Below are 144,179 nucleotides of genomic sequence, written 5' to 3'. Positions count from 1 at the left end.
GGAACACAGTGTTGCTAGTGATAGTGGATTGGGTAAGCAAGTATGTGATCGTCAAGCCAATGCGCACAGCCGATTCGCAAAAGATGGTGGAGTTTCTAGAGGAAGAAGTATGTTTGAAGTTCTCACGTCCTCGGCATGGTCTTCAAATCTTGGCTAGCAAAGCACAAGATCGGCCACATGAAGACCGCCTACTATTCGCCACAAGCGAACAACGCCGAACGCGTAAATCGCGTCGTGGTTACTTGTATTCGGACGCTACTCGACGGCGATCATCGCGAATGGGATGACAAGTTGCCTGCTATCACAGCGGCGATCAACGCAGCGAAACACGAAGCAACGGGTTCCAACGGAAATGTTATATATCGCCCTTCTGTATATTTCTGTTTTTTTTTTCAGTAAAAACAACATTTTGTACCATTTCGATTATGCTACATATAGTACATTTCCAGGAGGTTCGATCTATGACATAATCTCGATTTGTTTACATTTGCGACTTCGGCCCTTATGAAACAACTATGTCGAGGTCTGCTGGAAAACTGTCACTCTAGTCCGTAATGGATGACCACATGTCTTTGACTGCTGGCAAAGTATCACGTTTGCTTTGATTGAGATTTTGGTGGCCCTACGTTGCTGTTCATATCAAGCTTACTTTGATGCTTTCAAATTAATTGGATATTGCCTTATCATAATTAACAACAAGTGCAATTTCACTGCCACACAGGAATGAAAAAAAGCTCATTTGTAGAGTCAAGTACACGGACAGATGAATCAACCCAAACTTTGAGTTCATTATACGCACTATTGAGAATACCGCAGAAAAAATCTACCCAAATTTGGGAAGTTTTCCCTTTCTTTCCCATGATTGCTATCAAAACTAGAGCAAGATGCAAACACCTCACCGAGGTTGCTCAGCCCAATAACCCAAATTTGAGTAAATTCAATATTCTCTATTTTGGGTTGATCAAGGTCCGCTTTGGATAAATTAAACTCAGCTTTGGGTAAATTGTTTACATGGGATTAAAGGCAAACTACCTAGTGCCAGAAAAGCCATTTTACTCAAATGTGGGTTATTGGCCCAAACTACGGTTTTGAGTGCAAACAACCCACTTTTGGGTAGTTTTGGTTTTCAGTGTACGAGACACCGAAGACAATCTTTCTGTTGAGGTCGAAATACGTATCTGTCAAGATACAATTAAGTGGTGGAATTAAATGGGATTGTACAAACTCGTCTTATAACAAGTGAAGACATTCCATTCCAGCCGTTTGGCTGAAATGTTTGTTTTGTAGAAGGGGCATTTTTGAGCCAAATAGCTCTTTCTGCCAAACGACCATTTATACAAAACGGCATTTTCTGCCAAAAGATCTGGTCGGTCAAATGACTTTTTTGTTCAAACGACCATTTCGTCCAAATGACATTTTGAGCCAAATAAACTGTTAAGGCAAGCAACTTCTTCGGTCAAATTACCAATTTGGGCGAATGAGCCTTTCGGCTGTTTGTCGCTTTCCGCCAAATGTTATTGTCCAAACCATTTTCGACCTAATACCGTTTCGGTCAAACGTTTAAATCAGCCTAATGATATTTGGATAGATGACCTTTGGCCTAACCCGTTATACTTGACATTCGGCCAAACGACAGGTAGAGCCATTTGGTTGACCGTCATTTGACCGAACAAACCCTTAGACCAAGACCCATCTGGTCGACAATTGTATTTAGCTGAAATGGACATACCCGAAAATGTTGTTCGGCCGACTGGTTGGTCGTTTGGTCAAAAAGTGGCCGTTTGTCGGCCAAATGAAAATGTTATTTGGCCAAACGGGTGGACATTTTTGACCATATTACCCGTTCAGTAATCAACATTTGGCCGTTGGCCAAATGATATTTTCGACTAAATGACCCTTTCTGTCAAACAACCATTTCGGCTGAACGGCATTTTCGACCTTATAACCTATTCGGCCAAACGACGTGTTAGAGAAAAGTGCTTTTTCGGCCAAATTACCAATTCGGCTGTATGTCGCTTTGGCCAAACTGTTTTCCGTTGTATAACCGTTTTGCCTAAACGTTCATTTCGGTCAAATACAATTCGGCCTGAAGATTTTTTTCAACTTAGCGTATTATTCGGCCAAATGGATTTCGTCTAATGATTTTCGGACAAATTACCCTTAAGCCCCAAACGCAATATAACGGAACGGCGACGGAAACGGCAAATTTGACAGAAAATATATGGGCTAACTGTCAAATTTTCCGTTTCCGTCGCCGTTCCGTTGTATTGCGTTTGGGGCTTTACTCTTTTTGCCTTTCTCGTACAACTAAGTTGTGCCGAAAGGCTATCATTTCACTCCAAATTCGAACTTTTGATAGAAGTCCCGGAGACCCATAGTGTTATATACCATTCGACTTAGCTCGATGAGCTGAACAAATGTCTGTCTGTCCGTGTGTGCGTGTGAGTGTGTGTATGTGTGTGTGTGTGTGTGTACAAAATGCCATAAAAAACATTAGCCAAATTTTCACATAGAAATTCTTAACCGATTTTCTTGCAACAAGTTGCATCCGACAGAGACTAAAACGCTGTTGATCACTATTTAATTTCATAATATTTGCGAATTGCAAAAAATAGATAATATTAAAATAGTGATGAGACATAATCACATAGAACAATAATGTGTTATGAAAAATGCCTTGCATCTATGAATATTTTTAATGTTTATCCATGGCTTGCTCCCATTACGAGTTTCATCGTACTATAAAAATGCTCGTGTTGCGCGCATTTAGGCGTAAGTATGCTCTTCGTTCAGTTTCATAGTACTATGAAATTGTCCGAAAGTCAAAATTCGAACATAGGAAATTCGAGAAACTTTTGGCAGCGCCATCTGTCGTCTACTAGTGTAAATTTTCTATCATAACATTAGACGGTGTAGCTGTTTTGCCTTTCTTGTACATCATCGAGGTGTAAGCGTAAAGGCTACATTTATTACCTTTTTGCGCGAGAAAGGCACCGTCACCGCTAGGTGGATTGTTCTGGGTTTTTGACGTAAACTACGTCTAAGGGGAAGACTCGGATACAGGGTGACAAATGAAAATTTCCAAATTCGAGACCGTCACGAAATCATGTAAGATTTTGAACTTTAATAGCGCCTTTATCTTCCGATGGATTTTGAGATTTATATATCAATCGATTCGGAAATTCTCTACCAATTTGTCAATTATATTGAAACTTCGGGTTATGAATGTTAAAATAGGGTATCGGATCATTTTGGCAGCAACCTCTTTTCTTGTTCGCAAGAGTCTCGTTTCGGCCGTCGCCGTTCAGTGCGGTTGGCTTTTGGATTCTCCTTTTGTGCGGTGTTTCGCACAAAAGTAGAACAATGGAGCGGACCAGCGACCGCGGTCGAAACAAATGTAACAAAATGCGTAATGTAGTGCATGGTGTATAAAAAGTGATCCAGGTAGGGGCATGTTTGTGCAGGCATGAGACGATCAATTATTGTTATCAATGCCAATGCCCTTGCTAGTAATGCAATCAATTTATATTAAAAAACGACTTTGGAAAATGCATTTTTTTGCAAACTGAAAACTAATAAGGCCGTTATGGAACGTACACACGGTCAAGCAGTTTGACCAACATTGACTCCACCTCTCGTTTGTTCCAACATCCATCAAGTTTTACCAACAGCGGCACGAACAATCAATATATTCGGCCAACAATATCACACACGAACGACCGGAGCGCTAACTTGAGCATCAACCGTCAAAAAATATATGGGGGTTTGTGCAACTTCACTACAAATGCTCAAACATGTTCGGCGAACCTTGACTCCACCCCCGACAACTCAAACCAAAATCAAACCGTTTTAATTTTTTCCAACCGAGCCGCCAACTGTCAAATGGTTGTTCGAACAACTTCACACACGTTCCAACAAAGCAGCAACCGAAGCGTTTTCTTGGGGGTGGAGTCAATGTTCGTCGAACTGCTTGACTGGTGTGTACGTAGCATTACACATATTTATTAAAAATTATGGTCTCCGCAAAGTCAAGGGGGGGAGGTAATCTTCTTCTTCTTCTTCTACTGAATCGAGCGGCATGAAAATTTGAATGCAGAGGTTTTTGGGGCCGGGGAAGGTTCTTAAGATGGTTAGAGACCCCTCTCCTCTTTGAAACCTGGCTCATATACAAATGAAACACCAATTTCATCATAACTCGAGATCAAGCAAATGGAAACAAATCTGGCGTGTGGAGGTTTTGGAAGAGAATACATGTTTCTGTGGTGGTTTGCAACGCCTCCTCCTTCTGGAAAGAGGGGGCTTCCATACAAATGAACCAAAAATTTCTGCATAACTCGAGAATTAGTCAGAGAATAAATCAATTTTAGGCGAAGCAAAGTTCGACGGGTCTGCTAGTAAAAAATAAATATTAAAATTAAAAAATTTTTTTTTTAAAAAGCTCCTCGGATTTGTTAAAGAATGTTTTGAAAGTTCTCAAAATTGACCGGAAATTTTTTTTGTTGCCCCTCAAGTTGTTATTTTTGAGCAAAATAACAATGTGGGTGAGACATATTTAAAAAAAATATTTATATCGGCCTAATAATATTTTATCCAATAAAATGCGTGCCTGAATCAAAAGGATTTAACTTTGATTCAGGAAGTGTGAATGTACTTAAGATATTTTTATAATACGTGGGTGCAATAATGCGGTACTTATTGTACACCACAAAAGCTTCGGAACGCATACGTTCTTGAAACAGGCTATATGAGATACAATAGAGCTATCACCTTCTTGCTCCCTGATTCAAAAGTCTTGCAATGATATTAATAAAATGTTTGCACGAATACTTTATCCATAATGACACTCAGTTGGTAGAATCATACTCAAATCTGAATCATCGAGGTTTCATGCACGAGCTAACTCGCCTGCGATTCTGTAGGGGAAGCATCGCGCTTGAGTTTCTCGGACAGAATCGCATCGCTTCGCTCACTCACCGAAAAATGATTTCGTTCTAAAAAGCGTCAAAACGCAATCTAGACGTATGTTTTGTTTATATATAATTATTAGCCATTGTTTTAGACAAAAAATAGTTAATTCAATGCATTCAACAATGAAGAACACGTAAATATCATGCAATGATGCAAATTGCGATTCAAATCATGAGCAAATATCTTAAGATACGCTACTTTTCTTCGAAACCAGTGACATAAGTAATCAAATGAATTTTCTAAAAATATTCATGCATGATGCACTACAATCCTCAATGAACAAAACTGCCTTATACGTAGTTTACGTTGGGCGGTTGTGTCTTGTACATAACACTTCTGATTTTTATAATTTTCCATTGAATTTCCGAAGAATTTCTTATGGTTTATCGTTCGTTGGAATTCAGTGCCTGGCACAAGATCGATCAAGATATCATAAACGCGGTGCTCGAACCGTTCTCTTTTATGTGTGAAAATCCTGACCACGTGACAATCAATGGTTCAGCAGAACCACAGTTGAGGGTAAACCTGTAAGAATTGAGTCCCTGAGGAAGGTCCCAAACGGACCGAAACGTTGGACAAGATTAAATAACAGTGTTTTGATTTTGTCAAGACTGAAAAGCCATCTCCGAAGAAATGAATAAAAGCATTGAAAATGTTTAAGGCCCATGAGAGAGTGAGTTATACACTTGTCAAACCTTGGTACTGAATTTACTTCACAATAGATGACATAAGAAGATCAATTTTATCAACTATTTCAGTACCAATGTTTAACTAAACTCTAAAAAGTATCAAGGATAACCTCTTTTTGACGCCTTGAATGTCGTAACAAATCACAAAACATCGAATAAAAAGTGCCAATTTCACCTTCATGCGCAATAATTATGACTCATAAATAAAAGGACAAAATGAAAATATCTTATTGTGCTCTATCGTCGACTCATTCTGTGGTTATTAATCCTATCCGCCCGAAGGCCATCAGTTCTGCTGGAAGCGAAATCTTTGCTGTGACAAAGCGCAGAACGCACGTGTGCCTGGCACAGAGGTGTGGCCACATATCCAAACGGATTCCAGTGTTTATTGATGCTTGATAGCATATAAAATGCGCACGGTCGGATTTTGAACCTTGGAACTGGAACGTAAACGATATTCACATGCTCGTCAGATCAAACTGCGTGATGTTTTACAGTATAGTAAGAAGTTTTACACTACCCTGAAGCGAATGGTTTGCTATACGCAAGAGCATTATAGAGGGGCAGATTTTATCACAGATCAACGTCTGAATTTTGATAAAAACATAAACTAGCGTTTAGTATTGCAATTATTGTCACATTCCTTCAAATGCGATGTAAGATGCCTAATACTTTTTTACGATTCTATTTTGTTAGCATCGCAGTTGATTGTTTCTTTTTGTAAAGCCTTTTTGGATTAATATACTTTTGAAAAAGTCAAATAATTAAATGTTTCTGATAAAGATTTAGGTCAGAATTCGACCTAAAATTTATTTGTTTGGTCTTCAAAAATTGCATAGCAACTCTCTTCCAAAACATATCAATTTGAACTCATGGCGTATAATCTGCTATCAAGCCAAGATGTTCGGCAATCGAGACCGCTGGCATGGAAGCGTTGCGAATAGTCAATTTTATCAACCGAGCGAGGGTGCGACCACTTGGTTCACTTTCAGCTCACCGCAGATTCATTCATAATTTTATGGCACTCGGTTCACAGTCCGTCGTACAGCAGCAATTCGAGATAAACAGTTGTGCCAATCTTAAAAGGGAAAGATATACGTTTTTTTTTCTCTTTGGACAACGACGGTGTTTACCTGCGGAGGCTGCTGATGATTGTGTTGACGAGCGTCAACGACGGTAACAGCCCTATATGCAAACAGTAGTAGAAGGGAGGCAAAAATGTGGTCCGGCCAGTTTTCGGTGGGTGCGTACTTTGATGCCTGCGGCGATATGTCCGTGGGCCCTCTTGGACACTTGGTCAACTGGCCGTGTCCAATGGGACAGCACCGAGAAGCGGTTACGTTATCTGAAGGTGCGCGAAAAATAAATAAAACAAAAAATCTCCTCAGTCGGTCAAAACATACCGACAATCGAGTCGGAATGATCACTCTCTCACGATCTGCACGGGTTTAGTTATGGGTCTGTGAAGGTTTTTTTCTGTTATGGAGCTGTTGCTGCCAAGCCCCAACACTGGAGATTAATGAGAGCTTTATTATATTAATGTCAACGAGTGACGTTTTTAGTTCTTTCGACTGGATGCAGTGCTTTAAAATCATTACCGCCAAGTGAGCCTACTTATTACGTGACCAGAGGAAAACGTCCATGAAGTCTTCAGAAAATATATGGTAATTGAAGCTCATAAGGGTTATCCAGAAATGCCTGGGGTTAAGGACTTTAACGTTATGAAAATAGATCTTGACTAATTTAATTCACATTTAGTATTTTTACTACACAGCATAAGTTACGGCAACTAAGTTACAGCAAACATGGGACAAATATGTGTACGACGGCAGTATAACTATAGCGCTTCACCTACGTAACTAGTAGATTTAAAATAACGAACTATTCAGCAAAGTTGTAGACAAACATCGTGCTAAAGGTCTACCATACAATGAATTAAACTACTGAAGTATGAGATACTATTAAATGATCGAACCAAAATAACTAAATGATCGAAACATTGATTTCCGGCATGGTAACGCTAACATCACTTAAAATAGGTCCTAAATTAATATCATCCTGCATAGCTTTTCAAAGCAGGCATTTACTATGTTTGATATCGTATTCCAGATTCCCTTTCATAGACATCTGTTTTAGTTGCGATCAGGATTAATATGTGCTTGTTCGGTGTAGCCTCTGATTACCGTAAGGGCAAGTTCCGAGAACATCCGCTATCGTATACTGTTTTGAGTATGGATACGTCAAACCTGCGTGTTATAACTATCGTGCCATAACCAGTTTAATCTGGTGGGCTTCCACCTTAGAGCTTCTGTTAGCACCTCTGAGATTGCTGAGATTGTATGTTGCTTCTAGTTCGATGTTTCGTAGTTGTTGTTCTTCCTCTTCCTCTAACAACGTTAAAAGAGCTTCACGGATTAAACGTTGCACATCTTCATGGTTCATCCTCATCAATTTTGCTTCTTTTAGTTGTTGCACTTTCAAGCGAAGCTTTTCCGTTCGTGTGGAGGACAAGGAAAAACGGGCTGGCATGAAACACAGATGAACTCTTTGGAACCTGACTTCCTCTTGCTTCCATTTTTTGGAGACGACGTTCAGTGCAAAGTAAAATCTTTGAAGATTGTAGGAATTTCAGAAACTCTTTCAGTCAAACTCGTTATTGTAGTTGGAGTTGCTTCAAAGCTATGTATCATAAAAAATAAGCATTAATAGCAATATAAACATTACGCCAAAAATAAAATCTAACATTTTGGTTCCTCCTTCCATACAGTCTATTTTAAACGGTGTCAGGCCATTAGGCCGAAGGCCGTTAGGCCGAACGGTCATTAGGCCGAATGGTCGTTAGCCCGAATTAGCAAAAAGAAGCAAAAAATGAAAAATGGGAAGTTCATTCTTCACCATACTTTCTTCGTCCTTCTTCCTTCTTCGTTTTTCCTTCTTCCTTCTTCCTTATTCCTTATTCCTTCTTCCTTCTTCCTTCTTCCTTCTTCCTTCTTCTTTCTTCTTTCTTCCTTTTTCCTTCTTCCTTCTTCCTTCTTCTTTCTTTTTTCTTTCTTCTTTCTTCCTTCTTCTTTCTTACTTCTTCCTTCTTTCTTCTTCCTACTTCCTTCTTCCTTCTTCCTTCTTCCTTCTTCCTTCTTCCTTCTTCCTTCTTCCTTCTTCTTTCCTTCTTCCTTCTTCCTTCTTCCTTCTTCCTTCTTCCTTCTTCCTTCTTCCTTCTTCCTTCTTCCTTCTTCCTTCTTCCTTCTTCCTTCTTCCTTCTTCCTTCTTCCTTCTTCCTTCTTCCTTCTTCCTTCTTCCTTCTTCCTTCTTCCTTCTTCCTTCTTCCTTCTTCCTTCTTCCTTCTTCCTTCTTCCTTCTTCCTTCTTCCTTCTTCCTTCTTCCTTCTTCCTTCTTCCTTCTTCCTTCTTCCTTCTTCCTTCTTCCTTCTTCCTTCTTCTTCTTCTTCTTCCTTCTTCTTTCTTCCTTCTTCCTTCTTCCTTCTTCCTTCTTCCTTTTTCCTTCTTCCTTCTTCCTTTTTCCTTCTTCCTTCTTTCTTTTTCCTTCTTCCTTCTTTCTTTTTCCTTCTTCCTTCTTCCTTCTTCTTTCTTCCTTATTCTTTCTTCCTTCTTTCTGCTTCCCTCTTCTTTCTACCTTCTTTCTTTTTCCTTCTTCTTTTTTCTTTCTTCCTTCTTTCTCCCGTACTCTTTCTTCCTTTTTTCTTCCTTCTTCCTTCTTCCTTCTTTCTCCCGCATTCTTCCTTTCTTCATCCTTCATCCTCCTTCTTTCTTCCTTCTTCCTCCTTCTTTTTTCCCTCTTCCTTTTCTACTTCCTTCTTCTTTCATCCTTCTTCTTTCTTCTTTTTTCCTTCTTCCATCTTCCTTCTTTCTTCTTATTTATTCCTTCTTTCTTCTTCCTGATTCCTTCTTCCTTCTTCTTCTTTTTTCCTTATTATTTCTTCCTTCTTTCTATATTCTTACTTTCTCTTTTTTCTTCCTCCTTCTTTCTTCCTTCTTCCTTCTTTCTTCTATAGTTCCTTCTTCCTTCTTCCTTTTTTCTTCTACCTTCTTTCTTTACCTTCTTCCTTTTTCTTTCTTCCTTCTTTCTTCTTTCCTATTCTTCTACCTAATTTCTCCTTCCTTCTTCTTTCTTCTTTCTTCCATTTTCTTCCTTCTTTCGACCGTTTTCCTTTATTCTTCTTCTTTCTTTCTTCTTCCATTTTCTTTCTTCCTTGTTCCTTCTTCTTTCTTCGTTTTTCCGTCTTTCTTCTCTCTTCTTACTTCTTTTTCCTTTTTCCTTTTTTCTTCCTCCGTTCTCCTTATTCCTCACTTCGCACTACTCACTTCCCACTCCCCAGTTCTCATTCGGCCTAATGGCCATTCAGCCTAATGGCCATTCGGCCTAATGACCATTCGGCCTGATGGCCTTCGGCCTAATGACCCAGCATCATTTTAAACTGCCTCAAGCGCTGAAAACTTTACTGCGACTTCGGGGTCGTACACATTAATGAGTGAAAGGATTCGGACACCGGATTAACCGGAAAAATACAATTTATTTTAGGAATAAACGCGAAACAGTTTTATTTGTCGAATTGATAAAAGTTGCTGACAGTTCGTTTGTTTGTATACACAATGAAGGTGTTTTAGGCAGAAGGCCCATACGTCACACTCTAATACTCCTCCTTTATTTATGCTCTCAGGCTGATCGCCGAACGCTGGAATGGTCCTGGCGTCAATCCCTTGGTGAGAATGTCTGCCTCCTGCTTCTCCGATGGAACGTACTTTAACACGATGCTTCCATTTTGCACCAAGTCTTTGACGAAGTTATGCTTAACATCGATATGATTCAGCTATCTCCGATCCATTGGTTTCTCCATAACTTTGATTGCAGATTGATTGTCTTCGAAGTATGGAACCGGTGCTTCAATCTGGAAGCCCAACTCCTTGAGAAGTCGTATGATCCATATCCCTTTGCAAGTCGCTTCACAAAGCGCCACCATCTCAGCCTCAGTGGATGACAGTTACACGATGCGCTGTTTTCTTGTCGCCCATGTTGTAGTGCAGCCGAATACCTTAAACAGGTTTCCCGAGACGAATCGCCGATCGACTACGTCATTCCCCCAAGCGGCGTCGCAAAATGTCACCAGCAAAGGTACATCGTCATCACCCTTGTTTTCCAGTCCTACATCCACCGTGCCCTTCACGTACCGAAGCAGACGTTTCAGATATGTCCAATGTTGTTCGGTGGGGCAGCCTTGGAACTGGCTGAAATAGTTGACCGCAGCTGTCAAGTCTGGACGGGCGATTCTCCATCGGGACGGAACTCGGTTTACAGTCGGACATGTTGAACCGAGCTAACAGGTCCAGCAGATATCTCTGTTGACTAATCCGCAGAACTCTCCCTTCGGTGTCCCTTTCGATTTTCATTCCGAGAAAGCTCGTTACCTCTCCGGAATCTGTCATTTCGAACTCCTTCGATAGTGATTTCTTCAAAGGATCAAGAACACCTTCCGTCCATCACCACGTACATATAGACACTGGTCAGCGTTCGTCCTCCGTCCAATCGGGTCTCTTCCTCAATTCGGTGACAGTGTCTGGCAAGTTTCCCACGTACTCTATGGCGCCGAGCGCGAAACCGGCGAACGTCATGTCGTAGTCTTTGTGCCACTCCGGTGGCCGACGGTTGCGACCAGATGACTCAGCCGTAGAAACTGACTCGATAACCTCGTCCTCACCGAAACTGTCAAAAACCTCGGAATCTGGATTGCTTTCTTCGTCATCCGAACGCTCCTGATCCGAAACGTGCTCATCGCTACCGCCACCAGGCAGTTCGGTCTCCTCATCAAAACGGTCGTTATCATCTTCAGTTTCGGTAATTGAATCCCTTCGAATTCGGGTTGTTGTCACCAACTTCACAGGCTCCTTCTCGGTATTACTTTCTTGGACGCTTTCGTCGATGACAACGTCGCGAACCACCACGATGCGCTGCTTGCGTGGATCCCATATACGATAGCCGTTGATACCATATCCGACGAACACGCCTTTACATGTCTTCCCGTCGAGTTTTCTTCGGTGCTCCTTCGGAATATGATAATGCGCTGACGAACCGAACACTCGAAGCTTTGAAACATCGGGCTTCCGTTTCTCCCACATCTCGAAAGGCGTCATCTTCTTACCAAGGGCAGTAGCAGGGCTCCTGTTTGTCAGAAACGCAGCGGTCTGTACCGCTTCTCCCCAGAACCATCGATCAACACCAGAGTCAAACAGCATTGAGCTAGCTTTCTCCTCCAGCGTTCGATTCATACGCTCCGCGACGCCGTTCTGTTCCGGCGTGTACGGAACTGTGTATTCCATCTTGATGCCTTTGCCCTTACAAAATGACCGCAGCTCCTTGCCCACATACTCTCCGCCGTTGTCGGTGCGAAGCCGAGAGATCTCGACGCCGAATTTCGCTCTCATTTCCGCTTCGTACTGCTTGAAGCATCCGGCTACTTCATCCTTTGATCGGAGCAGAAATACGACGGTGAATCGCGTCCAATCATCGACGAACGTTGCAAAATACTTTTCATCGTCCCAACCGGTTGGAGTCACCGGTTCGCAGACGTCGGAGTGCACGAGCTCCAGTACACGACTCGAACGCCGCTCTTCCCGCTGTGAGAAAGGGTTCCTAGTTGGCTTCGCTGCCATGCACGGCTCAGCCGTCGCCGCTGCAATCTTTCATACCTTTTACCATCCCACTCTTCAACAGGCTCGACAAGTTCCGCTCGCCGAGGTGGCCATATCGGCGGTGCCATAGTTCTGTGGCCTTGCAAATCTTCCCCGAAAAATTGATAGAATCGCACTCACCTTTTTGCGCGAAGAAGTTCAACACGTAGAGTTTGTCGTTCCGTTGACCAGTGGCCACAACCACCGAGTCTTGGAGAATCTCCACCTTGCCTCCTTCGAACACCACCTTCATTCCAGCTGATTCGATCTTGCTTATGGAGCACAGATTACATCGCGCCTCCGGAATGTAGACCACATCTGTCACCAACGACGTCATTATACCGATCACCGACACAACTGGAACATCGCCGGTGTATTTTGCCGTCGCTAAGGCAATATTCATGGGCTGCGTTAGTGGCTCCAACTTCGAGAGCAGCTTCCTGTCATTACAGATGTGCTCAGTAGCGCCCGAGTCAACAAACCAACGAATCTTGTTTTCACGGCACAACAACGCTTCGCCATCGATGAAGAACATCACACCTTTCTTTTTGCCTTCAGCAACGTGCACACTCGACTTACCTTTTTTTTATCGGGGCAGTCGGCCAAGTGTGTCCCTCTTTCTGGCAGACGAAACGTGTGAAGACTTCTTCTTTTGTTTATAGTGCTGTCCAATGAGCAGCTCGAAGTAGCTCGAAGTTGTTCCCGTCCTGCTCGTTCTTTTTAGTCAACAAATGGGCATGAGCAGGACAGGGAGAAGCTTCGAGCTACTTCGAGCTCTCATTGGACAGCACTTATGTTTGCGTCCGGCTGCTCCGGAAAAAGCCGCCAAATCTTTTCTCGCTTCTCGAATATCCACTGCTGCGCCCTTCCGTTTAATCTCCTCGTCGAGAAGCCGGCACTTTAGGAAGTCCATCGTTAGATATGCCCTCCTGCGCTTCTGTACATCCGTATCATCCGATCGAATTTGACGAAGTGCTCCTACAGCGGCCCGGAAGTGTATTTCAACTCATGCAGCTGGCGGTTCAGGTGCATTCGTTTCGCTACGCTCTTCCACTCGAAAATCTTCCCACATCTGCTTGGGTGTAGTTTTCCCTTGCAGCTGCTCGAGCTGATCGTCGTGGATCCGGGAAACGATAATCGACTTACAAAGTTTTTTTCTTCTTCTGTCGCTTCTCGAGGACTATTTTCTTCCGTTGCCGCACCTCCGCCGAGTCCGCAAGTCCGACATGCAATTCCGTCACATCCGCAATTTCGTTCTCGATGCATCCCAACAAGGCGTGCTCCTCCAACAGTGTCAGCATCCGAAATTTCCAAGCGGGGAAATTCGTCCCGTCGAACATCGCCACGCGGTGGCAGAGTTCCTTCTCATTGCCCATTCTTGAACGCCGAAAAACTTACAATCCGACCGATTCGCGACCAGGAAGCGTTCCTGGATCCATTACCTAATGGGTGAAAGGATTCGGACACCGGAATAACCGGAAAAATACAATTTATTGTAGGAATAAACGCGAAACAGTTTTATTTGTCGAATTGATAAAAGTTGCTGACAGTTCGTTTGTTTGTATACACACTGAAGGTGTTTTAGGCAGAAGGCCCATAAATAACACTCTAATACACATTACGTAAGCAATTTTCCTGGATTTTTCGACTCCCCTTCCCCCATGTAAGATTTTTCCTATACAAATGGCGCGTAAGAAACAACAGTTCCACCTTCCCCTCAAAAGTGCTTACGTAATATGTGTACGGCCCCTTCTCATGTACAAGGATCGATTTGAACAAAATAAAAATTGGCGAATTTTCTTCACTTCGTGCTCACCTCACTCTCGGAAACGTAGCAATAACGGACGACCTCGCAAACAAATGTTCACATTCGGCATACTCATTATCATTTCGATACAACAAACAGTCTTTTAGCTATTTATGCTTGACATGCATGTTTAGGGTTGAACCAATTTGTATATATTTTAAACCATCACCGCGGAATCTGTGTCAAAAGGTCGATAAAAAAGTCGAAGAACAAAAGTTCGAATGGTCGAAGATCAAAATGTCGAAAGGCCAAAAGATAGAAAAGACAAAAGGTCGAAGGACAAAAGGTCGAAATGACGAAAGGTCGAAAGGACAGAAGGTCGAAAGGACAAAAGGTCAAAAGGTCAAAGGAAAAGAAGGTAAAAAACTGACAGAAGGTTGAAGGAAAAAAAGGTTGGAAAAAATAAATGGGTCAAATGATCGAAAGATCGAAGAGAAAAAGATCGATAGAACCAATAATCGAATAGACAGGTTTCATTCTATTAATCATTGACTGTTCTTACGAGTTATGCCTTATTTATATTTTAAACAGACGCTATTCTTCAAAGTTAACTTAACCCTCTAATACAAAATTTTCTGTTTCGCTCAAAATCACTATTTCCCGAGCAGGAGCGTCGACCTTGATAACGGAAATCGGTATGAACTAGCCTTGTATATCAATACCAAACACATCATTATTCGTTTGGTATTGGAACACCTAAGCATGTTATGCCTAAAGTATTTTGCATAATAATTTTTGGTTATTAATTTTTGGTGTTTCACCTCTTATGCAAAGCAATGACTAAAAGAAGGAAAAGTTAAACAATAGAAATCAGATTAAACACAAATAAATATAAATGTGCGAAACTGGAAAGAAAAGCCTATTATTAAAAGAAGGAAAAAATCTACAATTTAATATTATTAGGTGAAACACAAGTAAACATAAATGTCCAAAAGAATGGTTGACTAATACTCGACGTTTTGCCTCACTTTTTATAATTTCGGCCTCTTATCCCATCTCACCTTTTGTCCTACGAGCATAAGTTCTATCTTTTGTTCTTTCGACGTTTCGTCCCTTAGACCTTCTGGCTCAGATTTTTTGTTTCAAACTTTTGTCCCTTCGACCTTTTGACCCTTCGACCTTTTTCCATTTCGACCTTTTGACCTTCGACCTTTTGTCCTTCGGCTTAGGTTTTTTTGTTCTGACCTTTTGTCCCTTCGACCTTTTGACCTTTCCACCTTTTGTCCTTTAGATCTTTTGACCTTCGATTTTTCGTTCTTCGACTTTTTGACCTTCGACCTTTGGTCATACAACCTCACCGTGTATTCATATTTTATTTAGTTTCTTCAATGGTTTGGATGAAACATGTATAAAAAGCATACGAATGTTGGTAACAAATTAACAAATCAATGTAAATATTAGTCTACATTTCAGTTTGGATTATTTTAAAAAGTTGTTTATAACAGGGATTTAAAATTAAAAGCGGTGAGTAATGATAAGAAATGAAAATGATTATTTTCGTAGATGACACGATTAATGTAAAAAACGATAAAAATGGATCAGGAAAGTACAACACTAGAGAACGTATTGAGCAAAAAACTTAATAATAATGTTTTTTAGCGCCTTTGTTAATTGACCTGACAGCGCGGATTTTTTTCAAAGCTTCTCCTTTTCGAAAGCTGACTAATAAATGATTGTGGTGACCCATTTTGATGGACCTGGGTAGCCACCGGAGGTCTTCCGGAAGATCCGGAACGTCCGGTAAAGTGATCAATTCATGAAACTTATCACAGACGTGTGCGGTTTTTACAACCCTTTATATTGTCGTACTCTAAATAACAAGAGATTGCTGTGCCCCATTTAAATGTACTTGCAGTGTTGGTGATTGCTGATAAAATCGGCAATCATCAAAATATTTTTTCAGTGTGTGAAACAGCTTCGCCCATCAATATATTCTTTCAAACAACATACGATGCCACTCAGTGAGTGACCCGAGTTTTGACGTTTGACTAACTACTTCATTCTACCTCAATCTGAATGAACAACATCTTACCCAATCACGGATTCACTCGAGCGCTGATTGAAGCCGTGCCTGAATGTAGCAGAGAAAGATCGCCTTCTGAAAATGTTCGCCGAATGAGAGCTCAGAGAGGTCATTTGAGAATCATCATTCATTATTTCTACACGGAAAGTGTTGGCAGAATTCCATTCTACTTCTTATTTCACGTTGATGATTCAAAAACAACAAGACCATCAGCTGTCAACACCCCATACAATTCAAAACAGTCCAGTGTCCTTTTGATTTGCAAGTAAGACAACGTTCATAAAATTAGATCATCATATTTTCTACCATTCTACCATGAATGTGATTTATGAACTTATTATATATAAAGCAAACGAGAGTTCGTTACATTCAAAAGATTTTTTTCAACAGAATGCTTAGATCTGGATGCACTGCGTGTGAATTTGTGCGAGTAACCTCATCGCTCAGCTGTCAAAATATTATTTCCATTTTAGTGCTTATGTTCAAAATACCCAGGTATGAAACTAATGAATGAAAACTAAAGATTCAATCAAAGATAGTGAAAAACAGGTTGGTCATTATTATACGCTTGCATTTTATAGTTGATTGATATTGACACATTTTATCATACTTGAACTTGATTTTAGCACTGAAATACACAATTGCGACAAAACGTTTGCATGGATTGCAATAATGGGGCCATCTTTTCCATGCTATGCTTTGCTGATCCGGAACAGAATGATAACCAGAGGCAACGAATCGAGTTAGTTTTACAGGGCCCCAAACAAACAGTGATCTTTAGTTTATTTTGTGTTTTTGTTACAGGCAAACATCGATTCCATACCAGCCTAACACGGACGGATGGGTACGATGGTGGCTCGGGCAGAAATTAAACATAGAAGATGGACAAACTCATACCATCTGGAGCTTCAATGAAAAAGGGACCAACAAATGCCATACACATCAAATTTGTTGCCATCGTTTTCGTTGCACTGTACTGCGTTCTCGAATGCACACGACGCTGGAAGTTGATAGACGTAAAACAACTGAATTTACGAGGATAATCTCTTCTGGACTGCAGGTGTGGTATTCGAGGAACGAGCGTCCAAATAGCCAGCGTTCACCTACATGAAGACTTTGTCATATGATGAGATTCGTTGGTGGTTGAGCCAAAACGTTCTTTCTGTAGGAGAAGTAGTTATTTAATCAGATAGCACAAACTAGGGCGAGAAAACTCTTTAAAATTACCAACGTAATGCATAAATCGTCATGGTACAAGTAAACACAACATCAATAATGAATAAAAAACTATTTCTTTTTAATCATTGACTCTCTCTACTGCAAAGTGGCAATGATATTGCTACGTTCAAAGAGGACAGCGAAGAACTTTGATAGTGTAGGTGGTAAAAAATGTAGATGCCTTAGTTGGTCGTGATTCAATTTCCACCTGAGAATTTCAACAATGTGTACGGCTCAGGCTTAAGTCTTTTCAAGATCATAAGCGACCGTTAGGGCTCATGCACAAATGACGTTGCTTTTTTGTGGTTTTCGACTCCCCCTACTCCATAGTAGAGCATTTTCCTATTCTTTATACATGGCCGATCACAAAATCTCAGACACTTCCTCCCCCTAAAATGCTACGTAATTTGTGCATGACGTAATTTAGCAAAGAGAAGTGATCTAGTGGGCCAATTTAACGCCTCGTGCTCTCATAGATGTCCTTCGGTTTTAGTCGGTGAAACATAAATTGGTTTGAAGGAGAGAGGCACGGTTCGGGGTGATTCACAAATTACGTCAAATCAAAATTTGCACATTTAAAACGGTTTTTCCCTCTTTGTCACCTTTTTGTAAGAACCGCCTGAAAGTTTTGTTTGCGTCATCGTATTTCGTGAATCCATCACTCCTTAAAACTTTAACGTTATTTGTGCATGACCCTAGTGTGCATGCGGGATAAAAGTGGATCGATTGGATGAGGATGAAACTAACATATTTTGTGAGCATCAGAAGGAGTCTGGCGAAGTAAAAAGTGATAATAAATGAATAATCAAAAATGCGTTTCGAATGGTGATATTCATCATATTTATATTTCATGAGTTCAAACTTCTGCAAAGCTTGCAATCGTCTGTGCATTTTGACTTATGCAGACTTTATATGTACTTTTCTTCTTCAAATATAGGTGTTCATTGAAAAAACAATTGTAAAGAAAAAATCAACTGTTAAACAAATGGATAGCGTAGTTGAATTAAATAGCGTGATGCTCAAGGAGTGTTTCGACAACCTCAATCAGCAAATCCGGATTCATCTTTAGAATCATAATATCGTGAACAGATACGCCGTAGAGCTGCATGCGTCTATCAGTCAATATGTATTTGAGTTGACTGAATAGGCGTTCTACTGTCACTTGCGTCGATGGTGCAGCCAAAACTACCATTGCTAGGCGATACAGCCGTGGACTGGAGAACTTACGTTTTTTCCAATATTGAAGAATATCGAAACGCGTAGAGGATTCGCTAGCCGCTGGAGCAGGTTGGGCCTTAGATGTGCTTGGTTGATTGTTGTCCGCGGCACTGGGGAACTGGTGGCCGCTGGTGTTGGAGCTTGAAGGAGGTGGCATGTTGACTGTGATGTTAACTTTATTTCGTTTTTCAAGCTTGGACAACTCGTCGCGAAGCGATTCGTTCGCTGCTCTTTTCTCTGAGCTGGATGACGCAGTATCATTACTTGCTTCGTTGAAGAAATCCATCAAGTAATCCTCCACAAAACCACTAGTACTTGCCTCTCCATCATCTGTACATAGTTCCTCTTGTAAACCTTCCAGTACATCGAGTCGGTTGCTTAGTGCGATGAGATATTCCTAAAATTAATATTTGCATTTTTTAATGTTTTCTTTACAGAAACTATATACACCCAGGTTTTTACACGGTTTGGTTTTGGTCGATAAAGACCTTCAGCGTCAATGAAGCAATTAGTTAACCCCAAGAAAAAAATCACAAAAAATCAAAGAAAATTCAAGGGGTATTTAAAAAGCTGTGAAAGTTCAGTTTAACCGAGAAAACAATGAATTCCAACCGCGTAAAAAAAACCTGGGTGTATATGAAATATATATGTACCTGTGCCTCTCTCTTTTCTTCTGGAGTCAAGCGGGCGGATCCAGCAAAGTTGAAACGTGGATCAAGGTACAAGCTGGCTTTGAAAGCCATGCTTGAGCGAAGTTTCTCAACTCTTTTTTGCATGGATGTATGCAACTTGGCTGCCAGTGTATTTCCCTGTTTCTTAATAGCGTTCAACTTAGCTTGGCATACCAGCCAGTCAGCGTAAAAATCAGACAGTGGAACGTGGTCTTTTTGCAGTTTGAGTGTCAATACATAAATTGGCTCAAAAGCTTCGCAAAAGCGGTCGATAAATTTCCAATGTTGGCTTAAATCTGTCAAGAAGTGAATTATAAGGACGATATAAGTGAACAATGCAACTTTAAATTTAAAAATGCATTGCGGAAATAGATCGTGAAACTAGTTATCATTTCCAGTAATATTCTGGCGTTCGATTTAAACAGGTCCTATCTCCATTAGTCGATATAAAATTTGATTATTTTATTTCATAATTTGTAGCATCTGAAACTATATCTACATATATATATTCCCTTTAAAGCAATATGACTTACGAACGTATGGACCGATCTGAGAGGTAAGTACGGTTCGATTTGTCTGTGGAGCAACTGTGTTTAACCTTTTCGTCCCTGACGTCTGTTTTAAGGGCTTTCAAAAATCTAAACTGCTGTAAAACCGCATTTCTTGATCGATTCTTTCGCAACAAGTTGCATTCCATCCGGTGGATCCCAATTTTCGATGCATACTAGTATGGTTCCAGAATTATTCCAGATTCCATTGGCGTCAGTTGTCCCTGGAAAAAGTAGACATTTACTAATTTAAGTTAAAACAGGTTGTGTGACATCTCAAACTCCATAATTTCACAAAACAATGATGGGAATGTTATTTTAGGGTTCCTGGCCCACTGGATTAAATACGGCCACATCCGAGGACCCACGGAATGGTCATTTTCTCAATCGATTCAAAAGTAGGTCGTGCGACACCTCAAACTTCATGATTTTACAAAGCAATGATGGGAATGATATTTTTAGGTTCCTGGCCCACTCAGATTCAATCTGGCCACATTGGTTACAACCGGGGACCCACGGAATGGCCATTTTCTAAATCGATCCAAAATAGGTCGTGCGACACCTCAAACTTCATGATTTTACAAAGCAATTATGGGAATGATATTTTTAGAGTTCCTGACCCACTCGGATCCATTCCGGCCACAATCCGGAAGACTTACGGAATGGCAATTTTCTTATTTGATTCAAAATTGGTCTTGCGACGCATCAAACTTCATGATTGTACAAAGCTGTGATGAGAATAATATTTTTAGGGTTCTTGATCCACTCGGATTCAATCCGGTTACATCGGCCACAATCCGGGAAACCTACGATATGGCCATTTTCTAAATTGATTCAAAATAGGTCGTGCGACACTTCAAACTTCATGATTGTAAAAAGCAATTATGGAAAAGATATTTTTACGATTCCTGGCCCACTCGGATTCAGTCTGGCTGCATTGGCTATAATCCGGAGGACCTACACACTCAGTTTTTATTCTTGCAGCTCGACAAAAATCCGCAAAACAAAAAATTATTTTGAATCAATTTAGAAAATGTCCATTCCTTGATTCCTCGGATCAAGACCGATGTGACCGGATTGAATCCGAGTGGGCCAGTAACCCTAAAAATATCATTCCCATCATTGCTTTGTACAATCAAGAAGTTTGAAGTATCGCACGACCTATTTTGAAACATTTTAGAAAATGGCCACTCCGTGGGTCCCCGGATAACGACCGATGTGACCGGGTTGAATCCGAGTGGGCCAGGAACCCTGAAAATATCATTCCCATTATTGCTTTACACAATCATGAAGTTTGAAGTGTCGCACGACCTATTTTGAATCAATTTAGAAAATGTCCATACCTTGATTCCTCGGATCAAGACCGATGTGACCGGATTGAATCCGAGTGGGCCAGGAACTCTAAAAATATCATTCCCATAATTTCTTTGTACAATCATGAAGTTTGAAGTATCGCACGACCTATTATGAAACATTTTAGAAAATGGCCACTCCGTGGGACCCCGGATAACGACCGATGTGACCGGGTTGAATCAGAGTGGGCCAGTAACCCTGGAAATATCATTCCCATTATTGGTTTACACAATCATGAAGTTTGAAGTATCGCACAACCTATTTTGAATCAATTTAGAAAATGGCCATATCGTAGGTTCCAGGATTGTGACCGATATGGCTGGGTTGAATCCGAGTGGGCCAGTAACCCTAAAAATATTATTCCCATAATTGCTTTGTACAATCATGAAGTTTGAAGTGTCGCACGACCTATTTTGAATCAATTTAGAAAATGGCCATTCCTTGATTCCTCGGATCATGACCGATGTGACCGGATTGAATCCGAGTGGGCCAGGAACCCTGAAAATATTATTCCAATAATTTCTTTGTACAATCATGAAGTTTGAAGTATCGCACGACCTATTATGAATCTTTTTAGAAAATGGCCACTCCGTGGGTCCCCGGATAACGACCGATGTGACCGGATTGAATCCGAGTGGGCCAGGAACCCTGAAAATATCATTCCCATAATTGCTTTGTAAAATTTTGAAGTTTGAAGTATCGCACGACCTATTTTGAATCAATTTAGGACATAGCCATATCGTACGTCCCAGGATTGTGACCGATGTGGTTGGATTGAATCCGAGTGGGCCAGGAACCCTGAAAATATTATTCCAATAATTTCTTTGTACAATCATGAAGTTTGAAGTATCGCACGACCTATTTTGAATTATTTTAGAAAATGGCCACTCCGTGGGTCCCCGGATAACGACCGATGTGACCGGGTTGAATCCGAGTGAGCCAGAAACCCTGAAAATATCATTCCTATAATTTCTTTGTAAAATTATGAAGTTTGAAGTGTCGCACGACCTATTTTGAATCAATTTAGTACACAACGCCATATCGTACGTCCCAGGATTGTGGCCGATGTGGTTGGATTGAATCCGAGTGGGCCAGTAACCCTAAAAATATTATTCCCATAATTGCTTTGTACAATCATGAAGTTTGAAGTGTCGCACGACCTATTTTGAATCAATTTAGAAAATGGCCATTCCTTGGTTCCTCGGATCATGACCGATGTGACCGACGTGGCCACATTGATTCCGAGAGGGGCCAGGAACCCTAAAATATCATTCCCATAATTGCTTTGTAATATCATGAAGTTTGAGTTGTTGCACGACCTATTTTGAATCGATTTAGAAAACGGCCGTTCAGTGGGTCCCTGGATTGTGACCGTTGTGGCCGGATTGAATCCGAGTGGGCCAGAAACCCTAAAAATATTATTCCCATCTTTGCTTTGTGAAATCATGAAGTTTAAGGTATCGCACGACCTATTTTGAAATAATTTAGAAAATGGCCACTCCGTGGGTCCCCGGACTACAACCGATACGACCGATTGAATACGAGTGGGCCAGGAACCCTGAAAATGTCATTCCCATAATTGCTTTGTAAAATCTTGAAGTTTGAAGTATCGCACGACCTATTTTGAATCAATTTAGTACACAACGCCATATCGTACGTCCCAGGATTGTGGCCGATGTGGTTGGATTGAACTGAGTGGTCCAGTAACACCAAAAATATCATTCCCATAATTGCTTTGTACAATCATGAAGTTTGAAGTGTCGCACGACCTATTTTGAATCAATTTAGAAAATGGCCATTCCTTGGTTCCTCGGATCATGACCGATGTGACCGGATTGAATCCGAGTGGGCCTGAAAATATCATTCCCATAATTTCTTTGTAAAATCATGAAGTTTGAAGTGTCGCACGACCTATTTTGAATCAATTTTGAAAATGTCCATATCGAAGGTCCCCTGGATGTGACCGATGTGGCCACATTGATTCCGAGAGGGGCCAGGAACCCAAAAATATCATTCCCATAATTGCTTTGTAAAATCTTGAAGTTTGAAGTATCGCACGACCTATTTTGAATCAATTTTGAAAACGGCCGTTCCGTGGGTTCCCGGATTGTGACCGATATGGCCATATGGATTCCCATAGGAGCCAGGAACTCCAAAAATATTATTCCATAATTTCTTTGTAAAATCATGAAGTTTGAAGTGTCGCACGACCTATTTTGAATCGATTTAGAAAATGGCCATCCCGTGTAAATTTAAAAAAAATGTAGATGGCCACTTATTCCGGGGACAACTGACCCCAATGGAATCTGTAATAATTCTGGAACCGTACTGTGGATAGCCTTGAATAGTATAAATCGATCCATCCGGATGGAATGCAATTTGTTGCGAAAGAATCGGTCAATAAATGCGGATTTTACAGCAGTTTAGATTTTTGAAAGCCCTTAAAAACAGACGTCGGAGACGGAAAGGTTAAATGTAGAGAAAGTTAGGAAAATTTTCTAAAAAAATAAGAAAACTTGGCAAATAGGTACTGAAATGCTGATGAGTTGGGAGAAATTCATTAGGATCGGAATAAAAAAAAGTTTAGAGGGCAATGCTGAAATAAGCTCAACAATTGTCAATTTTCACGCCTCCACATGCCACAATGGCAATAGGGACAACGTTTGCTAGTAATAAAATAAAACTGATCGAAGTTTATATTGACGAATGGCGATAGGATCTATTTAAATCGATCTCCAGAATTGTTTTAGCAAAAATACTTACCAAGCGTCGAGTCGTGGTTCTGCAAAGTTGCAAGAAAGGGCTTTGATCTTAATACCTGAAGATACCGTAAAACGATAAACCAGACGCCCCAACGGGTTTCATTGACTTTCGGTGGCAGAGCAATTTTGTGCAGAACAAAAAGCTCCCTGCTAGTCTTATGATGCATCTTTTGACAAATTTTGTTGATTTGACCCAGCCTCTTATTGTGCAGCTTAATGACATCGTATGCGACCAATTGCGCCGTATGAGCACCACACCTGATGCTGTCCAGAATAACTGGCTCTTCTGAATCGTCGTCATTGACAAGGATGTCAGATGTTCCATCTTTCTCGTTCTCGAAATCGTTTGTGTCTTCCTGTTGTTCGGTAGTGCTTTGCTTGTTGTGTTCTTCTTTTACCTTTACGTCTGCTTCTTGGGCGTCATCAGAGTCGAATTCGGCAAACTCAGCGGGCAGCATGCTCATCAGACCAAGGTTTTCCTCATCTGGCATCAATAGGCTTTGCTCCCTGTCGTATTGTTCCAATAGCTCGAATTCGGCTGGTAACATGCTGTTTAGAGCAGCTTCGTCTTCTGATCCAGGTTTCGATAGAGCTTTCAAAAGCTTGACACTTGCGCACATATTGGCGCCGTTGTCATGAGCAATGGCGAATATGTGATTGATGTCCAATCCGAGATCATTCAGCTCTTCGAGTATTACGTTTGACAAATTTTCCTTGGTTTGTCGCTCGTTCATCTCGCGCACAGCTACAGATAGTGACAATTTATTTAACTGTTAGTAAATTAAGAAAATCCTGTGCCATTACACACAAAAATAGATTTCAAACTTACCTAGGTGTCTGATCCGTACTTGGCCGTCTTCATCAGCATACTGAGCGTTGATTCCAAAAATGGCCCTGCCACGACGCGACGCGGAGTCGATTTTTAAACTCAACATTCGTTTTTGCATTCGGGATCGCAAAATTTCGCGGATGGTTGCCGCGGCTGCTTTAACGAAAGCCGCAACGCGATGACGTGTCCACTTGTTCCCTGATTGCGTTCAACACAGGATGTATCAATGTTTTTGAGCCAATCCATTCGATGAAGCTGAACGGTAAATTGTTAATTGTTACTAGTTGTAACAATCCTAAATAGCAGTCTCTTTTTTCTAGGTCAACCAGCAGTTTGGCACCCTTCGGCTTCTTTGGGGCAGATTCTTCTTCTGGTTTATCATCCAGGTTCAGCCCTTTGTAGGCATCTGGATGGGATGTTTGGAGGTGCCGTTTAAAGTTACTGGCCAAAAAAGTTTTTTTTTGTGCATAACTGCATTTCGGGACACAATCGACATCCACTGCACATTTGTATATAATGAGTTCGCCCTCTTGTATTTGCTCCACTATTTGGAGAATCTTATCTTTCTGCGAAATTCCCTTCCGTGCCATTTTAATTTAGTTTTCACCACGCAATCGCGAGCTGATCCTATCGGACAATTCGGTGCCTAATGCTGAATCGGATTGTGAAGTGATGATAACTGGTCAAACAAAGCCGATGAATGACTCGCGGAACGGCAGAAGCAAGTAGTGATGAATGCGGGTGTGGTTGACAGACGATGACGTGTGTATTGTGTTCATTCAATGAGTGGCATTGTCGCTTTTGTTTTCTTTTTGAGAAGAGATGCCAGCATTTTAGTTGTGCGTGTTGAGTGAATCAGAAATAAAATGTGAAATGAACGTTCATTGATACGATTGAAACCATCCTTGTGTACTTGAGTAGCCACCGGAGGTCCTTTCTAAGATCTGGAACATCCGTAGAAATGTTCAATTCATGAAACTTACCATAGAAGAACGCGGCTTTTCAAAGCTTTTTATTAACGTACTCTGAGTTATAGAAAATTATCGTTACCCTTTCTTATGGCCCTGAGTGGCGTCTAGAGGTCCTTTATGAATAATCCGCGTAATATCCCTAAAAGTTGCCAGCTAACGAAACTCGAATCATGAGAGCACGGGGTTACCAAAAATCTATTATCGCACTCTGAGCAAGACGTTATTGTCGTGACCCTCACTTAGGGACTTGAATGGCCAGTGAAGGCCCTCTCGTGATCCATACACATAGACTTGACCACTGGATGTCCTGCTAAAGTTCCTCCGGATTGGTCAACACTTGATACTCTACTCATCCTACTAGAGCACGATATTTTGTAAACTGTTTGTTATTCTACTCATTTATCATCTCAAGAAGGTTGTTGTGATGCTTTCTGCGGACCTAGCATTTTTCGATCATGAAAAGTTTCCTCCTTACCGGGGCGGGAATCGAACCCACACTCCATGGCACATGCGTCTAGACGATTGACGTCGCTAACCGCACGGTCACGAATCCCACATGGGTCACCACAATCATTTGTTACTCAGCATTCATAAACTTTTCAATGATGAGTTTCATAAATTGACCTTTCACGGGCGTTCCGGATCTTCTGGAGGATATCCGGTGGCCACCCAGATCCACCAAAATGGATCTCCGCAATCATTTGTTACTCAAAGTACGATAATGAAAAGCTATGTGAAAACCACGCTCTTCTAGGATGAGTTCCATGAATTGTCCACTTCTACGGATGTTCCGGATCCTCTGGAGGACCTCCGGTGGCCAACAAGGTCCGTCACAATGGGTCACCATAATCAGCGTTCAAAAATGGAAAACTTTGAAAAAAAAACGCGCTTTTCTATGAAAAGTTTCATGAATTGACCTCTTTTACGGACGTTCCGGGTCTTCCGGAGGGACACCGGACCGTGAAATAACCAGGAATTGTTTTATTCCATGGATATGATTATTTCTACGCAAACTTATGAGCATTTCCAAAATCACCCTTCGAATGGCAGAATAAATGACCAAATTGCAAAAATCTGTCGGTAACTACATCCGCGGAATCCAACCCTTCAATTTGATTCCAAAAGACTGAGAATCAATTCGAAAATGATGTGTTGGGAGCGAATTCAAGTTGAGGTCACTTTTGACCCGCTAATGCACAATGTGTCACTTTTTTAATGCACTAGGAAGGTTAAAGAAATTATCAAAGAATAGAATCAACAGTCATGCGGCATATTTTCATGTTGTATCCATGCTAAAGAAACCTACGATCAAATTAAATATCGTTCGAACATAGTCCACATCATCGAAAACCAGTAGGTTGTCTACACAAAGGTCTGCGCAACTGCACACATAATCGTAACAAATTGTATCAAATTCACGCGGGATTACTGGCGATCGCGTCCAACTAGGCTTCAACGACAAGCGCGGCGGCACAGCAGCGTCAGTCGTTGGCCTGTACCAGCTGCACGATGCAGGAGTCCTGCCAGTCAATCGCCGAGTAGCCAACGAAACGCATTCAATTCGATCGAAATCGTGTTCGCCGACAGATAGTTGCTGGCAGTCGCAGTCTATAGTCGTCGCGTCAACATTCGTTCCAAGTTCGCCCGGATTCTGGAATCGACATATCAACCGCGTGCTCCGGTCGACCCTCAGCGCGGTGCGGTGGTGAAGCGTGAGTGTTTATGTGCGATCCAACTGATCGAATGACTCCCTCGAACCAATTAGCCAATTCCGCGATGTGTTTATGCGAGTAAGGAAACGGTCAATGGGTCACAAATCAAACTCAAAATTAAGCATTTAATGTATGCATACAAACGTAATTCTGCTAACGGTGCGGTCGGTAGCAACACAGTGGTACGCGCCTTTTCTACGCCCGTGGATATTTACGCGCATTAAACGAGGCGGCGTGATTTCCCAACCAGCCACGCTACTGTCTGAACAGTTCCAACAGCTAATAAGAGCGTAGGCAATGCAACACCGTTCAGCAGATCTCCGAGCCACGACCGACGCGACGCTGGCTACTGCTCTGTAGCTGTTTATACGACCGCGTGACCATAGTGGAGCTTTTGGCGCGCGTGGCGGTCGCGTAACTCTCATATAGGGGGAAAAAGTCCATCATAATGAAAACGAAAGTGAGGCTTGATTTGTCGTTGTCATCGCCACCGTTCAAGTACCATCGTATCATCGTTAAGCGAAACACGATATCAAGAATTGCCGGCGTCGTTGAACGGTGAACAGTTGCGCTTTTATGTTTTGTGCATCTCAGTTTAAAGGAAAAAAAAATATTTTCGAATATATGAAAACTGAACAGTTGTATAACAAGGAAGAATCGTCAACCAAAAGTCGCCCGAGGTCCAGCATAGGAAGACATTTAAGTACATACATTGAACGATGCTGAATACGGCGATGTGTATAGTTATTTAACAAATATTTGCATTATGAAACTCTGTCTGTCCACTTGTGCTCTTATATTGATTATTGATCTTAATGTTCGGAAATTTATGTCAGCATTATAATGGTAAACGTTAGCTGGTCGATTATCAGTTAAGGTTACGGCGGGCATTTCCGTCAGGGGTACAATTTCAGTCATGCGCTCGAAACCTAATATTATTGTGCTATTATAAAGTTACCACAGAGTACACGATCTTATAGTTCAATATGTAGTAAAATATTAAAGCTTACTGTGTACTAACTCATTATCAGTACCTCACGGTGTTTGGTCACCTCTCAAAAAAGTACGAAGATTTGTTGATGATTTAAACACAAAGCTGAGAAAACAATTTACCATTAAACAGCAACAGATATAACTGCACGCTGGAAATAAAATAAACTGATAAAAAAAAACATGCAAATTATGATTAGCTGCTCACAACTTGCGTCGTCGTTGCAAAAACATGTTTACCCCCACACATGGCGCTTCGGTTGACACTGTCGATCTCGACCGCAGAAACAGTGATGATGATGGTGATGACGACGACGACGACGATACTTACGGATGCTGCCACTGCACATAGGTGTGTCTCTTCTGCAAACCACTTCACTGCACCGACGACGGAGATGCAGCGTGGTCGGTACGAAATGGCACGTTGGCCTCCCCAAGGCTTCTCCGATCCACCCATCAATCCACGGTGGCAAGCAGCCATCACTCCGGAGGTCTGCGGCCTCTCGGGTGTCGAAGATGTTGAAAATGGTAATCAGCGATCAGTGTCGGCTGGTTGCTTGCGGCAGTAGGAAGTGCGTTTCTCAGATGTCCGGTAGATTTTACGAGTTGTTTGTTGATGTTGTGCTCAGATTCGGTAGCAACATGTGGCCCTTAGTGGCGTAAAATTCCACGTGGGGGTTTGAAATATGTTAAACCAGAAGTAACTTGTTTTGAAAACAGTGATAATGGGAGATAAAGTTGTGAAGGAAATGAATGGTTATGATCAATGAAGTGGTTGTTGATTGTGTTACGTGTTTTTACTTCATCAAATTTCCCGACTTATTTACATAATTGTTGTCGTAATGCTTTCTGTTTATATTGAGTGGTCAGAAACAAATGAGATTCAGAAGGATTACTGTTCCTGGAATTATTTTAGCTACAGATTTTGTTTTCCTACGCAATCGATTTTAGAGAGTCTATTTCCCAATACTCTTGTTTTCCCTGGGATTAGGGATAGAAAACCCCAAGATTACAGCGGGCGTTTACTAATTGGGTATTATTTAGTTGGAACACTTTTTACTTAAGGGCTCGCAAATTAGGGTAAAACCCAATTAAAAAGCAGCCAAACGTGAAAACGTTTATTGCTTATTATTTGTTACACCAACGGGCAGGCAGCAGGGACTATGTCCAAGGGCTTGACAATCCCTCCCCAGGCCATCTGCGAGTTGTGGGGCTTGCCTAGGATGTGGTGGGGTTTGACATCTACATCTAAACAGATAACACTGTATCAACAATTTGACGCCACAATACACTATTAGAGGTCGCATCTCTTCATCCTCGAATGCGCCCCACACTCGCCAAGTCGTTTTGCACCTGGTCTGCCCATCTCACTCGCTGCGCTCCACGCCGTCTTGTACCTGCCGGATCGGAAGCGAACACCATCTTTGCAGGGTTGCTGTCCGGCATTCTTGCAACATGTCCTGTCCATCGTACCCTTACGGCTTTAGCTCGTGGTTCATTCTTCGCCGCCACACACCGTCTTCTTGCACACCGCCAAAGATGGTCCTAAGCACCCGTCTCTCGAATACTCCGAGTGCTTGCAAGTCCTCCTCGAGCATTGTCCATGTTTTATGTCCGTAGAGGACTACCGGTCTTATTAACGTCTTGTACATGACACATTTGGTACGGTGACGAATATTTTTTGACCGCAGTTTTTTCTGGAGCCCGTAGTATGCCCGACTTCCACAGATGATGCGCCTTCGTATTTCACGACTAACATTGTTATCAGCCGTTAGCAAGGATCCAAGATAGACGAATTCCTCGACCACCTCGAAGGTATCCCCTTCTATCGTAACACTGCTTCCCAGGCGGGCCCTGTCGCGCTCGGTTTCGCCCACAAGCATGTACTTTGTCTTTGACACATACACCACCAGTCCAACTTTTGTTGCTTCACGTTTCAGGCGGGTGTACAGTTCTGCCACCTTTGCAAATGTTCGGCCGACAATGTCCATGTCATCCGCGAAGCAAATAAATTGACTGGATCTGTTGAAAATCGTACCCCGGCTGTTACACCCGGCTCTCCGCATGACACCTTCTAGCGCAATGTTGAACAACAGGCACGAAAGTCCATCACCTTATCTTAGTCCCCGGCGCGATTCGAACGAACTAGAGTGTTCGCCCGAAATCTTCACACAGTTTTGCACACCATTCACCTTTGCTTTGATCAGTCTGGTAAGCTTCCCAGGGAAGCTGTTCTCGTCCATAATTTTCCATAGCTCTACGCGGTCTATACTGTCGTATGCCACCTTGAAATCAACGAACAGATGATGCGTTGGGACCTGGTATTCACGGCATTTTTGAAGGATTTGCCGTACAGTAAAGATCTAGTCCGTTGTCGAGCGGCCGTCGACGAAGCCGGCTTGATAACTTCCCACGAAGTCATTCACTAATGGTGACAGACGACGGAAGATGATCTGGGATATCACTTTGTAGGCGGCATTAAGGATGGTGATCGCTCGAAAGTTCTCACACTCCAGCTTGTCGTCTTTCTTGTAGATGGGGCATATAACCCCTTCCTTCCACTCCTCCGGTAGCTGTTCGATTTCCCAGATTCTGACTATCAGTTTGGGCCAGCTTTTCCGGGCCCATCTTGATAAGCTCAGCTCCGATACCATCCTTACCAGCTGCTACAATAAGGTCTTTAACTGTTGAATGGCATCCTTAACTTCCCTCAAGGTGGGGGCTGGTTGGCTTCCATCGTCCGCTGAACTGACGTAGTCATCTCCTACGCTGCCTTGACTTTCACTGTCTGTACTCTCAGCGCCATTCAAATGTTCATCGTAGTGCTGCTTGCACCTTTCGATCACCACACGTTCGCCCGTCAAGATGCTCCCATCCTTATCCCGGCACATGTCGGCTCGCGGCACGAAGCCTTTTCGGGATGCTTTGAACTTCTGATAGAACTTACGTGTTTCTTGATAACGGCACAGCTGTTCCATCTCCTCGCACTCCGCACAGGCGGTGTTTCTTCTCCTGAAAAAGGCCCCAACGAGCTCACCCTCTTCCGACAACGCTGCCTCGAATGCTGCGCGTATACAGTGGCGACATCAGGCGGTCGTCGGTACCGAACTTTGTTGATGAAGGATAGTTTTATGTGCAGTTTTACCATCACCAGATAGTGGTCAGAGTCGATGTTAGCGCCATGATATGTCCTGACGTCGATAATGTCGGAGAAGTGCCGTCCATCAATCAGAACGTGGTCGATTTGTGATTCTGTCTGTAGTGGTGATCTCCAGGTGTACCGATACGGAAGGCTGTGTTGGAAGTAGGTGCTGCGAATGGTCATATTCATGGAGACGGCGAAATCAATTAGTCGTAGGCCGTTTTCTTTCGTCAGGCGACGAATAAAGGATCACGATTGGAAGCTTGGGACATGGAACTGGAAGTCGCTAGGCTTCGCAGGTTGCGACAGGATAATCTACGATGAATTACATCTCCGGAAGAGCAGCTAGGCGCAGCATCTCTTGAAGATGGCTGGAGAGATATTCGATACGCCATTGGAAGCACCGCAACCGCTGCACTAGGCACGGTGGCCCCGGATCAGAGAAACGACTGGTACGACGGCGAATGTGAGCAGTTAATTGAGGAGAAGAATGCAGCATGGGCGAGATTGCAGGAAGATCGAAACCGTGAAGAGACGGAGAAACTGTACCGCGCTAATAACGCACGAAAGTTCTATGAGAAGTTGAACCGTTCACGTAAGGGCTACGTGCCACAGCCCGATATGTGTAAGTACATAAACGGGAACCTTCTTACAAACGAGCGTGAGGTGATCCAAAGGTGGCGGCAGCACTATGTTTAAACACGGTGGTGGGGCACTGGCTTGAGCGCAGCACTGGGTGATTATCAAGGTTTGGGAGGATGAGGTTCTGCTGCAGGATTCTATGGAAGGTGTCGTGTGTCCCATCTACAAAAAGGGCGATAAGCTGGATTGTATCAACTACCGTGCAATCACATTGCTGAACGCCGTTTACAAGGTACTCTGCCAAATTTTATGCCGCTGACTAACACCAATTGGAAGTGAGTTCGTGGAGCAGTAACCAGACGGGATTTATGGATTAACGCTCTACCACAGACCAGGTTTTCGCCGTACGTCAGGTATTGCAGAAATTCCGCGAATACAACGTGCCCACAGCATCTATTTATCGACTTCAAAGCCGCATATGACACAATCAATCGGGACCAGCTATGGCAGCTAATGCACGAAAACGGATTTCCGGATAAACTGACACGGTTGATCAAGGCAACGATGGATCGGGTGATGTGCGTAGTTTGAGTTTCAGGGGCATTCTCGAGTCCCTTCTAAACGCGCAGAGGGTTACGGCAAGGTGATGGTCTTTCGTGTCTGCTATTCAACATCGCTTTGGAAGGGGTAATACGAAGAGCATCGATTGACACGAGTGGTACGATTTTCACGAAGTCCGTCCAGTTATTTGGTTTCGCCGACGACATTGATATCGTGGAACGTAATTTGGGAGGATGGAGGAAGCCTACATCAGACTGAAAAGCGAAGCTAAACGGATTGGACTAGTCATCAACACTTCGAAGACGAAGTACATGATAGGAAGAGGTCAATGTATGTAAGCCAATCACCACGAGTTCCTATCGGTGGTGAAGAAATCGAAGTGGTTGAATAATTCGTGTACTTGGACTCACTGGTGACCGCCGATAACGATACCAGCAGAGAAATTCGGAGACGCACAGTGACACGAAATCGTACGTACTTTGGCCTCCACAAGGCGCTTCGATCGAATAGAGCTCCCCGCCGTACCAAACTGACTATCTACAAAACGCTTATTAGACCGGTAGTCCTCTACGGACACGAGACCTGAACGATGCTCATGGAGGACCAACGCGCACTGGGAATTTTCGAAAGGAAAGTGCTGCGTACCATCTATGGTGGGGTGCAGATGGCGGACGGCACGTGGATGAGGCGAATGACCCATGAATTGGATCAGCTGTTGGGAGAATCATCCATCGTTCACAACGCGAGAATCGGAAGACTGCGATGGGCCGGGCATGTAGCCAGAATGTCGGATAGTAATCCGGTGAAAATGGTTCTCGACAATGATCCATGGCAGCGGGCAAGGTGGATCGATCAGGTGGAGGACGATTTGCGGACCCTCCACATACTTGCCGATAAAAACTCAAACTTCTAGTAAGGGGAGGTGGGGAGACTTGATTCCTTGAGAGACTTGACCCCTTGGGAGATTTGATTCTCCCCTGTTTAGCTGACAATCAAAGTAGTGTTGTTATAGCGTATTTTTATAATAGATCCTCTAAAATCTAGAGTTTAGATAAATGATCATTACGTGGCGAGCTGTTGTTTGATTGACAACCTTATTTACTGTGTTTTGTCCCTCCTAAAGATGTTTTTTAGTGGCCGCGCAAAATTTGAACAACTTCTCCCAATAATGACCAAATGTTTTAATTTTTTTTCACAAGCCAAAGCCATAAATATGCTAAATAATCTTCACTGATAAAGAGGCCAACATATGAGGAGACTTGATCTTTTATTAGTCATCCATACAAAAAAAAATCCAAGCGGTTTTTATTTTGTATATTTTACAGATGTAATGAAGGATTTGCTCCATAAAAATATTTATTGAGTAGGTATAGAAAGAAGATCAAGTATCCCCAATTTTGAAGATTGCATGCGCTGTCGAATTCCTTAGCAAAAATCGTTCATGAATACGCACAGCAAATCAGAATATCTGCGTATTTTGGAGAAAAAATATTTAAAAGTTCAGAGAGCATGGTCCTGCATTATAAGCAGGAGGTCGAGCGTTCAATCCCAGGCTTATTGTACAATCTCCATAATTTTTAATTCGTTTTCTACCAAAACGATCCGTACTGTTGTTTGTTTTGCACTAAAAATTCCAAAAACTTCCGTGGCACCTATGACTAATAGTAGAGTTCTCTGGATCTTTCTTAAGTAAGTGTTCAGCTAATCCAGTGATCGTAATTTACGCCGAGAAATCATTTTTTGGGAAAATAAAACAGGTCTTATAAGTAATAACCATGTTTCGCTCACTTCCAGTGACGTTAAAAAATTGATTTGCTCGCAAGACTACTCATAGTTTTAAGTAGTTCTGCTTTTGACTGATATTGAGTAAAATTTCCCTGGGATTAAAGGAGAAGGCAATACAATTTTACTTATTCACTGATTAGATAAAAGTTAGCGTGTACGATTTTTGTTTCTCTTCTGAGTTCGTTTTTAAAAAAAGAATAATGAGTGAAAGATGTTTCCCGTCACAAATAACGAAGAAAAATATTCTCCTTCGACCCAAAAACGCTTGATTTTGTCTCATCGAACTTGCAACAGAAACTGAAAGTCACTATTTGGTCACTTTTTCTGTAACTGAAAGTCACTATTTGGTCCCTTTTTTCGTCATCTTTGGTCACTAAAGTCACTATTTTGAGCGGCATTGGTCGCTACCATCTCTGTAATATGGCCGAAAATGACGTTTAGCAGTTTTTTGGCGGCATGGACCATTTGGTCCAACGGCCCGGAAATGTCGTTTGGCCGAAAAGGTTACCGTTTTGACTCAAATCCTAAACATGGCTCATATTCTGAACACTTGCTTGTAAATGGCCATTTCAACGTTATTCGCTTAATTCTTTCCATGTAATCATGGTTTCAACCATTGAAAATTTCAATTTTGGGATGCTAAACGCCAGTGTTTGGAATTTGAGTTATGATCGGAATTTGAGTCAGAACGGTATATGGCCAAACATTTCAAGTTTGCGAACGGGTCATACGACCGCAAATGCATATCACATTTTATTCTCTTTTCTCACTTCTTCTTGTTACATTGTGAGAGTAAGAAATAAAAATTGAGGAGTCAGATAATAAGTAAGATGTGCGTCACACTTCACTTTTCTACTTTCGCAATTAGGTCCTAAAATGAAGAATCAATTTTCGATTTTATTTCATGGAACGATGAAATTAATCATCTTGAATGCGTCAGTTTTTCTTTCGACTCAAAAGTCGAAAGGAACATTGTTTAATTTCGAATTCAAAAATAGATGAAAAATGCTCCCTCGACATTGCCGGTCTTGTTTGACGTATAGAATATATTATTCAAACGCACTAGCAAAACACCGCAGGGCACTTAACTCAACCTTTGACAGTTTAATACAAGGGCCTGACGTTTTCTGATATGTTGCTTTTTCAGCAACATACGTTGCCCAGTCTCAAACATAAAAATACCATTTATACTGACTTAGACTCTTATGCACTGTAGTTAGCTACCATAAGCTATGAAGGGCTTTAGGACCTATTTCACACTTCTTACTTTTTACAGTCAGAGGCGATGTGCTTCAGTAAAGGTGTGGGCCTTTCCTCTATATCTGCATTAGTCGAAAAAATAACCAAAACATTGCCACCCACAGTGCCAGTGGGCGGGCGGAGTAAAACGTCACGTCTGTTATAAAAAATGTTCTGAGTAGGGGAAGGAGGGGCAATATGCCCTAGCTAAGCAAAAACTGCTTTAATGTCTTAGCTGTAATGATTTTCATGGGTATTTTTACCTCATGCAACAGTTAAACAATATAGCTAACTGATGCCATCTAAAAATTGTAGAAAATCTCAATCATATTCATAATATTCACATTTAAAAAAAGTGGTGATATTTCGCTGCCGGAAAACTCATGAAGCAAAACGCCTTCTAGCTGGCAGCTATTAGGGAACAACGCACCACGCGTCGGCGAATCAGCATTCTAGTATGGACAGTGCGTGGAGACGCGTAGTACATTGTAGGTTAGTTGTCCTAGGGCATTTTGCCTCGCAGAAATGTTAGATGTTTCGTCGAAATGTAAAAAAATTTCGGTTTTTCTAGCCTTCCTATCTGATATTTTAATCTGATATGTTGAAAAATTTCGGTTTTTCCAGCCTTCCTATCTGATATTTTAACACTTTTTTCGTCTAACCTAGGGTAACCGGCGGTAATGTTGGCCCTGGATGAAACATTGGCTCATCACGCAAATTAATCAATATTTCAGCGATAATACGTCGATTTGTAGGGAGATATTAACCACTGCTTCTATAGAAAAGTGTATCAAACATATATCTGCTTCATAACTCTAGATTTATACACTTCTTAAACTATTACAAGCAATTATCTTGCGTGAAAAATCACTTTGACTCGGTTTTTTAGCAGCCATGTTTCGTTGACTTATGCAGGCTGGCTGTACTAGAGTTTCTCTTTTGCCCAATAAAAGAGTTTTCTGAATGAACATACCTGCTTTCGCACATCAGATGAATGGATAACAACCACGCTATGTCAGCTATCATTTTTATTTCACAATTTCCATTAGTATAGCGACATAATTAACCAAAACTTGTTTGGACAATACTGGGGGCATCCGTAGCCAAATGGTGGCATGTGCTTTCGATTTGTAGCACTACGTTAGTATAGGTGAAACTCAAAAATCAAAACATTCTCACCAATAACCCGTACTGGAGAAAATAACCGAAAGCTGCAGATAGAATATCCTATGCTTGCGATTAGGTTGCTAAGAATTTTTGTTAAAATAGGTTAATCCACTCAGCGGTTAAGTTTCATTCGCAAATTACATAACGCTAAACTCAACCCACACCAAGCCTCTAGTAATGCTTCATGTATGGTAGGATTCTGAAATTTATATAGTCCTTAACGCTCAGACATGTACCCTCCCACAACCTGAAACATCATGTAGTTTGTAAATGGGCCCTCATGATGCTTTTCTCGAATCACGATATAATCGCTTTCATTCGCAGAACATACCAAAAATAATTGCCTACCTTACGGCTTTCAAACACGATTCAAGCAAAAGCGATTCAAGCATCAACCTTTCGTGGTTCGATACACCATTTTCTTCATAATTTCGCAAATAAATGATTCAATTAGTGTAAGAATATTTAGTTTTATCGTCTTTCGCACGAAACCTACAAACATTTTCTCATTTAATAATGGAAAGATACAATGGATCGTATGTTTCATTAGATAAACTTTCAACGTCATTTCATGTGAATAATTTCAAGTCAAATTACTTGACAAATACCATCATCATAATTTAGATTTATTATTTCTTGCAAAAAGTATTTTGATCTGTAAAATGATACCGAAAAAGTATTCTTTCAACTCGGGAAGTTGAAACACGTGAGAGTTTTGAGAGGATTCACAACAGCTGATCGATATAGAGAGGAGTGGAATCAAACGCACGTATCAATCATAAAACTTCAATGCAGGCAGAGTTAAAAACAAGCATCCAATAATTTTATTTATGAATAATTGTGTAATAATATCAGGTAGTTGGCACAGTTATAACTGTTTATGCACAGTACAAAGCAAGGAATTGCCTAGAATAAGTTTTACAATTGGCTTTCTTTAGTAGTGCGTTATGCATCATCCCCACCTAAAGCGTTGTTTACGTTTTGGAAAAAATGTTTTTAGGAGAGTATCGCGAGAGCGAGAGCAACACAACTGCCATGGTTTCAACTAGCAGTAAATCTTAAAATTATGCGGCAGCCAATAATTAACGTATGCTATTTGTTTGAAGGCACAGCATGAGGGCTAGAACATGTAGCCTTTCTGCAAGTGCAGTTTTTAATGCAGTTTTCATTTTTTTAAACTTCTACACTTGCAAATATGGTAAATATTTGGGAAATAAATGATTCATATAATAGTATTTTCGTTAGCATGTCCTTGGTAAGCGTGCTATTGGGGGAATCTGAAACGCACTCTACAGTCAGTGTGGTAGTATTTTACATGCAACCAATTAGAATTCACGCTCAATAAGATGATTTGATTTTCTCTATTTGTTTGCATGCTGCCTTTATTTAACGCAAGCAAAATGACTTGTACTATAAACAGCAACCCATCTTTATCTCTCGTATGTTCGAAATCAACACTCACTCGTCCCAAGTGGGCTGAAAAATTATCCACCTGTTAGGGACAAGGATGCCGACATTTTGTCCATTTCTCTCGAGAATTTCGCTGGTTTAAATGAGATATTGCGGACATTCATCGTCGTTTTTTGCTATTTGGCGTCAAAACCAAATGTAACCAAGCTGGCTGGTGGAATAATTCTGGTTAGAAATGCAATATATGAAGATTTATAACGATAAATGTGCTCAACCGTAGCATAATGGGCCAAGGTTTGAGCCGTTACCCCTACATAATTTTAGGTCTAGTTTTGTTACGGCCATGCCAAATACGGTAAATATGAGGGAATAGCCAAAAGGCGTTTTGCATCGGGAGGGCGTTTGGGGCATCTTCCCCTATACGAGACGTGACGTCACATTCGGTCGCCATCGGCCATCTTCAGCAACCCAGCTGAGAGTTTCTCTCTCAAAAGAGCAAATGTTCGTTGAACAAATACTACTTAAGGGTTTGGCCCACACCTTTAGTAAAGCACATCGAGTTAGAGGTGAAAACACGTAGGTGAAGACCTCTGCTATCTGTTGATGGTGTTGGTTTGCGTGGGAGTGCTATCAGATTCGTAAAATCGACGTTTGAATCTTTGTTTACAAAAGCAGATAAGTCGTTTTGAAAATTTGGTATTGAAAAGTAAGAAGAGAGAGATGATGAGTGAAATACATTTGCGGCCTGTTAAGGGAAATGACATTTTCAGCCAAACTGAATTTTCGGCCAAATAACCTGTTCGGTCGAACGACTTTTCCGTATGACTTCGGTTGAAAGACTTTTTCGACCAAACGTATTATTCAGCCAATTAGTTTTTTGCCTAATCACTGGTTCGACCAAACGTTCAAGACTGGAATTCGACCTAATTACTTTCGGCCAAACGATTCTTTATGGTTTTGGATAAACTTATAATGACGTTTTAATCGAAACTTCTGATGAAATTCTCTAATATTTCCATCCTTGAAACAAAATTAAGGAATTCAGTACAGACAATAGTATTTTTTTTGTTGGAAGAAACTCTAACAAGTATCAAAGACAAAATTTAAAATTAATTTATATTGGGAACGTAATTCTTTCCTAGTTTCTAGTGTGCATACTTGTGTCTTCAGTCGATTGTTTACATTTTTTCGCTAGGAAGGACGGAAAAAAGAATTTATCGTTGTTCTTGAAATACCCGGAATCCAATTTTTGATTGATTCATTCGAGTAAAGTACGGCTAGTACAAATACTCTTACAACCCAAGGATTTCGATAAAAAATGTCATTGAAAGCAAGAGCATGGTCTGCTTCGAAGCCATCCGTTTAAACGAAAATGTTTTAAAGTGCTCTCATATATTTTAGGAGCTAATCTTGAATCATCTTGAAATTACAGTTTAGAATGCAAAAAAAAAACTACAAATTCATCACTTTCAAAAACAAGAATGCCAATTTACATATCTTAAGTAACGTCCCATGCAGATGAATGCCTAAACTCAATATTTATTTAAGCAATCTCATACTTAGGAATTTTTCAGCCTCGCCAAGAGCAAAGCTCTAGGAAGCAAACCGTACACACTTCATTAACAACGACATGCCATTCTCACGCGCCATCTCCTTACATCCATCCCGCCTGCGTGCACCTGCTTGATGTCGTGCCGCCTGTCGAAGGTGACAAAGCTAGCGGCTCAATAGGGAGGTAACTTGTGCTAAAGTTATCGCATCATTCCGCGCCAAGATTCATCTTTCGCAAAATGTCAAACGCGACAGTGACTTTCGTTTTACGACTTAGCAAGACATTCCGATCGGTACCGGGATGGGATGCTCGAACCGACGTCGTCACCGGAATTATAATATTTTTCGTATTGATTTAAATAACAAATAAAGCTGAAATTATCTCCATCAATGTCATCTCGATACGAGGGGGCGATTTAAAGTGGGGTGTTTGGGCTACCTGGATGGGTAAAATGAATTAGCAACGTTTAGAAGTAAAGTAATCGCACACACCAAACAAACGAATGCAAGCATGGTCCAATTATACACATAACATTCTTCACCATTCAATGAAAATAAAACAAAAATGTTTTTGAACAACTTAGCACCAATCTCTATATGTGTGGATGCAGAACTAGTTATTGTTATAGTTATAGGTAAAACTGAAAGGCCTGGAGCAATTTATTGTAGATCAGAAACTGCAACACATTCTCCTTCAGTTTTACTTCAAAATGCGTGTAAACGTGATTATGTCGTTTCTCTAACAAACGGTTGGAATTTTGTTATGAAGTAAGGGAAGAAATGGATCAAAAAACAATTCGTTATCTAAATTTATTTCCAATTCGTTGCAACAAGTGCTGTCCAATCAAACTCCGACAGCCTTTTATAATCGAGAAATCGAGTTTTAGCGACCCAAATTAAGCCACCATTCATCTGTGATGATTGCGGAGACAACGACAACGCATTTTGCGGGTGTGATTCGGTTACATGTTATTATACAACTATAATACGCCCGGGGGCCATGGGCGATTTGTGTCGATCGTTTACCGATCGGGGGACAGGTTTTCATCCGGGAGTGCGCGAAGCCTAAAATCTAATTTGAATGTTCGACATCCGCCAGTTATTATTGGCGAAGCGCGCAACGGGCAAGTTCAAAATCGAACGATAAGAGTTGTTAAATGGCAGCTAAATGCAAATCGTCGAGTGCCGCCGCGTTGCTGCGACGGGATGCTGTGAAGAGTGGTGTTTGACCCAAACCGGCTGCCACCAGCACTATAGTAGTCAGGGTATGGTCGTCGTCGTCGTCATCGTCGCGCTGTAGCAAGGAAGACTTGAGCGGACAAACGAAAACAAACCTGCTTGATGACTGATGACGACGCGGTCAAACACAAACCGCGGCGAAATCTGCAGAGACGCACAGGTTCGCGATCATTCCGAAATGGCCAAACAGTTGGTGTTGTGATCGTAAGCGCAGTGGATGTGATAATCATCATCTTGAGGAGAAAAGTGATGTTTTGACATGAGTATCAGACTAATATCACGTCGCTCCTGGGGTATGTGATTGCTAGACTAACCGGTTCTGAGCAGATGGTTTTATTTTTGGCAGAGTATCGTGCGGCTTATGTAATGCAGTGAGGTGTGATAAAATAACAAAATCCTAAGATACGTGTGAAAGGATGTTCAAGAAGACAGTGGATTGTGATCGCAAGTGCAAGAAAGTACACGCCAGAGAAAATGCGTGAGAATTTTATTATCCTTGTGGGTGCGGCTTGTGCTCTGATCTGCCTTCAAGCTGTTCGTTCGGATTTGAATGAAGTGGACGATGTGGATTACGACGAGGAAGGATTTTGGATCGGTCACGGCCTGGGAAGCAGAAAGGATGGTAAGAAAACGTTTTTAATTATTTACATTCAAATTCAAAAATAAATGTAATTTGCAGTTTGTTTAAACGTAATAATTAGCTGACATTAACTGGTCAAGTATTGTGAATTGTGATTTCTTGGTAACATAGTAGGGGGAAAGACAGCTTTGGCAGGTTTTGTTCTTTTATTGTCAGGGGGGTTTTTGTTGACCAAATTTTATGGAATTTGGCCACAATATTCTTTGATATGCAAAGTATGTTTAGGCCAAATTTGAGCATAATCTGTCATAAAAAAACCCTGACAATAATAGAACAAAACCTGCCAAAGCCGTCTTTCCTCCTAGTTAATAGTAGTTTGTGCAACAAGTTGCAGAAAGATGATTTTTTTCAGCAGGAGTTGTACGTTTATCCAACGAGGCTTACGATAAATACTACGAGTGCTAAAAAAATCGAAATTTGCAATGAGTTGCACACGCTATTTTTTGCTATGACGAAAACTGGACTTGAATTTGATAAATTTGTACCAAAATTGTACAGTCTAATTGACTCCACATGATCATTCTTGCCAATAAATCATGTTGCTGTAGAAAACAATCAGATCTCATGTTACCGTGCCACATTGCATAGTTCGATAAGCCGTGAAGCGATAGATTTACTTGCCTTTGGAAATTGTTGATGTCATGTCCATCAAACTATTTCATATATTAGGCTACGCAGAGAATACACTATTTGAATACTTACCCAAGCTCATTCAGCAGAATGTCGTCATGTAACTACTGTTCTGATGTTGGTTTTTATTATAGCACCCAAATGAGTGTTATAATGAATATTATGCAACCCATTTGAGTTGCTTAATGTTCATTAAATAGGCTGACCAGATCATTTCGGTGAAAACACGGGACAAACGCGCTTGCAAAACGGGACATGTGAAAAATAATTTTGATAAAATTCAAGCGCTATATGGAAATTATAAAATTTATGATGATGATGATGATGATACTACCATCTATTGTAGCAAGGCACCTGCCGATAGCACTGGTCATATCTGACAAACAATTTGATCCTGTTTATATTATTGAATGTATTTAATCAAACTCCTATATGAAGGGCCAAAAATGGGTGGGGTGGTTCCATAAGTAGAGACACTTATGCAAAATCCACGGGAATCTCCTTCCAGAAGAAAGTTCGTACAATCAATAATACAATATTACGCCCTCGTTCCCCAGATTGACCCAATAGATGGGGAGAAGAGCCCGCCCTTTATCCACGAGATGTTAACAAAAGGAAGTTGGGGATTCCACTCTTCCTATCCAAATCGCTTCAATCGATTATAAAATTTATGAGCTTAATTTTAACTAACCTTCTAAGTTAGTTGTGGAAAATACTATATAAACTACAAATATTGCACTCTTCAATGAGACGCGGACAAAAACACAAAGGAATAGAAAATTACGCATCTTTCAATATAAAAAAATGGGGAATTTTGAAATTTTATTTTAATCTAATCTTAGACAATCACACGTGTGATAATTAGGTTTTTTTTATTGATCGTTATCAAAAACTTTTCCGATTCTGAACATTTGAAAAACACAAACAATAGTCAAAGTACCAATGTAATCATTGCAAAGTCCCTTTTGATCGAAATTGATTTATTGACGCTAAAAGTAGCCTCACACCTCGGGAATCTTGTCAATTGATTTTTTCCCATGTGCTACCAAAAAAGCAGGACTCATGCAATTTCGTCGCGGAAAGGTAAAACATCCAGACCAATTTATAGCCTGGTTTATAACTCGGACTCTCGGAGATTTCTGCCGGATTGTATGTTAAATCGAGCCGAATTTTAAATTTTTTATAACGCAATCCTATAAGTTTCGTTCACCACCATCTCATGGGAGCAAAATTTGAAGACAAGTTCCTGATGTGTAAACTAGCCTTGAAGTAACGTGGGACCTTAAATGTAGCCTTTTTCTAATTCCGGAATAAGCAGAAAAAATCATTGATTGTATGAAAAATCTCCCTGAGAACTACCTGTTGTCATTAACTATTAAAAACCTTAAGAAAAGTCGATCAATATAATATACAAAACGGCATAGGTAGCATTATTTTAAGAGCAACACTAATAACATAACATCTCACATTTTTTTAATGGGTTTCGTCCACTTTCTTCGTTGAGAGATGTGTCAGCCGAGGATTGTAAACCTTTCTAATAAAGATGCAAAACACCCTATGTATTATCAATGGAGAATCATTGAAAAAACGGGACAAACTGAGGATTTTTCAGATTACGACGGGACAGCACAAAAAGGTCTAAAAACGGGACTGTCCCGTTAAATACGGTACGTATGGTCAGCCTATCATTAAAGCACCCATTTCGTTGGTATGGAAAAGTAGGCTGTTTTATCACTCAAAGACGAACTGTAAACCAGATATTATGATCAGGAATTGCAAAAAAAAGATTTTTTTAAACGCGATTTTTACAAAAGGTTTTTTTTTCTAACAATTGGTCATGAAAAAACATGCGAATTTGATTATTTTCAGAAAGAATGATTCTACCAAATATTATGTAAAAGGGTTAGTCAGTGGTGCTCATAATTTTGGGCGTTTTTTCCCTTAAATTGCTTGTAACACAATAAAAATGAGCTTTCACCTTACAAGTTAGTGCTTGGACGAAAGCTTTTAAATGTATCTATCAGCTGAGTATATTAAAAAGAATATTGGTGTTGAAACTACTCCGTACGACTTGATCAAAGTAAAATTACAAAGCGACCCATAAACCACAACATTGTTTTGCTTGTATGTAGTATGTAGTATGTAGTGAATTTAACACCAACATCCGTTTTATTACCCTCAGCAGATATATTTAAAAGCTTTCGATCAAGTGCTAATTTGTATGGTCAAAGCTCATTTTAGAGCTGAGCACCACTGAATTAGATCATATTTTCTGTTCCATAAAGAACTGTGGAATATATTCAATTTCACTGCTTGTATCACACAAGGCTTTGTTTTCACGAGACTTTCCATTTCGGTCGGGGAGCAATATGCCCTAGCTGAGCAAAAATGTCAAGGATGTAAAGATAATAGGATAAAAGGTACCCGGGTACCTTTTTCGTTTTCAAGTGAATTTTTTTTAGGGTTCTAAACATCGCAGGAAATTGAAACTCCGTGACATCTTCAAATTCGGTAAAAATCAGGTTTGGGTGGTATGAAAATGAAAATCCAGTTAGGGGGGCATGGGGATGGGCTTCTGAATATTTTTACCCCGTAACGTACCGACAGGGTACCCGGGTATCCACGTTTTCGGTGTGACCATAACTTCGTCAGTTTTCAACCGATTTGGACGATTCCGTTTGTTATGGATTATGAAATTCATCCTCTATCCGATGCATGTCACATAGGACCGATCCTTATTACCTGGTTATCAGAGTTCCGGATTTACTAGACCATGTCTCAAAAATGGAGAAGTTGATCTTTTAGAATCCAAATGATGATTTCTTGTATCCTGAGTTACCAGTTTGGTAGAAAAATCGAGGATTATGACTTCCCAACGTATTAGGACCATCTGATCATATGGACTCAGATCGGACATCCCGGAATAGGTTTCTGTGGGCCCTATAGTGGCTGCAAATTCATTCTAAAGAAACCCTGGCAATATGGGTATCAAAATTCTTGGAATTGCTTCGGAAACATGTTTTCAATGTAGTTGAGACCATAGGATGGATATCAATCGGAACGGTCATTCTGGAATAGGTTCCCTTGGGCCCTGTAGTAGCCACAAATTCATTTAGAAGAAACCCTGGCAATATGGGTATCAACATTCTTGGAATTGTTCCGAAAATATATTATCCATAAAGTTGAAACCATAGGATGGATATCAACCGGAAAAGTCATCCTGGAACAAGTTTCCGAAGGGCCTTTAGTGACCACAAACTCATTTAGAAGACACCCTGGCATTTTTGGACACCCTTGGAATATTTTCGGAAACATCATTTGCCATAAGACGAGTTTGTACAATCCCATTTAATTCCACCACTTAATTGTACCTAGACAGATACGTATTTCGACCTCAACAGTAAGGTCGTCTTCAGTGTCTCGTACTTGACTCGACTTTTCGGAAACATGTTTTTCCAAGAAGATGGGACTGATGCTGCGTCATTAGGCCGAATAGTTATTAGGTCGAATGACAAGTGAGATCTGAGCAGTGAGAAGTGGAAAGTAAAAAGTGGAAAGTAAAAAGTGGAAAGAGAAAAGTGAAATGAAAGGAAATTGAGTCGTTCTTTTTATTTTTGTAGATTATTCAGCAAACAACAATGATCTTCATGAAATAAATTACAGCGCCTGTGGTTTATTATAGGGGCTGTCCACAAACCACGTAGACTGAAATTTCACATTTTCAAACACCCCTTCCCCTCTAGTAGACTTTCGTAGACTTTGCCGAAACCCCTCCTCCACCCCCTTGAAGTCTACGTAGACTTTTCCAAATTTTACAAAATATCATATGTGATTGGACAATCAAAATCGAAATTAAATTTAATCTTCTGTCCACAGCTCCTGAAACCAAATCTCCAAGTCAATTAATTTCGTTTCTGTTGAATTCGATTCCTCCTAGAAGTGTGCACCACCGCTGTCGACACTTTTGCATCGGCGCGCCACTGCCTAAAATCTGTCACGCATCTGACCTATAATTCTCCACGCCGGTTCAAATTTGTAGACAACCGAAGAATTTTCAGAATTTCGAAAAATTTCGAGTTGAAATTCCGAGAATGTCATGTCTGCATTCCAATAAGTTTTTCGTGGACATTTTCGTAGAAGATCCCGATTAAGGTGGCTCAAATTAGTATGGGAAAAACTTTTACAATTTTTTTAGATGGGCTGCCCTCTTATTCGGCTCTATTTGATGTCTTGATGCTCTGGACAAAATTTCAGCCAAATTGGTCAACGTTTGGGTGGTGCCAAACTCGTGGGAAGTGTATATGCAAAAATGTATGCAGAAACATCCAAAAACAGTGAATTGCAGTTGGACGGCACAACTTACGTTGAAGAACTATGATACTCATTCAGATCTTGATGAATTTAATACAGAATATTATGCAGAAAACCGCGAGAAGATTAGAGTTTGCCCGGCTAAGTTGTTGGATTCCAGCTTTTTACGCATGCCATAAATTAACAAGGGGTGAATTGGATTTGACATATGCTGTGTACAAAAGTTTTCTTGTAAAAACTTAGTAGCCATGTATTATTGTCTTCCAACAAGTCTGTCATATTTGTTTACTTAATGGTGGATATGATTTCAAATACGAGTGGAATGCAGGAAATTGATTTTAAGTTAGAAACTAATGTATTTACTACTAATCATTATTTATTTTTAGGATATTGCTGGAACATCAGCAATCAAGAAACAGCATACTCGATTATTTAGTTTTGAATAAAACCATAGAGCAAACTCGCATACCAGAAATCCACCTGTCGGAACGATTTTAGTCCATTTGTTTCTTAAACTTAAAACAGGTCTTCCAACTAAAAAAACGATAAAGTTTTCTCCTAAGATTAAAATGACTTCAACCTAAATGATCCAATTTAAATATGTTGAAAAATCATTCCATCCAGCATAACATGAAAAGCACTCTTCCAAATGAGTAAATTATAGAAATCGGCAGATTTCTGAATATTTTCCATCGTTGAATGTCTGTGGTTGAATAATTTCACTTTTATTATGCACACCCTATGTGACCATCTGGTTTTCTCGAAGATCCAGAACATTTGTAATAATTGTTTCACTAATTTGGTCCGAAATTACTTTTGAATACCAAAAAACTAGAACTGTTCGTAAATTTGATCAATCCATGTGCTTCCTACATTTTATTACATTAGGCAATGTGGTAATCCCCGGTTTGGTATTTTTTTGTAAAATGTTCGTATTCGAGCCGCTCATTATTTTATTCTTTAACAAACTGTTCAAACTGTTTTTTTACAAAATTGATCAATAATCACATGGCTGTTTAATTATTTTAAAAATTCATCAATTCTAAAATTCTGAATCTCTCGGAAGGCCGTTCTAGAACTAAAACGTCATATATAGCATCGAATCTACTTCCATATAATTAATATATTAAATGAAAAAATGAAAAATTCATTATTTGAATATTATGAAAAAGAAAGTATACATAAAATCGTTATTTTTCTTATTAATTCAAATATAAATGGAACGAATATTTAGATACATGTGAGAGACGTGTACAACAAAATATGAGATAAGTAGGAAATCAAATATACTATTTTTTTTATTAGTCACAAAAAATATTTTCATCAAGTAAGGTGGAGAGTTTATTCAGGCATATAGTCTAATCGGGTGAATGGTCTTTTCGGGCGTTTGGTCTTTTCGGCCGTTAGGTCTACCCGGGCGAATGGAATTCGGGCGGTTGTCATTCGGGCGAATGGAAATCGGATGAGTATCATTCGGGCGTTTGTGATAGAACCGACCTTACAAGGCAGATTCAGTGATGTATACAGACCTAGTTTTGCCCGTGTCTGTAAGCTGCTAGATTTTTGCTGGCTACGCAAACTGTAGAAAGTCCTATTTGCGGCTACAACGCGTCTTTTCACCTCGCGGAAAACGTTATCATCACATGTAAGAAAAGTTTCAAGACATAGGTATGAATTCGACGACAGCCTCAAATCACATCCAGTCCATTTCCACCTCGAGACCAACACCGTTTAGAGTCTGTCTCATTTGGAGAATTAAAGTGAAATTAAACTTAAAAGTGACATTTCAATAATTATCGAATAACCCTGCTCGCAGAGCAAGATTATTTTTGACAGATATCGAATCATTTTCTATCGATGTCTTATTGGAATTGCTGGGTAGCACCAGCATTCTTATGACCGGGTGATTTCTCGCTTAACTTTTCAAAAGGACCTAAGTAACATTTTTTCATGAATTAGTTTGAGTACTGCAATCAAAAGCTTTCATGTTGTACTGTTGATTGCGCTATTCAAATTAAATCATGAAAAAATGTTACTTAGGTCCTTTTGAAAAGTTAAGCGAGATTTTTCAATTTTTGATATGTAACTTCTAAGTTTAATTCTCCAAATGAGACAGACCCTTAGCCTCTCCGTTCTCTGCCAGCCACCTGATTCTTAGCTTTGTCAGAGTTTATGATCAGCCCTATTCTTTCAGTCTTCCGTTTAAAACGCACAATAGCCTCTTCCACTGCTCTGCGACCTACACCAATGATGTCGATGTCATCCGCAAAACCAAGGAACATGTAAGACTTGTTGATGACGGAGATCCGTTCCTTTGCACATCATATATTTATGTTGTACCTTCCAAAGCTATGTTGAAAAGCAGATTAGAGAGCGCGTCGCTCTGCTTTAACACATCTATCGAATCGGATGTCTCACCAGATATTCTGACGCTCGATTCGGATCCTTGTAGCTGTGTGACCGGTTTCTGCACTGCTAGCCGCCTGTATGAATGGAGCCGCGTTTCTCGGGAGCTATCAATTGAAGCGTCCGAGTCTCAGGGTTGCCAAATGAAAATCTGTACACCCAACCAGCGGATGGTAGATTTTAATACAGTTCTGCATAAGAACCTTACAGAAACTGTATAATAATTGGGCATATACAATTTTTGGAAGATTTTAATACAATCGTTGTATTGAAATTATACAGATTTGTATTATTTTAATACAATTTCTGTATAAAAATCTTACAGATTTGTATATGCCACGTTTTTATACAATAATTGTAAGATCTGTTTTTTGGGTGTATTTTTTAATAAAAAAATCTTTTCATCTGTATTTATAACTCAAAAAATCTGTATCGATATCTGTATCGGATAGGTAAATAAACCTTTGAAAAAAAAAAATCATAACCATCACGAAAACGTAACTGAAACAGGCACGTAAACCAATTTTAAAATTACTTTGAGGGGTTTTGATAAATGACGCAACGTTAAATTTACGCTTAACATGATCCCCTCCTTACCCCTACATCGTTATATACTTTGTGAATAGCTCCAATGGCAAATAGATTTTTACTTAGAAACTTTCAAATTTTTAAAAATGGGCTTAAACTGATTCTGAAACAAAATAACTCCTGATGAGTAGTACATTACCTTTTTGTGTATTGAAGTTTGGGAACTTGCGAAACCGTTATGGGCCCATCTTGCAAAAGCATAATACCGTGGATTCCCAAAAAATTAAACGATAACTCATTTATATTAACGGGATTAATTTTAATTTAAACTTCAGGTTACTCTATAAGCATCAGAAACATTGGTTTTTAGTTGCTCTCTTTGCTTTTTTGTTTTGCCACGTGATAAATGACGTTTGAACCATTTTTAATTTGAAATATGTACAAACCAACGGGGTTCAAATTAAAAACGGTCAAATTTCCTACAGGTATTATGGTTTCAGTTGAAAATTTAATTTTGAGCTCACGGAAACCGATTTTATTCGCGTTTAACTCAATGCGCATCATTGCGCAATTAGTGCACATTGTTCGCAACCAGATGCGCTATACAGCGCACCAGATGCGCAGTAATGAAGCTTGCGACTAATAGGAGAAAAAATGATTTTCGTGAGTTCAAAAATTCGGTTTTGAGCTGCACATATCTAGACCAACATTTGAAAAGGGCGTAACAACCAAAAATAAATCTTTCCAGTTTTTCGTCTATGTATATAGCTATGTATGGAGACAAGGAATCATAAATAATAAATTTTGGCTGTTACGCCCTTTTCAAATGTTGGTCTAGATATAATATATGATGCATCTCTTTCCTTTTATATATGGCGCAAACCTATTGCTATCTGTCATAATATGTGCGAAACAAGGCCGTTATTTCCCCTTATCAGTTCCGCCACAATAAAATTCCATAAGAAACTGTCAGTGCATGAACAAATAGAGTAAGTCTAGGAACTTTTTTCAAATACGCGTAACTGTATATGGACTTGAAATTAAAAAAGGCAAATACTCTCTTTATTGAGCTTATTTTGTTCAACGGAGGATACTACCAGATAGATCGGAATCTATTTTTTCTGTTGGGTACATTATTTGGACCAAATAGTTTAAATGAAGCGCACAACTGTCGTCTCAAAAATCAATTATAGCCATTTGAAAAACAGATGCTAGAGGTAGTCTCGAAAAAGAAGTTTGTGAAACAGTAAAAAAAACATTTTGGGTATTATACACTGGCACTGGTAAATATAAATTTAAAATATCTGTAAATACAGATTGTGATTGAAAAAATCTGTATATCTGTATTACAGATTCTGTGTTCAAAAATTAGTAAAAAATCTGTATAAATACAGATTAATCTGTATTTTTGGAAACCCTGCCGAGTCTGATGATGGTCCGATGTGAAAGAGGGCGAGTCATGGCCTGCTGAATGTAAATCAACCGACATGGATGCTCTATTATACGGAATGTTATTGCACATGTAGTCATCTGTCATTCCATAGAGGACTACCTGCTTCCAAACATACACTTCCGTTGAATCAGCCTTATGCAATATATTTCACCCTCACAGTAGCGTCACACTAATAAGTCTAATAAGCTTTTCCGGAAAGCCATGTTTAGCATTATATGTCACAGCTCGTTTCGTTCCACTGAGTCGTACGCAGGTTTAAAATTCACAGACAGATGATGAGTTCGCTAATTGTATTCCCGGAAATCATCAAGGATGTGTCGTAAAGAAAACATCTGAACCCCCTTCTCAAAACCGCCTTGATATTCGTCGACAAAGGTCCCTGCAAACAGGCACCGTCTGTTAAAGAATTGAATAGAGTACCGTGTAAGAGTATCGTAGATATCTGTAGGCACAATCGAGTGTCTGTGCCCTTTCTTAAAGAGTTAATCATATTGAAGCATATTTTGGAAGAATACTAATTATTACTACAGCGCCATTAGCGTTCTAGTTAAGTTCTAGTACTTATGTTTGCACTGGCAATATCATTGACCAAATCGAAGACGACCAAAACCTCCTTCACTAAAGTGCTCGGTAAATAACTGGACTGCTGTGTCTTTCACTGACACCCTTTGATTCAATCTTGCTTCAGTAGGACGTTTTGAAATATTGTAGTGAAAGGAAATGTCACCCGTTGTAGCAAATTTGTATTCCCTTTGTCGTTCAGGGATAACGGCACTGTACGTTTCCGACTAAATAAAAGGCCAAACCAAATTTCCACACATCCGAATAACACAGCTATATAAGGACAATCCTCACGGAATTCAAATTTAAAAGTACTCACGTTTCCAAAGGCACACCCCTCAATACGGAAACAACACACAACTGTGATTTTTTATTATTTCAGTTTTGCTTCGTCGCAGCATGCGTAAATTAATAAAAATGACATTTGTGCGTTGCTTCCGTCTTGAGAAGTGTGCCCTTGAAAACGCGAGTACTTCTAAATTCGGATTCCGTGAAAATTGTCCATAAAGCACTTTTTAAGGAACATATGATATTAACCCGATAGAACAAGTTTTTATGTGTTTCGTCGTAAAATCACCAATCGTAATAATGAGCATGAGCATGAGCATGATTGACCGCCCACGGTTGCTACTCCGTTATTGCCAGGTCAGCTGTAATTACACAGAGAACCGACAGATGAAGTTTGGGACTAACATCATCTTCAATGTGTAAGAACTGGTGACCCAAAAATAAGCAATACCAGCGCCGGCCGTGTCCGAATGCAGGTCAATTGAGGAATGGGTAGGAGAATGTTGACATGATTCTCGCTTGATAGAAGCCGACGAGTCATCTGCACTTCCACGAGAAATCACTGGGATGTTGGATATATGGGGTAGGGAGTGTGGCAGGGTTCGTTTTGGTAAACGGTATGCCGTGTATAGCGTGTAGTTTGATCGATAAAAACAAAACTAGTAATTTTAATTTAAGGCCGCACAAAGCAGAACAAAATTTCGGTGACCGGCCGATCGTTCTGCTTCCTGAAGAAAGCATGTCTGGACGCGATCAAAAGATTAACTTTCTAATTAATTTACTCACCCGCACTACGCAGAACAAAATTTCGGTGACCGGCCGATCTTTCTGCTTACCGCACAAAGCAGAACACAATTTTGATGACCGGCTGATTATTACCGGCCGCGCAATGCAGAACACAATAATTCGGCCGACCGCGCGATCGTTCTGCTGTCCGAAACATGAGATATCACGCACTGAACTGATTAATTTTATTGTAAAATCACCAATCGTAACAATATCCTCAAATATCAAATTCCCATTTTTTTGTAATAACATGTATTGTTTTCCATTCTTTTGCATGCAGGTGACGAAATTCTGAAAATCATGTACAAAACGGTTGGTCCATTCAGCGAGCCTCAGAATGTCACAGTCGTGGAGAAGTTCAATGCAGGCGAGGGAGAGAGCATCACCTTTACACAATTCAATTCATCAAGGGTTAGTACAAACAGTTTCAGTAGGAAATAGGACCACTAATCACATTAATGAGACTATGTGAAGACATAATATTTTAAGCATTCATTAATATCAACAATCCAAAGATTACCACCATAACGAAAAGGCCCTATGTTATCATTCAAAACGAGATTTCAATAGGAGGCTCGGAAAGCCGTTTATATATCTAACTCGACTTGACTAATTGGGCTCAAAAGTTATGGCCAAAATACATTTTTTAATGCGCTATAAAGGGACTATCAGGATTAATCAGGATTAATCAGGGTTTTTGAGATGAAATTCTGTTGTCAAGAGCAAGTTCCAATAAAATTTTTATCATTTTAGGTACTCACTTACTTCCGAGAAATGGTTCTGGACTTCAACCCAAAGAACATCTACATCAAGTTGAATCTGTACAACATCACGAATCTGAGGCTACAGCGAACAGTATACGGCTATCGATCGAATGCCGTGAAAAGGAGGAATGCGCTTTAGATCATATTTTATCGGTAGTGTAATGAACTAGAAGTCTAAGAAGAAAATTGTAAATTTTGTTTAAGTTATTGTTATTTTCATAATATTAGGAACTCATTCCATAGATCGAACCGTTTTTGAAAAACGAATCACCACACTGGACCTGTTATACCAAAAACTGCTATACGTTTTGAATGTTTTTGTTTTATTTAGAATAGACGAAGCACGTACGTTACAAAAGTACTGCAAGACCAACAGTATTTCATAATATTTACTCAAACCATAAATGACGGTACTGTACTGTACAAAAGGCCCCTCGGCTTACATAGCAGTTAAATATACCTCACCACGAGTATCCCCACTAAAATGAAATATGCAATCAGAGACGATAATTGATAACCGCTTATAGATATTATGTCGTATATATACTTGTACAGACCATTAATAACAGCCGTGACAAATCCCATTGAAAGTAAGAGTTACGAAAATTATCGTGCACAGGTAAAGCCGATTATGTCAGTCATTTGCCTAATGACCCAACACAATAAGCTAAGTGAATATCCGAACACATAACTGAATATCATTGATCGACAATTATTCAAGTGGATGACAATTGACGAGCGAGTACGTTCGACGGAAAGGTGCTAAGTCCCAATGCAAATATACGAATGTACCCACCAATAATCGCCTCTAACGTTTTATTGCAAGCATCCTTCTCCCTCTCCCGTGGCTTGGGTGGTGCGTGATAACCGAGCCGGATGTCACAGTATCGTGGAAGGTGGTAAATAAATGGTTACAAGACTTGTATCAGGTTACTTGTTATTACTATAGGTATGCTTTTCGAGTTCAAGACTAAGCTGCGATGCGGCAATATTTCAGTGGAGAAGTTAATGCCAATAAAAATCATTACAATACATTTCACTATAAATTAATAATTGAGTTTGAAGTTTAATGTAGCAACCTAATAAAAACAGTTCTAGATATTATTTTTCCAAATCCAAATCAAATTCCATCGAATACAATTCCAGATCTCATCACCTTGATTATGAATTGTGTTTTTCCAGCAACAAACGATATGGACAGCAATCACGTGTATGTTGTGCGAGGGATATTCGGTTTCATAAATGCTTATTGGATTCCGAGCTGTGTTCTGTGGTACATCGCAATCACTGCTACTGAGAATCAGGAACGAGCACCGACCCAAAATTAATTACGTTCTCCCTCATTGCCTGCCATTGTTGATTGTTGGATCCGGATCCAGAATGAGAATAAATTTCTGACCGGTGGCGTTCCTTGAAGGAGGACGATACCCCAGCATAAACAGGAGGACTTTTATGATTTCATGACAGAAGCAGAGATAGCCAGTCCAGTCACCCGAGATATATCTGCACCTAAATACACCGATATCAACACTGATTGTTGTTTGATTTCGGGTGGCGTGATTCTATTTTCTTCATTTTCATCATCCATTGATACCACTTGATTGATTCGATAAACAATTCCGTTTGATGAAAGGATGCGTCGAAGCAGCTCTGATGAAGGGTGCTCAGAATAATTGGAAGCCGCATTGAGTTGAAATCAAGGGGGCCGTAGTGATTGACAGAACAAATATATTCTTTAATTTGTATTTAGATCACCCGCAAGAATATATTAATTTTCGTTTCGTTTGTCAACATGCGCTTGAAATTTTAGTGTGTTTGCCTTTCTCGTATACTAAGTACGAGTAAGGGCTATATGTGGCTATATATTCGCTCCAGAAAGGAATTTTTAGAAGGCCCGGAGAGCCATAGTGTCAGTGAAGCGGGACTGGGTGGGACAGGTAGGACATGTCCTACGCATGAATTTTCCTGGGTGGGACAGTCAAAGCATTGTCCTACCCATGATTATGGTAAAAACATATGAAGTCATTCGATGGTAAGAATTTGTGTGTTAGCAGAAGGTTATTTTAAAAACAATAATCATAGATGTTTTTGGGATCCTAATTGCTGATTGTTCTTTAGTACATCAGGCACTTTATAATTCCTAAAGCGCTCAAAGATGTCTAAAATTTACTTCTCAGACTCTAAACGTTTTACAGAGGTAAAATAGAAGTTGTTGAAATCTGCGAATATTTTTTTAGGAAGTTATGATAAAGCACGATTATTAGAAGACCACGGAAAAAGTTTTCTTCAAACCTTAATAGATCTATTGAAACTTGAGGAACCAGAAACATACCGAAGTTCGGTCTAAATCAAATCCGTAAGGAATTCTGAACAAATAAAGCAGATTCTTTGACAATCATGCGATTTTTTGGTGGTTTGATTTATATATAGATCCATAACATTTTCTATAATCCTAGCAGTTAGCAATAATTGATTAAAACCATTCAAATTTCTGTAACCCCTGACTTCTTTTTGAAGCGTGTAAAGAGATATTACATAATCGATAATGGAAAAGCAATATTTGTCCTAAAAATCGAGGAAATTTTCTCAAATTATTTAAATATTCTGGTCGTAAGAACTTTTCAAGTCCTGATTATTTTTAAAATTGATTACATTGCAAACATAACTTTCCCATATCGAAATGGATTTCAAATCAACATGGAACAGTTATGCTTTCAGTGGTAGTACTAAGTACCCAAGTAACCAAAAGTTCCTTTAAGAGTACGTTTTTCGCTTGAGCAGCTCAGTGAAGCTGATTCAGCGAAAAACTTACTCTTAAAGGAACTTTTGGTTACTTAGGTATAGTTAGAATGTGCATCGATTTCTCATTACCAGAATTGTTGCCCGTGCTCAGTGATCTAGTGGCTATAGTTTCTGCCTATAAGCAGGAGGTAGGTCATGGGTTCGATCGCAGGCTTATCCTTTTTCTATTCTGTATGTCTTAGTTCTTTTTGTGTTTCACATTCTACCAAAACTATTTCTACAGTTATACCACACTAACAGTTCCATAACCTTCTTTGGCACCGATGAGAGGACGTAGCTCCTTTCTAAGTAGATATTCCAATTCATAATTCTTTTCCCTCCACCATTCCCAATACGTGACCAGGACTAATCTCGACTGTTGGTGTTAAAGAGTAGCTTGCTTTCATCTGAGAAATAGTGTGTAGTCTTAAATCATTATTTGTGTTATCGGATGGAAGTGATGCTATTGCCATACAATAGTCTACCCATGTAACATTTTTAATAAATAACATTTTTAATAATTTAATAGCTATCTTCAAAACCATAATTTGCTCTTCATGACCTTCATAAATCCAGCTTTAAACCAAAATATTACTAGAGCAGTTTTGCAACACCCTGCGAATTTATACGAATCGCTTAATGTTACCGCTAAAGCAAAAGATATTTTAGTTACCAGATAAAGATTGTCGCGGTCGTCGCTGTCCGGAACATCTTTTGCTGGCGAGGATAGGGGATCTGAATGTCAATGAAAGAAAAATACATACGATTTGACCACATGTTTCGGACAGCAGAACAAAGGGAACCGAAGCGACAATCTTTATCTGGTAACTAAAATATCTTTTGCTAAAGCTAATACCAGATTGTAGCTTATATCGGCATTTTCCATTTGTCCTACCCACGACTCGGAACGTGGATGAGCCTCTGCATAGTTTATTTATTTATCATCAGACTAAGGCCGGAGTGGCCTGTGCTGCACATAAAAGACTTCTCCATTCAGCTCGGTTCATGGCTGCACTTCGCCAACCACGCAGTCTGCGGAGGGTCCGCAAGTCGTCCTCCACCTGATCTATCCACCTTGCCCGCTGTGCACCTCGCCTTCTTGTTCCCGTCGGATCATTGTTGAGAACCATTTTCACCGGATTACTGTCCGACATTCTGGCTAAGTGCCCGGCCCACCGCAGTCTCCCGATTTTCGCGGTGTGAACGATGGATGGTTCTCCCAACAGCTGATGCAACTCGTGGTTCATTCGCCTCCTCCACGTACCGTCCGCCATCTGCAACCCACCATAGATGGTACGCAACACTTTCCTTTCGAAAACTCCCAGTGCGCGTTGGTCCTCCACGAGCATCGTCCAGGTCTCGTGTCCGTAGAGAACTACCGGTCTTATAAGCGTTTTGTAGATAGTCAGTTTGGTACGGCGGCGAACTCTATTCGATCGGAGCGTCTTGCGGAGTCCAAAGTACGTACGATTTCCAGCCACTATGCGTCTCCGAATTTCTCTGCTGGTATCGTTATCGGCGGTCACCAGTGAGCCCAAGTACACGAATTCTTCAACCACCTCGATTTCGTCACCACCGATAGAAACTCGTGGTGGGTGGCTCACATTGACCTCTCTTGAGCCTCTTCCTATCATGTACTTCGTCTTCGACGTGTTGATGACTAGTCCAATCCGTTTAGCTTCGCTTTTCAGTCTGATGTAGGCTTCCTCCATCCTCTCAAAGTTACGTGCCATGATATCAATGTCGTCGGCGAAACCAAATAACTGGACGGACTTCGTGAAAATCGTACCACTCGTGTCAATCCCTGCCCTTCGTATTACTCCCTCCAAAGCGATGTTGAATAGCAGACACGAGAGACCATCACCTTGCCGTAACCCTCTACGGGTTTCGAAGGGACTCGAGAATGCCCCTGAAACTCGAACTACGCACATCACCCGATCCATCGTCGCCTTGATCAACCGTATCAGTTTATCTGGAAATCCGTTTTCGTGCATTAGCTGCCATAGCTGGTCCCGATCGATTGTATCATATGCGGCTTTGAAGTCGATAAATAGATGATGTGTGGGCACGTTGTATTCGCGGCATTTCTGCAATACCTGACGTATGGCGAACACCTGGTCTGTGGTAGAGCGTTCACCCATAAATCCCGCCTGGTACTGCCCCACGAACTCCCTTGCAATTGGTGTTAGTCGGCGGCATAAAATTTGGGAGAGTACCTTGTAGGCGGCGTTTAGCAATGTGATTGCGCGGTAGTTGCTACAATCCAGCTTATCGCCCTTTTTGTAGATGGGACACACGACACCTTCCATCCACTCCTGCGGCAGAACCTCATCCTCCCAAACCTTGGTAATGACCCAATGCAGCGCTCTAGCCAGTGCTTCACCACCGTGTTTAAACAGCTCTCCTGGTAGTTGGTCAACTCCAGGGGCTTTGTTGTTTTTCAGCCGGCCGATCTCCTCCTGGATTTCCTGGAGATTCGGAGCCGGAAGTCGCATGTCCTGCGCGCGTGCTCCTAGGTTCATTACCATACCGCCACCGTTGTCTGCCATATCGCCATTCAGGTGCTCTTCGTAGTGCAGCCGCCACCTTTGGATCACCTCACGCTCGTTCGTAAGAAGGTTCCCGTTTATGTCCTTACACATATCGGGCTGTGGCACGTGGCCCTTACGTGAACGATTCAACTTCTCATAGAACTTTCGTGCGTTATTAGCGCGATACAGTTCCTCCGTCTCTTCACGGTCTCGATCTTCCTGCTGACGCTTTTTCCTCCGGAAAATCGAGTTTTGTCTGTTCCGCGCCCGTTTGTATCGTGCCTCGTTCGCCCTCGTGCGGTGTTGCAGCAATCTCGCCCATGCTGCATTCTTCTCCTCAACTAACTGCTCACATTCGCCGTCATACCAGTCGTTTCTCTGATCCGGAGCCACCGTGCCTAGTGCAGCGGTTGCGGTGCTTCCAATGGCGGATCGAATATCTCTCCAGCCATCTTCAAGAGATGCTGCGCCTAGCTGCTCTTCCGTTGGGAGTGCCACTTCCAGCTGCTGCGCGTAGTCTTGGGCTAGTCTACCATCTTGTAGCCGCCCAATGTTAAGCCGCGGCGGTCGACTCCGACGCGTGTTGATCACCGTCGAGAGATTTGAGCGCAGACATACTGCGACGAGGTAGTGGTCGGATTCAATATTCGCACTGCGGTAAGTGCGTACGTTCGTGATGTCGGAGAAGAATTTACCGTCGATTAGAACGTGGTCGATTTGATTTTCCGTTACTTGATTAGGTGATTTCCATGTGGCCTTGTGGATATTCTTGCGGGGGAAGAAAGTGCTTCGGACTACCATTCCGCGGGAGGCTGCAAAGTTTATGCATCGTTGGCCGTTGTCGTTCGATACGGTATGCAGACTATCCGGTCCGATGACCGGTCTATACATTTCCTCCCTTCCTACCTGAGCGTTCATGTCACCGATGACGATTTTGACGTCCCGCAGTGGGCATCCATCGTATGTCTGCTCCAGCTGCGCATAGAACGCTTCTTTCTCGTCGTCGGATCTCCCTTCGTATGGGCAGTGCACGTTGATGATGCTATAGTTGAAGAAACGGCCTTTTATCCTCAGCTTGCACATCCTAGGTCGTTGCCGATTGTATCGAGTCGTATTATCTTCTATGCCGTTCGTAAAAGTTGTTTTTAAAGGCGGCTTATTGGGCCTGCGCAAACCTCCTGTCTCGTCGGAGGGCCGTCGTGTCAGGGCTGTTTAACGTCCCACCTAACACCAGGACTTGGGCTTGTGCGCTTTGAGCGGCACACGGTCGCTTTGGCGGAGCCTACTTGCGGATACATGCAGCTTTTTATAGAGGTTTAACAGGGCCCACTGTCAAACCCCACCACATCCTAGGCAGGCGCCACAACTCGCAGATGGCCTGGGGAGGGATCGTCAAGCCCTTGGACAAAGTCCCTGCTGCCTCCTTTCACGTACGACTGGTTATAAATTCGATGATTCAAGTCGGAAGTCAATTTGATCAAAAGTGCTTCATAGCTCTCTATGTTGTGCTTCACAGATTAAGGACACTCCTCCCTCACGGAATCCAAATTCCAAAGTACTCGAGTGGTGTGCCCCTGAAAGCGCGAGTACTTTGAAATTTGGACTCCGCGAGGAGTGTCCTTAAGGACTCCCGGCCGCAAATTCATTATTAATATAATTTATAAACGAAGTGACAACGTTTAATTATGTCTGCATGTCTGCTTCAGATTTCGATTTTCTAATTGAACAATTGCATCACGTGACTGATGCAATGTTCAAAGCATATACTAAAACTGAAGCTGTTCAGGTAGGTATTCAATTTACTCAAAAAAATGTTGTTGGACTTCGTTTTAATGGATCCAAATAATTTTTTGAAAGTTTTGAATTAGAATGCCCGCTCTTTAAAGGGTAAGGAAGATGAATTATTCAACTTCCTATTAGTTCATAATGTGCACATTGCCATTAGAACTAATATAATATTTTCTCCACTTACTTGCAAAAATGGAAAATTTCAAAACTCAGCTTATAACTTTCCCACATAAGCTGAGAGCTTCTTAATTGAAACCTTCCAGCAGACATATTGTCACTATGAATGGGATTCCAATAAATTGGTTTAGCGAAATATTTAGGACTTCTGCTAGATCAAAAAATAACTTTTAAAAATCACATTGAAGTCATTAAAGCCAAACGTAACAAATGTATTGAGTGTCTATATCTACTTATAAACAGAAAATCAAAACTTTTTCTTAAGAACAAATGTTTCATTTACAAACAAATTTTTAGTTGCTGCAATGCCAGAAAGAAGGTACTTCAGAATGGAGAAGGTATTTCATAAATTTGGAAAATGATTCTGAAGTTGCCTTCGTGGTATAATACCAATGAACTTCATAGAATTTCTATCAATTAGACATTGCAACAAATTTCCAGCAAAATAATTTCCAATTTTAGACAAAAATCGTTGCAATCTTCTATTGCAACGATTAGCTTCTTGTACCCTTAGTAGAAATTAGGATAAGTTTAGTAAGTTTAAAAACATTGTACGGTGAACCCTCCAGAGACGGGTATTCAACCTAGACCCTCCACACTTAGCGCATCTTGACTGACGCGCCAACCAGATGAGCAAAGCTGCGACCAAAGGCCATCATAATCAACATTTCATGCTATGTGGATGTGAGAATCATTATAATGGCAAGGGTAACAGGGATAGCAATGGGTGATACAAAGCGGAATTTGCACCATGCAAATTTGTGTCCTTTTCTGTCATCATGAAATCAAATGAAAATTTCATCAAATGAAATCGGGAAGATTGCGTGGGTAAAAGTTCTACTGCTGTAAAAGTTCTATTGATTTATATACTTGTTCTAGGAGGAGCCATCAAGATTCGTGTAGATGTGTTGATCGAAACCGACTTAATGCAATGAGCTGGCATAACAAGTATGACATTCTCTGATCAGTTTGCATGCGCGCAGGGTTGAAATATGTCAAAGTCAATTCAGTGAAATACATGGATCTCAGTATATTCTACGGTCAATCTCATCGCCGCCGTCGTGAGTGCGACTGTGGGGCAGTCAAAAAATCATTCCAGCACCAACCATTCAATTTACCATTCAACGCAACACAAGTTAGGGGCTGTCCATAAACCACGTAGACTCTTGAGGGGGGGAGAGGGCTTTCGAAAAAGTCTACGATAGTCTACGAAGGTGGACGGAGGGGTATACCAAAAGTCTACGTAGACTTAATTCAATGCTTTTTAAAAGCGATTTATACAGCAGCTTCGTGCGAAGTTCACTTGTTTGATTTTTTTAGGATGTTCCGGTTCTTTTGCAAGACTTTGCCGAAATAATCTCTTGCATTTCTCTTTTCAAATTTAATGAATTTCACTAAAGTAAAAGTCTGAGCTACGTCCTAAAACTATTTTGGATTTCACAAGGAAATTCTTGTGTGTTGAGCAGGAAAATTCTCCAAAGTGTTATATAAAAACTTTCGATTTTTTTCAAAATCTTCATTTGGATTTTACTGCAGATTCTACTAAAATTTCGTTTGATTTTCGGCAGGAACTTCTTTGAAACTATGGAAATTATGTCGTACTTCAACGGATTTTTTTTGTGGAATTTACAAAGGAAGCATTTTGGAATATCCAAGAAAAAGTCTTTGGAATGCCCAAAAGATATTCTTTGGAACTTGTAAATGGAATTCTCCGAAATTTCCGCGAGAAACCCTTCAGAATATTCACTGGAGGTTTTCTATGAAGTCCCCGAAATATTTTGCTTAATTTCGGAAATTCTTCGGAATTTTCGCGAGGAATTCTTTGCAAATATAAGCAAAATTATTCGAAATGCCCGTGGAAAATTCTCCTTCGTAAATTTCTTCGGCAGTTCTAATGCAAATTTTTCGGAATTTCTAAATAAATTGTTGAAAACTTCCACTAGAAAATGCCCATAAAATTTATTTAAATTTCCTCAAGAAATTGCTCCAAATTTGCAATTAAAAAATATCGTTGGAAACCATTCTAAATTTCCACGGGAAATATTTCGGAATGTCCGTTTAAACTTAAAATTACCTCGAGAAATAATTTTAAATTTTCACGGAAAATTACTCGGCTTTTCAACGGGGAAACTTTTGGGGAAACGGGGACGAAATATCCACGCAAAACTTATTGGAATGTAGACTTTACATTCTCGAAATTTTAACTAGAATTTTTTTTAATTCTGAAAATTTACGATTTTCACAATTGTGAACCGGCGTTGAGAATTATAAGTCAGATGCGTGAAAGATTTTATCAGTGGCGCGCCGATGCAGAAATATCGGCGATGCTGGTGCACACCTCTAGGAGAAATTGAATTCAACAGTAATACAATTCTTGAAATTTTATTTCAGGAGTTATTGACAGAGAATTAAATTTGATTTTTGGTTTGTTGGATTTTGTTCAGTGTGATTTTGTAAAGTTTGAAATTCGAATTTTGTTGAAATGTTTATATGGAAATGGAATTGAATAGCTGAATTGCTTACAACGTGGTTGATTTCCATATTTTTCCAATCACATATGATGTTATGTAAAAATTCGTAAGGTCTACGTAGACATCGTGGGGGGGAGGGAGGTGTTTTGAAAAAGTCTACGAAAGTCTACTAGGGGAAATTTCGGTCTACGTGGTTTGTGGACAGCCCCTGAGGGAATCCGATTAGGGTAAGTGCATTAAAAATGAACTAGACTTTTTTACGCGCTTTTTTATGAGAAAAAGTATTTTGGCCATTATTTCCAATCTCATAGTCCGATTCGGCCAATTTTCAATAGGAAACAATGGGGCAGACAGAATACTGCGTCAAATGCAACCTGTTGCGAAGAAATCGGTCAAGGGTAAGTACAAAAAAAAGAGCGAGACTTTTTTACGCGCTTTTTTATGACAAAAAGTATTTTGGCCATAACTCCCAAGCCCATAGTCCGAACCGGCCAATTTTCAATAGGAAGCAATGGGGCAGAATACTGCGTCAAATGCAACGAAAATGCGATGAAATCGGTCAAGGGTAAGTACAAAAAAAGTGAGCGAGACTTTTTGCTCTTTTGGTGCGCACATACACACACACACACACACACACACAGACATCACCTCAATTCGTCGAGCTGAGTCGATTGGTATATAACACTATAGGTCTCCGAGCCTTCTATAAAAAGTTTGTTTTTGGAGTGAACATATAGCCTTTACGTATACTTAGTATACGAGAAAGGCAAAAACATCACCTTCATCCAGTGCTGCCGAATATTTGAAGCCTGCATGCGAGATTTGATACAAAACGTTTAATATAAAGAATGTCAAACAAAATTGTTTTGGGTGTAGAAATTACATGAAATGTGCATCGAGAAGTGAGAAATGAGACATTTTGCGTATCGCATAATAGGAAATAGGAAGTGAATAAAAAGTGATAAGTGAAAAGTGAGAAGTGAGAAGTAAGAATTTAAAAGTGAAAAGTGAGAAGTTAGAAGTAAGATGTGAGAAATTTGAGAAGTGAGAACTGTGAGGTGAGAAGTGAGAAATGAAAAGTAAAAAATGAGAAATGAAAAGTACGAAGTAAAAAGTCAGAAGTAAGAAATGAGGAGCGAAAAGGAAGAAGTGAGAACTGTGAGGTGAGAAGTGAGAAATGATAAGTGAAAAAGAAAAGTAGAAAGGGAAAAGTAATTTGTGAAAAGAGAGTAATGAGAAGTGAAAAGCATGAAGTACGAACTGAGACGTGAGCAGTAAAAAATTAGAATGGAGAAGTAAGAATTAAGAAGTGAAAAGTGAGAAATTAGAAGTGAGAAGTTAGATGTGAGAAATTTGAGAAGTGGGAATTGTGGAGTGGGGAGTGAACAATAAAAAGTGAAAAGTGGGAAGTGATAGTGAAAAATGAGAAGTGAAAAGTAAGAAGTCAGAAGTGAGAAGTAAGAAGTTAAAGATAGGAAGTGAGAAGTGGCAAATTCGAAGTGAGAATTGTGAAGTGAGATGTAAAAAATGGTAAGAAATCAAAAAAGCAAAAAGTGAAAAGTAAAATGTGAGATAAGAGAAATGAGAAAAAAGAAGTGTGAAGTTAGAAGTGAGAAGTGAAAAGTGAGAAATCAGAAGTTTGAAGTGAAAAGTTTGAGAAGTGATATTTGAAAAGTGAGAAGCGAAAGGTAAAACATGAGAATAGAAAAGCGAGAATAGTAAGAATCTAAAAGTGAGAAAGGCGAAGTGAGAAGTGAAAAGTGAGAAGGGAGAAGTGAGGAGTGAGAAGTTTAAAGTGAATGGTGAGAAATTAGAAGTACAAAGTGAGTAGTGAGAAGTGAGAAGAGTGAAGTGAGAACTGTGAAGTAAGAGGACCAAGCAGTGAGAAGTGAAAAGTGAGGTGAATATTGGAATTTTGACGTAAACTACGTCTAAGGGGAAGACTTGGATACAAGGGGACAAATGAAAATTTTCAAATTCGAGACCGTCACGAAATCAGGATAGATTTCAAACGCTATAATAGCTTCTTTATCTTTCGATGGATTTTCGAGATTTTATTATCAATCGAATCGGAAACTCTCCAGCAATTGTTTATGCCTATTGGAACTATTGATTATTAACGTAAAAACATTGAAAATTCCAATTATTCCTAAACCCAGTAAAATTTAAGAGTTTTATTACGGCCACCATCTGGTGCGGTTGTTTCTTGCGCTCTATTTTGGTGATTCGGTAATTCGCACAAAAACTAGAACAAAAGAACCAAAGCCATGACCGCGGTCGAAGCAAAAGAGTAATGTTTATGAAAAAGTGCTTTAGGTGCTGGACATGTTCGTGTAAGCAACGCCCTTGCTAATAATTCTTTAAAGCCTACACTGATGGACATAATTATACGTCAAATTTTCATTGTAATCCCTCTAAATGCATAAACAGGTTTATGTTTAAGGGCAATCCTAGAAGGCTGGGATACAATTTGCACAATATTTCAAAATTGAGGACCGTCATAAAAGCATTTTTTAACGTTAATAGCTCCTTTATTTTTTAATGAGTTTTAAAGATTTATTTATCAATAGACTCGGAAACTCGCCACCAGTTAAAAAGTTTATCTTACCATTTGGGCGCACCCCTTAATAGCCATTTATTAGGCAATTACCTTTGATTTGAGATGCATTAACCACTCGAAGTCGAATCATAGTCGGCGAAAGGCATCATCATTACTGGGGAATGAATTTGGGTTTTTTTGAGTAATAATTTTAAATTGTTGCATCTAATTATTTTCATATTTTGAGTTACGTCAATTTTGCTCGAAATCAGTAACATAAGTAATAAAAGAATTGATATGCGACCGAACATAATTTAGATGTGCAGTGAAACTATATTTGACCCCGGGAGTCCTGCTATTTACGTCCCAGAAGTAGACGTGCCTAAGCCTCAAGCTGCTGGTCTAGAGCCAACGGCAGCTTCAGGAGTGGGCACGCAAGGCCTCTTTTCTCCCGGGTCCCAGGGCGTTTGAAGGTCGGGAGAGTTTTCAGCGGGGTGCTCCTAAATAAAAAAAACTAATTGTGTTACCTTTTAAGTCGTTTAATCGCTGGCTGCGGGTATATGATTATCTCTATGTTGGAGAGGCGTTAAAGTGTAGCGGTCAATCGAAGGGGCGGTGACGGGGAAACCTCAAAGGGCGCTAGGCTTGGTGGCGTCTGAGCGACGGCTCGAAGGCGGCAGGCGGTCCTGTGACTCGGAGATGGCGATGAAAATTTGGATGGCAGCAGCGCCAATCGATAGTGGCGGGCCGGAGCAGGCTTTGCAGCGGCAAAAGGGTGGCCGATTGGTGATCTATTGGAGAACGGTGGCGTCTTGGAGCGGCTCGATTGGCAGGAGCGTGCTCAGCGGCTCGTTGGCGTTCGGTTGGTGGCGTGTTCAAAAAACGGTGATGGCTCAAAATAGCTGGGTTGGCCAGAGCGAAAGATGGCGGACCGGGTCAAACAATTGGGCGCGTGGCCGTGTCACCGATACGTTGAAGACCAACGATGTCACCCGGTGATTGGAAGCGTTCCTAGGCGATCTTCTGTCGAGCACACCCGAAATATTAGCCAGTCAACCGATAACACGACGATAATGTCCCCTCCTCCAGGACGTTTTTCACATCACGAAAAACTGCTGATCAGCAAGAACACTCCGACTTCTCTCACTGCCGGTTTTTTTCCCTTCTGGCTCCTCTTTTCCAAAGCCCCCAGCCCTGGTCGTCATTCTCGAGCTCCCCTTTTTGCTTTACCGTCATTGCTGCTACCGAAATAAATTTTCAAACCGGCCGTCAACATCTAACTTTATAATATTTTTCTTACGACCCCACAAAACACAACTAAAATTACCGTTTGGTAACAGCAGTCCCGTAACACGGTAGATCACTTTGACGTAGTGTGTTGCGGTGTAAGATCTACCAAAGAGAGCCCTAGCTTAATCCATTTTCTAGCTAGGGCAATGAGTTGTGGTAATTAAGGATTCATCGTATTTAGTCCCCGCTACCAACAGCAGTCTCAGAAATAAAACATAATTAATGTTACCTTGCAGACAGTTGAAAGACTCGAATTCCTCTTGTTTGAGGCTAAACTGTATGCAGCGGAAACAACTTTTCAAGCAATTAGTTAAAAAACCTCGGTACCCGTCCCTAGGCTGAACTGATTGCTGGAAAAATCGAGTTAGGGGTTTAAATACGTACTAACTCTTCTCGAACTGGTGAACAATGGTAGTGAGAGGAACACACGGAAGTTCTTATTACTGAACAAATTCTCTTGCTTGAAATGGTCTTGTAGACAGAGCTAAATCCAGGTTTGTAGCTTTTCTGGTGATACTCTAGAAGCAAGACAAGGATGTGGCTAGGGCTCCGATGCATGGCCAAAAACAGTATTACTGTTATGTTTTCTCAAGACAGGATTGATTTCCTATTGATAAGGGGCGCGCCTTCAATGGGATTGCTCTCTGTGAAGGGTCTAAATAGCGGGACCTTGTCATGGTGCTCTTGAGAAAACAAAACAACAACTGTATCGAAACCGATGCTGCATTGCTCATCAATAGTAATGGAGTAATTCGACATGCACTTAAACACTAAGGATACGGGTAACGCTACAATAGATCTAATAACTGGTCGCAGTGGCACACCCGAACAGGAAAAAAAAAATGGTAACAGCAGAACAGTCTCAAGACTCGCTTTATTTTGTTCAGCTATAGTAGTTTGTGCAACAAGTTGCAAAAATATGATTTTTTCGGCACGAGTCGTACGTAAATATTCTATGAAGTCTTCGGGTTGGCTAAATTTAAATAGTTAATAAGCCGTCCACAAAACGATTTTACACATAAGGCGCGATTTCTATATTAATTTCCATACAAGTATCAAACTGGAGGTTCATTAAAATAGCAAATGTTCAAGCATAGGGGAGCGAAAAAGTCAAAATTTGAATAACTCTAAGCTCATGCTCAAACCAGTGACATAGGGCAATCAAATTAATTATCTTATAGGGTCGGTGTACCAATTGTCGCCATACACAAGAAGAACTATTTTGAAAAAATAAGTAAAAGGCATGTGGGTGGACTTTATATATCAAGCGAAAGGTTTTACTTCCTGCTCCTTAGAACAGCTGTGAAAACCACAATAAAAATTTGTTATTATCCTCAAAATTGATTAATCCATAATAGGAACGCATGCACCAGTTATGGCACTATTCCTAATTTTGGTTCCTTATTTGGCAAATTCCATTGTTTTCTTATGGGACTGGTCAATTGGGACCACTAGTGCGACAACTGGTGCAAAGGATGGATAGAAGTGAACTAAAAAAAATCCTGAAAGAAAATTATTTTATAGTCATCCTCATCATGATCGCCATCAACAATATATTTTGTTATCATTTTCCAACAAAGTTTTGTTTCCCTTTTTATAAGCAACATTTTTGACAGCGGCCGCAGCCAAATTCCCTTTTTTTGCGAGTGGTTTAAAAAGGATTTCTAAATACACTTATATATAGGTTTATAGTATTAGGTTTATAGTATTAGGTAATAGGATTATAGTATTTTTCTAGAAAGGGTCACTTCTTGCTCTTATAGAGGCCATATCTTATTACTCTTATAGTGGTCAACACAAGGTTGTCATGTAATAGCGGGTTTTATTGTTAGATCTTATTATTTTATCTTGAAAACCATTCCTAGAGCGGAATAAAACTTAAAATGTTACTTGGGATGGCTGGGTCGTACAGCGCAGCAGAGGTAGACCCAGAGGCTCATGAAGGCGAAACCTTCATAAAGAAATAATATAAGTTGCTCGAAATCTTACTTGGTAACAGGTTAGAGCGATAGCTAGGCATCGCGCAGGATGGATATCTTTGTAAGTGAGTGCTAGATAATAACCTCGGCATAAACAGGGTGAAGAGTGTAACACACGTCAATACCGAAGATCCATCTTTGTTAGAGATTCAAACGGCAATCAAAAGCATGCAATCGAACAAAGCCAAGAGGTTTATCGAACATCAGTCGAGATGCTCAAAGCCGATCCCTACTTGTACGTCGTTTATTTCGCAATGTTTGGGACACCGCAAATTTACCTGTCGACTGGATTCACAAAGTATCGTGCAGGTATCTGAAAAGGGAAACCTGACATTATAGGAGGCCGTTGAGTTCTTAATCCGTGCACTTACTTTTAACTAATTCTATTTGCTAATTAAAATTTCCATTAATTCCATGTTCTCTTAACACTATCATGCTTATTTGATATGGTACATTTTTAGTTATTTTTAATACATCTCAATTGCCTCTGGCAGATAGGATTTAATCCTTGGACATATATCGATCTTTATTCGCCCTCTGACGTCATTATATTACAGAGTATCACAAAATTGGTCAAACAAGAACATGTGCAAGTTGGTAGAACTTTTTATTAAAAATTGTTGAAAAATGTTCCTTTTTGAAGTTCGATTCATACAGAATAAAGCTACCTTTCTATCAAATGCAAATTGCCAGACCTCTAATGGGAGGCATCTAGTTTGGTCACTTTCCTCGCGGTAGAAAGTCAGTTTGCTAGAATTGCCTCTCGCTGACAACTGTCTTGAGGTTCTGCTAGACAATAGGCAAATGAGCGATTCCAAGCAACAGCATCAAAATTTAAGAAAATTTTTAATTCATGATTTTCTATTGAGTTGAAACTTTGCACAGTTTTTCAATTTCATCTAAATCGTCATTTTTCGATATCAAATCTTCATATTGAGTCACGACTAACTTTTCAAAAGGGTGTATGTGAAAATGGTTCAAAAATATTTAAAACCTGCACAGCAAAAACGGAATGTTCGATTGTTATGATTTTTCAGCAAAGTTAGACAACTAAATGGTGATTCTTAAGAAAATGTGCACAGTAAAAAAAAAATTTTTTTGCCTTTAAAAATATCAATTTTGTCACAAAAACTCAAATATCTCAAAACCCTATCTTTTTTCGAACGTAATTTTTTTAGGGAAAACGGTCCATTATATTAGCTATCTACCATAAAAATTTGGTGATGGTAAACTAATAAAAAGTTATGACATTTCAAACATTTCACAATTTTCACATATAGTAAACAAAAAAAAATTTCCGTGTATTTTTTTTTTTCAAGAATCGCAGTTTGATGCTGATTTTATTGTTAAGGGCCTTGCGTGAGTTAAACAAGTTGTTTGTATGATATTCCATATTTATGTATTCATCGATATTATGTATATTATATGTATAAATATTATATCTTCTCTTATATATAAAAATGAAATGGTCTGTGTTCGTATCCGCATAACTCGAAAACGGCTGGATGGATTTTTTTCATTTCTACAGCAGAAACATCCGTTACAGTTTCCGACGGGTTTATATGATATTTCCTAACGCGAAAATTACGAGTAAAGTTGAGTAAACCGTGAATAACTAAAATTGTGATTCCTATGCGAATTTTGCATGGGCAGTTCGCAACGCGCATTTTCGCCTACTATGCAGGACAACGTCTGCCGGGTCGACTAGTGTATAAATAAATAAAAATGAATTAATATTATCCTAAGTATTAAATTAAATGTGGCAGTTACACAATGTTGTTATAGAAACTCTAAGAGTTTTGGGTTTGAATTTTGGTATGGGTTATGATATCATGAAAGCAGTTTATTAATACTTATTTTTATTTATTTTATTCAAATTTTAAAATATCGAACACTTTTGAATTATTATCAGCACAGTTTGAGTATAGTTTTGCTTTGATTTTATTTTCCGACAATGGAATGAAACAGTGAAATTTTTGGGTTCCTTGGATCGTTTTCGCGTTATTAAATTGCTCGCTGAGCTCTGAAGCCTTTATTTCGTACTCTTCAGTAGTAGTAAAACAAAATGATAATTTGGTTAAATCTTTTTCTTTTCTACGATTTGCTCAATCAAAAAGTTCTTTCGCAGTTTTAATTGGATGCTCACGTTCTTTGGCTAAACTTGCTCTTGTGGCCATGCGCTTTATTGTTCCTCCAATAGCATCACAAGGACCTTTGCCATGTGATGTAGCAAAAAAATGCCGCATCAATTCCGTACATTGATTTAAATTGACATAGGCCCGAAAAATTCTTACGATTTTTGTACTGCGACGCTGCTCCATCAGACATGAAATATATCTTTTTGACTTCTTTATGCTTATCAACGCGTAAAAAGTTAATCATTTTTTCAATGAACAAGTTTACGGATACTGAATCGTGTCTTAAATCTTCGGAAATTATAATAAAACTTAAGTGTTCAATTTGCGTACTTCCATTAAAATAAATAACGAATGGATGAATTGTAGCTTGTTGTACGTTCCAGTGATGGGACTGCACTTCATCTTGCAATACAAAGCTGTAATTTTCAGAAAAATCACAAATGACTAAAAATTCACCATTTTGTAATGTATTTTTCGTATTTTTTAAAAAGCTGGATTGTTCTGTTTTAATGAAATCGTGAGGGATTAAACTTTCTAATTTCAAGCAAAAATATGACACAAACTCATCTACAGGTTTTACAATAGTTTCTATGTCACACCTATCCGTGGTCACCCATTGCTCAAATGATAACTGATCAATATATTTTTCTTCAAACTCAGCGAATAAAGTATTTTCCAATGATGAAGAATCTGGACAATCCGAACAAGATCGTAGATAGCAATTTGATGTTGTATTTTCACACAAAAGACTACCAGTTAACATTTTAATATCCTTTGTTAAATTGATTATTTCAAACTATGTAAAATAAGATTAATATTCTCATGGGTTGTGCACACGCACACATTATGTGTTCCTGAATTGGAAAGAAGCTTACATTAGCTTTGCCCGAGGGCTTGCAAATGAGGAAAAACCTATTTTAATATTATCGTGAATTTCCTAGAAGCGTGTGTACACTTCTTTCAAAGTCGTCATCATTAATCGTTTTTGGATTGCTTGACGCTTTCCATCTTTTTTTACTGATACATAATCTTTTTGACCAGGCATAGCTCGACTTACTTAATCATCTTCAAAATATTGAACTACTATTTCTTTTGTCTCATCTGTTAATGCAGTACTAGACCTAGTATTTTTGGTTGAAAGACAGTTATTCTTCAATTGTTTTGCCTCTTTTACTGTATTTCTATTGGTTTTGAACTCAATGGCATCCTGAATAGACCACGAACTTGGCAGCATCGACAAAATCAATAATTTTTCTTTCCTTGTCGTGGCTGCATTCGAGAACCTTTCCTTCATATTTATAATTACCTCATCGTAGTCTGTATTTTCCACATCATCAGGTCCTAATTTGAAGAGGTTTCTTCGTACAGCTTCGTTTATTTCACGGTATTTTTTCTCCGGGTAATAAACGTAGTCCATCTTACTCCATTTAATCAGAGTCACTTTTATCCCAGCTATGCCCTCGTTAAAGCGTTCGATGTTGACCTTTTGGATACACTCATCTTCCGATTGATTTGTTGAAACAGATTTCGCTGATGGTACGGTGGCAAGGCTCTCAGCACTTAATACTTCTGGTAATTCCTCAGTTGTTGTCGATACATCTGGCAATTCCTCAGTTGCTGTCGTTTTCGAACTTCCTGCGCTCTGCTCAACCGATGATATACAGATTGCTCTTTTGTCAACGTTAAGACGGCAGGACGTGCAAATGCGTAAATTTGTATTCAATGTGGACATTGGAGCATAACCAGTCGCTTTCAGTTTATCTATGGTGCTTTCGGTGAGATTTCGTAACTCTTTTGAACACTTTTTTCCATCAAACGGCCTACAACAGTTGAGAAAGCGGCTACTCATGTTGTTCGTAATATTTCAATAAACAAAATCACTTTTAAGTTTTTACTGACTAGTTTGGTGTCATTTGCTTGACTGAAGAAAAAAATTACTATAAGATCTTTAACAACCTTAGTAGTAGTAATTTTTTGCTTTTCGTGAGCATTGTCATGGTATGTACCTATCATGCATTTGTTGTTGTTGAAGATACCCGTTTCCTCCCGATCATAAAGTCTATTCTCTAAGAGGTATATTTTTTGCAGGTAAACTATAGACGTACACGTGTATATAAATCTTTGATTTTGCAGCTTTTGTCTTAAAAATAACATTTCTGATATGTTTCTATCAACGTTATTATCAACAGGTTTCAACACTATTAAAAGAATTTTCGCCAGTCACGTGCAATGAAAATTATGAAACTATCAATACTTTTGATCACAACACTGGATCGTGTCTAAGTTTCTTATAGATGCTATGAATAATTAAATCAAAATCATGAAAACAACTTGTTTTAAATCACGTCCCTTAACAATAAAATCTGCATCAAACTGCAATTCTCGAAATAACTTACACAGAAAAATTTTTTTTACTAAATGTGAAAATTGTGAAATGTTTGAAATGTCATAACTTTTTGTTTATTAGTTTACCATCACCAAATTTTTATGGTAGATAGCTAATATAATGGACCGTTTTCCCTAAAAAATTACGTTCGAAAAAAGATAGGGTTTTGAGATATTTGAGTTTTTGTGACAAAAATGATATTTTAAAGGCAAAAAATTTTTTTTTACTGTGCACATTTTCTTAAGAATCACCATTTAGTTGTCTAACTTTGCTGAAAAAATCATAACAATCGAACATTCCGTTTTTGCTGTGCAGCTTTTTAAATATTTTTGAACCATTTTCACATACACCCTTTTGAAAAGTTAGTCGTGACTCAATATGAAGATTTGATATCGAAAAATGACGATTTAGATGAAATTGAAAAACTGTGCAGAGTTTCAAATATTTTCGAAATGGTCGCTCAGGATCGACTGACATGCCCCCGTGGAATGCCTCAAATGTATAAATGTGTCAAGTTTTAGTTGACCAGATTTTGATCGTAGCCCTTTTGTCATTCTTAATACAAATTTCCAATCAGCTTATCATCACCCGAAAAGAATGGAATAAGAAGGTTATTTATTTAAATGATTTTTAATAGTCAATGGTCGTGCCAGTGGCGTAGCCAGAAAATTGGTCGGGGAGGGGGTTTTCTGAACATTTTTTTTATTTGAGAGGGTTCAAAAAAAAAATGTCTACTAAAAATTTTGTCTCTGGGGGAGGGGGGGTTATGCCCAAAGCCACTGGGTCGTGCCCAGTATGATACACCGATAAACCCCTTATTGATAAGGTTTAACTATGTTTCTCTAAAGTTACAATCAATTGGTGGAATAAATGGAACAAAACTTTACTAAATTTCAATCATATTTACTAAATCTGCTGCTACAACCATTAAAAAAACTAAATTTTACTCAAAGTGGTGTTTCAAAATTCAAAATCCCAGAAGCTTTCGTAATATTTTATTTTAGTAACTTCATAATCTTTGCAAATCCTTAATACGTATTTAAAACTTAAGATTCTTTCAAGTGTTTCGAAATATTGCAGGATATTCCTTTCATTTTTGATTAAATGTATCAAAAGTGCTTTGTCTATACACATCTTTGATCCATGCAACACAAACGTATACACTTCTCGTGATCGTTAAAACTGAGGCTAATTTCAATAGAGTTTTCCATTAATCTACGTTAAATATCTACCGTTTCTATACATATTGCAGGACAAAAGACCGTATTGAAACAACGGATCAAAACATAAAACAGGGAAGAACCACAACAAGATAAAACAGCTACATATGCGATCGCCCAAGCATACCTGGTCAGTCAGGCGATCGTCCGTCTGGAATCCCAAAGAAAAAACGAAGAGAGTTAACTGCTCTGGTTGGCTGCTGCACACTGCCGGTTTGGGCTCAGTCAGTCGGTTAGTGTCTTCAGTTGTCCATAAGTGGGCCAGGTTCGTCGCTTTCCCAACTTAAATCTCCGCAATTTTTGAAAGGATCTGATTGAAAATAGTGTTTACGTGACCGTTTCACTATGCGCAGCATCATTAAAATAACGACGTCTTTTGAATTACGTTAGATTAGTTGTTTTGAAAGGTTTTTTCAATCGATTGGATTCACTGATTTGAGGATCATTATTTTTGTTGGCTTATGCTTTCGGGTGGTGTGAGTGAGGTGCAAAAGAGTTGGCTTACCTGTTGCACAAACATAAGCTCAGGATCGAAGATCTCGATGTGTTTACGGTTGATGCTTGTTGGTTTTATCGCACGTGTTTTGTTTATGCTCCATCGTGCCCTATGTGGTTTGTTGCGTATTGCGTAAGAAAGCGAGACGCCGATCAAAACATAAAACGTGATCATTCTTTAGCGCGCTAGAGAACGTGTTTTGTGTATTTACTTGATTTGTTTACGACTCGGCGAGAGCTGGTGAATGACCCAAGTGGTGCTGGGCCTGCGCGAGTGAATTTATTTTGAGACGCATATCGGCAAGGAATCTCGATTGAATGAAATACGAAATTAGCTACCACAGTGACTCCGAGAAGATGGGAAGCCGTGCGCAGTCTGTGATCTGTGACAAGGTGCTGGCAGGATTGCCGCAGCTGTTGGATGATCTACAGAAACTGTCCGACGATCAGGACACGGCGGATGTGGTGTTTATTCTGGGGACAATCGAAGAGAGGATCTATGCACATCGGATTATTTTGATGGCAAGGTTTGTACAGGTCATGAACGTAGAAAAATGCAAGCATTTATAAGAAGCCCGAAATTAAATTTAATTGATATACAATACTTGGTAAACATACTGAGTAAACATTGATTTGTCTTTGAGGCTTTACCCATAAATGGCAAATGCATACATGAATAACATAAATGAAACAAGTCATGCACAAATTATGTTACTCAGTAATTTGATACTGTAAAACTAACAGCTTCCAATAAAATCAAGACATTTTTATTAGACTACATATTACTTTCTGCAGGTGCAAATCCTTTCAAACACAAAAACGTGGCGAGATATGCCGAATACCTGGATGCTCGGTTCTACCATCTGCCCCCGGAACACCCACTCCCATCCGTCTGCCACACATCGAACCGGACATATTTCGTCAGTTCATTCTCTACGTGTACACTGCGAAGGTGGGCAATGAATTTTAATTCTTTTTGGTTAAATAGCTAAAATTTACATTTTCAATGATTTTATTTTTCAGATTATGTTGCAGGACTCGAAGGTATTCGAAATGATGACCTTGGCACAGGATCTTGGCGTTGAGGAGCTCAAAATCGCCTGCGAGGAACACGTGAGAACCACCATGTCGGTGGCCAATGCATGCACGTTTCTTGCCGCCGTTATGGAAATTCAGGAGAAAGCTTCAGGTAAGTTTTTAATTTACAAAAATTCTACGTTTAGGGTTGCAGGACGTGTATCACTGATAGTGAAAAAAAAAATTGACTGCAATATCCTTATCAACAATAAAGACCATCGTTATTTTCATAGTCAGTAACATATATATCAGTACCGTAATCAGATTCAGATTTTTTAAAAGAGTACTGCTACATGTGGAACGTATAAGGCTGTTGTTCTTAATAGTAAATAATTTTAAACTTGTTTTAAAAATCTTTTTTGTCGAGTTTTTCGGCTTTTCAATTTGGGGTAACTTTGATCATCGAACGTTTCGATCATTAGATAAATTGAAAATTATGGTGAAAAAAAACGTCTCAAAGCGAGTTGATGTAGATGAAACAATACAAGAACTAACTAATCTAAATAACGATAATATCTCGCTTAACTTTTCAAAAGGACCTAAGTAACTTTTTTTCATGAATTAATTTGAATACTGCAATCAATAGTTTTCATGTTGTTCTGTTGACTGCACTATTCAAATTAGTTCATGAAAAAATGTTACTTAGGTCCTTTTGGAAAGTTAAGCGAGATATCAAACTTTTTAAAGAATGCTCGTAGGGGGCGTTTCAAGTATGACGTCCACTACTTTTCGGGATTTCTAGACCCCCTCCCCCTCCTCTGTCACGCTTTTTTGTATACCTAGTATATGTACTGTCACAAAGTCTCAGACCCCCTCCCCCCCTTAAACCTGTGACATCATTATTGAACGACCCCTAGACCTATAGTACATTTGAATCATTTGTTTGAGAAACTGCACAAGTCCATTTTACACTATTTCGAGAAAACAACAAAAAACTGTTTTTGAACAAATTCGCACCGAATCTTTCGATTACTTCGATACAGATCAATAGTTTTTGGCAAAACTCAACACCCTGGGGCACTTTCAGTGCCAAAAATGTAAGAAGTACTCCACAATTGCTCTTCAAAGTACGTGGACATATGTAGTTTCTGAAAAAAAGACATTTTTTTCATACATTCCAGAAGAAATTTTTTTTGCCAGAATACGTATTTTTGGACGAGGATTCAGAATATATAAAAATCTCATTTTGGCCAAAAATGTTACATATGCAGTTGCTCAAACAAACGGTTCATTTATATACCATACGATTCAGCTACACGAACTGAGTACATGTCTATCTACGGTGTATGTATGTTTGTGTACGTGTGTGTATGTGTGTAGTAATCCTTGCACGATATTCTCGTAACATTTGTTGCATTGAATTTTATAACTAACTGGTCATTTATTTTAAAAGTTATGAAGAAAATGGTAAAATTTTCACTTTGTAGCGTCTATAAAGCAAGCGTTAGTAAACGCCTTAAGGTAGACAATTATAGTTGGAATGCCTTACAATGAGGCGATGTACATCGATTGTTTCGAGAAAGGCATCATCACCGCTAGTGGAATTATCTGGGTTCTCAACAATAAAAATCAAAATTTGAAACAAAACCCAGATTAATCCACCTAGCGGCGATGATGCCTTTCTCGTGCATCGTAAAAAAAATCACATAGGAAAGGTCAAAAAAGCTCTTTAGGGGGATAGATCGCATATTTTCTATCATTTTGCATGTTTTTGCATTCATTACTATGCATTTCCACCATTCTTGAAAAAAATTTTTTTTTTTCGATTTTGAAATTTTTTTTCCAAGGGGGGACCCTTGGGAAAATACAATGATTTTTCAATAATTCCGAAATGCAATGTCCGATCAGGCCAATTTTCAATAGCAAACAATGGGGCCGCATTCTCCGTCGAATGCAACTTGTTGCGAGTAAATCGGGTAATGCTAAGTTCCAAAAAGTGTGTCTACAAAATTTGTACACATACACACATACACACACACACACACATACATACATACACACAAACAGACATCACCTCAATTCGTCGAGCTGAGTCGATTGGTATATAACACTATGGGTCTCCGAGCCTTCTATCAAAAGTTTGGTTTTGGAGTGAAATTATAACCTTTACGTATACTTAGTATACGAGAAAGGCAAAAATATGGATTAATCGAGAAAATAAGATTACTATATTATATATAGATATTTACTGCTTTTGCCAGTACTTCGAGGTGCTTCATTCGGGAATGGTGAATGGTTTGATAATTCAAGGAATAATCACTTGAGTCAGGTGACTTCATGTGTTTGTCTTCAAATATCATACTAGCATTTCTGTTTGATATTCCAGTTCTTTCAAATGCTGCAGCATTTGGAGTTGTTATGTTATTTTTTTTAAACCTAGTACCTGTGAATGCAATCGAAGGATGTGGAGGAGTGCATATTTGTACACCTAAGTAACATTTAATTATTAACTAGGTTAACCTGTTCGACCTCGCTTGGGTTTTATTTTCGATCCGTCGATTATTCAGCTGATAGCAGCGTCGCACTCTAGATCGATTTCAGTTTAAGCTTGATGGCAGAACTCATAAAACCTTTGCATTTAGACGATTTTCCTACTTTTCTCGTCAAATTATTCGATTCTAAAGCCCAGTATCCACTTAAAAAGTAGAGAGGTTAGGGAGTTTTGTTCAATATTACCAAGCGGAATTTTGACAACTGATCTGCATGGAGCAAAATGTCACTTTTACTTGCGGAATAATCGAGCAGACTGTTTTTCCGAAAGTAAAGTGACAGCTCCCATTAGTTTGCGTGGGAACCTTACAAATTCCCTTTTTGATTTTTGTTCTTTTCAGGTGGATACTGTTGAACAAATTTCTTTTCAACTTTTTACTTTTCCGATTCAGTAAACGGAATTTTACATGGGATTGGGATAGAAAAAGGAATTTCTTTTGAACACGATACCAACCGTCGTCAAGAGCCGTCAATGGATTATTTTATATTCATACTTCGATTCCAGATCAAAAACCATGAAAAAAGAGCCTTCGAATGATTGGTTCTGGTGCTAATACTTAAATGACCCCTTTCCCAGGTTCCCCCGGGCCAATCCGTAGGTCCTGAAAGCGGTCAGAACCGTCAATTGACCATTTTATATTCATACTTCGCTTCCTGATCGAAAACCATGAAAAAAGAGCCGTCGAACGACTGGTTTTGGTGGTAAAACTAAAATGTCCCCTTCCACAGGTTCCCCGGGGCCAATCCGTAGATCCTGGAAGCGGCCAGAGCCGTCATTGAACCATTTTATATTCATACTTCGCTTCCTGATCGGAAACCATGAAAAAAAGCCTTCGAATGACTGGTTTTGGTGCTAAAACTTAAATGTCGCCTTCAACAGGTTCCCCCGGGCCAATCCGTAGGTCCTGGAAGCGGTAAGAACCGTCAATTGACCATTTTATATTCATACCTCGCTTCCTGATCGAAAACCATGAAAAAAGAGCCGTCGAATGACTGATTTTGGTGCTAAAATTTAGATGTCCCCATTCACAGGTCCCCCGGGGACATCCCAGCGACTCAAGGATCCGTTTATTCAATTGGTTTTTCATTCTTGACACATTAGAGGCCTTCTAGAATAAAATCATAGTGGACGATCTATCAAAAAGCGAGATTCAAATGAAGTTGTGGCCTGACCCCTTTGATAAGTATCGATCGGAACCGATTATAAAGAAATGGCCATATCTCACTTGATTCTGGTCCGATTCCAAATCTCAATATATGGTTCCAATCAGCAAGAGCCCTACTTCATTTGTGGTTACTAATATTACTCAATTTTCAACCACAACTTCTCCTAATATCCACCTCAAATTTACGGTTTTGAACCTACCTCCGAAAAACCCGGAATATCTCCGGAATCCGGTGGCCATAGTCGGTTCCATGGACATACCGTCAAACTGGATTAATTTTATAGTTCGGGCATGCCTGAATTGTCAAAATCGGATGATAACTAAGATAGTTACAACACATCTAATTTTACCCAAAATTTGCCTATCCTAATTATTTTGTCCATCCCCTGTATTAACACAGCAGAACCCAAGACAAATCGATTGGTAAGATAATCTTGCAAATCGGTAATCCCGCTGCACTGCAGCTAACCGCAAGTCGAGCACATCTGTATATGGGCCTCCATATACAGATGTGATCGACTTGCGGTTAGCGGCAGTGCAGGCTGCAGACACTTTTGTACAACATCGACGCGTGTTGCCTCGCAACCCTTAATTTGTAAGTTTAGAACCATTGTAGCTACTTGTTTGATGCTTTCTGGAATGGTTTGACTTTTCAAGTGATTATTATAAAAAAATCACTTGCAGCGCTTCCTTCTTCATTGGGATTAGATTTTCATGGAATGTTGAGCAATCCGTCTTTGATTATTTTTTAGAAGAAAAGGAGAAAAATCCGCATTAAAAATTGATCACTAATGAGGACATTCTTCTTCAATAAATTAATTGCTTACTCACAAGCAGGGATTGCAGAAATCGCTCTCAATAAATAACGAACAACGATAAAAAAAAGAGGCTTAAGCTATCGCACTTGGATACAAGTTGGAAAAACACGCTCGCCAAGTCGTTTTGCACCTGATCTGCCCACCTTGCTCGCTGTGCTCCACGTCGTCTCGTACCTGCCGGATCGGAAGCGAACACCATCTTTGCAGGGTTGCTGTCAGGCATTCTTGTGACATGCCCTGTCCATCGTACCCTTCTGGCTTTAGCGACCTTCTGGATTCTGGGTTCGCCGTAGAGTTGGGCGAGCTCATGGTTCATTCTTCGCCGCCACACACCGTCTTCTTGCACACCGCCAAAGATGGTCATAAGCACCCGTCTCTCGAATACTCCGAGTGCTTGCAAGTACTCCTCAAGCATGGTCCAAGTTTCATGTCCGTACACGGAGAAAAAAAATTAGTAACTACAACCAAAATAAAGGTTACTTCAAACAAATTCTTAGGTTGATTTGGGCACAAACAAATTTTAGTTTGCTTCAACCAAGTATATTGGTAAAAACAAACCATAATTACATGTTGTTGTTTTTCTGTTATGTATCTCAATTCAACCAAAATATAGTTTGAATCGACCATAATTTTAGTTTATTCGTTTGACAGTTCATACTACAAACAACACCGTTGGTTGTTTCAAACTATTAAAAGTAGTCTGAAACAACAAAAAATTAGTTTAAATCAAACTAATTTATTATTTGGAACAAACAAAAAACAGTTTATTTCAAACTAATGTAATTACTGTTTGTTTTTCTACTTTCTGTTTTATCAAATGTATTCAAAAGAAATTCAGTTCTTTACAGTTTTATTCTATCTCATCGAATTATATTGAATAATGTTAATTTTCATGAATATGCATTTTACTCTTAAGACCAGCATTTTTTCCAAGGAATAACATTTGACAGCGCGCTGTCTTCCGGCAAATCCATAACCATGCCGATCGATCGTCGTTGAATTTTCGGAGCCGGGCAACTAGTTGGACTGTGCGGTGATGTTTCAACGGCGACGCGTTGATAATGGCTGGCATTGATGATGTTCCTCGTCGCCTTCGATGGCATTAGACGCATAATGGTTCCAGTGTAGTGTAGATATTTTCTTTTAGAATGATAAAAGCTTTATCTAAGCTTCGAAATAACTAAAAACTCGGTTAAACATGGCCAATGCGTACCAGATACAGCTGAGATGGACTGAAGTGAAATCTAGTTTTGAGGGGCCATCCACAAAGTACGTCACGCTCCTAGGGGTGAGGGGGGGTTCCGGGCAGCGTGACCACTCATATAAAAATTTTAGAGTTTTAATACAAAAAGTGTGACGAAGGGGGGAGGGGGGGTTGAAAATTGCCAATTTTTGCGTGACGTACTTTATGGATCTTCCCTGAACAGATTTTCCTGCAATTATAAAGCTTCAGGAATGCATTATTTTAAATCTCCTTTAATTTAATAATATACTTTACCTGATTATGTGTTTCAATAATTGAAAATAAATCTTTTGGTCCGAGTAGTTGATTACAGTACGGTGTTCTAATGTGCTGCATTGTGTATCAAATTTGTTGGTTGCAACAATCCATGTTTTGTTTGAAACAATGTAACATTTTGTTAAAAACAAAACTTTTTTTTGTTTGAAATAAACATAGATTAGCCTTATTCAAACAAATTTTGCAGTTTGTTACCAACTACAAAAAGTGTCTGTTTTAACCAAAATCAAGGTTTTAAAACAACCAAAAATTAGTTTGAAACAGCCATAATGTGTGTTTGTTATTCAACCATACATATGGTTGTTTCAAACTAAAGGCATTTGTCTCCGTGTAGAGGATTACCGGTCTTATCAGGGTCTTGTACATGACACATTTGGTGCGGTGGCGAATCTTTTTTGACCGCAGTTTCTTCTAGAGCCCGTAGTAGGCCCGACTTCCACAGATGATGCGCCTTCGTATTTCACGACTAACATTGTTATCAGCCGTTAGCAAGGATCCAAGGTAGACGAATTCTTAGACCACCTCGAAGGTATCCCCGTCTATCGTAACACTGCTCCCCAGGCGGGCCCTGTCGCACTCAAATCTGCCCACAACCGTGTACTTTGTCTTCGAAGCATTCACCACCAGTCCAACTTTTGTTGCTTCACGTTTCAGTCGGGTGTACAGTTCTGCCACCTTTGCAAATGTTCGGCCGACAATGTCCATGTCATCCGCGAAGCAAATGAATTGACTGGATCTGTTGAAGATCGTACCCGGCTCTCCGCATGACACCTTCTAGCGCAATGTTGAACAACAGGCACGAAAGTTCATCACCTTGTTCTAGTCCCCGGCGCGATTCGAACGAACTGGAGTGTTCGCCCGAAATCTTCACACAGTTTTGCACACCATCCACCGTTGTTTTGATCAGTCTGGTAAGCTTCCCAAGGAAGCTGTTCTCGTCCATAATTTTCCATAGCTCTACGCGGTCTATACTGTCGTATGTCGCCTTGAAATCAACGAACAGATGGTGCGTTGGGTGGATGTTCCTCGTAGTGCTGCTTCCACCTCTCGATCACCACACGTTCGTCCGTCAAGATGCTCCCATCCTTATCCCTGCACATTTCGGCTCGCGGCACAAAGCCTTTTCGGGATGTGTTGAGCTTCTGATAGAATTTGCGTGATTCTTGAGAACGGCACAGCTGTTCCATCTCCTCGCACTTCGCTTCTTCCAGGCAGCGTTTCTTCTCCTGAAAAAGGCGGGTCTGCTGTCTCCGCTTCCGTCTATAACGTTCCACGTTCCGCCGGGTACCTTGCTGCAGCGCGACCGCCCGCACTGCGTCCTCCTCCTCCAGAATCTGTCTGCACTCTTCGTCGAACCAATCGTTCCGTCGACTTCGTCCCATATGCCCGACGTTGTTCTCCGCTGCGTCGTTAATGACTGGTTTGACTGTACTCCAGCAGTCCTCAAGAGGGCCCTATCGAGCTCACCCTCTGCCTCAAGATGCTGCGCGTATGCAGTGGCGACATCAGGCTGCTTCAGTCACTCTAGGTCGTACCGCGGCGGTCGTCGGTACCATTGTTGATGACGGATAGTTTTGGGCGCAGTTTAACCATCACCAGATAATGGTCAGAGTCGATGCTAGCGCTACGATATGTCCTGACGTCGATAATGTCGGAAAAGTGCCGTCCATCAATCAGAATTTGTGATTATGTCTGCAATGGTGATCTCCAGGTGTACCGATACGGGAGGCTGTGTTGGAAGTAGGTGCTGCGAATGGCCATATTCTTGGAGGCTGCGAAATCAATTGTTCGTAGGCCGTTTTCGTTCGTCAGCCGGTGAACGCTGAACTTCCAATAGTCGACCTAAACTCCTCCTCTTGGCCAACCTGAGCGTTCAAATCTCCTAAGATGATTTTGACGTCGTGGCTTGGGCAGCTGTCGTACTCACGTTCCAGCTGCGCGTAGAATGCGTCCTTATCATCATCAGTGCTTCCGGAGTGTGGGCTATGGACGTTGATTATGCTGAAGTTGAAGAACCGGTCTTTGATCCTCAACTTGCACATTCTTTCATTGATCGGCCACCACCCGATCACGCGGCTTTGCATATCGCCCATCACTATGAAAGCTGTTCCCAGCTTGTGTGTGTTGCCGCAGTATGATTACCTCTATTACCTCTAAACATTCGCACCATTGATCCCTTCCAACCAACCTCCTGCAGCGCTACGATGCCGAATCCACGGTCCTTGAGCACATCGGCGAGTATGCGTGTGCTCCCGATGAAGTTGAGAGATTTGCAGTTCCACGAACCGAGTTTCCAATCGCTAGTCCCTTTTCGTCGCAGTGGTCTTCGCCGATGGTTCCGGTCCGTAGGGGAAACTGGACACACATGATCCCCGGGGACACTTGACCTATTTTCTCGAAAGCTAATCACATCACTGGTATGATATGTAATATACAAAAATGATTATGCGTGACAGTACCATATTGATGTATGAAATCACCATCCTGGTATGATCACGGCCGTGATTGTGGTATTGGTAGTAGTCTGGCGATCTCGATGTACCGTCGTCAGGGGTGACAATGGGTAAAATAGGGGTAAGAATGCGTCACTGTTTCAGCTACTTAGAAGGCTTGTAGAATAGATTGAATGCATCTGAAGGCAAGAAGACCAAAATATAAGAGACCATTTTGAACGATTTTGCTCTACTACCTCTAGACTCCCAAAACAGGTACTCAAGGATATTTACCATTGACCATGTCATTTGCAGTGTGGCCAATTTTCAGAGATTCAATAGAATAATTAGATTCTAAAATTACAAAGATATAGGGGAACAGTTCGCCACTTCATCTCATAGCTCCTATTTCCATCTCATCAAAAACAAAGCAATGGAAAAGAATTTGGTTTGTTTCTTATTTTTGTGATTTTTTTCAGCAGTGAGCACGCACGTTGACAAATAGAAGCGACGAATTTGGTCCCGTATTTCTTTGTTTAGCGATGAGATGGATATATGTACAGTGAGATTGAGATCGGAACAGTTCCCCTATTTATGTATCGATCAACCATTTTTGGTATCATAACTGTATCAATCACAAAGAGAAATCCACTTGGGAACATCATGGTGATTTGAATGGTTTGCAGATAAATCATCATCACCATGCCAATTTTGTTGCTATAGCAGACATTCTATCTGTCACTACTCTATTCGAGAACTAAAATACTTGCCTTGCTTAATACTATTTCATTTATTCAGACTAAGGCCGAAGTGGCCTGTGCGGTATATAAGAGTCTTCTCCATTCGGCTCGGTCCATGGCTACATGTCGCCAACCACGCAGTCTACGAAGGGTCCGCAAGTCATCTTCCACCTGATCGATCCACCTTGCCCGCTGCGCACCTCGCCTTCTTGTGCCCGTCGGATCGTTGTCGAGAACCATTTTCACCGGGTTACTGTCCGACATTCTGGCTACGTGCCCGGCCCACCGCAGTCGTCCGATTTTCGCGGTGTGAACGATGGATGGTTCTCCCAACAGCTGATGCAACTCGTGGTTCATTCGCCTCCTCCACGTACCGTCGGCCATCTGCACCCCACCTTTCGAAAACTCCAAGTGCGCGTTGGTCCTCCACGAGCATCGTCCAGGTCTCGTGTCCGTAGAGGACTACCGGTCTAATGAGCGTTTTGTAGATTGTCAGTTTGGTACGGCGGCGAACTCTATTCGATCGGAGCGTCTTGCGGAGTCCAAAGTATGTACGATTTCCAGCCACTATGCGTCTCCGAATTTCTCTGCTGGTATCATTTTCGGCAGTCACCAGTGAGCCCAAGTACACGAATTCTTCTACCACCTCGATTTCGTCACCACCGATGCAAACTCGCGGTGGGTGGCTCACATTGTCTTCTCTTGAACCTCTTCCTATCATGTACTTCGTCTTCGACGTATTGATGACTAGTCCGATCCGCTTGGCTTCCCTCTTCAGTCTGATGTAGGCTTCCTCCATCTTCTCAAAGTTACGTGCCATAATATCTATGTCGTCGGCGAAGCCAAATAACTGGACGGACTTATTGAAAATTGTACCACTCGTGTTAATCCCTGATCTTCGTATTACCCCTTCCAAAGCGATGTTGAATAGCAGACACGAAAGACCATCACCTTGCCGTAACCCTCTGCGGGTTTCGAAGGGACTCGAGAATGCCCCTGAAACTCGATCTACGCACATCACCCGATCCATCGTCGCTTTGATCAACCGTGTCAGTTTATCCGGAAATCCGTGTTCGTGCATTAGCTGCCATAGCTGGTCCCGATCGATTGTATCATATGCGGCTTTGAAGTCGATGAATAGATGATGTGTGGGCACGTTGTATTCGCGGCATTTCTGCAGTACTTGGCGAATGGCGAACACCTGGTCCGTGGTGGAGCGTTCGCCCATAAAACCCGCCTGGTACTGCCCCACGAACTCTCGTGCAGTTGGTGCTAGTCGACGGCATAAAATTTGGGAGAGTACCTTGTAGGCGGCGTTCAGCAATGTGATTGCGCGGTAGTTGCTACAATCCAGCTTATCGCCTTTTTTGTAGATGGGACACACGACACCTTCCATCCACTCCTGCGGCAAAACTTCCTCCTCCCAAATCTTGGTAATGACCCAGTGCAGCGCTCTAGCCAGTGCCTCACCACCGTGTTTAAATAGCTCTCCTGGTAGTTGGTCAACCCCAGGGGCTTTGTTGTTCTTCAGCCGGCCAATCTCCTCCTGGATTTCCTGGAGATCCGGAGCCAGTAGAATTATGTCCTGCGCGCGTTCCCTCAGGTCCATCACCATACCGCCATCTTCGTCTGCCACATCGCCATTCAGGTGCTCTTCGTAGTGCTGCCGCCACCTTTGGATCACCTCACGCTCGTTCGTAAGAAGGTTCCCGTTTATGTCCTTACACATATCAGGCTGTGGCACGTGGCCCTTACGTGAACGGTTCAACTTCTCATAGAACTTTCGTGTGTTATTTGCGCGGTACAGTTGCTCCGTCTCTTCACGGTCTCGATCTTCCTGCTGACGCTTTTTCCTCCGGAAAATCGAGTTTTGTCTGTTCCGCGCCTGTTTATATCGTGCCTCGTTTGCCCTCGTGCGGTGTTGCAGCAATCTCGCCCATGCTGCATTCTTCTCTTCTACTAACTGCTCACATTCGCCGTCATACCAGTCGTTTCTCTGATCCGGGGACACCGTGCCAAGTGCAGCGGTTGCGGTGCTACCAATGGCGGATCGAATATCTCTCCAGCCATCTTCAAGAGTCGCTGCGCCTAGCTGCTCTTCCGTTGGGAGTGCCACTTCCAGCTGCTGCGCGTATTCTTGGGCTAGTCTACCGTCTTGTAGCCGCCCAATATTAAGCCGCGGCGTCCGACTTCGACGCGTGTTGTACACCGTCGAGAGTTTTGAGCGCAGGCATACTGCAACGAGGTAGTGGTCGGATTCAATATTCGCACTGCGGTAAGTGCGGACGTTCGTGATGTCGGAGAAGAATTTACCGTCGATTAGAACGTGGTCGATTTGGTTTTCCGTTTCTTGGTTAGGTGATCTCCATGTGGCCTTGTGGATATTTTTGCGGGGAAAGAAGGTGCTTCGGACTACCATTCCGCGGGAGGCTGCGAAGTTTATGCATCGTTGGCCGTTGTCATTCGATACGGTGTGCAGACTATCCGGTCCGGTGACCGGTCTATACATTTCCTCCCTTCCTACCTGAGTGTTCATGTCACCGATGACGATTTTGACGTCCCGCAGTGGGCATCCATCATATGTCTGCTCCAGCTGTGCGTAGAACGCTTCTTTCTCGTCGTCGGGTCTCCCTTCGTGTGGGCAGTGCACGTTGATGATGCTATAGTTGAAGAAACGGCCTTTAATCCTCAGCTTGCACATCCTTGCGTTGATTGGCTGCCACTCAATCACGCGTTGGCGCATCTTACCCAGCACTATGAAGCCGGTTCCCAGATCGTTGGTGGTGCCACAGCTTTGGTAGAAGGTAGCCGCTCGATGCCCGCTTTTCCACACTTTCTGTCCTGTCCAGCAAATCTCCTGCAGCGCCACGACGTCGAAGTTGCGGGGATGTAATTCATCGTAGATCATCCTGTCGCAACCTGCGAAACCTAGCGACTTGCAGTTCCATGTTCCAAGCTTCCAATCGTGATCCTGTACTCGTCGCCTAGGTCTTTGCCGATTATATCGAGTCGCATTATCTCTTATATTATTCGTAATTATTGGTTTTACAGGCGGCTTATTGGGCCTGCGCAAACCTCCTGTCTCGTCGGAGGGCCGTCGTGTCAGGGCTGTTTAGCGTCCCACCTAACACCAGGACTTGGGCTTGTGCGCTTTGAGCGGCACACGGTCGCTTTGGTGGGGCCTACTTGCGGATACATGCAGCTTTTTATAGGAGTTTAACAGGGCCCACTGTCAAACCCCACCACATCCTAGGCAAGCCCCACAACTCGCAGATGGCCTGGGGAGGGATCGTCAAGCCCTTGGACATAGTCCCTGCTGTCCGATACCAACAATATTTAATTTTCGCACGACTGATATTACGACTACAAAGAATTGTTAAAATTCGAGGCTAGACCAAATCAACCTTTCATTGGACTTGGAACTTTGGAAGAACCTGAACATTATCAATTTCCCCCTATATGGGGATCAAGTCTCCCGCATGTTTTGAAAATGCCAAATTTTCTATCTTTCGGCAATATCGATTTTTTGGTAACTTTCATTAACAAATAATTGCTTCTAATGACGTGTTTTGAATAGCTGATTGAATTCTTTATCAAGTCAATCAAGAAACGTGCAAATCTGTGCATGTTACACCGAGAAATATGCTAAACAAAAAATGGGGATCATGTGTGTCCAGTTTCCCCTACTCTCTTGTTGATTGTTCGTTGCTTATGATTTTTTAAAGGCTGGCTTGCAGGGCCTGACACCAAACCCCCTAAGGCTCTGTCTCATTTGGAGAATTATACTTAAAAGTGACAGTTCGAAAATTAGCAAATAACCCAATCATAAGAATGGCTGGTGCTACCCAGCAATTCCAATAAGACATCGATGCAAAATGATTCGATATCTGTCAAAAGTAATCTTGCTCTGCGAGCAGGGTTATTTGATAATTATTGAAATGTCACTTTTAAGTTTAATTTCGGTTTAATTCTCCAAATGAGACAGAGCCTAAATTTCCGGAGGACCATGGTGCACAGTTTCACTTAGATTCCTTCGCGGGCACTCGGACGATGATCCGCTGCCCCTAACATGGGGAACAGGCGCTGTTGTGAGCCGATCCTGACATGGAGAACCGACGCTTAGTAAGATTTGCACCTCCAGAGAGGAGCAAACCCCCCCCCCCTTTCCTGTCAGCATACGACCATAGTTCCCACCGGGTTTGGTTACTCGATCTTCCCTAAGGTTGCTCGTATATAGGCCAGCACCACGAGGAGGTAGGGTTAGGAGTTGCTGGGAAAGAGGCTAAGGACCGCGAGATGGGGTCTATTTTATTCGTTCAGGTACGCGAAGTAGCAATGGTACGCTTTACCCAGTATTTGGCGTGCCATTTACATTGAACACTCTGAGAAAAATCTATACTAAATAGATTAAAAGTCATTCTAACTGGCTATTCGCCTGGTTGACCCCGTATTAGTATAGATGCAACATAAACGAGCATAGTATAAACTTGAATTATTTAGGCAATGTATACTTTAGGGCAATCCTCATACTTTAGGTGGATTCTGCTGTAGGGTTTTTTGCTGAGTAAATGAAAACTTAACGAAAACACATATCAAACAAATACTTTATTTTCCGATTTAGTTACATTATAAGAGATCATTGTAAATAAACTAATAATTTTGAGGAAACAAATGCAGAGAACGCAGAAATGATGTACAATAACTGTTGATTTGGAGCTGGCTAGCTTACACCAAAAATCATGCAGGGGTAAACTATCTGCCACCGAACCATTGGGGGTCAAACCGGTATCGCCATAAGTTCCTTTAATAATATCAGTGGTGGCCTCTCGGAAATCGCATGAACTTCTTTCGTCTAAAAGTTAAGAAGTATTTTCATTAGGTAAAATTATTATTTATTTGTTGCCAGTTATATACATACCAGCTTAGCAAAATTATAGTCCATGGCATACGGTGATTCTGTCATCTTTTCCGCTTCCTGAGGACGTTCGATTCATGAGGTTGTTGATAGCCATCTTTGACGAATAGGCGGAAAATGCAGAAAGAGAACAGCTTTCACCATTAAGTAAATATATGGATTAAAGATTAGTTGAAAGTGTTACCTTTTTAGCGATACAATTATCCGGCGGCTTCATGCTTTTCGCGTTCTTTAAAGGTATCGTACAAGTAAATCTTATTTTCATGATGCTGGAACTCGATCTGGAACAACTGAAGTTAGCACAAAATTATTGTTTTCAAATCACAAGAATGCACCGAAAGATTTTTACTACGCAAATCATTGCAAGATTAACTTTTATTCTTCGCTAGTATAAATTTCAATCTATTGGTAGTTTAAATTGGAAAAATATCAATAAAGTATTAAATTTAATCTAACCACGATTTTATATATTTCTGAGTGAATGTATAGCCTATTTTTGCGTCGCGTCGCTGTGTGCGTTTCTATTCATGTTTTTCAAATTTTCAATGCAAAGTTGATTGATCCGTAGATAAAATGACGCATTCATACCATTCATACACCAAAACTATTGAAAAATATTTGAATCTCATGATTCATTCGTGGTTCAAATAGGTTCAAATCTGCAGAAAACAGAACAGGGCGTTATGGAACGTACACACGGTCAAGCAGTTTGACCAACATTGACTCCACCTAGAGATGTCGTAAATTAATCGATTACTTCGATTAATCGTTGTAATAATCGATTAATTTTGAACCGATCATTACCCAACGATTAATCGATTCAATAATCGAGACAGATCGAGAGTAATCGATTTGTTACTAATCGATTAATCAGGATTTTACGACATCATAAGGATGTCGCAAATTGATTGATTACTTAAATTCATCGATTCATCGTTGTGGTAATTGATTAATTTTGAATCGATTATTATCCAACGATCAATCGATTCAATAATCGACAGGAATCGAGAGTAATCGATTAGTTACTAATCGATTAATCGGGATTTTACGACATCTCTAACTCAACCTCTTGCTTATTCAAACATCCATCAAGTTTTACCAACAGCGGCACGAACGATCAATTTGTTCGACCAGCAATATCACACACGAACGACCGAAGCGCCAACTTGAGCACCAACTAGAGGCCTGAATAATTCAGGCCTCTAGCACCAACCATCAAAACAAGACAAAATTTTCAAAACGACTTATTTGCTTTTGTAAACAAAGATTCAAACGACGATTCGAGGAATCCCACGCAAAGCTCTCCCACCAAAAGGTAGGTGAAGGCTTCCGCTACTTGTTGATGGTGTTGGTTTGCGTGGAAGAAAGTTCGGTTCGGAAGTCCCGACTTCCGAATTCTAACTTGGTGCTACGCCGACAATATATAAAGTTACGCAAAGAGGATCTTCTTACACTTAAGCCCCAAACGCAATACAACGGAACGGCGACGGAAACGGCAAATTTGACAGAAAATATATGGGCTAACTGTCAAATTTTCCGTTTCCGTCGCTGTTCCGTTGTATTGCGTTTGGGGCTTTATACTAAGGACACACCTGTGGTACTTGTACCATGGTACAAGAGGACAAGAAAATTATTCCAAGACTATCTTCGATAAAGACAATAATTGGTATGGTACTCATTTCAAGATTCTTGTACCATGGTACTTATACCACCAGTGTGTCATTAGTATTATGCTACGTTTAGACAAGGCAAGTGAATTGAGCAAGTCGCTTGAATCGAACGCGAACTGAACGTGTAAACACCTTAATTCAATTCACTTGAACGAAAAGAAAGCTGAACATGTTCAACTTTTGGCAAGTCAATTGAATTCAACTGAGTTGTTCAATAGACGAATCCAAGTAAAAATAAGAAGAAGACACACGACGGTGTTAACTTTGACAGATCCTACAGCACAGCATAGGAAGATCATTTTAAAATGCTTATAATAAATTCTAGACAAATTGTAATTAAAATCTGATTGATGTATGATACGGAAAAAGTTCCGAACTGTATGATAGATACATTTTTGGAAAATATACAAAAAATTGAGATAAGCTTCTAAATATGTAATTCAGAACTTTTTCCGTATCGAACATCAATTAGATTTTAATTACAATTTGTCTAGAATTTATTATAAGCATTTTAAAATGATCTTCCTATGCTGTGCTGTACACGGTAAAAAATATACAGTCGCGATTCGCTGGTTGGGCCACGACCTCGGCCCAACTAACGAATTCGGTTTTTGAACACGTGTATTTCGACTTGAACATCACAAATGATGTCCAGTGACGCCCAATCCCGTTTTCCGTGTTTACATTGAATTTTGACGTATGGTTGCTTTTTAGTTGGGCCATGGCCCAACCAGCGGAGGCCCAACTAAAAAGTGACCCAAGTATTAAGATCCCAACCAGCGAATCCCGACTGTACACGTCCATGTGAACTGTTCTGCATTTGAATATGCACTACTTTGGAATCAAATCAATATCAATAGCTGAGCTCATCGCATTCAAAGACCACCACTTCCATTTGACGTGCACAATATTTTGAATATAAAGCAACAAAATAAAAAAAATAGATTTGCCTCAACTCAGATTTGTATAACATACCTTTTGATTGGAAGTCCTTCGTCTTACCATGACTCCATCTCACACTTCGAAATACCTCTTGAAATAAGCAGAACAGATGAAAGAACTGTCATCTATTTTTAGAACAACACCAATATCGCTCCACTTTTAAATCAATAGCCTTGAACCTGTGAATTCAATAGCATAGCACTTTCAATTCTAGTGGAGACATCATTGGTGCTGATCGAAGTGCTAATCATTTCAACATCCAGTGAGTAGCACTTTGATCAATCGTGTTGATGTTATGGAATTGTCTGCATTCAACACACTTGTGAAAGGTGTGACACCACTTTAAAATCAAAGGAATATCATTTTCAATAATAGTGATTGTAAAGTTGATCATTCAATAGATGGAACAGTTAAATTGAGCGTGTTGATTTTTTACCGTGTAAGGATCTGTCAAAGTTAACACCGTCGTGTGTCTTCTTCTTATTTTTACTTGGATTCGTCTATTGCTAAGATCCTGAGACCAGAGTGAATGTAATTAAGAGTGGCGACATGTACCGCATTTGACAGGTCTCCTGCTCGTTCGGAATAGAAATACTACAATAAGAGATCGGCGAAGACGCCATCTTGTTTCCAATCGAACCGTCAAAAGCAGTTCCAATTCGACTTGTTTACATTTTGCATCTATAAGAAGCAAGCAAAAAGTTCAAGTGCTGTCAGTATTATTTTCACGATTTCATAAGTTGCCATTTCGACAGTTTTTCACTCCGCCGGTCTCTGGTTATAGGGTGGCTAGTTTGGAACACGATTTTGTACGGGAAAGACAGATGAATTTTGTTCCAATTCTGACAGTGTCGCCACTCTTAATTATGTACATACACTCTGCCTGAGACGAGACCTGCAAAGACGCTGCTTCTTTTCTCTTGTTTTGACACTTGTTCTTCTTTTCATCACAGTTGATCATCAAGTTTCAACTGTTTCCTTGACTGTTTCACCTAAGCTCCGGGTGGACTCTTCTGAGCACAATAAAAGTGTATCCAATTCACGAATTAGTAAATTCATTTTCATAAGGATTTTTATACCGGAAACAAAACACACGTTTATAACTGATTATTAATAAGCTAAACAGATAATTTGGAATACTCGTAAAAGTGAAAAAGGCTTAGTAAATCAAAAATCATGCGGAATATTTTATTTGGGATACCAATACTTTCACACAAAAATCTGCTGGCTGCACCTGACAGTTCGTGACAGCAGTTGACTGGCAGCAGCTGAAGTTACATTTTTTACTCTTTGCAAGTCCCGTCCCAGCTAAGATCCATCTACAAATATTATAGTGGACACAGCATGTGTCAAAAGGGGTGATTCAAAGTATTATGGCACCAACTCGTATAAAGCTGGATACAGTCAAGATCTTCGGATCATTATCCGTAATGGAGGCAGTTATCGAAGAATAAACAAGTTTTGTGACCCCATCTTGGTATATGTTTGTATTCCAAGTAGTTCTTGTTGTAGTCTTGAGCTCCAGGTAGTCTATGAAATAGAGTCAAGGTCAGTGGGTCAACCTCCTCCTCCTCATTAGCTCTGGGCAGTTATTGAAGAATAAACATGATGTGAAACCTCATCTTGATATATTAGCATTCCAAGTAGTTGTTGTCTTGTTGTTGTTGGTTCCAGGTTGTATACAAACTTCATTCATATCACTAATATGAAGTTGTCTATTCTTTGGAAATGCAAAATGTGAATAAATTGGAACGATACAACTTCACGCCGAGAACATGAGGGAAAAAACGGGCTAATATCGCAAAGATCATGTACCATATTAAAATTAGATTAAGGACACTTCTCACGGAATCCAAGTTTCAAAGTGCTCGCGTTTTCGAGGGCACATCAATCGATACGGAGGCGGTGCACAACTGTCATTTTTGTTGATTTAGCTTTGCTGCGTCGCAGCATGCGTGAAATGATAAAAATGACAGTTGTGCGTTGCTTCCGTATCGAGTGGTGTGCCCCCGAAAACGCGAACATTTTGAAACTTGGATTCCGTAAGAAGTGACCTTAAAGACCCTCTAGATATTCGTGTAAGCCTAGAAGTCTTACTCCATAAATTTCTAGGATGACCATTAGCATACGCCATGAACGCATTTTATTCATGGACCCCAAAGGCATGTACCAAATTTAAAACAGGCTGATATATCTCTGGTGTAGATCCTAATGCCTTACTTCAGGGTTTTCTTGGATGACCATGAACATTTCTAGACCAACATTTGAAAAGGGCGTAACAGCTAAAATTTATTCCATCTGATTCTTCGTCTACATATAATGCTATATCACAGATAACAGATATTGAAGCTAGAACAAATTTTATTGAAAATCCTGTGTAAACTTTTGAATTGATATACGTTGGCCCACTACTGCCATCTACTCAACTGATTGCGGCAGTACCTAAGGATGCAGCTGAATAACAACCGTCGAACGCAGCCAATGCATTTGACAGCCGCAATCGGGCTGCGTTTTCAATAACAATGATCCTTGCGCCATCTCCAATCGAATGCCAAACGCGGTCCCAATTTAACATACATTTGAATTAACGGTTGCGGATGTTTACACACATATGGGATGCCAGCCTCAATATCTGTTATCTGTGGCTATATATTGCTGTTCCAGAGATAACTTTCCCTTTTACGGTTCAACTTAAAAACTACCGCAACTGTCACTTCATACTTTTACTCAGTTTTTTTTGCATGGCATTCTACGATGACAACATAAAATATCTGGATTTTGTTTCAGTGTTTTGAAGATTTTTAAGCTGGCGGTAGAACTTTGACAGCTGCGAAGAACTTTGCGGAATCCGAAAAATGGAAAATTTTGAAAAGATCCGCAATATGTGGACAAAGAATCAGAATGAATAAATTTTGGCAGTTACGCCCTTTTCAAATGTTGGTCTAAATTTGAAATGGGTGCATTCTATTATACGTACCATAAAGGGCATGTATAACTATTCAAATAGGCCGAAAGAACTCTGGTTACGCGTGAAGCATATACTATGAACACCTTCAATTCTAAGAAGCGCAAAGAGCTTGTAGCATATTTGAAACTGGTTGAATGGCCTTTGGTTACGCGTGTAGACTCTTAAGCCTTACTTCAAAGATTTCTTGAATAACCATGGGCATAAGCTGTAAACCTTGACAATGGGCAAAAAGTATATGAGTTTCTGTTTCCAAAACTGTTAAAATTATCCAAATCGGTTGAAAATTGTTGAAGTTATGAGAATATCAATTTATGGGAACACGGGTACCCTGTCGGCCATCCACGTGTGTTTTTTTGTTGGCCGCATAAGGGTTAAATTTCGAATATCAATATATTTGTAATGCAATTTGAAATGAATCAAGATATGAATTTTATTTTAAAAACACATTAAATTTCATCAACAAAATATAATAAAACTAATCAGTGGTTTTAAATAAAATATATATGTCATCACTTATACATTTTCCATTAGGCTTACACATAAAATGCATGAGATTGAAGCTATTGCAAAAATTTATAACGCTCACACGTAAACTTGATATGGATTTTTTGCTCAGTGTTGAAAGGAGGCTGCCGAGAATCTTGAAAGGAGGCTTCCAAGACTCTTGTTGCCTTCTTCACAAATTTCGTATTTCAGCGATGTCTCTTAAAAATAAATCCTGCTCTTTTATTGTTGTGAATATTTTTAATTATCAAGCTACAATCATTGGTGTTGTTGACGATTGTTGACATCTCATGCAACTGACAGCGGTCTATCTGCACACCAGAGATGCCAGATTTGAAGACATGTCTTCAATTTGAAGACATTTGAATCTCTGTGAAGACATTTATTTCGTGAAGACATTTTGAAGACTTTTCAAAATATTTGAAGACTTATCTACTTATTTGAAGATACTTGAAGACAATCAATAAGCCAGCGAGTGGAAAATACAATTTTATTTTTTACTTATAAATTCTGCGACTTCTATAAGTAAATTATACAAAAAAATTACAAAAGTTATAAAAGTCTTTGGCCCGGGCCTAGAATCTGAAAGATAAAAATACCTTCACACTAGCGGGTTGATAACAGCAACGCATTCCAGACCTCATACGCAGTTAACTTTGAGTTGTACGCTGGTTAAAAAATCTCGATGGCAGAATTTGTTCGATTTTTTCTTTGAGGCGGCGGCGTTTTTCACGTGTATGTAAAAAGGTATTTCGATCAATACATTGGAATGAATGACCGATCAAATTTACGGCAAAAAATGATTGAATTCTTCTATGACTTGATTTAATCTATTCAAGCGTTGAGCTAGAACTTGAATTTATCTTAATTCCTTCTGAATTCATTTGATCTTTTCGGCATTTCCATGTGACTTTCCTCTAAATATCCGTCGGGAAACTCTTTGAATTTTCCGTGAATTTTTAAAAGAATTTTCTGTGAAAATTTCAAAGAATTCTTCGTGTAAAATAAGGAGAATTTCCGATGAAAATTATGAGGAATTTCTTGTCTAAACTCAAGAGAATTGAAATTGGAAATTCAGTACAAAATGTATATCTAATAATTTCCATAAAAAAATATTAAGGAAATCCTCCAAAATTGAAATTGAAAATTCTCCTGAATTTCTGAATTTTCCCACAATAAATCCCTTTCAATTTCTACAAGAAAATTGTCTCAATTATTTTAATAGAAAATGTTTACGAATGTCGACAAGAAATTGAAATTGTTCTGGTGTTGAATGGATATTTCTCATTATTTCCATGGAAAATTTCTACGTGTAAATCTTCCTAAAAGAAATTCCACAAAAAAATTGGTGGAATTTCAATGAATTATTGGCAGTGGCTGATTTGCTACTCGCCGCTATCACATCAAGGCGCTATAGTATATGCGCAAAATAGCCAGCATGAGTTAACCACCAGGAATTTATATGGCGAAAGACATCTAACGCGGGTTTTCTCAACAGTAGGAGCTTTTCAAGAAAAACTATTTGGTACCAGTTATGCAGGAAGGTGTCCGCTACTACGCCTACCAAATATTTTTTTCGATTAAAGTGCCTATTTTCGAAATATTAAACATTAGATGCCTTTCGCCATACTGATTTACCAAAGTTAACTCTTAGTGTGCCGCTGTAAGCACGCTCAAAGCAGGCGATTCATTAAAGACTAAGGGGCCGTTCAAAAATTACGTCCAAGGTTTGAGGGGGGGAGGGGGGTCAGAGTTTTGTGACAGTTTGTGACAGGGGGAGGGAGGGGGGTTCGTCTTATGTGACGTCCGTCCACAAGAAAAAAATACTGAAAGCATTTTAGAAACAACTTGCATTTTAAAAACATTCAAACTGTTAGTAAGGGACATAACTCACTATGTTATTGTGAAAATAGTGTACGAAAAAGATAAACCACAGTAATCGCTAAAATATAAATGAGACATGTACGTACAGGGGGAGGGGGGGGTCAATTATTTGTGACAGTTTGTGACAGGAGGGGGGGAGGGGGGTTGAAAATGCCGAAAAACGATGGACGTAATTTTTGAACGATCCCTAAGTAGCAAAATCAGAGGAAATTTGTTACACAATTTCGTTACATTCTTCCTTGAATCCATTTAATTCTTCTAGAAATATCTTTGGACATTCGTCCAGTAAGAAGAATTTCTTTAAACATACGTTCTGGTATTCTTTCATTAATTCATCCAGGAAATTGTCCGGAAGTTCCAGGGATTTTTTCGAAAAATCCCCCAGGAATTCATTTGGAAGATCCTCCAGAAGTTCCTCCAGAACTCCTTCGGTAGTTCCTTCATGAATTCCTCCAATAGTTCTTCCAGGAATTCATCCAAAAGTTTCCCCCGGGATTTCTGCGGAAGCTCCTCCAGGGATCCCTCCGGAAGTTCCTCCTTTGGAAGATCCTTCAAGGTTGCCGAATTACACTCCAAGAATGCCTCCGAAAGTATACTTCTTTTTCCTCCAAGATTCCTTTCGGAATTTTTTTGCAGCAATACCTCAAGAAGCTTCTCCAACTCCAAGAATTTCTCCAGAAGTTTCGTCCGGAGTTCCACCGGAAATTGCTTCAATAATTCTTCAGGAATATCCTTCAGAAATTCATCAGGAAATTCCTTCAGGTATTCATCCAGAAAATCCCTCCAGAATTCATCCTGAAGAATCTACAGGAATTCCTTCCTAAAGTATTCCTCCGGAAGTTCTTTCAGAACTTTCTCCAGAAGTTCCTCCAGTAAATCCTTTGGATGTTCCAACAGGAATTCATCGGGATTTTTTTTCAGAGGTGTTCCAGAAATAATAAGAAGCTCCATCTGTTCGTTCCTTCAGAAAACTCTCTGGATGTTTCTTCAAGTATTTCACAGTAAATTTTGTATCCCAACAGGGTATTCTTTAAAAAGAAATTTGGAAGAGTTCCACGTGGAAATTCAGTTTAAAAATCCGACTCAGTACAAAATCCAGGGGAAACTCGTTTTAAAAAACTAGAGAATTTTAAAAAATATTCTCTTGAATTCTAACAATTTGAATGTTAAAAAAATAAATATTATTCAACATCAGTATTTAATACAAGGAGAGATTATTGAATTTACACACCTATTGGATTTTGAAATTTCTCGCTGATAATCATAATCTTAATAAATATTGAAGACATTTGAAGACATTTTTAAACGACTGTGAAGACATTAGAAAATATCATCTGGCATCCCTGGCCGCACCGTTCCCCTATATTCAACTATTTTATAAATCTCTATTATTTATTGTTAAATTTCGTCAAAATGAGATTGCTTATTTTATCAGTGCAAAGTATTTTGGTTGTCTTGCCACCTATGCGAGAATAGCATTAATTTATCAACTTTATGATTGGTTTGAGCTAGTTTACACTAGGTGGCGACTCAATCGGTTAGCTATAATATTTTGGACATACAAGCGAAAAAGACTATGATGGTTGCAGTTGTCAAACGATACGTCACAATCGGCTTGTTTTCATTCTTGTTCGCGTCTTTCGTTCGGGGAACGTTTGGTTAAAATTTGATACGGAAAAGTGACTGAATTTCGGCCAGGAAAATGTCGTTCAAAGGCTCCAAAGTGCAAAAGGTGATGGTTCAACCCATCAACCTGATCTTCCGCTACCTGCAGAACAGATCCCGTGTCCAGGTTTGGCTCTACGAGAACACTCACCTCCGAATAGAAGGCCATATCGGTAAGTATCCTACTTGCGGCATCCTGAGCATAACCTCAAACTTAATTTTGGAAGTACACCAAATTCTATTTTTACGCGATTGTTTCGGAGTTGTTGACTGCTTTTTTGTGTGAAAAATATTGATAGAATTATTTTATGTATCGCTTCCAGTCGGTTTTGACGAATATATGAATCTGGTGCTGGACGAGGCCGAGGAATACAACATCAAGAAGCAAAATCGACGTCCACTGGGACGAATAATGCTCAAAGGCGACAACATCACCCTGATCCAGAATGTGGTGACGAACTGAGCGAGATTGGAAGGCGGGAAACTCCTGAATGATCAATGTTTTACGAATAATTTAATTACACAACAATAATTGATGTTTCTCATTGAAGAAAACAATGTTTCAGAGTGTGATGGACGATGAACTCTTAGTGTAAGCTGTGAGCCGCTGCTGTATAATATAAATAAAAGTGAACTAAACGAAAAGGATTTAGTGTTCAATGTTTTAACTCCGAAAAAAAAAAATCTCTTTATCCGTGATTTTTAGCAGTGTTTTAAACCATTTTGGAATACTTTTAGGTGCAAAATTTGCCACACCATTTTTGGAGAAATGCATCACCTACATCGCAGAAAATGCATCGGAATGCGTAAAGACAAATGCTTTTCTAAATTTAACAAAGGAAGGATTGATTCAGGTCATTTCCTATGATAATGTAAGTATTTTTTGTTTAATTTTTTTCAAATGCAACATTTTTGAAAATAATCAAATTGTTTGCATTTAAATTTTTAAGAGATTTGTATTTCTTATCTTAATTAAAATTTTCCTACTCTTCCAGCTTGGCTTAGAGGAAGAAGATGTCTGGCGTTGTGTTCTATCCTGGGCAAAAAACCAAGCCGGAGTGACCCAACCCACTGCACACTGGACCGAGGAAGAACGTCAACGAGTCTGCCAACAGCTTGCGCCGGTCATTTCCCACGTTCGATTGTTTCTCATCGACAGTCAGGTGTTTGCCGAGGAGGTTGAACCAACGGGAGCCGTTCCGATTGAGCTGTCTCTGGAACGGTATCGTCGGGCGGCTCTGCACTCCAACAAACTTCCTGCTTCTGCTGTGCCTATTCCAACCGGACCATTGGCCGAAAACGACAAACGCCTGCAACCAAGACTGATGTTGAACCTGTTCCATGGTTCGGCGATTCTGAAAAACGATAAGATCCACATGCAAGGCACACTCAATGGGTTCTACGGTGCGCCGAAGCAAACCTGGCGCCTGGTCTATCGTGCGTCAACCAACGGTTTTTCCGCTGCAGCTTTTCACCGACACTGCGATGGAGTCGCACCGTTGTTTATCATAGCTTTGGTAAAATTTGAATTAATTCTGTTAAATATCTATTTTCATCAATTATGAATTTGTTTGTAGGGAACACAAGGCGCCATCAGCGGAGGATTCACAGACGTGGCATTCGCCAAAACGAACCGAAAAGGAGGTTACATTCATTCGGAGAAGGCATTTTTGTTTGCCTTGAACTACAACAACGATCCACCGATGAAATTCGATATTGTGAAGAAACCCTACGCAATTTGCTATCATCCAGAGTGAGTCGATTGAAAATGAGGAAAAATATGAGCTTATTTATTGATATTTGTAACGATTTTTGTTTCTAGTTGTGGTCCCATTTTCGGTGCCGGAGCTGATTTACTCATATCGAACAATTGCAATGTGAGTATGGAATCCTATTCAAATTTTCCCCATTCGTACGATGGACCTAATGCTGTATTTGGGAACCTGTTCGGTGAGTATAACTTTTCCATTGCTGACTATGAAGTATTTACGTTGGCTCCTACGGCGCCATCCGGAATTAAAATGAAACATGATCGGTACCCCTGAGTCTGCAAAAGATAATATAAAGTGGATGCAATACATATTTTGCCGGCGAGGTTATAGATGTTAGATTATTAAAAAATGTATGGAATGTCTGAATAGCATTTGTATAGAAATAAGTACTCATATAGCAATAACATATTTTGCTCAATACCATTCATCAATTTACCTGCACAGTTATTATTAAGAAAGAACCATCCATTTACACATTGAACAAATATCAATAATATCAGACTAAGGGAAAATCCATTATTTACGTAACGCCAAAATTGGCCATTATCAACCCCCCTCCCCCCTAAGTCACACTTTTGTACGAATCATTGAACATTTTTGAATGGGTTGTCACACTTCCGTTAACCCTCGGTCCCCCCTCTGAACGTTACGTTATTTATGGATGCTCCCTAAGATCGGAGAGGCCTGTGCAATACATAAAAGTCTTCTCCATTCGGCTCGGTCCATGGCTACACGTCGCCAACCACGCGGTCTACGGATGGTCCGTAAGTCATCAGTCATCCACCTGATCGACCCACCTTGCCCGCTGCGCACCTCGCCTTTTTGTTCCCGTCGGATCGCTGTCGAGAACCATTTTCACCGGGTTACTGTCCGACATTCTGGATACGTGCCCGGCCCACCGCAGTCGTCCGATTTTCGCGGTGTGAACGATGGATGGTTCTCCCAACAGCTGATGCAACTCGTGGTTCATTCGCTTCCGCCACGTACCGTCATCTGCACCTCACCATAGATGGTACGCAGCACTTTCCTTTCGAAAACTCCCAGTGTGCGTTGGTCCTACACGAGCATCCAGCGTCCAGGTCTCGTGTCCGTAGAGAACTACCAGTCTAATAAGCGTTTTGTAGATTGTCAGTTTGGTATGGCGGCGAACTCTATTCGATCGGAGCGTTTTGTGGAGTCCAAAGTACGTACGATTTCCAGCCACTATGCGTCTCCGAATTTCTCTGCTGGTATCATTTTCGGCAGTCTCACTGGTACCCAAGTACGCAAAATCTTCTACCACCTCGATTTCGTCACCACCGATGCAAACTCGCGATGGGTGGCTCACATTGTATACTCTTGAACCTCTTCCTATCATGTACTTCGTCTTCAACGTGTTGATGACTAGTCCGATCCGCTTATCTTCCCTCTTCAGTCTGATGTAGGTAGACTTCCTCCATCTTCTCAAAGTTACGTGCCATAATATCTATGTCGTCGGCAAAGCCAAATAGCTGGACGGACTTATTGAAAATTGTACCACTCGTGTTAATCCCTGCTCTTCGTATTACCCCTTCCAAAGCAATGTTGAATAGCAGACACGAAAGACCATCACCTTGCCGTAACCCTCTGCGGGTTTCGAAGGGACTCGAGAATGCCCCTGAAACTCGAACTACGTACATCACCCGATCCATCGTCGCTTTGAACAACCGTGTCAGTTTATCCGGAAATCCGTGTTCGTGCATTAGCTGGTCCCGATCGATTGTATCATATGCGGCTTTGAAGTCGACGAATAGATGATCTGTGGGAACGTTGTATTCGCGGCATTTCTGCAGTACTTGGTGAATGGCAGACACCTGGTCCGTTGGGGAACGTTCGCCCATAAAACCCACCTGGTACTGCTCCACGAACTCCCTTGCAATTGGTGCTAGTCGACGGCATAACATTTGGGAAAGTACCTTGTAGGCGGCGTACAGCAATGTGATTGCGCGGTAGTTGCTGTTGTGTCAGGCTTATGAACGCACCCCGAGAATGAGGAGAAATAAAGAGTAATTGTCAGCTGATATACTCTATCGAATAAACGAGATCGCAGTTGATTTGTGACAACCAACTCAACAACATGTGTTTCTATTTTGTCTCCTTGCTCCATTCGTAATTATGTCCACCATCGCTCATTTTATCAGATATAACAGTTGCTACAATCCAGCTTATCGCCCTTTTTGTAGATGGGACACACGACACCTTCCATCCACTCCTGCGGCAAAACTTCCTCCTCCCAAATCTTGGTAATGACCCAATGCAGCGCTCTAGCCAGTGTCTCACCACCGTGTTTAAATAGCTCTCCTGGTAGTTGGTCAACCACAGGGGCTTTGGTGTTTTTCAACCGGCCAATCTTCTCCTGGATTTCTTGGAGATCCGGAGCGAGTAAAATATGTCCTGCGCGCGTTCACCTCACGCTCGTTCGTAAGAAGGTTCCCGTTTATGTCCTTACACATATCAGGCTGTGGCACGTGGCCCTTACGTGAACGGTTCAACTTCTCATAGAACTTTCGTGTGTTATTAGCGCGGTACAGTTGCTCCGTCTCTTCACGGTCTCAATCTTCCTGCTGACGTTTTTTTCTCCGGAAAATCGAGTTTTGTCTGTTCCGCGCCTGTTTATATCGTGTCTCGTTCACCCTCGTGCGGTGTTGCAGCAATCTCGCCCATGCTACATTCTTCTCTTCCACTAACTGCTTACATTCGCCATCATACTAGTCGTTTCTCTGATCCGGGGACAACGTGCCAAGTGGAGCGGTTGCGGTGCTATCAATGGCGGAACGAATATCTCTCCAGCCATCTTTTCAGAGACGCTGCGCCTAGCTGCTCTTCCGTTGGGAGTGCCACTTCCAGCTGCAGCGCGTATTCTTGGGCTAGTCTACCGTCTTGTAGCCGCTCAATGTTAAGCCGTGGCGTCCGACTTCGACGCGTATCGTTTGACGTACACCGTCGAGAGTTTTGAGCGCAGGCATACCGCGACGAGGTAGTGGTCGGATTCAATATTCGCACTGCGGTAAGTGCGGACGTTCGTGATGTCGGAGAAGAATCTACCGTCGATTAGAACGTGGTCGATTTGGTTTTCCGTTTCTTGGTTAGGTGATCTCCATGTGGCCTTGTGGATATTTTTGAAGGTGCTTCGGACTACCATTTCGCGGGAGGCTGCGAAGTTTATGCATCGTTGGCCGTTGTCATCGCTAAGGAAACACATTTATTGCTATTTTGAGTGAACGTCTCATAAACCATTTGCACCACAGTGGTTTTCAAGTCCTTTGTACGGCGCCTTTAACTACCATGCGTAGTGTTTTGCTTTGGTTTTTAGGCCGTTCACTTTATATTGTTTATTTAGAAATCTGGCTTCAAGATATTTTAAAATGTATTCTTACAAAGTTTTCAAAACACCATAGCAACATTGCTCTGGTTAACAAATCCGAAGATGTTTTTAGCTTTAAACAAACGGCTTAAAAGCCAGACGTGTTGCCGGAAATGCGAGTAAACGGTGCAATTTTGTAAATTTCGAATGGTTTTTCAATTGATTTAAATTTGCTGATATAATATGGTCGGTGTTCTGCCAAAATGCACAAGCGGCTTTTTGACTGAATTTTTGGCTTTTTGGCACTAATCATATGTTGTTCGAGATTTGGACGAAAATGCCGTTTGGTAGAAATGGTCATTTGGCAGAAAGAGCCATTTGGCCCGAAAATGCCCTTCCTGTATAACAACCATTCAGACCAAACAGCATTTTCTGCCAAATGACCCATTCGGTTAAACGGCTTTTTTTTGGCAATCTAGCTTTTTACGCTAGCCATAAATCTGGAAAGGGGTGATTCAAACTGACAGATGCCGTGAACTACTTTTATTGCAAGCATCATAGTCACCTTTGAATAAACGTTTGTTTAACAATCTGTCAAAATATTCGATAGTACATTACGCATCACGGTATTTCAGGTTAATAATGTCCGTAATAATAATTATTCTTTCCAGATGTTCTGCAGCCGCATTGCACATTTGTATTGGAAAAGCTTTACGACTTCAATTCGGGTCAGTTCCCTGGACTCATTAGGAATCCTCTAAATTCTGGCAATCCACCGTTGGGATTTGAATAGTCAGTAGAGCAGGAAAAGGATAACGCCTAGAAAAATCGTTTCATGATAATTTCCTGCAGATGATGTGTCCAGTTATACATTTTAAAATTGCACATTTTGTCGTCCACCGTTTCCCCTTTACACATTTATATATTTTATCCCTTTTTGTCGCTTCGTTTTTATTTAGGTCTTACTGGCTTTATATCTGCAGTATTGAACAATATTTTTTCTGTAATTTTTTTTTATTAGGTGTCTTTAAATCAACACGATTTTACGAAACATAGGCAGAGCCGAAAAATTGATGTGACAATGTGTTTAACCGTTTAATTCGAGTTTGACTCGATCAATTCATTTGAACTTATTTTAAAATTATGTTGCGTAAATGAATCCAGCAAGTCTCTCGACTTGAATGCGAATCCAACGAATCCAACACCTCCGAATAACTCACTTGAAACAGAAAAAAATTCTTCAATACGAGACGAGCCAACCTCGGGCTGAGTCTCGTTAATAAGGTATAAAAAATAAAGTTCTGTAAAAAAAGCATCAATTTAACGACATCCGGATAGACTGTGGGTGTCTTTAATGTGTGACGTTGGATTGGCTACTGAAACTTCCGGGGGAAGGTAGAGATCATTAAAAACGACGTTTTCCGCGTTCTACGACTCGGACACTAGCATTGACTTCGAGCAAAGGCGCTAAACGGCATCAGATACTACATTCACGCAAAATAGAATACATCTCGTTTTAATCAATTCCACGACAAGGTAAACGATCCAAACGTGCTTACAGCTCTCTATATTGGGTAGTACTCAGCATCGTATAAAGGATAAATGGCATTCACAGAAAAGCACCTTTTGAAAGAATCGATGAGCAATCGCCAAAGTAACGACTCGTGCGCTTTATGTCAGTAAAATTCGACAGAAAGTAGATTTTCAGGAAAATTATAAAATTATCGATCTGTTGAGGTGAACTGAACGCGATCAATATCTTTGGAGTATTTTGAACGCGCCTTTCTTTTCGTAGATTTAAGTCTGACACTTTTCCTCCTTGGGTGTTTATGCGTTACATCCAACGATTTGGTTTTGTTGACGTTGATGACTAAACCTGCCGAAGAGAAGCGCTCGGCAAGGTCGTTGGGCTTACTCTGCATATCAGAGCGCCGTTGCGCGAGGAGTGCAACGTCATCCGCCAATTCGAAGTCGTTTAGGTGCTCCATGTTTGTAGGCTGCCATAACTGCCCGCGGTTTGGTTCACGGTCAATCGCATCTACCAGAATCTAGTCGATTACGATGAGGAACAGTAACGGTGATAGAATACATCCTTGTCTCACATCAGCTACGACCCGGATAGGGTCGGACAGGACCCCATTGTGTAGCACTCTACACGAAAAGGCCTCGTACTGTGCTTCGATGAGGCCGATGATTTTCTCAGGAACCTCCTTGCGTCTCAGGGCGTCCCCTTATCAGCCAAAGGAACTAATCGACCAAATGACATTTTCGGCAAAATAATTTTAGACTATATGGGGTTCAGCCAAAATGGTTTGTTTGGTCAAACGACATATTCGTCCAAACAACTTTCAACCTTACCAACAAACAATTTCAGCTGTATAAGGACTATTTTGGGTCATACATATAAGTGATTTAGTCCCCTCCAATGTTTGCTGGGTTTGCCCTTTGGCAAAATGACTTTCTGCCAAACGTCTCTTCTCCGTTCAAAACTTCTATTTCAACAAAACCTTTTTTTTTTAGATTTCAACGGGAAATCCTTCGAAATTTACACTCGAAGTTATTCTTAGTTTTTACGGAGATATTTTCTAAATTTGACCGGGAATTGTATGGAGCTCGGGAGTTTTTTTTTTTTTAATTTTTTTGCTCTATTTGTCCCGTTGGGCACTACGCGTGCGAATTTTATTTTATTGTCATTTCGTCATCAATTTCGACTGCAACGCTAACACTTGGCTAGTCCATAGTCTAATGTCTTTATACATATTACATCTTTGCTTCCTATTCTATTATTAGACGCCGATTGTGTTTTCACTCCTACTTTATCGACTAAGCAGTGCCGAACACATGTTCAGTGGTTCATTTGTTCACCTCCGAGGAATGCAGTGTCAGTCGCTGGCCGATAGCCGTGATGAGCAGGTGTTCCCCAATACACTGTCCACCATGTGCTTATCTTTCAGTAGCATGAGGAAGATTGTCCCGGGGGGGGGGGGGGGTTGTGGAGGGTTTGGGAATCATACCCATGATCATCCGCTTGAGAAAGTGAACGAGTAGCCAACTACGCCACGATACCCCCTGGGCTCTAGAGTTCTAACGTGATAAATCTTCGGAATTTCCACGGAAAATTCTGCGAACTTCTTCAAATTTGAATCGGCGTGAAAAAGTATAGACCACCGGCGTGACAAATTTTAAACGGCGGCGCGCCGAGGCAAAAATGTCGGCGGCGCACACCTCTAATGCCGATTTTGCAGAAAACTTCAAGAATCACGGTTCAAAATGAAATTCGCACCATTTTGCTCGAATAATGGTCACAATACATCCAGTCATCTATTTCCGGGTCAATGTCGAATTGCAACATCGAACCCTAGCCATTGCGTAATCAGTATTAGAACACAATTACCTACATTCTCCACAAAAACTGTTTATTCACTTCCTCAAATCTGTAATAGAGTAGAGTGGGACAAGAGTGCGCGTGGGGTAAGAGTACGTTTTCGATTTTTTGAAGTAATAAAAAAAGATAAACTAGCAGCACTGCATCAGTTTGACAGGTATTCTGGCCAACTATTATCATGTGTAATTGTAAACAAAACATATTTTAGTTACTAGATAAAGATTGTCGCTGTCGTCGCTGTCCGGAACATCTTTTGCTGGCGAGGATAGGGGAGCTAAATGTCAAAGAAGAAAAATCCATACGATTTGACAGGTATGTACCACACATGTTTCGGACAGCAGAACAAAGGGAACCGAAGCGACAATCTTTATCTAGTAACTAAAATATCTTTTTTGTAAACGATTTGAATAAACAACAAGGGAGATATGAAGTTAGATAACTTTTTGGTCATTTTGCTAAAAATAATTGGATTTCCGCAACTAGTATTTCATTACCATATATACGTTCAATCAGGTGAACATTATACCATTTCGATAACCTATTGTATAAAGTACTGTATAGTACAGAACACCAATCCGGTTGGGTTTCTAAGAAGTCAAAACCATTACTTGATTAATTTTTGGGACTGTGGGGTAAAAGTACGCAGGAACCGGTGGGGCAAGAGTACGCATATGAATCTTCAAGTTATGATGTCAAACCCGTATCTCCGGCCGAAATAAGACTTCTTCCAAAGCGTAAGATCCACAACTAAGAAAAAAGGGACAGAATTTGAAATTATCACAAGTTTTTAGGATAAGTTGAAGTAATTCGGTGTTAGAAAGGATTTAGCGAACAAAGCACTGAAGCGAAATAATGAAATTGTATTAGGACTTGTTGTACACCTGAACATAGTACGAAAACACAATTTCATCTAAATGATAATTTCATTTAATCAAAAGAAACATTCATAAATTACGCAACGTTTTGCTGGGAGGGGTTGTGAGATGTGTGACGATCCATATAATTTTTAGAGGATTCATACAAATAGTGTAAGATAAGGGGGGGGGGCGATGAAATAGCCAAATTTTACGTTACGAGATTGGTGGACTTTCTTTAAGGAAAATGTCTTTGTATATGCCACGCGAAACCAGATATATATTTTTACCTCTGTAGTTTTTTGTATATATAAAAAAACAATGGTTTTTCGTATGAAAGTGCACATTTTTAGGACCCCCTCCCCCTTTTAAAGTTACGTAATCTTTAAACATTCCCTAATATATGCTCATTAAACATCAATTAAATGTTATTAACTTTTATTTGTGTTAATATATACTAAAAGCACATGATTGGATAAATGCGTACTCTTACCACACCCGATGCGCACTTTTACCCCACCGGTGGGGTAAGAGTGCGTTTTTCACTTGTCTTGCAATAAGGGTTCTACTAAAACGAATCTCAAGAATTTCAATATTTTTTCCACTGGGTAACATAAAGGGAATCATCGACACTGATTTTATATGCAGAAGCTTGCTTCATAAGGGCCACATGACCGATTGAAAACTAAGTGCGTACTCTTGCCCCACTCTACTCTACTAGTTTATTTGTGGACGCAATAGCGCCCATGGCAAGTTTTTTTTTTCAATTTTTAAGGGTGATAGATTCTTTTCTGCATTTAAAAAAAAAATCTATATTTTCAAAGTCTATTGTCTGTAATTTTTTTTCATCAAATGCTGTGTTTGTTTGTCTAAGGTTGTCACTGGTTTTGTTTTCTGCATCTGATAGTAAACAAGAATTGAAGTGTCAAATATTTTATTTGTTGTGAGAATTTCCCCGCGTGCTGCGTCTGGTTGGCTAATAGAGGTAATAAACTATAGAGGACTATTGTCGCTGCGGTTCCCATTGTTATCGTCCCCAAACATGTTGGGTACCTATCTGTCAAAACGTACTGTTTTTTCCTTTGTTGACATTTAGTGCTTTATCCTCGCCAGCAAAAGATGTTTCGCCAGTGACGACAGCGACAATCTTCCTCTATAGTTTATTACCTCTATTGGTTGGCTAGTCACCGGACAGACAAACAGGGCTTTTATATATATGATGATTTAAAGAAGATTTTTATGTGGACAGATGAGCTGGAAGTCAATATAAGAACAAGCATAATTTTGTTAATATGACTTTCATCGAAGAGGATTTTGGTTTTGACATTGAATGGAACTTCTATGCTAGATCTCATGGCAAAGGTGCTTGCAATGGAGTTGGTGGAACAATTAAGCGTGCGGCTTACAAGTATAGTCTGTCACCAAGCAGGGACAAACTTATCACTGATGCTGAATCATTTTTTGAATGGGCTAAAGAGCATCAGTCGAGAGTAATGCATTTTTCTTTTGTAAGCGATCTAGATTTTGAAAAAGCTTTGAATAAATTAAAACCAAGGATGATGAACACGTGCCTAACATTGTTTCATCCCAGAGAGCAAATATTCTCTCGAAGTAAGAGAGTCACTGAGTCATGGTAAAAAAAGTGTAAGCCTTACTATAAATTTTATTGATATTGCTATCGTTGAATATGTTTATGTTTATTATATTATATTGTTAAATAAAGCTATGAAAGCCATGAAAGATGTCTCTACTATTTTCATCCTTTCATGAATCATAATAGGGAATGGTTTTGAAAATACCTTAATTTATAAGCATTCGAAGTGTATATAAAAGAGGAAACTTCTTACCTTTTACCTTTAATTAGCCTTTTTATTACATTTGTTATAAAATTACAATCCAATACAACAATACCTCACAAAAGCTTTTTATAAATTTGATAAGAAGCATCTCGTTAACGATTTTAATTTTGTTAAAGATTAAATTTTGTTAAAGACAAAAAATGAATATAAAAACCATTCCAGCAACACATGTCTTCCTTTCCACCCTAAAGTGAATATTATTATAAATTTTGTTTCATTGGCGGTGTGTAACATATGTTTAAAAAATTTCTCCTGCAAATGTCCCGTAATTTATGGATGTACAGAAGCATTAGAATACAGTATTTCGTAAAAAAAAAACCTCACATAGGCACCATTTCAAGAAAAATCTGGATCCTGTTAGTATCTTGTGTACTATATCAAATACAAATATGCTTAGAGTTCAGAGCCTTCTATCGAAATTTTGGCTTCCGCGTGGTTTTATAAGCATTCTGCTACTCCTGAATAAACAAAAAAGCATTTTTTTTTTTCATTTGGATTTTTTTCGCTTCGATAGTACGTACACTAAAATAACGCAGATGTACGTACTATCAAGGTATGCTTGTATTGAATTTATTTGCGATCGTTCATATTGCGTTTGAAATTTATGAAGAAAATGGTGCGTTGAACCATATAATGTTGGTTGGTTGATTTGCTAAAAAGCGTTTGCAAACGCCGTAAGGTAGGCCATTATTTTGATATATTATATCATATTAACACCCAAAAGGCCAAGCTCTTTGAGAAAGCGATTTTTGATTTTGAAAAAATCATAACTTTTTTATTTTTTGTCCAATCTTGATGAAATTTTGACACAAGGTCCAATTTTTATTCTAGTTTTGGCTGCACACTGAGTTTTTCGGAATTTCTGGATGGTTCCGGAATTATTCCAGATTCCCTTGGGGTACCAGCAAACTGGTGTTTGGGGTATTTCGCCAGTTACTCAATTTTTCTCCATTGAACCCATATCAAACAGTATAAAACAATATTGCCACACTAATAACGAGTCTCATAGCAATTTTTCCGAAAGTAAGTCTTCCATACGGACATCCCCAGGAAGCTTCCAAATGTCCCCAGGGAACCTGTAATGGGGACAATTTAGATTTTGCTCCGAAACATGTCGTGCGACGGCTCTTTCTTCACAATTTTTCATGAATATACTCGTTGTTGTTATAAAAGTGGTCTATGGTCAATTTGGCCACTCTTGTGACGCCCGGAATGCCCCCAGGGAACCTGTAAAGGGGACAATTTCGATTTTGCTCAGAAACATGTCGTGCGACGGCTCTTTCTTCACAATTTTTCATGAATATACTCGCTGTTGTTATAAAAGTGGTCTATGGTCAGTTTGGCCACTCTTGTGACGCCCGGAATGCCCCCAGGGAACCTGTAAAGGGGACAATTTCGATTTTGCTCCGAAACATGTCGTGCGACGTCTCTTTCTTCACAATTTTTCATGAATATACTCGCTGTTGTTATAAAAGTGGCCATTGGTCAGTTTGGCTACTCTCGTGACGCCCGGAATGCCCCCAAGGAACCTGTAAAGGGGACAATTTCGATTTTGCTCCAAAACATGTCGTGTGACGGCTCTCTCTTTCACAATTTTCCATGAATATACTCGCTGATGTTATAAAAGTGGTCTATGGTCAGTTTGGCCACTCTTGTGATGCCCGGAATGCCCCCAGGGAACCTGTAAAGGGGACAATTTCGATTTTGCTCCGAAACATGTCGTGCGACGGCTCTTTCTTCACAATTTTTCATGAATATACTCGCTGTTGTTATAAAAGTGGTCTATGGTCAGTTTGGCCACTCTTGTGACGCCCGGAATACCCCCAAGAAACCTGTAAAGGGGATAATTTCGATTTTGCTCCGAAATATAACACGACGACTCTTTCTTCACAATTTGTTAAGAATATACTCGCTGTTGTTATAAAAGTGGTCTATGGTCAATTTGGCCACTCTTGTGACGCCCGGAATGCCCCCAGGGAATCTGTAAAGGGGACAATTTCGATTTTGCTCAAAAACATGTCGTGCGACGGCTCTTTCTTCACAATTTTTCATGAACATACTCGCTGTTGTTATAAAAGTGGTCTAATTTGGCTACTCTTGTGATGCCCGGAATGCCCCCAGGGAACCTGTAAAGGGGACAATTTTGATTTTGCTCCGTAACATGTCGTGCGACGGCTCTTTCTTCACAATTTTTCATGAATATACTCGCTGTTGTTATAAAAGTGGTCTATGGTCAATTTGGCCACTCTTGTGACGCCCGGAATGCCCCCAGGGAACCTGTAAAGGGGACAATTTCGATTTTGCTCCGAAACATGTCGTGCGACGGCTCTTTCTTCACAATTTTTCATGAATATACTCGCTATTGTTATAAAAGTGGTCTGTGGTCAGTTTGGCCACTCTTGTGACGCCCGGAATGCCCCCAGGGAACCTGTAAAGGGGACAAATTCGATTTTGCTCCGAAACATGTCGTGCGACGGCTCTTTCTTCACAATTTTTCATGAATATACTCGCTATTGTTATAAAAGTGGTCTGTGGTCAGTTTGGCCACTCTTGTGACGCCCGGAATGCCCCCAGGGAACCTGTAAAGGGGACAATTTCGATTTTGCTCCAAAACATGTTGTGTGACGGCTCTTTCTTCCCAAATTTTCATGAATATACTCGCTGTTGTTATAAAAGTGGTCTATGGTCAGTTTGGCCACTCTTGTGATGCCCGAAATGCCCCCAGGGAACCTGTAAAGGGGACAATTTCGATTTTGCTCCGAAACATGTCGTGCGACGGCTCTTTCTTCACAATTTTTCATGAATATACTCGCTGTTGTTATAAAAGTGGTCTATGGTCAATTTGGCCACTCTTGTGACGCCCGAAATGCCCCCAGGGAACCTGTAAAGGGGACAATTTCGATTTTGCTCCGAAACATGTCGTGCGACGGCTCTTTCTTCACAATTTTTCATGAATATACTCGCTATTGTTATAAAAGTGGTCTGTGGTCAGTTTGGCCACTCTTGTGACGCCCGGAATGCCCCCAGGGAACCTGTAAAGGGGACAATTTCGATTTTGCTCCGAAACATGTCGTGCGACGGCTCTTTGTTCACAATTTTTCATTAATATATTCGCTTTTGTTATAAAAGTGGTCTGTGGTCAGTTTGGCCACTCTTGTGACGCCCGGAATGCCCCCAGGGAACCTGTAAAGGGGACAATTTCGATTTTGCTCCGAAACATGTCGTGCGACGGCTCTTTCTTCACAATTTTTCATGAATATACTCGCTGTTGTTATAAAAGTGGTCTGTGGTCAGTTTGGCCACTCTTGTGACGCCCGGAATGCCCCCAGGGAACCTGTAAAGGGGACAATTTCGATTTTGCTCCGAAACATGTCGTGCGACGGCTCTTTCTTCACAATTTTTCATGAATATACTCGCTATTGTTATAAAAGTGGTCTATGGTCAGTTTGGCCACTCTTGTGACGCCCGGAACGCCCCCAGGGAACCTGTAAAGGGATAATTTCGGTTTTGCTCTGAAACATGTCGTGCGACGGCTCTTTCTTCACAATTTTTCATAAATATACTCGCTATTGTTATAAAAGTGGTCTATGGTCAGTTTGGCCACTCTTGTGACGCCCGGAATGCCCCCAGGGAACCTGTAAAGGGGACAATTTCGATTTTGCTCCGAAACATGTCGTGCAACGGCTCTTTCTCCACCATTTTTCATGAATATACTCGCTGTTGTTATAAAAGTGGTCTATGGTCAGTTTGGCCACTCTTGTGATGCCCGGAATGCCCCCAGGGAACCTGTAAAGGGGACAATTTCGATTTTGCTCCAAAACATGTTGTGTGACGGCTCTTTCTTCACAATTTTTCATGAATATACTCGCTGTTGTTATAAAAGTGGTCTATGGTCAGTTTGGCCACTCTTGTGATGCCCGAAATGCCCCCAGGGAGCCTGTAAAGGGGACAATTTCGATTTTTCTCCGAAACATGTCGTGCGACGGCTCTTTCTTCACAATTTTTCATGAATATACTCGCTGTTGTTATAAAAGTGGTCTATGGTCAATTTGGCCACTCTTGTGACGCCCGGAATGCCCCCAGGGAACCTGTAAAGGGGACAATTTCGATTTTGCTCCGAAACATGTCGTGCGACGGCTCTTTCTTCACAATTTTTCATGAATATACTCGCTATTGTTATAAAAGTGGTCTGTGGTCAGTTTGGCCACTCTTGTGACGCCCGGAATGCCCCCAGGGAACCTGTAAAGGGGACAATTTCGATTTTGCTCCGAAACATGTCGTGCGACGGCTCTTTCTTCACAATTTTTCATGAATATAGTCGCTATTGTTATAAAAGTGGTCTGTGGTCAGTTTGGCCACTCTTGTGACGCCCGGAATGCCCCCAGGGAACCTGTAAAGGGGACAATTTCGATTTTGCTCCGAAACATGTCGTGCGACGGCTCTTTCTTCACAATTCTTCATGAATATACTCGCTTTTGTTATAAAAGTGGTCTGTGGTCAGTTTGGCCACTCTTGTGACGCCCGGAATGCCCCCAGGGAACCTGTAAAGGGGACAATTTCGATTTTGCTCCGAAACATGTCGTGCGACGGCTCTTTCTTCACAATTTTTCATGAATATACTCGCTATTGTTATAAAAGTGGTCTGTGGTCAGTTTGGCTACTCTTGTGACGCCCGGAATGCCCCCAGGGAACCTGTAAAGGGGACAATTTCGATTTTGCTCCGAAACATGTCGTGCGACGGCTCTTTCTTCACAATTTTTCATGAATATACTCGCTATTGTTATAAAAGTGGTCTATGGTCAGTTTGGCCACTCTTGTGACGCCCGGAATGCCCCCAGGGAACCTGTAAAGGGGACAATTTCGATTTTGCTCCGAAACATGTCGTGCGACGGCTCTTTATTCACAATTTTTCATGAATATACTCGATGTTGTTATAAAAGTGGTCTATGGTCAGTTTGGCCACTCTTGTGACGCCCGGAATGCCCCCAGGGAACCTGTCAAGGGGACAATTTCGATTTTGCTCCGAAACATGTCGTGCGACGGCTCTTTCTTCACAATTTGTTAAGAATATACTCGATATTGTTATAAAAGTGGTCTATGGCCAGTTTGGCCACTCTTGTGATGCCCGGAATGCCCTTAGGGAACCTGTAAAGAGCACAATTTCGATTTTGCTCCGAAACATGTCGTGTGACGACTCTTTCTTCACAATTTTTCATGAATATACTCGCTGTTGTTATAAAAGTGGTCGAGGGACGATAATTGGTATCACTCCTTGCAGCAGCTTACGTATTTGTGTATAGCATTAACCTATCACTCGTCTCCTCGTCGAAAAACTCCATAAATGCTTTTTTAGGTGAACTTATTTTACTTAAACTTAGATTGAAACTTTTGTCACGTTCAAGTTTTGCATCATTTTTACGAACTTTGGAAAGTCGCTTTGTTGACCACTTAAAATCTCCTGATTTGTTAAAAATGTCGTTTCATCCTCTTCGTATGCAGACGGATGCTCTTCAAAAAGCTCTTCGTCGCTGTTCAGATCACAGACGAATTCGTCGAAATCAGAATGCACGTTGACTAGATCCGTCTCCAATAAGCTCTACATTTTTACAACAGGTCAATCTCAATATCGCTTGACAACTGGATTTGAAAATTTTATCGATACGAAGAAAAGTAAGATTTAAAATTCAGATAAAAACAAGCCCTTTTGCATCTATATACTGTTGCAACCGGCTTCTATTTGCGAAAGGCTGCAAATGATATATCACCGAATACTTTGTGTTTCATCGATGCCCACATAATACAATACAATGGGATTATAGAATTCCAAGAATTTTGACGATGACAGTCATTGATTTTGATGCGGCACCAGTCAAAAGAGGAACAAATAGAAACAGGCTATAATTCACGCTTGACATCGTGAGCATATATGAAAGCAAGTAGAATTACGGTATTCATTAGAATGTTTAGAGTAAAATCTCAGCCAATGGCTGATTATTTCATAGTTACAAGTGATGGGAGTTATGAATTAGTAATGAAGCATTCTGTCATTTCTACCTGATATTCCGTATATTGTCCCTTACGATATCCTACTAGCTCTTCGCTGCTTGCAGTAGCCTCGGAGTAATCTAAATGTGCACACATAGAAATAGTTTAAAGAACTAGTGAAGCTGTCTTGAAGTCGGAGGAAAAGTAAATTTTCAACCAGGACTTAGGAGCTGTTCACAAATTACGTAACGCAAAAATCCGAGTTTTTTACCCCCTCCCTCCCCCTCGTAACAAAAAGTAACAATTTTGGTACCCCCTCCCTCTCCACTTAACGCGTAACTGTAAAAATTTTAAAGGCAGTTTTTTTTTTCTTTCTCTGAAGGATTTGGGTTTTGGTATTTTTTTAACACTGTTAGAATAGGGACGGCACATGATCAAAAATCAAGGATATCAAGAATGCAGCTAGTAGAAACGAAAATAGAATTTGCGATCATAACCATTTAGATAGTTTTGTGGAATTGTGGTGTCGAGAAATACAACGTCCTTTTAGTATTTTTACACATATCAGTCCCGCTATGTCGCCAATATACGATAAACAGCAATTACTTCAATCAGTGATTAAAAAATAGACATTCAAATAAATTTTCATTCGCGTTATGCGTAACATTTGGTAGCACCCACCCCCTCTCCCACCTTTTAGTGTAACAAAGTATAACGCAAGTTGGACCCCCCCCCCCCCAAAAGCGTTACGTAATTTGAGAACAGACCCTTACTGCGGAATCTGAGAAGCAGAATTATTATGTTTCAGATATTCAAGAAAAAACAGAACTGTGTGAAAGTTTATTGAAAATAATGATGGCATTCATACATACATATATTTTTTTCCCTTAGCACGGTAATCACTTTGACGTAGTGTGTTACGGTTTACGATATATCGTATTTAGTCCTCGTTACCAACAGCAGTCTCAGAAATAAAACATAATTAATGTTACTCTGCAAATAATTGAAAGACTCGAATTTCGAATCCCGTTGGAGGATAAACTGCTTGCAACGGAAGCACCAATTAGTTAAAAAAAATCGATGCCCGTATCCGCTGAACTGACTGCTGGAAAATCGAGTTGGGGGTACGTACTAACTTTTCATGAACTTGAACATATTATTACAGCATTTGTTTTTCAGTCTATGTTACATATTACAGAATATTGTGTATTTGGACAACATATTTTATTCCTGTGAGTCTTTTTCAAATAAATTATGTATTTCTACAGGTTTTATCGCCTTAGCTGATTTTTAGTCTATAGCTGGAAGGTTCGAATAAAATCAATTTGTCGAGTATCGCGTATTTGTGCGCCCTCATGCAGCATGAAAAGATAAATCTTTGCAAGTTCGTTTATTTGGTAGGCTCAGGCGTGTGAAAGATAAATCTTAAGAGCGAGAAATTTTTGACAACTACTAAGTAACTGCAAAATATGTTTGCTCATGGGAATATTTTCAAAACACCCCTTCACTCGCTTGAGATCAAAAAGACGACTCTTTCAGCAGCACCCAGGTCTATAGTTCATTTTTTTCAGTAGCAGACTTGACACGAGAAATTGTTTTTTTCGCCATAGCACTTTTCGCCTCAGTTGACGACATGTTTCGGAGCAAGATCGAAATTGTCCCATTTAAATGTTCCTTGGGAGCATTCCGGGTGTCCCAAGAATGGCCAAACTGTCCAATGACCATTTTTGTAAGAACAGCGAGTATATTCTTAACAAATTGTGTAGAAAGAGTCGTCGTGTTATATTTCGGAGCAAAATCGAAATTATCCCCTTTACAGGTTTCTTGGGGGTATTTCGGGCGTCACAAGAGTGGTCAAACTGACCATAGACTACTTTTATAACAACAGCGAGTATATTCATGAAAAATTGTGAAGAAAGAGCCGTCACACGACATGTTTCGGAGCAAAATCAAAATTGTCCCCTTTAAAGGTTCCCTGGGGGCATTCCGGGCATCACAAGAGTGGCCAAACTGACCATAGACCACTTTTATAACATCAGCGAGTATATTCATGGAAAATTGTGAAAGAGAGAGCCATCACACGACATGTTTTGGAGCAAAATCGAAATTGTCCCCTTTACAGGTTCCTTGGGGGCATTCCGGGCGTCACGAGAGTAGCCAAACTGACCAATGGCCACTTTTATAACAACAGCGAGTATACTCATGAAAAATTGTGAAGAAAGAGACGTCGCACGACATGTTTCGGAGCAAAATCGAAATTGTCCCCTTTACATGTTCCCTGGGGGCATTCCGGGCGTCACAAGAGTGGCCAAACTGACCATAGACCACTTTTATAACACAGCGAGTATATTCATGAAAAATTGTGAAGAAAGAGCCGTCGCACGACATGTTTCGGAGCAAAATCGAAATTGTCCCCTTTACAGGTTCCCTGGGGGCATTCCGGGCGTCACAAGAGTGGCCAAATTGACCATAGACCACTTTCATAACAACAGCGAGTATATTCATGAAAAATTATGAAGAAAAAGCCGTCGCACGACATGTTTCGGAGCAAAATCTAAATTGTCCCCATTACAGGTTCCCTGGGGACCCCTGGAAGCTTCCTGGGGATGTCCGTATGGAAGACTTACTTTCGGAAAAATCGCTATGAGACTCGTTATTAGTGTGGCAATATTGTTTTATACTGTTTGATATGGGTTCAATGGAGAAAAATTGAGTAACTGGCGAAATACCCCAAACACCAGTTTGCTGGTACCCCAAGGGAATCTAGAATAATTCCGGAACCATCCAGAAATTCCGAAAAACTCAGTGTGCAGCCAAAACTAGAATAAAAATTGGACCTTGTGTCAAAATTTCATCAAGATTGGACAAAAAATAAAAAAGTTATGATTTTTTCAAAATCAAAAATCGCTTTCTCAAAGAGCTTGGCCTTTTGGGTGTTAAATCGAGAAAAGCATCATATCATCAACGCTACGTGGAGTCAACCGGGTTTTTCAATTGACAAGCAGGGTTAAAAAGAGTAGGTTCTACAAAATGGTAGAGTCTTCTGAGAGTAGACAGCTGGCCAATTCCGGTATGTCGTCTGCACATATTGTCATCCATAATCCACGCCAAGCCACGACGCCCCTTGTCTACTTGGTTTTGAAGAAAATCTACAGTTTTTTTAAGCTGTTCCAACTCGGCTGTGGTCTTCATTTCATTTATTTAGTCTACATCTAAATAGATAACACTGAATCAACAATTTGACGCCACAATACACGGTTCGAGACCGCATCTCTCCATCCTCGAATACGCCCCACGCTCGCCAAGTCGTTTTGCACCTGGTCTGCCCATCTCGCTCGCTGCGCTCCACGCCGGATGTGGTCTTGTTCTACTCGATTTTCACATCGGTTTGTTGGCGCTGTAAATGAAGAGAGGTGTTCAATACAAATAATCCTGATAACTACTTTGTTTGACTACGATTTTTCTTTGCTGGTAAGCAGGTCTATGATGGTCAGATGGAACTATAGAGCTGCTTGTGGAGTCAGATGATTGCGTCAGATTTTGCTCATGATTTATAGAGTTATCGAGTCCTGTCGATAAAGCTAATGCTAGTGTATCGGATTTTGCCACTAAAGCTGGAACATTGATAGATGGAATCCAGTCGACATTTCCCATATCGGTTATTTGAGCCGGTTTACGTGTAACATTATATTTTTATCTTTGTTTTATTCAAACATTTTTTTATTTTTCATTTAATTACTCGTATTAATTCCACAATGCGCACAGTGGAGCCAGTACATTTTTCAAAATTTAGATTGAGGCTTACCTTGAACAAAATGTTGATTGCAAATAACTTTTTGACGTTGGACTTACGTCTCTCTTCACTATACCGGGTGTCATTTCAATATTTCTAAATCGACCGCGTTACGCTGTGTTGAAAGATTTTGAATGATAATAGCGTTTGTCCCAGCGAACGGATCTCTTCGGAAAACCCCTTAATCGACAGATCTTAAGTATGCCTTTCATATTCATACTTGATATGACCCGAAAAACTTGTTTCAATAGGCCTAAAACTGTTTTCGAAGCAAAACATTGACTGCACTGAAACCTATAAATATGGGTGCCGCTTGTTCCTCGCGTCATTTGTTCGCTTGATTCTGATGGGTGCAGACGCTAGCGGATAAGCTGCAACTGCGCACCAAAATAAGCCATAAAAGAGGGTGACGCAATTTTTCCTTCTCATTCTGTTCAGAACATCATTCTGTTCATCAAGCATCGGCAGCGCCGAGGCCACCATCAGCCAAAGCATGCCAGTACAGCCGCAGAAAATGTTCCAGAAGCAGCCCATTTTACAGACCCGACACCGCAGCAATGCCGAGGAGATACCGGCAGCAGCAGCAGAGTCGAGCCGAAACTAGCCTGCATCAATGAAGAGCTGAGGCCGACCGGCATCAGTGTTGAGCCGAGACCGGCCGGCATTGGTATCGAGCCGAAACAAGATGAAGAAAATCAAGAGAAAGAACTGCAATGTTCTTGAATAAATCACGTGTGTGTATGTTTTGGTTTCGAGTAAAGAAACCCCCTCGGTCAACCAGTTCCCCGAAAGGAGTTAATTTTCGGCCCTTATCAGGGCCAAGAGAGTTAATAATAATTTTCGCAATTGGGTGGCATTCGTCACTGGTTCGTCGCATGCTGCATTAAGGCAATTCGCATCCCGCTGGTTCCATTGAAGAAACAGCACACTTCAAGCGGATACGCTGCATGAAGACAGCTTTGGTTTTGCGCTTCACCCAGGAGCACCCAGCATCAGCCTTACAGTCCGCTGCAACATGACGCAACAGATGGAGATAGAAAATGTATTTCTCTGAAGCAAACGGTACTTCTGAGAGCCACTGATATATATAATATCAAAGTTTTAAATACCCTCCGCGTTAGAAAATCTACTTGGGTGTCAAATCCAATATTCTAGAGATAAAATGTTATACGCGAATAGCAGATTTTCAAGATTTTTTATAACCGTGACATAACAAGAACTGTGACCGCGAAGTGGACGATAAACTAGACTTGACCATGCCTTTAAAGACACTTAATATGTCCAAATTTCTCACATAATCTAATTTAGATAAATAAATCGGTGATAACTGCCCAAACATTATTATAACAGTTTTCGTGAGCAATTTAAAAAAGATACCTCAAAATGAAAAGCTATCAATCGATTTATATACAAAAACATTGTTTGATACTGTTCGCGCACAAAGCGAACGTGACTGAATGTTCTCCCAAGCTACCAATCCTAAATTTTCCGCACTTCCCACCTGAACAGCAATTCTTAGCTCGATTGACTGGCTTGTGGCCTGTACCGTGCGAAAAGTCCCGTTAGGAAATATACGCCAGCAGCGAGCAACAAGAAGAAAGAAGAAGAAGCCCATCACGAACGCGTTGCTGATGATGACACTTTGGCTGACAAAGGAACGGGCTACAAGACGCTCACTGATTGGCCGACCAATCGGGAAGCAGAAACGATTCAAAATTAAGTATAAAAGAAAAGTGCATTCGCTTACAGAGCATTCAGTCCTTCTTATTAGTTGGACCAAGCCGAAACAAACAGCCTTTTTCAAGGCTATAAGAGTTAAATAATTTCCTTATTCAGTCGATATCGTAAGGACTCGGAGGCCCTTCAGTCGAAGCTGCGAATGAGCTGCTGCTGGGTCTGACGAGAAGGCATAAAATAGCGCAACGTGATTTTTTTCCTTTCAATCTGACCGTGACAAGCCAAGTAACAGTAATATCGATTCGACAGCATTCACTCCTTTTAGCAAGGCAGCATCGTCCATACTATCCACTTTTTCGGTCCGGCAGCGTCGATGCCAACATCAGCCGAAGCATAGCCAGTACAGCAACAGAAGAAGTTCCAGAAGCAATCCACCCCACAGACCCGACAACGTAGCAATCCCGAGCAGATACCGGCAGCGGCAGCAGAATCGAGCCGAGGCCGGCCGGCATCAGTATCGATCCGAGACAAGCTGAAGAAAAGCAAGAGAAAGAATTGCGATGCTTTTGAAGAAACCGTGTGTGTGTTTTGGTTTCGAACAAGAAACTCTTTCGGTCAACCAGTTGTCTATGAAAAAGTTAATTTCCGGCCCTTATCAGGGCCAAGAAAGATAATGATAATGCTCGCAATTGGTCACCGATTTATCGGTCGGCAGTTCGTATCCCACTGGTTCCATCTGGAGAAACAACACACGTCGGCACATACCTACACTGCATGAAGACAGCTTTGGTTTCGCGCTCCACCCAGAGCACCCAACATTAGTTTTACAATCCACTGCAACATGACGCAACAGATGGACATATAAAATGTTTATTTTCAAAGCATACGGTTCTTCTGAGAGCCATTGATAGACTTACTAAAGAGTTCTTAAAAATTCTAAAATACTCTAGAGATAAAATGTTATACGCGAATAGCAGATTCTCAAGATTTTTTCATAACCGTTACATAACAAGAACTGTGACATATAATGAAATATATCACAAAAAATTCCACTATTAGATGAAAGATCGATTGAGTGCTTTTCTTTTTGAGATATTTTTTCCTATATTGCTCATGAAAATTGTTATAATAATGTTTGGGCTGTTATCGCCGATGTTTTATACAAATTAGGTGACGTGAGAGATTTGGATATATTATAATCTTCAAAGGCATGGTCAAGTCAAGTCCTACGTCCACTTCGCGGTTATGTCACAGACATTACCCACTGTTCGTTTTTTTTGTTGGATACGTTGGGCGAAATCCCAAAGCAGCTATCCATTTATATCAAGACAAAATTTTCAAAACGACTTATCTGCTTTTGTAAACAAAGATTCGAACGACGATTTGACGAATCTGATAGCTCACCCACGCAAACCAACACTATCAATAGGTAGGTGAAGGTTTCCGCTTCCTGTTGATGGTGTTGGTTTGCTTGGGAGAGCTATCAGATTCGTCAAATCGTCGTTTGAATCTTTGTTTACAAAAGCAGATAAGTCGTTTTGAAAATTTTGTCTTGATATGACCATTGAAGCGATAGCATCGAGTCGACTACTGTAGCAAACCCAGAGTGTATGTAATTAAGAGTGGCGACATGTGCCGCATTTGACAGGTCTCCTGCTCGTTTGGAACAAGATTTTGTATGGGAATGACAGATGAATTTTGTTCCAATTCTGACAGTGTCGCCACTCTTATTTACATACACTCTGAGCAAACCAATAAACATGGCTCCATCTGTTTTTGAATTCGCTCCACACCCAGGAGCAACACATTTTTTCGTCATGATGGGCACACAGATTAATCCACCTAGCGGTGACGATTCGTCTCTCGATTCAATCTTTTGATTTCGCCTTATTGGTGGTCTCCATTAAATGCACCTGAAACAATATGGGTTCCAGCTCAGCGCATTTATTCGCATATCAACAGTATTCGTGTCATGTTTTTGTATTACGGAGGACTGGTAACGATCGATGATAGAAATTCAACAATGTCAAGGAAATTAAATAAATCGAATTCATTAACATTTTGTAATATATCAGCTCCGGTTTTATAGACATACCGTCCATACATATTGCAACTGCTTTTTCTTTTTTAGAATACTTCCTCGTTTTAGCTGCGAATCGATTAATTATAACTTTGCTCGGATTCAAAAGAACGGTGGGTTGCCATCGATGAATACTCATTTTATGAGGTAAACTCAGAATGTTTGATCGCTGTATGTACTGGTAGCCCGCAGGACTTGCTATGTACGCTCCAATTGCAAATTTCTTCGATGCAGGAACATAACGACGGCCCTTAGGCTTTTTAATTTTGTCAGTAGACAGTTATGTAGCACTGGATCAGCACGCACAAGGTTGGCAATGTTGGCATCTTCCATTTTCTGTTTTTAAATTAATCTTCAGCCAATAACGCATATGGATGAAAGCTTCTCTTCGGGCCATAGCTGACTTTTTTCTCCATTCACTCTTCCTTTCCACGTTCCGCAGAGAACTATGAAGATCCTTTACATAGTTCTTTTGCCATTTCTTTCGCTTAGAGAGATTCATAATCTACATCTGCACTTCTGGCGAAAACGTTGTCATTTTTTGGGTAAAGGTCAACTGGTATTACCTTTGAATTATGCGTAACTGGATTGTCCGTCTTCTAATAAAAACTATAATTAACTAAACCTATATTTTACACATTCAATCGTAGAACCTGCCTTAGGACACATAATTTTATTTGAGAAATCTGGCCATTCACTTGGCATAGACATTTCGTATGCTGCATTTTCTGAAGGGCCTTGAAGATATTCGATATCTTCATAATGCTCATCTGTAGAGTACGATTTTTCTAAATACTCTGCATTTTGATACTCGATGTCATCTTTATTGTCAATGGGATTCAGTCCGGTGTCACGACCGTCATTATTGCTGGTAGAATTCCAGTTATCGGGTGGATCAAGTTTTAGTGCGGGTGGTACAGCATCGTTACGCAACCTTAAAATTATTTGTTTTCCATATATTTATGATTTATTTATTTTCTATAGAAGGCTATAGCAGGCTTAATACTAACCCTTTCGATGGTAGCTCACAATTTAGGAAATACTTATTTTCAAGATGCTCTTCTACTTTCAACTTCAACTTCAACTTATTTATGGCTTCTGGACCTCCCTCCACATAAGTTTTCTCGAGTTCAATAGAGTTACAGCTTACTACCCATCTTGAACATATATGAGAATATGAATATGTTTTAAAAACAAGTATTTCTTTCAAATTATAATATAATACCTATCTTTCCCACGAGGGAACCGGTAAAACGATCTACCTTCATTTTTGGTCTCGCTGTGCGGACAGAAATAAACTTCACATTTACGCCCCATGTTTGTTTATTCAAATGCGTTACCAGGAGATGCATACTATGATGCATTTTTGACGTAAACTACGTCTAAGGGGAAGACTCGGATACAGGGTGACAAATGAAAATTTCCAAATCCGAGACCGTCACGAAATCATGTAAGATTTTGAATGTTGATAGCGCATTCATCTTTCGATGGATTTTTAAGATTTATATATTAATCCACTCGGAAACTATCCACCAATTTGCCAGTTTTATTGAAACTTTTTATTATCAACATTAAGCTAGGGTATTGGACCACTTTGGCAGTACCTCCTATTCCCGTTCGCAACGTGAGTCTCATTTCGGCCGTCGTTCAGTGTTTGGCACAAAAAGTAGAGCCAGAGCAGTGACCGCAATTATATGCAATTATATTAATAATATGTTATCCATAATGCCACTGCCAGATAGTGGGAGTTAGATTGTAATAAAATAGCACACATACCCTATTCCCGTCCGCAACGTTTACTACTCTGGCGCATCTCAACCGAATGACTTGGTTTTTGGTACCGTTCTGACTCAAATCCCGAACATGACTCGTATGCATGACTCATATTCCGAACACTGGCGTTTTAGCGCCCTAAAATTAAAACTGTCATTGGTTTTCCGCATTGAGGATCAAGATAACAAACGAATTCAAGCTCCTGTGGAGAATATTACACGAATAAAGTCAAAATGGGCATTTAAAGCTAGTGTTCGAAATATGATTCATGTTCGGAATTTGAGTCGAAACGGTACTTGGCTAGTATTTGTTGATTTCTAGTTCTCGCAACCGGGCTTTATCGACTAGCGCTTCTTTGTCGGATTCGACAATACGACTATCCCTTCTTCGCCAGCGATGCCTCGACACTCCAACTAACAGAGGGCGGAGATTCTACCAAAGGTCCAAGGCTCGTATTCCTCCACCGTGATGGCTCGATGCTCTGACCAAGATTTTTTTTATGTACAGGTTATCCGACTTCGTCAGTAGATGGGAATAACCAGCGCGGGGGGGAAACATACATTTTCAGTGCAAAACGTAAACAAGCGAGCATAAATTCCATACAAAAATCCAAGATGGCTGAGTTGGGGATATTGACAAGTCGGATAACCTGTACATAAAAAAATCTTGGCTCTGACTACCATTGGACAGAGGCACCTGCTTGTCCGTAGCCAGAGCAGAGACTTTTTGCAAGGCCCAGGGCCGGTGCGTATCATCTCGCATCTGTCGTAAAATCGCTTAATCGTGGTACATGCACTCACCAGTATACACTCCCAGCAACAAACATATTGCACATCGATCACAGTAACTTATATATGACCGGATTCTGTCACAATATGGTTACTGCAACAAGATTGGCTCAACTTGTGCTGCTTGGGATATCATGACCATGTAACGCTAGTGATGCATAGGTGATTCATCGTTCGGAACGACATCATATGCATCATTTTTTCTTGATCATCTGACATTTCGTCATTAGACTTTCTATGTCACACATCAATGGACACTCTCGAAAAATTATTCAAATTTCTTTTACCATCATTATCAGTTATTTTTATTTCAAAATAGTATTTCTGCATATTTGATAATCGTACTCCACTATTTCAACCTATATATTACTACACTAGTGATGTATAAAAAATCAAGATAATAAGAAATCAATGGGATTGTACAAACTCGTCTTATGACAAGGCAAGATATATAGTCGGAACACGCCTTCGATAAATAAACGTTGCTAGTGGGAAAAAAGGGTGCTACTCTAAGGCTTCTTTTTCGAAAATGTAAAGAAAATGTAAGCAATTCAATACCAAATTTACAAAACGACTTATCTGCTTTTGTGAACAAAGATTCAAACGTCGATTTGACGAATCTGATAGAACTCCCACGCAAACCAACACCATCAATCCGTAGGTAAAGGCTTCTGCTACCTGTTGATGGTGTTGGTTTGCGTGGGCGTGCTGTCAGATTTGTCAAGTCGACGTTTGAATCTTTGTTTACAAAAGCAGATAAGTCGTTTTAAAAATTTGGTATTGAATTGCTTACATTTCTATTACATTTTCAAATAAGAACATTAGAGTAGCACCCCCTTTTCCCATCCGCAACGTTTATTTATCGAAGGCGTTCCAACTATATATCTTGATTTTTTGAAAATTTGGTATTAAATTAACCTTTAGCTGCATTAACCACACTAAGAACAAAATCAGCAATGATACAAAAAAAACCAAAAAACAAAAAAGCAAAATCAGCAAAATTTTAAGTTATCGTACCGTCGTCAGGGTCAGATGGGGATGAGAATGTATCACTGTTTCAGCTACATATAATCCTTGTAGAATAGATTTAATGTATCTGTGAGAACAATAAAACTGAATTATAAGTGACTTTTTTGAACGATTTTGTTATCCGACCTCCAGTAGTTTACGTTGGGCGGTCATGTCTTGTACATAACCCTTCAGATTTTTGTTGATGAATTCGTTTATATTAGTGATGGGCAAAACGGTTCATTCCGATGAGCGGCTCTGAGCCAAGCGTTCACTAAAATGAGCCGACTCATTTGAACGGCTCGTTAGTTCATCCAAAAAAATATAAGAAGTTCCGGTGGTTTGAGCGATACAGCATTCAAATCATCGGAGTTAATTTTCAATTTAAACTTCTAGTAACTTCTTGATATATAACTCATCTCTAGTGGACTTTTTTGCTGTTTTGTTTGATTTCATGGTCCGTGCTCCATTTTAATTTTAACGAATTACAAATTAACGAAGTTCAAATTGAAAAGTGTTCAGATTGGAACGGTCAAATTACTGCAGTAGATATTTTTTTATTCAAATGAAAAAGCCTATCCTAGTTTTATATCTTGCGTAATCAACTATATTCCATATCATTAACAAGAAACCAGAGGCGCGGTCATGTTCCGAGACGTGGGTAGGACAAAAACTGAGTTTCAGGGACTTTACGCAGGTCCTTTCGGATTCCAAGAGTTTTTTTTCGGACATCCTTGCATGAGTTATAGAACTCGCTATGACTATTAAGACAATCCAAGACAAAATTTTCAAAACGACTTATCTGCTTTTGTAAACAAAGATTCAAATGTCGATTTCACGATCCAACACGATCCAGTATAAGTATAGATTTTTTTTATAAATAGAAGTGTGATTATCGATACACACGAAAAAAACGTTTGGTAAATCCGAAAAAAGTAATAACGAATATAGGAGTGATTTTCTGTAAGTAGTCTGAAACTTTATAATACACCAATGAGAAATGATTATTCCATAATTTACAGTTTACAAGTTTTTATTTTTTTAACTAGGGTAACTGTGCCAGTTATTTATAGCCAAATGTTCATCCAATCAAAACCATAGAAATAAAAAGAAATTGGTTGGTTTATTATTATTTTTGTGATTCTTTTAGCAGTGTACACTGTCGATAGCAAAAAGATCCGATGAAATTGGTGCTTTATTTCATTGTTCCAAGAAGAGATGAATTCACATACAACATTTCTCCTATGTCTTATAATTTCAGTGTTGTCATTTTCAAACAAAATGTTTCAAAGTTTTCTTCTTGATTACAATAGCTTTATTTATCAAGAACACGCAATAACAATCGCACTTGTATCTAAATATATTGAAATGGAATAATGCTGTGATAGAAAATTCCTATAACATCGCGTGAATTAAGTTAATTGCAATTGATTAGCAATATTTCGATTAGGTGAATATTGTTGATGGCTAATATTGTTATGACTAACAAATAAATTGGAGTTTGAATGTTTTTGATCTATCATTAGAAAAATATGTGGACGCGATAGTTCATCAAAAAGAGTTTGATTGGTGTAGCTGTAGATGTATTACAGTTCTGCGTGAAAAGACGCCCACATTTAAGTGTTTCTTTCTCTGCGTTGGTGGGACGCCCGCAAGAAGAATGGTGTTATTGTGGATCGTAATTATCACAATTCTGCGTGGTGGGACGCCCGCATTCAGTAGATTCTTCCTCTGCGTTGGTGGGACGCCCGCAAGAAGAATGGTGTTATTGTGGATCGTAATGATCACAATTCTGCGTGGTGGGACGCCCGCATTCAGTAGAATCTTCCTCTGCGTTGGTGGGACGCCCGCAAGAAGAATGGTGTTATTGTGGATCGTAATGATCACAATTCTGCGTGGTGGGACTTCCTCTGCGTTGGTGGGACGCCCACAAGAAGAATAGTGTTATTGTTGATCGTAATGATCACAATTCTGCGTGGTGGGACGCCCGCATTCAGTAGAATCTTCCTCTGCGTTGGTGGGACGCCCGCAAGAAGAATGGTGTTATTGTGGATCGTAATGATCACAATTCTGTGTGGTGGGACGCCCGCATTCAATAGATTCTTCCTCTGCGTTGGTGGGACGCCCACAAGAAGAATGGTGTTATTGTGGATCGTAATTATCACAATTCTGCGTGGTGGGACGCCCGCATTCAGTAGATTCTTCCTCTGCGTTGGTGGGACGCCCGCAAGAAGAATGGTGTTATTGTGGATCGTAATGATCACAATTCTGCGTGGTGGGACGCCCGCAAGAAAAATGATTTTATTGTGAATCCGTCAAAGGTCAAAAGTACTCGAAAAGTTTGATTTGGTTAAAAGCTGTTTATCGTGTCGCTGGTTGTTTGACATTTACAGATACACAGTTCAATAGACGTGTGCTCAAAGTACAGGTAGAAGTAGTAGTAGTGATGATTTGTATTAATAGGGTACAGTCGATACGTCATTACTCGGGAATTTCTTGAGAGTGATTTTCCATATTTAGATTTGGCACCCATAATGGTGTATCCAAAGTGTTTTTCGATTACGAAATGAGACGTTTACAGTACAATAATGTGACGAAAGTGATTGTTTGCTGCAAGATGGCCTTATATCATAGTGGAACAGTCATTGTACAAATTGTACATTATATGTCGGAAGTGTTATTTATTCCCTTCAAGTATAAGGTGCAGCCATTTTTTTAGAGAAAAGGGGAGATATGTGGCATTGGGCAGGCCTATAAACATGAACAAGCCTAATATACCTCTGCTCCTCAGTCAGATGACAGATGACAGCAGCCATCGTACGAGATACACTTTTACGGGCGGTCAATCCTAGTGAGTCGCGAGTGTAAGCAATGCAAAATATGATGGGTGATTGTTATGAGCGATGTTGAATTGCACAGATCTGTTCGTCAAACTCTTCCCATACAGATAACTGAGCTTCGACAGAACCTGTTTTTGAATTGCCCTTTCCCGTTAAAAAATATTCGCTCAATCGATTCTTTATTTTTTTAAAGGTCAACTTACCCGATGAACCTATACAAAAAAGTGCTGGTATTTAGGCTTGGCTCAATATGGTCCCAATTTAAAACCAACATGAGAATCGAGAATCCAGATATACTGACTGCGCTACCGCAGCTCGTTCATTTCAAGGCCAGAAAATGCTAAGAAGTATGTAAGTAAGTAGAGGGAGAATATATGCTAGTTCCTGAACAAACAAACAGTAAATGTTAAAATTAGATCAAGTGACACAGTGTTTATTTGAGCCACGGTTCATTTGTGAGCCTCGGCTCAAATTTAAAGAGCCGTTGTTTAAACGCTTTTTCTTACGAACCGGTACAAATGAACTAGTTTATATCAATATGTAAAGTGCCAAAGTGATAGACAGCCAGCGCCTATATAGACAGAACCACGCGAAATCAGTGGCAAATCGGTTAAGATTTACTATATGAAAAAGTGGCTAATAATTTTCGGTTTTCGTGTGCACATACACACGGACAGACAGACGTTTGTTCAGCTCGACGAGCTGATTCTATTGGTATATAACATCATGGGCTCCGTGATTTCTATAAAAAGTTTGATTTTGGTGTAAAATGATGTCTTCTGATACAACTGAACCATCGAGCAAGTGAGTGCAATGCATGTTTTGTTCGTCGGGAAAATAATAAAATATCTATATGAACTTCGGTGGCTCTTGCGCATGTATTGCGCTTTGCTCCAATCGAAACAGGTGCGATCTTCAATAGTTTGCAGTAGCCATCGAGCAAGTAAGTACAGAGTCGAGTCAAGTACGAGACACTGAAGACGACCACACAGTTGTGGTCGAAACGTATCTGCAAAGATATCGAAAATTACTTGGTGGAATTAAATGGAGAGTACTTAATTCGTCTTAGACGGTTGAAATACATTCCACTAAAAGCGCTATATATTTTTTTTATATATGAGATTTTTTATAGTACAAAGTGCTGCGCGTCCGTTTGGTCGTCCAAAACGCGATTCTCCTCAGTTTTCATATGCCACCGGGCGTGCATATTTTAACTGTTTACTCTTCGCGAGGCAGTGTATTAGTGTTATTTCCCATCCAATAGATGACATCACTTACCAAAGTGAATCCAGATAAAATATACGTTGTATAGTAAGTAACACAATACCACATCCCAAGACAATCGTGGAGATGCAGAGGTGTTCTCGGTCTCTAGTACCAACAAGAGTTGAACTAACAATTCTTCCCTTCCTATATGCCCGTAAGGACGTGGCCGGCGGTAACGCAATAATATCATCATAAAAAGGGAAAATAGATCAGAGACGCAAAGACCAAAGGTCTCAAATCTCGGATGATTTCCCATTTCGTCTATCAATGCGATCCAGTGTTGACCGATGCAATATTTCCAAACTCGTCAACTCACCTATTTTGTATTTTTTTAGTCTTTAATGAAATGGATACTGATCTTTCCATTTTTTCAGGAATGAGTCGACATTAACTCCATTTCTTCAGTAGACGGTAACATTACAATTACACATTCAAATAGAACGATGCATTTACCTTTTGACACCCTCGTTAGCAACTGTACCGCTTCTTAGCGGGTAGGATTAGTTCAACAAGCTCGTTGATTTCCCAGGGAGTCAACCGCTAATCTGTAACGACCAGCCTTAAGAGCCTTTATTTATCGAAACATATCGACATTAAAGTGCTTTACTTTCGATAGCATTATTGCCGGCCGTTATAAGCCAACACCATCGCGATGCATCGTCCGAAACGAGCCCGGGAAAAGTCATTAAAATGAAAAATAATGTGATCCTGTTTCTGTTCCCTCTCGCCGCGTGAATATGCAGCGACATAAAGATACTCACGTGGTCATGTTGTCAACTCGTCCACGTCGTCGGTCGGTCGGCTTCCCCGACAACAAACGGCGGGCGGACGGCTGCTGTTTTTTGTCGTCCATTCCAGGTTTGTGTAATTGCTTCTCGATCGGCCGTTTGTACTGACGCCACGCGGGGGACTTCTGACCGACGAGCTCGAGTGCCACTTGGGGACATTTTTCATCCACTGATCGCCTTCTTTATGTTGCATTGGGCCAGAATATGCACACGACCGACGATGGCTTTCTTCGAGAGACCTTCGTCCACCTTTGTGGTGGATGTTGGCATTTGCCGGGTAAGACTCCCTCCTCATAAGTCCATATGTTTCACCGATAGAGAGGATCCCTGCGTGAGAACCACTTTGTTACAAACGATGATACAGTTTTTCCCTGGGACTGAGGCACAGTGGGATTGGATGCATCGAATTAGATTGTTGTACGATTGTGGATACATATTTTTTGGATTGCCAACTATTTACAATAGCGATACATCTAAAGCTGGAGTTTGTAAATTGATAGACGAAACACATCTGGAGAGAAATTTTACAATATTTTACACTTTAACAACATAGTTGGTTGGCGTTGTAGCAATTATTTTCCTCTTTTTCGTAAACTTTGTAAACTGTAAATGTTACCCAAGCAATCAAGTGTTGAAGTTGAAGTAGCATGAAATCAACAAAGGTTAAGGTGTGAAGTGAATAGCTTTTTGGTAAAATATAAATTTAGCTATTTTTATGATTTTTGAACTTTCATACTATTTATATCGAACGAAAAAATATTGTAAATTATTGTGGCTCGTTCTCTCGAAACTAAGTGTTTGTCTCTTATAACCATCTGCTTGTTGCCCATAGTGCCCATACAACATTAGGTACAAATGGGCGCAGATTACGTCCAGTAAATCGCACTCTCAATTTCTCCCGTCCTCATGCTGAGCCGGTGGCTGTGGATCCGGATGTGCCATCCTCAGGATGCTGCCCTGCTACGTTTCCTCTGTTCGATATTTGTGTTAAATACCAGAGCAATAAAATCGGTTTCAAATTAATAGATGTTATATTTTACGATTATGATAATGCTAATTAGGAATAATATTCATATTTTTTGTTTGCAAATCGTTAAAATATGATTATTTGCACTGCTGGCTGCTGTTGGTTTCACTCGAAGACTTTGTTCAACCAAATCTTCTCTTTGCACTGGAATGTCACAGCGAGAGCAGATTGTGGAATTGAGAACGTTTCGTTTACATTGCCTACAACTGAGGTTCAGTAGCAATCCGGAGCTCGGCGGTGATCAGAAATACGGTAGTTAAGTGAGCGTTATAATCGCTAAATAAATGATACGAGATGGTACAAATTTTAACATTGCTTCCTTTTACTTGGCTACAATCAGATATGTTAGTTATGATCGAGCATAACTTCAGATAATAAACTAGGATTCATGGAAATAGTTAATAATACTTCCGAAAGCACATACGAGATGCAGTTAGCCATACTTCTGAGATGAATTCTACATTTGTAGTCGTCGAAGTCACCGATTTCTGTCCCAAGCATGATCGCACATGATCGGGTCCACCTCACGTTGTCGTTGACATCGCCTCTACAACATTTGGAACCATTTAAGTTGGCAGTTAACCGCTTTTGCATCGATAATTAATTTATGCCTGCGATAAAACAAAACGGCCGTTGGCTGCAGGAATATTTCCATGGGCTCGTAAAACGGCATGATTTACCGAAGGCATCCGACTGATTGACGTGCTTTACTTTCCGACCATTTCGAGTGATGGATCGAAATTGTCGGCGAGACTTTAAACACAAGGTACGGACGAAAATTTATCGAAACTTAGAAAAGTTATCATTGATTTATGTGAGTGCCACATCTTGGTGATAGGTTGTTAACAACGAAAGGATTTCTTAATCAGATGCGTGCTCTCGGTAGGTGGTCCCGTCGATCGTCGGCACGTTTTGATGATTGATGGTGATCTAGTTTTATGTATACAAATTAAAAAAAACCGTAGCAAACGGAAAAAATAGCACAGTTATTTCAGAACTGTTATCGGCGAGTAGTGCACTTTTTCTATTAGTACCATATCCAACGAACAAAAAACGACTGACATTGCATATGGTATCATGTCCTTTTTAGCTACTGATACTTTGTAACCCGCCATTTTAGGGTTACAATTAAAACCGCTTGGTTCTTGGGCCAATTTAGTTCAGACCCCAGAAAAAGAATTGTAAATATATGTTTATGTGTTTGTTTACTAATTTATTATTAAATGTCTATGTATGAAATAAATTTCTATGGTCCATATTTATATGTTTGATTGATGTTTATTCTGTACATAGTAGTTATAGGGTGTATGCAAACAATTATTATAGAAAAAGATGACGCTTGTGTCCAATTTTGTTATATTAGTGTTAATTGTTTGTCTACTTCCTGGTTGGTGTTGAGAAAAATATGTATTCGCATTATTTATCAAATTATTTATTTACATACTTTATTTAAAGATTTATTTACACTAGATTAATTAAATTATTTATATACACTATTTACAATATATAATATGAAAAAAAAACAAAGAAAACAAGCACTTAGGGTCTAATTATGTAAAGATTTTGCATGCAATCAAGTCCACTAAATTTATTTAAATTCAAATTTGAATTGAAAACAAAACACCAACCAAAACCCCTCCAACAGTACTAAAAATATCGCAACGAGAAACGCAACAAACGATACAGGAAGAATGAAGTTGTAGGCGATGGGCATGACCATAGCAGCGAGAAGAGGATATAAAAGGCCCGGGAGCAATAGACCCGGCCTCTTAGTTTTTGCATCTTGTCCAGAGGAGTGATGGTAAAATTGGTAACACCCGCGAATCGATCCGATCATAGTGATTCGTAGTTCCGAGTTCGTAGTTAAATTATTACGACAAAAAAGCTAAAAATCGAGTGCTGAAGTGATTATAAACGTTAACAGCCACATTTAATTAAAATCACAAAGTGCTAGATTGGGGATAGACCTCTGCCGCGCTGCACCACGAACGGTCAGATAAAACGGACACCAAAAGTGATTTTTATAGAAGTACGAATATTTCTGATCGAGTTAAAGCCGGCTAGGTCATTTTAACGTCCCGTATTAAGACAAAACCGAGCAAGTGTGGTGCAAACAATAGACCCGGGAAGTGAAGTAGAATGGTCCGAGCTGACTGTTGAAATTGTGTGCCTGTTTGGACATACCAAAATTGTGGTTTGAAATTAAACTGTTACGGTCAGCCTTGGTGTTCCTTGCTCGTGTTGGACTATAGTGAGAAGTGCGCGCGCGATACGGTACCACTCCCTGGACATTACGGAACGTTGGCCATTCGCTATATTTCGGCCCTTGTGTTACCAGTGGTTCCCTAGCCAAAAAAGTGGGAATGAAGAAAAGTGATTTTGCTGATGAAGACAAGCCCCACGTGCCCCAAGGCACGGTATAGTGGAGACAAGATCCGAAACCCGCATGCTGTTAAGAGTGCCCCTTGCACTGCCGCCGTCGCTGATGATCAACCCTGTTTGCTGAATGTCGACCACCATGTGCTCACCGATCGGCCGCAACGAGTTATTGTACAGAGAAAGAGAGTGGTAGAAATTAAAACGCAAGTATACATGTATACATTATAATTCAACGCTCTAGTTACACGCTAAAATAAATTTCTTCAAAATTTGCTCCCGTGAAACACCCAAAGTTTAAATATGTTTTCCACAATAAAATATGAAATTGTTCTCTTCGTCTGAACTAAGTTGACTAGTGTTAAGATTTAAAATATTACATTCCATTTGCTTGTTTTCTGTAAACAAAATTGTATTTCATCTGCCCAAAAGCCACGAGGGAAGCTAGTCCACCGAAGTTAATCAATCTCTTTCAGGAACACGACAATACATAAACGACCCGAACAAATCCAACTATCACAAAAGAGGCGGTTGTAGTGCCCACCCCAAGTGGACACCGTGGCTAGACCAGTGTCCAGGGGATTAGCCAAGGGTCCATCTGACCCTCGTAGATTTAAGATAGTTTCACTGGCGCCCAACGCAAAAGAAAAAGTGGATTACTCATCAAAAAAGTAATTCCCTTTTTCAATCGGTTCCGGGGAGAGATTGCCATTAATTTCAATTAAAGTCAATTCACGCGTGGTCATTAGGTTTTTCCAATCAGAACTGAGTTGTACTGAGTGATTTTTAGAGTGTCTCTGATAAATTGTTGCGGATGATGATAAAAACCAAATATAATACTGTTCGTGTCTTTGTCGAAGATGATCAGAAATCGTAGACCGGTTCATTGAAAATATCTAATCAATCTATTATTGCTAAAAGTGAATTGGAAATTGAACTTAGATTTATTCTCATATGGATGGCAAACATTTATGCGTATTTTTTTATTATTTCTATGGAATTATTTGTGCTATTTACCGATTTTTTTATTTCATCTGAGTGGTATTAATTGTTTCTGAATTTAATTGAAATTATTTTTGCTGAATTAGGTTTTTCGAATTAAGAAGTTTTTCAAACATGGCTAATTCTCAATACACCTACGATCAGGCAAGCTTACTCCTGATGCAATGGTATTACAGCATGAGGGTTGAGTTGCTGAATGAGGACGAATTACATGAAGAGCTGCAAGCTCGCAATGTCACCATCACTCGTGACATGGACCTCGCCAGGAAACGTAAGTTTCTGAGGGATCGGTTAAAGCTTGAAGGAGAAGGGAAAACGCAGATTCGTTGTTTGTTCCAAAGGATCCGACAAAGGATCTAGAAATGTGCTCTAAACGATGCTCCGAATTGAGAGGTCTGTTAGATGGGGAAGAAGATGAGGCAAATAAACGTGTTTTGCAGCACCGTCTAATACACTATGGTGCGTATGTCGTGCGATTGTTGTCTGAATCGCGGGGTTCACCCAATCTGCATGGGTGTATGCAGGGGATGGTTGTTGAGATGGTTGATGCACTGGAAAATTATTTCAGTACACAGGAGCAGTTTCAGAAGGGTTCTGGAACGCAGACCACAGGCGATGGTGTCGCTGTGGTAATCAGTGATGTACGAGTGGATGAGCAAGAAGAAGAGCAGGGAAGAGAGAATGTACGTGAGGAACTGGCTGCCCCGGTGGCGCCGCGAATGTTAAGATTTAGCGAAGACGAGTTAGATTGGATTCACAGACTAGAAGCACGGTTGGTCGGTCTAGAGCAAGAGCTGTTTGCTCGCAAGGCAGGTGTGGAAATAGCTGTACAGACTGAACCGATCGATTCATTAATGCTCGATTCATCCCAGAATCCTTTTCCAGTATCCCAACACGATTACAGTAACTTTTCTCATCATTTTTCTCAAAATCCGTTCCGATCTGCAAGTAGTTACTGTAATTTTCCTGGAATCAATCGTTCGGAACAGCAATTCCACCCACCGTTCAATCCGCATCCCACCTTTGCAGCTCCGCAACCGCATTCTTCGCGTGTACCGTTGAACTGTACACATACGTTGCCTCCCGTGAATACTTTTTCGAATTTCCAACAGTCGCAAAATCCACAGTACCCGCGAGCTGCATACCCAGCTAGTAACCCACATCCCTTTCAAAATCAATCCCAACATGTTCAGTGTCAAGCTCCGTATCAATCCCGTCATACTTTGCCGGTATCCAAATGGAATATTGGCAAGTACAGTGGTGATGATCAGGGCTTGAAACTCAACGAGTTTCTCGAACTTGTCCAAGCTTTTTCCCTGGCCGAGCATGTTTCGAAGGAGGAGTTATTCGAGTCCGCTATACATTTGTTTACCGGTTCCGCTTTAAATTGGTACATGACGCAGCGAACGACAGGTCGTTTGATGAATTGGGAGCATCTAGTGTTCGAATTGCGACGAACTTACATGCATCCAGACCTGGATGCTTTAATCAAAATGAAGATTTACCAAAGAAGGCAGCAAAAGCAGGAATCTTTTCACGAGTATTATTTTGAAATGGAAAAGCTGTTTCGGAGTATGTGCGTACAAATAGCGGACCCTGAAAAGGTCCAAATCCTACAACAAAACATGCGAATCGATTACAAACGTCAAATGACTTTCATTCCCATCCTCAATCTCGAGACGCTCGTAGCTGCCGGACAGAAGTTAGATGCGCTAAACTTCTCGGCGTACAGCAAGGTGTTTGGTACTGAAAAGTCGGTACAGGCTATAGAAGCCCAGGAAAACATAGGTCGAAGTCAAGTTAAACCTACCCCTCCACCCCCACAACAGAAACGTCCACCAGGTCAGTTCAAAGATCAGGGTAACCAGAATAGGAACAATACCAATCGTCCGGGTCCTTCTAACAACCCTCCGCCTAGCTTTGATGCAGGTACGGCTCGAAATTTCCATAAATCGCCTCCGATGTCGAACCCCCGCCGGCCAAATGAGCCAAAGTCGCCAGTCCCCGGCCCATCCGGCAATTCTTCTCGTCCTCAGCTAACTCTAGAACAGGTCGTCAGTGGGCATAAGCCTCCACACCCCAATACGTGTTTCAATTGTGGAACACCCGGACATCATGTCGCCATGTGTCGCCAGCCACGTCGTTTGTTCTGTGACAACTGTGGACTGCATGGCTTTCCGACAAGTTTTTGTCCGTATTGTTTAAAAAACGGCCAACGGGCGGACGAAAATCGCCGTTCACAGAACCCGCAGGCGTAACTACTTCAAGATCTCTCAAAATCCCACCAGTCTTCTGGGAATCCACTTCCGAAGACTACTATAACCGACCGGAGGAAGTCTGCTTCATAAATTACCCATTCAAAGATGATAACCGTCCATTTGTTTCGATAAAAGTTTATGGACTTCCGCTAAAAGCTCTGTTGGATAGCGGGAGCAACTATACGGTCATCAGCGAAAGTATTTTCGCCCGGTTAAAACCAAAGAAACTCCACAAACCCCCTAGAAATATCTCACTACGTTCGGCTAGCGGTGACAAGCTCACCATTCTTGGCCAAATTCACCTTCCGATCCGTTTCAGCGACAGGATGAAAATTGTTCCGACCCTTGTTATCCAGAACCTATCCCTCGACTGTATATGCGGCATGGATTTCTGGACCAAGTTCCAAATTCAGCCCACGATTATACAGAACGAGCGGTTACCTGATTCAGGGAACGTTGCAACTATCGATCCATCGATTCCAGAAACCATTCTATCGGTTGACGAACGTCGGCGAATAGAAGAAATCAAAACGCTGTTTCTTCCAGCGAAAGCTGGGCAGCTAACAATCACACCGCTTACGCAACACCGAATTGTCATTAGTGACGAGTGGAATGACAAACCTCCAGTCCGACAATTCCCCTATATAATGTCCCCGAAGACGCAGGAGTTGGTGGCAGTAGAGCTACAACGGCTACTTGATGTGGGAATAATTGAACGTAGCAGTTCTGCTTGGTCCTTGAACTGTGTTCCCGTGATTAAACCCGCCAAGGTAAGGCTCTGCTTGGACGCGCGCAAAATCAACGAGAGGACTTTGCGCGATGCTTACCCTTTACCCCACCCTGGTCGCATTTTGGGACAACTACCAAAAGCAAAATACCTCACTACGATAGATTTATCCGAAGCCTTCCTACAGGTTGGCCTCGAACCAAGCTCTCGTAAGTATACAGCGTTCAGCGTCCAGGGTAAAGGGTTGTTCCAGTACACCAGGATGCCTTTCGGCTTAGTAAATAGTCCAGCTACTCTGGCTAGGCTGATGGATACGTTTTTGTGTACCTTGACGATATCGTCATAGTCACGGAAACGTTCGAGCATCACGCAGAACTTCTCGTTGAAGTTGCGCGCCGTCTAAGGGAAGCAAACCTCAGCATCAACTTGGAGAAATCCAAGTTCGGTGTAAATGAAATTCCCTTCCTAGGATATCTTCTGAGTACCAGCGGTCTCCGGGCTAATCCTGAGAAAATCAGACCAATCGTAGAATACGAAAGGCCCACTACCGTTACAAAACTCAGAAGATTCCTAGGAATGGCGAATTATTATCGTCGTTTTATAGCCAACTTTAGTGGGGTGACATCCGCCCTAACGGATTTGCTTCAGACCAGCTCGAAAGTCATTCGATGGAGCGACGCTGCTGAGCTAGCCTTTGGCGAAATAAAGGAGTGCCTAATCTCCTCTCCAATTCTCGGGAGTCCGGACTTTACCCGCGAGTTCGTGATCCAAACAGACGCGAGTGATGTGGCGGTTGCCGGTGTGTTAACACAGCAACAAGAAGGCGGGGAACGGGTAATCTCGTACTACTCGCACAAGTTAACGACACCGCAGAAAAACTACCACGCGGCAGAGAAAGAGGCTCTGGCGGCGATTCTAGCCATCGAGGCATTCAGAGGATATGTAGAGGGGTATCATTTTACCCTTATTACAGATTCCTCTGCTCTCACCCATATTCTCAGTTCCAAATGGAAGGTAGGGTCAAGGTGTAGCAGATGGGCTTTAGATCTCCAACAACACGATGTGACCGTGGTGCACCGAAAGGGAAAGGAGAATGTGGTCCCGGATGCTTTGTCACGGAGTGTTGCTGCGGTCCAGGACGCGTCTATTACACCTTGGTACTCCTCCATGCTGAGAAAGGTGTCCGATAAACCGGACGATTTCGTCGATTTTAGGGTGGAAAATGGCAAATTGCTAAAGTTCGTAGCGACGCAGGGTGAACTCTATGATTCGCGCTTTGAATGGAAGCTAATTCCGATGACAGAAGAAATCGACAAGATTCTACAGGAGAATCACGATTCTGTCTTTCACCCAGGCTACGACAAAACCCTTGGCCGGATCCGGCAAAGGTACTACTGGCCTCGGATGGCCACTGAAATTCGTCGGTACTGCCAGAAATGCGAGACCTGCAAGGAGGTCAAAGCGCCGTCTGTCCCGGTGGCACCAGAAATGGGCAAAATGCGAATAGCAACACGCCCTTGGCAAATCGTTTCCGTTGATTACGTCGGTCCACTACCCCGCAGTCGGCGCGGAAATCAACATCTTCTTGTAGTGGCCGACTATTTTTCGAAGTGGGTCATGATTCAGCCTGTGAGGAGTATCGGGAGTTCAACCCTGTGTTCTATCTTAAAAGATCAGTGGTTTCTCCGAAACTCCGTCCCGGAGATCATCATAACCGACAACGGAGCTGTTTTCTGTCCAAGGAGTTCAAGGAACTGTTGGACCGGTTCAAAATAGCGCACTGGTTGAATTCTCGATACCACTCACAGGCTAATCCTGTGGAGAGGGTTAACAGGACCATAAACGCGGCGATTAGAACCTACGTTAAGGAGGACCAAAGGCTTTGGGACACCAAGGTGGCCGAAATTGAAATGGTCCTCAACACCAGCGTTCACTCGTCGACTGGGTTCACACCTTTTTGTGACGCACGGCCACGAGCAGTCTGAGATGGGAACGGATCATCAATTAGCCCGACACGACGAATCACTAACTCCAGAACAGCGAGAAGAGCGGAAGAAAATATGCTGGCCGATGTCTACGATGTTGTCACCAAAAACCTCGCGAAGGCCCACCAATCATCAAACGCGACCTACAACCTTCGGCACAGAAAGTTCGCCAAAGCCTTCGTTCCCGGTCAGCTGATCTACAGGCGGAATATGAAGCTGTCGAGCGCTGCCGAGAACTACAACGCCAAATACGGACGCCAGTTTCTTCCCCTGTCGAGTCAAGGCCAAACACGGCACCTCTTCCTACGAGCTCGAAGATCTCACAGGCAAAAACGTAGGGATCTGGCCTGCGGTGCACTTAAAACCCTAACAAACACCTCCCTTGACGACTCGTTCTCCAACCAATTCAACCATCCAAAAATAGCCGCACGACCTAAAATTAGAAACAAATTTAACAAATATTTCCACGTAAACACAGCAGCATTCAATGCTCGGAGCATCTAGGTACATTAATTAATTGGGCTTTAACGTCTTCCAGCCAAATAGTCGCGAGAATGACGGGACCGATCAGAAACGTCAATCAGTCGACTTTCAGGGCTGTGTCGCCAACGTAAAGTTGGTATGCAGCCACTTTCACTCAACCTCTCGAATGATCAGCTATTTCTTTCAGTAGTTCTCAAAATTATTCTCTCGGACTAACGAGAGAGACACTAGCGACGAAATACTGTAATGAGATGCTGTTTCCACTTTGATTACGTTCGCGAGTCTCATCAAGATGAGTCACGTAGAAAATAGGTAATCAATAGTTATTAAAGGGTACCCGAAGTAGAAGTAAGCTAAATAGGTAATAAGGAATGAATGTGGAACAGTGTATGAATGACTATTGATTGAATATTTAAGGGTGAGTGTATGATGCTTGGAATAATGAGTGGAGTACACTTTGCGCCATGAAGCTTTGAGTCATTCTAAAAAATTCGGCTATGAAAAGAATTCACCTGATTTTGACTTAATTTCCCTGTGCGAGATCAAGGTTGGACAGACTCACTTCGTCTATGTTATTCCGTGGAAAAGAGCTCTGGTATAACTATGAATAATCATTCCACGGAATGTCCTGAGGAAGCAGTAGCCGCAGCCGAGGTCGACAGGTTAAAAAAAAAAAAACCTTCTGTTTTTTTTACCCCGACTACGGGAGGATTGTAACCCGCCATTTTAGGGTTACAATTAAAACCGCTTGGTTCTTGGGCCAATTTAGTTCAGACCCCAGAAAAAGAATTGTAAATATATGTTTATGTGTTTGTTTACTAATTTATTATTAAATGTCTATGTATGAAATAAATTTCTATGGTCCATATTTATATGTTTGATTGATGTTTATTCTGTACATAGTAGTTATAGGGTGTATGCAAACAATTATTATAGAAAAAGATGACGCTTGTGTCCAATTTTGTTATATTAGTGTTAATTGTTTGTCTACTTCCTGGTTGGTGTTGAGAAAAATATGTATTCGCATTATTTATCAAATTATTTATTTACATACTTTATTTAAA

At 40.5% G+C, this 144,179-nt stretch overlaps 5 protein-coding genes and 2 long non-coding RNA genes across 12 annotated transcripts; 4 read left to right on the top strand and 3 right to left on the bottom strand.

The window, feature by feature from the left end:
• The first annotated feature begins 16,654 nt into the window (after positions 1–16,654).
• On the top strand, positions 16,655–17,370 carry LOC134220162 (uncharacterized). Its single transcript, XR_009981785.1, has 3 exons — positions 16,655–16,716; positions 16,794–16,909; positions 16,972–17,370. It is a non-coding gene; the product is annotated as an uncharacterized LOC134220162 (long non-coding RNA).
• A 1,018-nt stretch (positions 17,371–18,388) lies between these two features.
• On the bottom strand, positions 18,389–24,830 carry LOC134220161 (uncharacterized). The gene is made up of 5 exons (XM_062699155.1): positions 24,767–24,830; positions 23,939–24,682; positions 19,257–19,570; positions 18,613–19,000; positions 18,389–18,497 (listed from the first exon to the last, which is right to left on the bottom strand). The coding sequence occupies exons 2-5, from the start codon at positions 24,669–24,671 to the stop codon at positions 18,457–18,459; spliced, it is 1,476 nt and encodes a 491-aa protein (XP_062555139.1). The 5' UTR covers positions 24,672–24,682; positions 24,767–24,830; the 3' UTR covers positions 18,389–18,456.
• Positions 24,831–27,269: 2,439 nt separating this feature from the next.
• Positions 27,270–54,284, top strand: LOC134220159 (uncharacterized). 6 transcript variants are annotated; one of them, XM_062699149.1, is made up of 4 exons: positions 27,270–27,449; positions 41,462–41,737; positions 52,999–53,129; positions 53,472–54,284. In XM_062699149.1, exons 2-4 carry the CDS (start codon positions 41,590–41,592, stop codon positions 53,619–53,621), a joined length of 429 nt encoding a protein of 142 aa, XP_062555133.1. In that variant the 5' UTR covers positions 27,270–27,449; positions 41,462–41,589; the 3' UTR covers positions 53,622–54,284. The 6 variants fall into 6 exon arrangements, with proteins under 6 accessions (XP_062555133.1, XP_062555134.1, XP_062555132.1 ...); XM_062699150.1 differs by having other exon boundaries at positions 41,443–41,737; XM_062699148.1 differs by having other exon boundaries at positions 27,270–27,527.
• A 20,714-nt stretch (positions 54,285–74,998) lies between these two features.
• On the top strand, positions 74,999–102,273 carry LOC134220156 (uncharacterized). Its single transcript, XM_062699145.1, has 7 exons — positions 74,999–75,804; positions 76,073–76,229; positions 76,301–76,466; positions 100,806–100,939; positions 101,063–101,584; positions 101,645–101,820; positions 101,890–102,273. The coding sequence occupies exons 1-7, from the start codon at positions 75,596–75,598 to the stop codon at positions 102,110–102,112; spliced, it is 1,587 nt and encodes a 528-aa protein (XP_062555129.1). The 5' UTR covers positions 74,999–75,595; the 3' UTR covers positions 102,113–102,273.
• LOC134220155 (uncharacterized) lies at positions 90,119–90,879 on the bottom strand. Its single transcript, XR_009981784.1, has 3 exons — positions 90,619–90,879; positions 90,438–90,531; positions 90,119–90,371 (listed from the first exon to the last, which is right to left on the bottom strand). It is a non-coding gene; the product is annotated as an uncharacterized LOC134220155 (long non-coding RNA).
• LOC134220157 (probable small nuclear ribonucleoprotein E) lies at positions 100,011–100,712 on the top strand. Its single transcript, XM_062699146.1, has 2 exons — positions 100,011–100,240; positions 100,391–100,712. Exons 1-2 carry the CDS (start codon positions 100,105–100,107, stop codon positions 100,528–100,530), a joined length of 276 nt encoding a protein of 91 aa, XP_062555130.1. The 5' UTR covers positions 100,011–100,104; the 3' UTR covers positions 100,531–100,712.
• Positions 102,274–123,058: 20,785 nt separating the features above from the next.
• On the bottom strand, positions 123,059–126,130 carry LOC134222529 (uncharacterized). The gene is made up of 4 exons (XM_062701683.1): positions 126,020–126,130; positions 125,805–125,951; positions 125,448–125,728; positions 123,059–123,246 (listed from the first exon to the last, which is right to left on the bottom strand). Exons 1-4 carry the CDS (start codon positions 126,109–126,111, stop codon positions 123,059–123,061), a joined length of 708 nt encoding a protein of 235 aa, XP_062557667.1. The 5' UTR covers positions 126,112–126,130.
• Positions 126,131–144,179: the final 18,049 nt, after the last annotated feature.

The sequence above is a fragment of the Armigeres subalbatus genome, chromosome 3 (genome assembly GCF_024139115.2).
Source record: "Armigeres subalbatus isolate Guangzhou_Male chromosome 3, GZ_Asu_2, whole genome shotgun sequence".
NCBI lineage: Eukaryota > Metazoa > Arthropoda > Insecta > Diptera > Culicidae > Armigeres > Armigeres subalbatus.
This window is presented reverse-complemented; position numbering and strand designations above follow the sequence as displayed.

Coding starts and splice junctions, on each gene's coding strand:
- LOC134220157 (XM_062699146.1), top strand. CDS start 100,105: ATGTCGTTCAAAGGCTCCAAAGTGCAAAAGGTGATGGTTCAACCCATC. Junction 100,241..100,390: donor CCGAATAGAAGGCCATATCG/GTAAGTATCCTA, acceptor TATCGCTTCCAG/TCGGTTTTGACGAATATATG.
- LOC134220159 (XM_062699149.1), top strand. CDS start 41,590: ATGCGTGAGAATTTTATTATCCTTGTGGGTGCGGCTTGTGCTCTGATC. Junction 41,738..52,998: donor CCTGGGAAGCAGAAAGGATG/GTAAGAAAACGT, acceptor TTTTGCATGCAG/GTGACGAAATTCTGAAAATC. Junction 53,130..53,471: donor CACAATTCAATTCATCAAGG/GTTAGTACAAAC, acceptor TTATCATTTTAG/GTACTCACTTACTTCCGAGA.
- LOC134222529 (XM_062701683.1), bottom strand. CDS start 126,111: ATGGGGCGTAAATGTGAAGTTTATTTCTGTCCGCACAGCGAGACCAAA. Junction 125,952..126,019: donor TTCCCTCGTGGGAAAGATAG/GTATTATATTAT, acceptor TATATGTTCAAG/ATGGGTAGTAAGCTGTAACT. Junction 125,729..125,804: donor TGTGAGCTACCATCGAAAGG/GTTAGTATTAAG, acceptor AATAATTTTAAG/GTTGCGTAACGATGCTGTAC.
- LOC134220156 (XM_062699145.1), top strand. CDS start 75,596: ATGAAATACGAAATTAGCTACCACAGTGACTCCGAGAAGATGGGAAGC. Junction 75,805..76,072: donor CGGATTATTTTGATGGCAAG/GTTTGTACAGGT, acceptor TACTTTCTGCAG/GTGCAAATCCTTTCAAACAC. Junction 101,585..101,644: donor CGTTGTTTATCATAGCTTTG/GTAAAATTTGAA, acceptor ATTTGTTTGTAG/GGAACACAAGGCGCCATCAG.
- LOC134220161 (XM_062699155.1), bottom strand. CDS start 24,671: ATGAACGAGCGACAAACCAAGGAAAATTTGTCAAACGTAATACTCGAA. Junction 19,001..19,256: donor AAGAAAAGAGAGAGGCACAG/GTACATATATAT, acceptor TATTAATTTTAG/GAATATCTCATCGCACTAAG. Junction 18,498..18,612: donor TCTTCAATATTGGAAAAAAC/GTAAGTTCTCCA, acceptor ATTGACTGATAG/ACGCATGCAGCTCTACGGCG.